The following is a 144,179-nucleotide window of genomic DNA, read 5'->3' as shown; positions in this document are numbered from 1 at the left end:
GTTTTGAATACCAGCATGGCGGATCTCCAGGCCTACAAATACACAAACTCACATACACACACATATATATATATATATACACAGATATGCATTCACCTCCCAAACCCCCATCCAGCGCCTTTGCCGCTTTGTACCGCCACTCTGACAAGCGGGTCTGTGATTAGGTGTTTTTCTTGTTCTCACACAGTGGGGATTTCTTTAAGACTGCAAGGGAAGCTCGGCTTCCCCTATAATGTCAAAAAATTAATGGTCAAATATGTACTATTGTGTTAACATTTTATTGATTAAAAATGCGTTAGAACACGTTCATCTCGAAGACGAGTTCGTTCAGAATCATTCAGAATCGTTCAGAAGCGTCCATTGACTTCTATGGGGCTGCTTTGAACAGTTTTTTTCAGTGCTTCGAAACTAGACGCTCATTGGATAAATGCTGCGATTATGTCCCGCCCCCGGAGGGGTGGGCAGTGCTGGACTCCGGGCTTCTGCGTGATGATTGGAGGGTCTGTCGAAAGACTGCATCTCCTTTTGATTGACAGTGATTGTGTCCTATAAGAAGTCGCTGATGCTGAAGAAATTCGAGCCAGTGTTGCCAACTTAGCGACTTTTCAGACCACCCTAGCGACTTTTCAGACCACCCTAGCGACCTTTTTCCCCAAAACGCTCTCGGTTACTCACGTAACCTCGGTTCCCCGAAATGAGGGAACGAGACATTGCTCTTATTGCCGTGTCACCGAGCTCAGGATCTTACAATGCCTAGTTGCTTCAGTCAAAGATTCTGAATGGATGACGTACAAGCGCTGCTTTATATAGTGACGAGCCCCCTCATATTTCGCGCGCTTGAACGCCATTGGCCAGTTTCACTGGCGTGATTCAATAAGGCTTCAGTAATATTCGAGGAAAATGTATTTCCCAAAGCAATGTCTCGTTCCCTCATTTCGGGGAACCGAGGTTACGTGAGTAACCGAGAGCGTTTTGGGGAAAAAGGTCGCTCCCCTTCAATTCGGTCACTCTACATTGCTTTGGGAACGTATAAAATCCCGCCGTGTCACAGCGATGGAGCCAAGCTCGACTAAGTATGTCAAGTTTCACATTCGGAGCCGTAATGAGAACGGCAATGATATTGGCGCTCTTAGTAAACACAGCTCAGGTCTACAGGACCTAGTCGAAACCATGTAAAGTCAGGGGCGCGGCAGCTAGACGATGCCGCGTCACATCAGGGGCGGAGTTAACTCCGATGAAACAAAGAATGTGAAATGGCGGCGGCTTCGGCGCTTTCACAAATAGATTAGTTGAAATTGTTTAATTTCAATGAAATCATGTTATAATGCACAGCCGTACCGAGGTGACCAAGTCCTAAAAGACTTGGTGAACTATATCATAATACTGTGATAAACTGATAGGGACAGCATTGAATTGGTGGTGCGTCTATACAGGGTGTATACGACCTAGTCGAAACCATTGATACACATCTCAGATCATGGCTGAGTAAGCGCGTGCGCTGCTTGCACTGACAGCACATGCGAGGCAAGCGACGACACATCTAGGTTATAAAACCTTGCGAAAGTGCTGGGTGACGACCAGCCTGCCGCCGTACAAATGTCCAGAATAGATATGCCATTTGCCCAGGCCCAGGATGATGCGAGGCCACGGGTTGAGTGGGCACTAACCCCTATCGGACATTCCACACCTTTAGAGCTGTAAGCCAAAGCAATTGCGTCGACGATCCAGTGTGACAGCCTTTGCTTGGACACAGGCAGTCCTTTTGTACGTCCACCGAAACATACGAATAGCTGAACTGAAGAGTCTGAACTGTCTAGAGCGCTCGATATAAGTACGCACCGCTCGTACAGGGCACAGCAGTGTATTAAGCGGCTCTGTCCCGGTTGGTGTTTCGGGGCGGAAAGCAGATAGTGATATGACCTGCGCTTTAAATGGAGTCGAAAGCACTTTAGGCACATAACCTTTTCTAGGCTTCAAGGTGAGTCTGCAATCACCTGGCCCGAATTCAATACACGAGTCGTCAATTGAAAGCGCTTGTAGGTCTCCCACTCGCTTAACAGAGGCCAGCGCGAGCAGGAGCGCTGTCTTGAGAGAGAGCGCTCGCAAGCTCGCTGATTGTATGGGCTCGAACGGGGGTCCCGTGAGAGCGTCAAGCACTAGCACCAAGTCCCAAGTGGGTAGAGTAGAAGGGCGATGAGGGTTCAGCCTTCTTGCTCCTTTTAAAAACCGTATGATCAGGTCATTTCTGCCGATCGGGCGATTTTCGACGTGCGCGTGAAAGGCTGTTATAGCGGCCACATACACTTTCAATGTGGATGGCATACGACCGCTATCAAATCGCTCTTGAAGGAAGACAAGGATTATTGATATTGGGCAGCTGATTGTGTCTTCGCCCCGCGATACGCACCAACTTGAAAAAACTCTCCATTTATGTGCGTAGAGACGCCTTGTGGAGGGAGCCCTAGCCTTAGATATAGTGTTCAGCACGCGCTGAGGAAGCGCATCTGTTACTGGCAAGCTCCGTCGAGCGGCCAGACATGAAGGCTCCATGACTCCGGATTTGGGTGCCAAATCGTCCCTTGTGCTTGAGAGAGAAGGTCCCTCTTCAGTGGGATAGTCTACGGGGGGGCTACCAGCATCTCCACCAGTTCTGGGAACCACGGCTGATTGGGCCATTTCGGTGCCACTAGCAGAACAGATTCCTTTTCCTCTCTGATTTTGCAAAGCACGCGAGGCAGAAGCTTCACCGGAGGAAAGGCATACTTGCGTACTTTCGGCCAGCTGTGAGCTAGTGCATCCACTCCCAGGGGAGAGTGTGTCAGTGAATAAAACAGCGGGCAGTGAGTGTTCTCTGCTGATGCGAAGAGATCCACCTCCGCCCTGCCGAATACACTCCAAATCATTTTGACTGTCAAAAGGTGTAATCTCCACTCCCCGTGGATTATCCCGCCCCTCAACAGTAAATCCGCGCCGTAGTTCAGGCGTCCGGGGACATGTACTGCCCGGATGGAGAGGAGGTGTCGATCTGCCCACAGAAGGAGGTCTCTCGCCAGTTGCAGCAGTGGTCGTGAGTTCACACCGCCTTGGTGATTTATAAACGCTACCACTGTCATGCTGTCCGTCCTGATGAGAATGTGACGGTGAAGAATGTCTGGGAGAAAGCACTCGAGCGCTAGGTGCACAGCACGGAGCTCCAGACAGTTTATGTGCCATGACTTCTCCATTTCTGACCACGTCCCGAAGGCTGGTCTGCCATCGCATACGGCTCCCCAACCCGTACTCGATGCATCTGTCGTGACATTCTTTCTCCTGATCACTTGGCCAATACGAACACCCCGGCGATATAGAGTCATATCGCGCCAAGGGTTCAGCGTATGCAAACAGTCGCGCGTCACTTTGATGCGCAAGGTGCCCGTGCGCCATGCGTTCTGTGGCACCCGGCTCTTTAGCCAGAGCTGAAGCGGACGCATATGTAGGAGCCCTAGATTGCACACTGTCGAGGCGGCAGCCATCTGGCCGAGCGTCCTCTGAAAGCATTTCAGCGGGGGAGAACGCCCTAGTTTGAAGACTGCGAGAGAACTGATCAGTTTTCGTGAGCGCTCCTCCGACAGACGCGCTCGCATTTTGATTGAGTTCAGCTCTACTCCTAAAAAGGAGATGCTCTGGCTCGGTACCAGCATGCTCTTTTGCATATTTACAGTCAGTCCTAAGCTCTGGACGTGAGCGAGGAGTCTGAGTTTGTCGCTGAGCAGCGCGCTCTCTGACTGGGCTAACACTAGCCAGTCGTCGAGATAGTTTAGGATGCGCATTCCGCTCTGCTTCAGAGGAGAGAGAGCAGCATTCATGCATTTCGTAAACGTACGAGGGGCCAGACATAAGCCAAAGGGCAGGACCGTGAATTGGTACGCTATCCCTTCGAATGCAAATCTCAGGAAGCGCCTGTGGTGGGGGGCTACCTGAATGTGAAAATAAGCATCCTTTAAATCCACGGAGATACACCAATCTCCCGTTCTGATATGTGAGAGGATTTGTCTCAGCGTAATCATTTTGAACGAGCGCTTTGAAAGCGCACAATTCAGCGGTCTCAGGTCCAAGATTGGGTGGAGCCCGCTGTCTTTCTTTGGCACCAGAAAATAACGACTGTAGAAGCCGCTCTCGCGGTCTGTGAGGGGGACTGCCTCTACAGCGCGCTTTGCGAGAAGGTTGTGAATTTCCTCTCGCAGAACTGAGACATTTTGCTCCCGTACAGTGGACATTAACACACCATTGAAACGGGGCGGTCTGCGGAAGAACTGAAGCGTGTAGCCGTTCTTTATTGATTTCATAACCCACTCTGATACCCCTGGCAGTGCCTGCCACGCTTCTGTGAACTGTGACAGCGGGCGAGGCGGACTGCACACCGTGAGGGATAACTTGCCGTTGGGGGGCAGGGAGTTCAATACCACACGAGTGTGAGAGTGAGTGATGGGGGAGAGGGGAGTGAGAGGAGGAAAATTGCCCTGATATTGAGGTGATTTTTGTATTTTTCTTTACTTTATTGCACTGCACTGTGGAACAGTCAAAACACAAACATGACAATCGTTCTCGCCGCCCGCCACAGGCAAGGGGGGCGTGGTGAACACACACAGCGGAGCGAGCAGACTTTCTCAGTGGCTCGTCTTCGGCGCTGAGTGTAGCTTTCCTCCTCCGAGAGACAACATCAGGAACGCGGCTTTAATCCCGTAGCCGGTGGCCTGCTGTCTCTGTCAGGGCGGGGTCTCTGGCCCTTCGAGCCCTGGCGGCGCTTCGGCCAAGGCTGTCTCGGCCTCACCGCCGGCTCATGCTCGCGCCGAACCGCAGTAGGAGGGGCGAACGGTCTTCCCGCGCGCTGCACTGATGGCCTTCGATTGCTTCCGTGAACGTCTCTACCGCCGCTCCAAAGAGACCTGAGGGATTCACGGGAGCGTCCAGAAGAGCCGTCTTCTCTGACTCTTTCAACTCGGTCAGAGTCAGCCACAGGTGACGATCCAGCACCACAAGGTTCCCCATATTGCGGCCGATCGCTCGAGCTGTCACCTTTGTCGCTCTGAGGGCCAGATCTGTGGCGCGTCGGAGCTCTTTGAAGACTTCAGGGTCCGGGCCACCTTCATCCAGGGACTGAAGAAGCTTGGCCTGATACACCTGAAGTATTGCCATCACATGCAGTGTTGAAGCTGCCTGACCCGCCGCCGAGAAAGCCTTGCCAGCGAAGTTTGCGGTGGCGCGGCAAGGTTTAGAGGGGAGAGACGCGTTGTTTCTCACCCTCCAGTTCGCCGCGGCTGCAGGACAGAGGTGGGCAGCGACGGCTTCCTCCACGGGGGGAAGTTTGACATACCCCGCCCGGTCGGCGCCGTCCACTGACGACAGAAGGGAGGATCCTGGATTGTGCACCCGACTGGTGAGCGGTGCGTTCCACGACTTCGCTATCTCGTCGTACACCTCCGGGAAAAAGGGGCCAGGTCTCCGCGGGCTGTCCTTTCGGCCGCGGTCCGACTGGAGGAACCACTCGTCCAGACGGCTTCTGGCCGGCTCGGTAGGAGGCGCCCACTCCAGACCGAGCTCATCAACCGCCTTGGTCAGGACGCGTAGGAGCTCAACATCAGGCAGAAGGCAGAAGACGCACTATTCGTGGCCATCAGAGGGTTCGATTGGCTCTACACAGGAGAGGCAATCGTGAGAGGTCATCATTGTTCGTCCAAAGCTCACTTACCGGAACACAGCAGGGGAAGAAGGCGTGTCCGCTGCAGCGTGTAGATCACGGTGAGTGGTAGATTCTTTGATAGGCTTCTTGCTGAAGGAAAAAATTCTGAATGGATGACGTACAAGCGCTGCTTTATATATTGACGAGCCCCCTCATATTTCGCGCGCTTGAACGCCATTGGCCAGTTTCACTGGCGTGATTCAATAAGGCTTCAGTAATATTCGAGGAAAATGTATTTCCCAAAGCAATGTAGAGTGACCGAATTGAAGGGGAACTGACTAGCGACAAATCTGGCGACTTCTTTGACAAACCTTAGCGAGTCTCAGTGATCGCTGGTACGCGCACGCACCTCTTTCTCTGTTCAGTGAGCGGCTGAGAGGAGCGTTCAGTTCAAATAGATATTATGTTGCTTCTCTAATTTTACATGCAAATATAGCCGAAATCACAGCACAGGAATTATAAATTAGGATTTTTGTGCAGACTAACTTCTTGGGAGGGAGAGCTGGTTATGTATTCTTAAAGGGCTGCGTTTCAGTCACTATTTCATATTTATCCCGTTGACTGACAACATAAACAGTAAAATATATAAAGGAAAACAGTTTTATTGAGAATTTGGCTGCATTAAAATACAGTATGAGCACAGAGAGACAAACAAATGTAAAAGGCAATATGACGCGATGACGTCATGAATATGCTAATTAGCGCATGACGTCATCAGCTACTTTCCATCGAAAGAAGTTGGCAACACTGATTCGAGCTCAGTCCCATAGTGGACTTTGCAAGTGTAGTCAAAAGACAAACTGCTGCAACCTATTTCTTGATATTTGCTTGGCGAAATTGCAGGCTAATTTTCATTATACATTTCACACAAATATACACCACATTCCTTGTTTCAGTTTAACCTAATTCCCACATTTCCTCCGTCGAGTTTAATGTTTTTTTTTAGATCGTTTGTTCATTCATTCATTCATACAGTAGGCCAGGCGGTGAACTAGCCAGCTAGCAAACTGCACACGATTTACGTATAAATAAATGGACAATTTTTATGATGTAGGCCGAAAATGAGCTTCCCCTCTTTGAAAGACCAGCAGCCGCCACTGTTCTCATACTGTACTCCCGAAGGCGCATAGTATGGGGATTGTTTTTTTTTCTCCTCTCCTTCCTCATGTCATGCAGTATTCCTCTTCTCTATTGTAATTCGTTGCCTTGTACCCACATGTGCAATGACAATAAAGTTGAATCTAATCTAAAAAAATAATTTATAAATGTGTATGTTGTTGTTGTTTTTTTTGGTGTTTGGCTTAGTGTTATGTTAGAAACATTATTATACTTTTATATCGTTTGTTTAATATTACGAATTGTTTTTAGCTTTATTTTTCTTTTAAATGTCAAGTTTTGAAATTTTGTTGTATGCATTTGTTATTTTTATTTAATTTCTATATTTTTTTAATTTGTATCGGTAGCATTTAGTTTTGGATCTGTTTTTAGTTGTTTTAATACTACAATTGATTGCTTCTGTTGTCTTCCATTTGTAAGTAGCTTTGGATAAAAGCGTCTGCTAAATGACTAAATAAATAAGACCTTGTTTTAGACGTTTCCGTGTGTGACTTGCATGGCTAAGACAGAATTTTGTACCCCCTGTGCTCACACACTGATTTAACTGCCACAATGCAATTACCGTACAGGTGGCTTTAATGTCTGTGTCCTTAGAAACTAACCACCACAGGTACAGGAAAGAAAGGTTTTTAAAAATACAGCCCAGTGGGGAAGTCGTGGCCTAATGGTTAGAGAGTTGGACTCGTGATCCAAAGGTTGCGGGTTCGAGTCTCCGGCCGGCAGGAATTGTAAGTGGGGGGAGTGAATGTCCAGCGCTCTCTCCACCCTCAATACCACGACTGAGGTGCCCTTGAGCAAGGCACTGAACCCCCAACTGCTCCCCGGGCGCTGCAGCATAAAATGGCTGCCCACTGCTCCGGGTGTGTGTTCACGGTGTGTGTGTGTTCACTGCTGTGTGTGTGCACGTTGGATGGGTTAAATGCAGAGCACGAATTCCGAGTATGGGTCACCATACTTGGCTGAATGTCACTTCACTTCACTGTGAGGGATTTGCCCTATTGAGGTGTTTTTTTAATTGTTTTTTTTTTACTTACACATTGTGTTGTGTTTGAAGATTGGAATGTCCAAAAACGTTACAGAAAACACACTGGTAATTTTCTGCCAGGACTTTATCAATTTGTCCAGATTTTTTTTTTTTCCAGTGTTGCATCTTTTCATACGACTTTTTATTGTATTACTGCTACTATTTCTGTAGTATGTATACTTTGCACTTTCCATTTTGTGTAAAACATCTTTAACCTTTGTTAGACTGATCAAACTGTTCAGTACTTGATGTTTCCAAAATCACTCATCACACTGGAAATGAAAGGTGCACACGACAAATATAGCAGAAATAGTAATAGTATGGAAGCATGCTGTTCCAAATATAGGCCTGTCTCAAAGGCAGAAAATGCTACCATAGCTTCCACCGGGTTTTACAGACCTACTTGGTACACACACTTAAAGATTAATAATCACACTTTACCGGCTGGTATACACGACATTGAATAAGCAAACAAACAGACCATCATTGTACACAGACTGGAATGCTGGGATTACTGGAAGAAGGTGGGTGGTCTGCAAATCAGTCTAATCTCTAACTGTCTGATTAGTGTTAAACCTATACCATCCTTGCAAGCACCTGGCCTTTTGATGCTCTACTTGACCACTACTAATGAATTACCCAATCAGAACAAGGACTCATGTCACACCCGACTGCTTATCCAATCATGTGTCCAGGCATGTTTCTCCTACATTCATTCATCACAACCGAAGCCACTGTTAAGAGAGAGCATAAACACAGTACAAATGTCCATTTTAACAGGGTCTTCTTATTTTTGGCTTGAAAAATCTTTTTTTTTTTGCCATATGACCCCTTTAAAAGAAAGTCTGAGTTACTTACCTAGACAAAAACACAGACATAGAGAAATTTGAGATTAAAAAGAGCAAAACAATTTATCATTTTATCGACATTTATTTCTTGCTAAAGTTTTTCCAGCAGTGTATACAAAAGCATAAAATTAATATAAAAGGTTCAAAAACAGCTAAAATATAAATATCTAGCGTAAAATAATCACGTGAACCTAAAAGCTTAACATCACTGAATGACATTTCCATGATCTGTCCTATTCTCTAAAGATTCATGTCCCAGAGAGCCTTGCTGAAATCTGTACAGGTGTAGGATGAGGTCTCGAATCTCCTCCCGTTTACCTCGCACCTGTTGCCGTGGAAACCAGTGCTCCAATCTCAATGGCAATTCAAAGTCTACCACAGGGTCCTTAAAGATATACAAATAGCATTGCTGTCAAAATAGACTCTTGCACAGATTTGAAATTGAATTGAAAATTTGGAATAAAGAATGGCTGTAATTCTACCTGTAAAAAACTTTCTGCATACTGTAGCAGATAAAGGCCACAGTCACTGCTGTTGTCCTGTAGGGGGACTATACAGTGGGAACCTACCATGTGGTCACCACTAAAGTCACGGCAACCACCTCTTTTCATCTGCCACTCCACCTGAAGGTATCTAAAAAAAACCCATCAAAATAAATCATGTCATGAAAAGAAAAGAAATTTGATTATACACATTATATATATTAGTCATAAATAAAGATGGAAATCACAGGCAAAAATATCCTGTTGCACTAGTACTATTTACAAAACAGCAGTAAACAAATATTAAAGATAGCAACCACAACAGCGCTTAACATAAATGTGAGATTAAGTTGGACTGTATTAAGTTCGCAAACACTCACTCGCGCAAGAGTTTGAAGATACGTTCGTGAACTGACAACTTCAGGGAATCCATGATGAGAATACATGGTCTGAAAAAAATGGAGTAAAAATAATTCTCAAAACTCATGGTTAATTTTTTTAGTTAGTTTTAGTTAAAAAAAATAAAAAAATAGTAGTTTGTCATATGATACATTTAGCAGTGAAATCCTTTTCCTGAAAGCCTCCATAACTGCATAATAACAAATATAAATAAAAATAAAAAGCAATATAATTACAGAAAATAAAAAAGTTATTTTTACTTTTATAAAAATAACAACAGAAAATATCTAAAATCCATTATATAGTACTATTATAATATTACCGTAATGTATGCAGCACAAAAGTTTTTTTTTTATTGGAAAACCTAAACTATTATCTTTTCTCACGCTAAATTCTTCCTGTAGCTCAAATAGTAGAGCATGGCGCTAGCAACGCCAAGGTCATGGGTTCGATTCCCAGGGAAAGCAAGAGCTGATAAAATGTAAAAACTGTAACTTGAATGCAATGTAAGTCGCTTTGGATAAAAGTGTCTGCTAAATGCATAAATGTAAATTCTCTACATTCTGACAAAAACAATTGTTCATTTAAAAACACACACACAAACCTTTTGCACACAATAGGTCTCTTGCAGGTATTTTCTGTAAGGTTCTACAGAGAGAAAAGGTTCTGCTGTAACTGTGCATCTGTCCACATCAAATTATATCAAATCAAATGCTATTCAACAAATCAAATTTTCAAATTAAAGATTTCTGAATTGCAAGACCTGTTATTAAAGTTAATTTGACTTACGGGAAGATGAAAAGACGTGCTTGACTTTATACGACTGTCATCTAGATTAAGAACAAAAGTTTGTCTAGAATCATCAAATGATACTCAAAAATTGTAAGCATACAATTAATAGTAAACCATTAGAATTTACATTTTTCAAAACTGACACATCTTACCTTTGTCCTCATCACTGTTGGATCTATTCTCTGCATGGATCTCACCCTCAGACTCACCCAAACCTTCACCACCATCGCCCTGCACAGAGTCTCTGCCGTCCCTCTTCACAAACTGTGGCTCTTCTAACCCAGGAAAACAGATCACCACAAGGTACCAGTGAGCTCTGAAACAAACATCAGACATAATATAAGACACTTATCACACTGGTATATTCAAGGCACATGAAAACATTTTAAAATGTCCATAGACAGCATAAATTAGTGAATGAAATAAAAAAATAAATAAAACGTAATTAAAGCAAACACAGCTCTAAAAACACTGGCCCTCAAAAGTATGGCTTAAGTGTCAAAACACTGTATTTATATAGCTAATACTCACTCTTGATTGACAGGCACAAACAGGAAGTCTTTGTCAAAGATGTCTACATGACGCGTCCATGTCCTCACACGTTGATGCCTTCTGACCTGAGCTCTGATGGACAACCAAATTTGTAAACAAAAAATAGGAAAGGAAAGTGTATATCAGTATCTCAAAAGGGGTATATATGAATATATGTGTGCCATCTAACAAATACTCACGGTGTGCTTGTACTGTCCTCATTAGCGTTGTCTCTGCGCGTCAGCTGTTTATAGAAAAAACTGCTGAAAACATGAGATCTGTCTACAGATGCTTGTGGGGCCTTTTGCACCAGAAGATACCTAAAAAAAACATGCATACAAAGTTTGTCATCAATATTCAAAGAGGATTGTTTGAGACTCTTGGTAGCAAACATATCCTTAGGGTTACAGTGATTTCAGGTTTATGCACCTAAAAACATGCACTACAGTTCAAAAGTTTGGGGTCAGTAAGAATGTCTTTTTTTTATGCGCCTTATGCACACCAAGGCTGCAATTAGCCTATTTGTTCAACAACAACAAAATACTGCAAAATAATGCAATTTAAAATAACCGTTTTCTAAATGAATATATTTTAATATGTAATCTATTCCTGTGATAGCAAAGCTCAATATTCAGCAGCCATTACTCCAGTCTAAATTGTCACATAATCCTTGAGAATTCATTCTAATATGTAATCATTGTAAGACTTATTGACCCCAAAGATTTGAATGGTAATGCACTGTTAAAAACAGCCAATGTTTAGTTGTTTTTCACATCAGAGCTTCCTATAGGCAGTTCTTGATCAGAACAAGTTGCAAACTGGATCAGTCTTCATGCTGATAGTGAAAACTCACAGTTCTTAACCCCACTCCTTCACAATTAACTGAGATGGAGTGACTGTAAGTCCTTCCACTGATACATTGTGTCTAAAAGCAATCCTTAGTTGTCTTACTTGAGGTAGAAGTCGATTATGACATCATTAAGAAACTCTCCACTGTCTAAACACTCGAGGTCCTCTGTCGTCACGGTGATGGCCCCTTTCGTGGGTGGAGGAGGGAACTGAATCAATCTAAACAGAGTTGAATGAAAGTAAATTAGGGATGATTTAAATTGACATTTATAATGTTCCAAACTATTTCTATTTAAAATAAACAGTTTATTTAAACTTCCTGTTCATCAAAAATCCTGAAAAAATGCATCATGTTTCTTGAGCACCAAATCAGCATATTAGAGTGATTTCTGACGGAACATGTGACACTAAAGACTGGAGTAATGATACTGAAAATTTGGCTTTGACATTACAGAATAAATTATGTTTTAAAATACAGTGGCATGCAAAAGTTTGGGAACCCCTTGCAGAATCTGTGAAAATGTGAATAATTTTAACAAAATAAGAGAGATCATACAAAATGCATGTTATTTTTTATTTAGTACTGTCCTGAGTAAGATATTTTACTTAAAAGATGTTTACATATAGTCCACAAGACAAACAAACAGCTGAAATTATTAAAATAACCACATTCAAAAGTTTGGGAACCCTTGGTTCTTACTACTGTGTGGTTACCTGGATGATCTACGACTGTGTTTTTGTTTTGTGATGGTTGTGTTTGAGTCCCTTGTTTGTTCTGAACAGTTAAACTGAGCACTGTTCTTCAGAAAAATCCTCCAGGTCCTGCAGATTCATCAGTTTTCCAGCATCTTTTGCATATTTTAACCCTTTCCAGCAGTAACTGTATGATTTTGAGATCCACCTTTTCACACGGAGGATGATTGAGGGACTCAAACACAACACTTAAAAAAGGTTCAAACATCCACTGACGCTCCAGAAGGAAACGATGCATTAAGAGCCGGGGGTGAAAACTTTTGAACACAATGAAGATGTCCAAATCTTTCTTATTTTGTAGAAATATAATTTTTTTCCATTTAGTTCTGCCCTTCGGAAGCAACAGAAGCTACTTGCATGTTTCCTGGAAGACAAATTAAGTACAATTTACCTTGATCTTCAAATTCAAAAAGTTTTCACCCCCGGCTCTTAATGCATCGTGTTTCCTTCTGGAGCATCAGTGAATGTTTGAACCTTTTTTAATAGTTGTGTTTGAGTCCCTCAATCATCCTCAGTGTGGAAAGGTGGATCTCAAAATCATACAGTTACTGCTGGAAAGGGTTCAAATATGCAAAAGATGCTGGAAAATTGAGGAATCTGCAGGACCTGGAGGATTTTTCTGAAGAACAGTGCTCCATTTAACTGTTCAGAACAAACAAGGGACTCAAACACAACCATCACAAAACAAAAACACAGTCGTAGATCATCCAGGTAACCACACAGTAGTAAGAACCAAGGGTTCCCAAACTTTTGAAGGGGGTTATTTTAATAATTTCAGCTGTTTGTTTATCTTGTGGACTATATGTAAACATCTTTTATGGAAAATATCTTACTCAGGACAGTACTAAATAAAAATAACATGCATTTTGTATGATCTCTCTTATTTTGTTAAAATTATTCACATTTTCACAGATTCTTCAAGGGGTTCCCAAACTTTTGCATGATTCAAATAGAAAAGTTTTTTTTTTATTGCAACAATATTTTCTAATGTTATTATTTTTTTTTTTACTGTATTATTGATCAAATAAATGCAGCTTTGGTGAGCAAGAGATTTCCATCACAAACATTAAAAGTGTTTTTACCTGCGTGCCGGACCACAGTGTCGGTACGGTGTCCATTCTGCCCCAAGTGTAGGTGCCAAGGTAACACTGTATGAACCTTGAGCTCTACTGTGGCAAAGCGTGTAAACTGGCTCCAAATGAACATCAGAATCCTGAGACTGGAAACACACATTCAATCCATAAAATTGCTAAAACAATTTGTTATTTTTCTCCTATAATCGATAATTCTCTACCTAGTCCACCCAGATCAAACTAAACTGGAAAAACAGATCATTCGAAAACCATACAGAGGGCCTGAAAAGTGGAAATGATTCTGTATTTTGTATTTATAATTACAAATAACATTATCAGCCTAATAATTTGTAACTAAATTACTAACATTAAAAGTTAACCACGGGAAAGAAATGAACTTGCAAACACACAAAAAAAGTAAAGATACATAGATGCAATATTTTGTCTGAACCTTCACAGCAGATACAGCTGCATGTGCAGCAGTGCTGGTTTGAGGATCACTTTCAGGCATCAAAAGTTGGAGAAGGTGTGTTTCTTGGGAGCTCTGAAGCACTTTCAGGCTGTCTGACTGTGTGAGGGGGGAGAGGAGTTCAGGGCTGCTTTGATTCTGAACCATGTCCATTATAGAGGCCAACAACGCACTCTCAAGACCAGTTACAGGTTCAGCCAAACACAGCAACACACACGTACTGCCTTCAGCTGTAAACACATAAAACATAAGGAGAGAGAATATGAAAGTACTGTCATTGCTTTCAAAAATATTGGCAATAATAACAAATATATAACAATAGATTGCAGTATCTATTATCAGTAATCAAGAAAGTAGACAGGTAGCTGACCTGGACATGTGTCTGGCAGGATGACGGACAGGTCATTGCGTAATCCGTGTGCCTGGTCATCAGACAGCCAAAAGAGGACCAGAGAAGGGGGTGTGACTTCGTTGTCCTTAGCCAGGCCACACCCACTCAATATAGGCTCATCCCATACACTGTATTTACACACGTTAGGCGTCGATATAGAAATGTTCACTGAAGAACCTGAGCAAACAAAAAAGAGGTTTAAAAATGTATAATCATATATATTACACATAGATATTACCTTTATCTATTTATAATATAAAACGTAATATTAAAACAATATAATGCATATTATAATATAAAATGTATGGAATAATAAAGGTTATAGATTTATTTGACAGTTAAACAATAACCTACAAAAGAAAACAGACACAAATGCTTAATGTTCACTTCACCAGAATATTTATAATAATAATGTATGTTTAAAACATGTTTACCTCTAAAAGAAAAGGTGATCTTGTCTGTAGTAACCTGAAAAATGGTATGTTAAAAATAAGTGACAAATAGAAAATATAGAGAGATTCAAAAACATTCCTGATACACTTCCTGTTGCTTGAATCATGACTTGAATGATTCAGACATATGTGGCCCTGGACCACAAAGCTGGTCATAAGGGTAAAATTTTTTAAAATTGAGATTTATAGATCACCTGTAAGCTGAATAAATAAGCGTTCCATTGGAGTATGGTTTGTTAGGATAGGACAATATTAGGCCGAGATACAACTATTTGAACATTTTGGAATCTGAGGGTGCAAAAAAATCTAAATATTGAGAAAATCGCCTTTAAAGTTGTCCAAATGAAGTCCTTAGAAATGCATATTAATAATCAAAAAACAAGTTTAGATATGTTTACGGTAGGAAATTTACAAAATATCTTCATGGAACATAATCTTTACTTAATTTCCTAATGATTTTTGGCATAAAAGAAAAATCAATAATTTTGACCCATACAATGTATTGTTGGATATTGCTACAAATATACCCGTGTATATAACTAGTTTTGTGGTCCAGGGTCACATATTTGATCACCCCAACCCAACCCACCACATAAACATATCACTCTCACCTTCATACTCTCACAATTGGCACTAACTCCACCCATGTGAAGGGAAGACATCTGTAGCTCTATCACAGCTGAACTCTGACAATGAAAACATACATATACACATCAGCGCCAGTGTCTGGCTGGAACAGCCCCCGTTAAGATATATGTTTTTTTACATCAAGATAAGATATAATAAGACACCATAAAATCAGCTATATAATATTTAGTAATTATTTAGTAAATAAAATGAATTATTTTTGCCCAGTAGGTGGATCACCATACCCACCTGTGTGTGAATGACACTCAAGTGTTTTTTCTGCTTGTAAACTCTTACCGATTCATCTTCTATATTCATGTCTTTTGCACCCTCCAGTGGCTGGATGTTTAGGGAAGCGGCTTCCACCTCTTTACTTTCCTCTCCTTCCTCTTCCTCCTCCTCTTCACTGGACAGAACAACTAAGCAAGGCAACAATGGAATTATTGTCTTTAAGAAACAATCATACAAAGTTAGAAAAAAATGCTTTGGTATATCAGTGTTGCATGTAAACACCAAATAATGTTTGATATTTATAAGTGAAATGATATTTACCAATTACATACACGTCTGTTAAAATGTTTGCGGTGAGTAAGATTTTTTTAAAAATGTTTTTAAAATGAAGTCTCTTATGCTCACTAGGGCTGTATTGATTTGAAAAAACACTGAATAATCACTTACTAGTTTCAGATGGGGTGAGCTTAGAGGACTCTGTGTTATAGCTCTGCCCCTCTGTTGTCCCAGAGGCTGGGTCTGAGTAGGGAACATGTTCACCTGAAAGGCTGTCCATACGTAATCTTTTAACCTGGATTGCCCCATCAACCCCGACTGAGAGGCGTAACACACTTCCTCTCGTTCCATCCAATTCCTGCACCACCTCTCCATTCCCGAGCAAGTGATTTTCCGTATCCTCTGAAGCAAATTTTGGGCACTCTTGTGTTTCTCTCCTTTCTTTCTTATTGGGTAGATGCTATAGAATCAAATGTAGATTCAAAAATGATGATCTACAATAAAAACTAGTAATATTTGAATCCTAAACAGATGTACCAAACAGAGGTTCCACGTCATACATTAAAGTTTGCTTTGATATACCAATAAATTATTTAATAATACATTTAATTTGTTTTTAAATTGTATTTTATTCCTGTGATGGTAAAGCTGAATTCTCAGCATCATTACTCCACTCTACAGTGTCGCCTTCAGAAATCATTCTAATATGCTGATTGGTGCTCAGTTATCAATGTTGAAAACAGTTGTGCTGCTTCACATTTTTGTGGAAACCATCTATGATACACTTTTTCAGGATTCTTTAATTTTTACCAAGGTGCACAGATCTTACCTCGCTGCCTGATGTTTCTTCTCTCAGACTACCTTCAAGAAGTAATACTTCATTCTCTTCAAAAGTAGATGGTTTGGTCTGTTTAGGCAGTTGTTCACTAATCTGAACAGCCTGTGGTGAGTCACTTTCTCTGGGTGAACAGGAGTTACCTGATACTTCAGATGACTCTAATAGTTTCAGTGATGAGTTCAGTTGTTTGGATTTTGAATTTTTGATTTCTTTGTGCGGACATGATTCATTTTCAGTGGATGACTCAGTCTGATTATGGGATGGTGAAGTTGCTTTTGGTCCAGTAGAGTCTGTTTCTCCTCTTTTTGTTAGCCTGGTTCTCCTCTTGTCTTTGAGCGTAGCTGTTGAGGTGTGATCACTCTGACTTTTGCTCTCTGATTGGTTTGTCTTTTGGCAAATCTGCCCCCCACATCTCAGCAATCTCTGCCCGATCTCTGTCTGAAGGACATCTTCTAAAACCACTTTGACTTGGCGCCTATAAGAAATAAGTACATACACACATTACATACAATCACATAAAAATCAGCTTAACTAATGCAATAAATAACAAACACTGTAGCTCCTTAAACATACTTACTTTACTTGCGGATCCATAACTACTAGACAGACAGTTTAAACACATTTGGTTCATTCTGCACAGCTGTTTATTGACTTATCTTGTTAACTAATGGCACAGCAACCATTTTAAGGACTGGCAGTGTGGGTCAACATGCACAGATGGTGCATGAATGATAAGCAAAAGTGTTTAGTGGGGGAGTGTAGATGTCTGCCATATAATGGAAAACAGGATTTCCCTCTGCTATTTTGAAATAAAAGTCTGATATAAACTTAATAAACATAACTATATAAATATATATTCTAATATATTCTTAGAAGGCAAAACACCCTCCAGAGTTCACCCTGATTGTTTAATGAAACTAAGCAGGAAAAAGTCTGACAATTACAAGCATAACACATCAAAACCTAATCAGTATTCAGCAACTTTATTACTTTAGCCAGCAAGCCTCTTTTAAGGATCAGAAAGAGTGAAAAATTACTAAAACTGACTTGAATTAAACTGTAAGTGACATCAGGAAAAATAATACAAAAACTGCCCAAAGGAGCCCGTTTTCAAGTGAATTTGTTAAAGCCTGATCACTTCAGTTCTGGCAGTACTGTCATATGGTACCCTATTTATTTATTTTATTATTTGTTTTTTAATACCATGTCAGCACAAGGTTATCTTCATGGCAAAAACAGAATAAATAAAAAAAATTAAACAATTAACAAGAAGATACACAAGACATGTAAGATTAATATTTGACAAAAAAATCTAAAATACATTTAGGTGATACTTTTTTAAATACATCAGTAAAACACAGCTCTGAATAAAATTGTTGTCTATTTATGTCAAAAAACAGTACATTCCAATAAACAATGTTTGGTATGTATGGTATCCTAAAAACTACTGGCTTGAAACACTGCAATCATGTTGAAGTATGTCAAATTTGCTCGATGCATCACTTCCTCTGTCAGGAAACAGGTGGTGTATACTCAAGATTGTAAAAAATTCTGTTAGAAACCTCTGCAATCTGCATTTTGTTTTCCCAAATACATGCAGTGTTGATAGTTTTCACATAAAGTATAACATATGCAATTCAGTTGGCCAACATCTGCGTAATTCAAATCTACATATTTCATGTAATGCAAGGCAAAGCAAACAATATTGTATTTTTTTTTGGTACATAACTTGTTTATACGACTACTTAACCTAATGTTTACTATAAGTGATGAAAAACAGGTTTCGCCTTCAGAATCTGATGGATAATGTGGTTAGCACGTTACCTTTCGATTTCCTGCCATTTGGTATGTTCTTGACCGCTTGATGTACCATTTGAGGCCAGCTGTGTCCAGTGGATCTAACAGTACACAAGAAAACAAAGCCAATCAGAAACTACCAAAACATTAAGAGAGCACAGGTCGAATTGTTGACAGAGGCTTTAAGTAGTCAAACGGTTCACTAGATCAGTAAAAAATCTATAAACAGATAAACACACATTCTATGTTAATATGTCAAATGAATTCAGTGCCTGGTGACTGTATAGTTAGGCTAAAAAACTATACAATTCAGTTAGGAATGGTTTATTCTGATTACTATTATTAATAAGCATAACTATTCATTGAACACTGGTGTATTTTATCATATTGCTGTATGCACTGTTTTATAAAAGCAATAAGGCACAAAAGAACTCTAATTATATTAAAATGCCTTTGAGGTTTAAATGTAGTTCTTTACTAGAACGTAAAAAGAATGTCAACAAATGCACAAACGATATGTCCCCATCATAGTCACCTTGGAGTGGCTCTTACGCCGATCTTTTGACATCTCTGTATCCACACGCTCATCCTCAGCTGTGGATAGTCTCCTGGGGATCTTAAGAGGACTTTCAGTCTGGGACACATTAAAAGATGTTTTTTAATCCCTTGGATTTAAGTAAAAACATTGAAACACAGTAAACACCACTATTCAATATGTCATGTCATTTAATGCATGGACATACCTGACAGCTGTAACGTTTGATCTCAGGTGAGAGGGTCAGAGCTCTCCTCCGGTCCAGGGGAAAATGACAGGAGTTAGACAGAAGGTTGTTACGGGTTTTTTCATGTGGCATTCTGCAAACAAATGTTTGAAATCCCAGATAAAGCAATGAAAATGAACAAAGACAGGACAGGATCAGAACCTAAATATAGCACTGTAACCAGTCCTAAAAGAGCTACATAAGATGCATTATATCATTAGTTGATTTTCACTAATACCCCGGATCAAAATCTCAGTTACATTATGCTAAATATAACTGTTCGTATCTGTCAATGCACTAAAAAATCAACATTAGCATACATGCACATTAAAAGTGCTCCAAACTGACCTGTAGCTAAATACAATGTCCTATTATACCTTCATCTGGCTCGGTTTTTATATATTACACCTACTTTTTAAGTCCCGGAGTCAGTTTAAACTGTAGAACATGGTAAATGAAGATAATTCAGATGATGAACAGAAAATGAGCACATGAAAATTGGGATTATAATCCTCGATTAAAAACTTCCGCCACTCACAGGAAGTCACACGCTCTTCTTCTTTGTGAAAAGCGTATTCTAACTACGGTTCTGGGTAGTGAGCGCCATCTAGCGTCGTCTTCTTGTTCTTCCGTTTTTTGGCGCTTTATGTCCTGTGTGCATATCGCCACCTACTTTTGCTGTTATGCAGTCATGATTTATTTACAATCAATTTCTTCCTTGTTTTAGCTTTTCCTATTCTTACTCACGTATAAACATAAATATTCCTACTTAAATATTTATTCTATGCTCCATCCCATTCCTTCTTCCCAGTATCCCCCTGGCGCTGCGTGTTCAGCTCCACCTCCAGACTAAATTTGTGATCTCCTTTTTTGTTTAAATATGATATTAATTCCTTCATCTGGCGTCATGAAGAATACGCTAAGTTAAATATAAACTAGCGTAAAGTGCTGACAACCACATCAATACTTGGTTTTTAAAGCATTTATTTATTTGAACTCATTGACATTATACGGAGTAATTCTTCATGTAAAGCTTTCTTATTGTGTATTGAACAGCAGTGGGGATTTGGTCCCATTCAGTGAGGTCAGGCACTGACAGTCAGCAATCCATTTCATTCCAAAAGCGTTAAATAGGTATCAGGTCTGGGCTTTGTTCTGGTTGACATTTCCACACCAGTGTCAATAGAGGGGCATATTATTGCACCCTCAAACTGATGTATAATATAACACAATATAAACTATCAAATCTAATATCTTTTTTGCTTCATTTCATTCCTGCTTTATGTTGATTTTAAAGGTAGGGTGGACAGTTTCTGCGTTACTAGTGTCATCTAGCGAACTACAAAAATAAAGCCAATTTCCAAACAACCTTTTTTGCTGGTCACAGCTCTTAGGGATATATAAAAGTGAAGGCCTGTCTCAACAGGTAAAAGTAGACTACTTTCAATAAAAGGTCCAACATATTAGGAATACTTTTTACTTGAAGTTTAACTCATCTGTCGAGAGGAAACTCCACAAGTTTGTTGTCGAAACACATACATTTCATCAGATTTCTCCATCTTGTAAAAACACTCAATATTTAACCTTGTTTTATCCCGCTGTCTGTCTCTGTGTATTTTGGCAAGTCTTCGAATTTTGGCTTGCACTTCTGTAACGAAATCTAAATTTGTTTTTCCACACCGTCAGCTAAGCATCATTCATTTATTTATTTTCTCTACTTTTCTTTACTTATTTACCCACTGTCACTGACATTTAGTCGTGAATGACTGTGCTGAGTGTGATGTCAAACTGAGTGGGTACTGAGGTTGAAAAAAGAGCATGTTTATTCACTCTCCCCACTTACATTTCCTGCCAATACTGAGAATTGAACCCATGGCTTTTTGGTTACAAGTCTGTCTCTCTAACCATTACCCAAAAATGAGGAGGCACCTAACCTCAATGGCTCCCGGGCACCGAAGCAAATGGCTGCCCACTGCTGTGCGCCCACAGTGTGTGTGCTCACTTGAGTGTGTGGCCTACATGTCATGTTGTCACTTAAATAACTAAAGAAAATAATACGGTGCCAGAAACTGGTTAAGAATATGTTTGTTGAGTTAAAACTCACATGCTTATTTGCAATCCTGTAAATATATTTTGCATCACATGTGGACCCAGTATAGCTTATTATTATTTTTATATATATATATATATATTGCACAAATGTGCTTTCGTTATGCTAGGGCTTAAAATAAATCTTACATTTGATTTTTTGATGCACCTTAATATATATATATTTCCAGTCATTATTTATCCATTTTTATTGTTGTGTTTCCTATCTCATGCTGTGATGATCACTATGAAACCCTGAGTATTTATTTAAATTCCACTTTAATTTCTGAATTAATTTATTGGGATGAAATACATGATAAAATAGATATATTCCATTTTTAAAGAAACATGTTAAGTATATATCCTTTAATTGTAGAGTTCATCTCTAAACTTGTGGAGCAATGATGTCACTGTGAAATTGTCATCATTAAAATACAGTTTTATCTAACCAAAGAATATAGCTTCCTAGAGTGGACAGGTTAGTATAAATATTCCAGAGATTACAAAACAATGCTAATTTAATATTGAGGGTTTTTTTGGAAGAAAAACAAGAGAACAAAGACGACCATTTTATTAGTTGTTTTTGTCATTTCAAAAATTACATAATCTTATAAAGAGCATTTTTGTTTCTGACGGTGATATGTCTTTAGTCAGTGTACAGACAGTTAGTTGATGAGTATAAATACAAAAGCTGCAGGTAAACATCAGATCTGAACCGCCCCTGAGGCAGAGGTTGATGAACAGAACTTCACAAACTACAGCTGATGGGAAACAGTAAAAGAGAAAGAGAGGAGGAGCGAGTGTTGGCACCCAAGAACAAAATGTCACGCAGAGCAAAACTGGACTGATGTCGGATCTTTATTACAATTTGCCTTCCGCTTGTAAAACCTCTACTTAAAAGACCAGCTTAGATGGCCTTGTTGAAACACTAGCATCCAAAACACAACACATGCTGGTGTCCAGCAATGCTGTTTTTTCAGCCTCAATTGTGCCCAGATTTGCTTCTGCGTGACCTTTAACCTCAGGAACCACATTTCTGCACAGCTGTCTCTGTAGATGCAGATGACCCAGCAGCACCCTCAGGCTTTGGAGCGGACATTAATGCTGCGTCTGATGCATAGCGCTCCTTTTTACCTGGAAACACAAACACGTCAGACGACTTTAATGTGACATTTGAACATAGCATACATTCCGGTACAATGTGGAATGAACACTGATTCACTCTAATGTACTTCTGTACTTTGCCTCACTCAAGACAGGCTACAGAGTAATAAAACACTGAGGTACACTTTCACCCTATGTACTTTCTTTATATTTCTGTTTTTTCTGTGTGTGTGTGTGTGTGTGTGTGTGCGTGTGAGTGAGAGAGAGATAAGTGAGTATACCTCACCTTTGGCCAGACTACATGGTGTGAGCACAGGTTGTTCTGCTTGCTCTCCCTCTGTAAGGGCAGCGCGGATCTTGTGCACCACATAGACGCTGGCTGTAGGGAAATGGTACAAATCATACACAAAACATCATACAAATACACAAAACAAAATTCACTATACACTAGGACTAAGTGATCCTATAAGGCACAATTCTTTCATAAAAAGAAAAAGAAATTCTTTTCATAAATTTTTTAACTAAATACAGTGGTGATGCCATAGTACAGTGATCATATTAAATGGTAATACTATAGTACTTTGAAATTAACCATGGTAATTATGAATGATCATTGTATTTAGACCATACTAAATAATAAAAAATACAGCTGACATACACCTGAAATCTAATATACATATCTGTTATGCAGTACTACAATGTTTAACGAACATTATGTTGTACATACTGTATACATACATGTATACGACTTATAAATGAAACAAGCAGTCATAAGACCGTTCAGTATTTTTAATATTTATTATATTATAGTTGTTTATCTCGTAAACACAAACCGAAAGGTTAGAATCTTTTGTTCTAATGTTAAATGGTTTAAAGAATTACCTTTTATCAGAAGTCATACCATGGTGTACAGATCGTACAGTTTCTACTGTATCTGTTTCGTACCCAGAAATTTGCCTTGAAACACAAGCGTCTTTTACAGGTTATGGAGGTTGTGTTGTTGTTCCGGAAGCGCCCTGTCTCTTCCAGTAGTAGTTTCACCAGCTGCTGTTATGAAAGCATGTTATGTATGGGTTACTGTAGTATTTCTCATCAGTCTGGTCATTGATTGGCTCCTTTGGCACTTATGATGAGTTGTTCACCAATCGCTATGAAACGAGTTGAGATGACATAACACAACACGGCCAATCAGGAAAACACAACGAAAAAAAAACATTTATCTCCTTTTATCTATATTAAACACTTTAAATAATATTTATTTCATTCAGTTTTAAAAAACTACTTATAGCCGAGAGAGTGAAATAAAATTTTTACATTTCTGACAAGAATGAAAAAAGTGTTCAAACTTCTGCCCATTACTTTGCTTTCGTAAGATTAAGTTACACAAACAGACACCAGTTCATATCACTGATTTATTCCGTTTAGACCTTTTATAACCTTCATGAAGCAGTTCATTGGAAACATGTCTTACTCCACAAGGCTTTCTCATTAATCATCATGACTTTCGTACATTAAATTGTTGTGCAGATTAAAGAGAGATTTTGTGGGAAGCAGCACATAGTGCAAAAAATATTTGTAGTGCAATGCTTAAGTAAACATTATTTTGTAGTGCAATGCTCAAGTAAACATTTTTTATTGAGTCTTTGTAGCAGGGAGTGTTTATAGAAAGTGTCTAGTGTGCATATAGTGGGATGAGTGCATTACTACAGGTGGTTTGTATAGCCCACTCACCTGTGTGTAGCACACTCAGAATTGCACTTAGGAAAAGTTGTCAACAGTATTAATGAGTTGGGTGAGTGGGGGTTAAGAGGGGGACAGGGAGATTGGAGTTAAGAGCTCTCACAGCCTGGGGAAAAAAGCTTTTGAGCAATCTGACAGAGCGAGCTTTGATACTCCGGTACCTTCTACGTGATGGTAGGAGCTGAAAGAGGTTGTGGGAGGGGTGGGTGGTGTCTTTCACGATGCTGGAGGCCTTGGTGGAGCATCGTGCAAGGAAAATGTCCAGGATGGAGGGGACAGGGGAACCGATGATCTTTGCGGCAGTGTTCACTGTCCGTTGTAGGATCTTGCGGTCAGCAGCACTGCAGTTCCCATACCAGATAGTGATGCAGGTGGTCAGCACACTCTCAATGGTGCCCCTGTAGAAAGTGGTGAGGGTGGGTGGTGGGAGACTTGACCTTTTCAGCCGGCGGAGAAAGTGGAGGTGCTGTTGTCCCTTCTTGTTGAGAGACGTGACGTTGGTGGTCCAGGTGAGATCCTCTGAGATGTGCACCCCCAGGAATTTAGTGCTGCCGACTCTCTCCACGGTTGAGCCGTCGATGGTCAGTGGGGGGTGGTCAACAGAGTTTCTCCTGAAGTCCATCACAACCTCTTTTGTCTTACTCACATTGAGGGACAGGTTGTTAGCACCATACCATTTCGCCAGCTGTGCCACTTCCTCTCTGTAGAGCGTTTCATCGTTGTTGCTGATGAGGCCTACCACAGTTGTGTCATCAGCAAACTTGATGATGTGGTTGGAGCTGGACTTGGCAGTGCAGTCGTGGGTCAGCAGCGTGAAGAGCAGTGGGCTGAGCACACAGCCTTGTGTAACACCTGTGCTCAGTGTGGTAGTGCTGGAGGAGTTGCGGACGACACGGACTGACTGAGGTCTTGCAGTTAAAAAGTCCAGGATCCAATTACAGAGGGGGGTGTTTAGGCCCAAGTTTAGTTTGTGGATGAGCTGTTGTGGGATTGTAGTGTTGAATGCTGAGCTGAAGTCGATTAACAGAATTCTTACATAAGAGTCTGTCTGTTCCAGGTGAGTAAGAGCTAAGTGGAGAGTGGTGGATATTGAATCGTCCGTGGAACGGTTTGGACGGTATGCAAACTGGAATGGGTCCAGTGTGTTTGGGAGACTGGACTTGATGTGATGCATGACTAAGCTCTCAAAGCACTTCATCATGATTGGGGTCAGTGCTATTGGACGATAGTCATTCAGACAGGACACGGGTAACTTCTTTGGTACTGGAATTATGGAGGTGGATTTGGGACACGTGGGGACGACTGCCTGGCTCAGCGAGGTGTTGAAGATGTCTGTTAGGACATCCGTCAGCTGTGCAGCACAGTCTCTCAGTACACGTCCAGGTATGTTGTCAGGGCCCGCAGCCTTTCGTCTGTCGGCTTTCTATTGTTAAATGGATCCCCGGGTATTAAGACATGTATAGTTTAATAAAACGTAAATGATGTCTCTTATTTAAATATGTAGTATAAAACTCATGAAAATGTATGTTATTTTAACAAATCTACATCGTTTTTGGACTATGGGGGGTGCCATTATTTTATGTGCACGGTACATTCTGCATTGATGACGTCAAATGGTTGCACTCGGTGAGCTACTGGTGCTTTTTACCGCAACAACTCAGAAAATAAAATACTGATACAGTACCACATTGTGAGGCTTTTGTTTGTAATTTTCAGTTGAAGGGCAACAAGAGAAGCAATGTAAGACTTCACTGCTTTTCTAGCGATAAGAAGAGGAGAAAAGAATGGGAAGATGCCAGTGGACGAATAAAACTTCATAAAGACGCGCTTCTTTTTTCTCTCCACTTTAGCCCTGATGGCTTTGAGTATTTTAGTAGACCACAGCTACTGAAAGAGCTTACAAACGGCTGAGACAAGAAACGCTAGATGCCATTTGTTAGGATGTAAACATGCCGACGCTAATCATGAAGCGCAGCCGCTAGAGGAGTTTCTCAGCGCGGATTTCCCTCGAGATCCAGAGGCGTTTAGACAGCATTTGGTTTAAACCTATACTTATATCCATCACCACCTGTAAGCTCTTTCAGTAGCTGTGGTCATCATATCAGCATTTTATTTTCTTGTCTATTTGGAGTTGTGTTGTGGTAAAAATAGCAACAGGTCACCGAGTGCAACCATTTGACGACATCAGAATAATGGCGCCCCCCATAGTCCAAAATATGTATAAAACGATGTGATTTTTTTAAAATAACATAAATCTTTAATGGGTTTTCTACTACATATTTCAGTAAAAGACATCATTTACGTTATATTAAGCCATACAAGTCTTAACACCCAGGGATCCCTTTAAACTACGAAACTTCTATTTGGTCTAAAACCGCTGAGCTACTTTGAAGCTCCTCTTATGTTGATTGATTTATAAACGATTATCTATTACAAATTTAGATAGACAGAGGGATACCACTAGAGAGATCTGCAGGAAGAAGTAATAATACAGAAATGATTTATGGACCAGTAGATGGCAGCATTTTTACATACTCAAATGCACACACACACACACACACACACACACACTTGTTTCACTATCCTTGTGGGGACTCTCATAGGCGTAATGGTTTTTCTACTGTACAGACCGTATATTCTATTGCCCTACACCAACCCTACACCTAAACTTAGCCCTCACAGGAGACTGTTTGCATTTTTAGATTTTCAAAATTTTTTATTCTGTGTGATTTATAAGATTTACCCGTAGTGACCTCAATTTAGGTCCCCACTGTGACACAAGTCCCCATGAGTCTGTGTGTATTCAGGTTTAAGTCCCCACCAGTATATAAAAACAAAAACACTCACACACACATACCTTCATCCTCTTTCTCTTTTGTCTGGGTTAAAAGTGCCTAACCAGGAACGCATCTGAAATAAATACAGTCATTTTAGACATGCATTTATACTCCTTATGCATGGATCATTATGTTTTGTATTTCTGACCGGCACTGCTCCAGCACAAATCCCATTATCTCATTCATGACATACTTGAGTATAATTACAGATACCTTACAGTGAAAATTAATCCACTACAAGTTACCAATTCCAAAACAACTTGAGTAAAAGTCTTAGAGTATCTGATTTTAACAGTACTTAAGTATTTTACTTGTACTAAATATAGGCTCAAAGATGCACTAGTCAAAGAGGCATGCCCGTCAAAAACTGTAACGTTGTGGAGAAGCTGGGGAAAACAGGCAGAGGAAAGGATCTATGTGCAGGTATTTCATGGAAAAACTAGAACAAACAATAAACCAAAACCAAAGGGAACAAAGAACAGAATGTCGGGCAAACAGACAACCATTACATTCAACAACTCACAAAGAACTATATATACAGTATATATATATACTGTATATATATATATACATAAGTGTCTTACATATGTATTACATATATATACATAACACATAAGTGACATAAAAGTCCAAGACAAGGCATAGAGAACATGTAACAAAAACAAGAAAGAGCTGATTTGTGAGGAGAGCAATCACGTTTATTTTCTAAAACCAAAATAAAACTGAACACATCAAAATTGCAAATAAATAAGTAAATAAATAAAAATTAAGAAAATAAAATTAAAAAGTCAAAGTCTTCTTGCACTGGATGTGCTGGTTTCAGCCTCATTGCCAGCTGCAGTCATGTCCTTATATATAAAACACCTGTGATTCACAACAACCGATACTTGCTAAGGAACTCGCATTCATATAATGTAGCCTTGTTGACAAATTTGAGTGAGTAAGGGCAAAACGCACAAGATATAGTTCTTTCAGTGCCCTGTAGTTGGCAATATCACATCTTTTGTAGCAGAAATAAACTTCTGCAGAAAAGCTAGGTGCCATGTAAAATGTAATATGTAACTGCAACACTCATTTCAAATGAAGTGTTGTAAAGAGTACAGATACTCATTCAAAAATGTAGTGAAGTAGAGAGTAAAAGTTGTTAATATCTTTGATACTCAGTACAACTACAAAGTATTCAAAAAGATACTCAAGTACGGTTATTAGTTACATTTACTCCAATTCTTTACACCTCTGGTAATACCTGTGTAGTGTACACAGATGTCTGCACGTACATGAGCTGATTTATTGCGTCAGTGTGTGTCAGAATCTGCCAGAAATACTAAATGTTCTGGAATGTGGAATGTCAATTTCAGCCATACTGTGGTAAGTCAGCATTATCAGAGAACAGGGAGGAGATAAAGCTTTTTGTTTACAATGAATTTTTAATTACTCACATAGGTTTGGAAGTAGGAAGTAGTGAGATCACATTCACTCACCCTCTCGTTGGCCACACAGATGATTCGAGCTTAACAGCAGGTCATGAGGATAATCGGGCCAAACAGAGGAATGCACCATCTGCAAATAAACAATACTTTACACCTCAAACAAGAACATCCACAAATAGAAGCCTCAAAAAGTATTTGGACACTAGATAGTGTTAACTTGATGGTGTGCTTGTACTATCCTTCTCTAAAATAAGGTTACACTTTATTTTAAGCTGATCTTGTTACAGTGTAATAATTATACATTTAATTAATGAGTAATATTAGTTAACTGCATGTACTTACTATATGGTTAGGGTTAGGATTAGGGTTTGGTTTAGGTTTACTTGCATGTAATTATGCTTTACTAATTGTAATAATAATAGTAAGTACATGCAACGTGTAACAAGGACACCTTAATAAAATGTTATCTAAAATAAATACCTAGGGATGCAACAATATAAAAACTCTGGCTAATAGCTGGCTGAAGACAATCATTATTTTCAGTTTAAAGCCACTAACTGATAAAAGGTCAATATTCTAATATATAATATAATATATTAATTATATCATAATTATCTTATATCATATTTGTACTAATTAAAAATTATAGAGTATGAAAACCTGATTCATTTAACTCTGTTAATACGTTTTTTAAGATTACTTTGAAGTGATTGTTGGAAGACGGCAAAGATAATCTAAATGTCAAAATACAATTAAATGTTCAATATCGACTGATACTGATCAATTAAATATTGTCCGATAACCGATACAGTACAGATATCTTGTGCATACATATAAATATTATACAGCATTCATGCATTTTAGGTGTCCAAATATGCTTGTTGCCAGTGTGAACAATCCTTAACACAGCATAACTGGACAAAATTAAAGTGAAAAAAACTTGTTAAAGCATGCACAACAACCTGTCAGAATGGGAACGGAAATTCCTGACATTCAAATAGCATGAGCTACGTGAGCCTCTGAAAAATGATGCAACTCATAACATAGTTTCATTTGTCCAACACAGATTCATTCCTAGCAACAACATGCATTTCCGCAAAAACACTCACACGCATGCTAAACATTACAAACTTACATGCCAAACCTCCACTTGACATGATTATCTGTGATCCAACTGCAGGAAAACAATGAGACACAAAGGACTGATGATTACTGTAGTGATATGACTGCGATTAAGAATATATCAAAGGTCAGTCACCACCAGGCTCTGGCGGGACTGTAGTATCCAGCCATCAGGGGGAGGGTAGACATGAGCAGAGGAACACCCCATGCCACCAAATGATATGGTCTGAGAAACACATGCAGATGTTAGGAACACTATCTGTATGTATACACAACTAAACATGTTTATTTGTGTGTGTGTGTGTAGTGACTCACATTTCATAATGTTCAGTTCTGATCTCTCTCACCAGGTTCAGGTACAGATTATACGTAATAAGACAAACCCACATCAGTGCGGTCCAGTCTGAAACAAACAGTCGAAAACTATAACAACTATAGAAACAGCAGTTTTATTATGACACAGTGTCGATACAGGATGTCATCTTTCTATTTTGATGCACTAAAGTTCCTTTCCACTTAAATGACATTATTCAGAAGTGTCATACTGCATGTGTTTTTTTATGTTGTGAATTTTATGTATTCAAATATCTTCTGCTAGTTACATCAAAGCCCAAAATAAATGTTCTTACTATCTCATCTCAGAACTGATTATCTATTACTTTACATATACACAACAGTGCACATATGAACACACATCTTTAAATCAGTTGCCAAGTTTACCAAAATAAGTGAGTCACCAGGCTTGAAAATTACACAGAGACCCCTCTGGATGAGACTCTCCCTGTAAATGAGAAGAAAGCAACAGGTGCGTGCGATGAAATAAAGTTATTAAAAAAGGAGAAAATATTTCCCTTTCTCCAACATACATTAGCTTGAATAATTACTCTCTAAACATGCCTCTCTCTCACACAAATGAATCAGTGCAACTCACCATTACATAAGCAACACTGTCAGACTGAATATCATTTTCTGAAGGACAGGAAAAAAGAGATACACGTATGAAATGTTTGGGGTCTATATCATTTTTGCTAATATTATGTTCCCCAAGGCAGCATTTATTTGATCAAAAATACAATAAGAACAGCAATGTAGTGAAATACTATTGCAATTTAAATAATTATTTATTATAAATATTATTTCAATGTAAATTGTTTTAATATGTTATAATGTAATTTCTTCATATTTCAGCAGTCATTACTCCACTTGTCAGTGTCACATGATCTTTCAGAAATCACTCGAATATGCTGATTTGTTTAAGAAACGCTTCTCATTATTGTCAATGTTTTGCTGCCTAATTGTTTTTATGTAAATGAAATGTATATTTTTTTAAACATTTTGTTGAAATATTTTATTGATCCTTTTGGTTGTGTGTAACAGTGTGAACATTTTTATTGTCGCTTTTAATATATTTAATTCATCCTTGCTGGATAAAAGTATTAATTTATTTTAAAAAACAAAAACAAAAAAACGTAACACACACACTTGTACCTGAGCCAAAGAGTTACATCGGCGGAGCAGCCATATCGCAAACAGCATGAAAAGGCTACATAGAGACATTTTTTATAAAATTAAGAATGCTCAAGTGTCACTTTTGAAACAAAAAAGCACAGTGCAATATGATTTGACTCACCATGCCACTAATGAAAATGTCCCTGTGGCTCTTTTCACTATAAGAATCACATCCTGTGGATTAAAACACATACTAAAGCTGATGAAAAAAAATTATTCTAATCAAAACAGTATCTCTCAAATATTTTAGAAGAAAATCATAAACCCTTAACTGTTTCTGTGCAGTCTGAAATATATCCTTAAATGAAATGTCACTAATTTCCATATCTCTTAATTTTTCAACAAACTGCTTTCTTTGACTATTATATGCCTCACAATGTAAGGGGACATGTTCAACCGTTTCTGTTATTCCACAGTAATTGCAGCAATCTGACTCACTTTTTCCTATTGTATACAGTGAATAAGGTTAGAGTTAGAGTTAGAGAGTCCTATACGGATCCTGGTTATAACAGTATCTTCTCTTTGGTTTCCATATACCTTTCTTTCAATCCCCACTTTCTGTTGAATGCTAAATAGGTGCCTCCCTTTTGACTCTTTATTCCATACATTTTGCCACATACTTCCAACTGCTGTTTTAATAATACCTTTTAATTTCTATGTCAGTCTCTTCTTTTCTCAATGCTGATTTAGCCAGCTTATCCACCTCCTCATTCCCTTCTACACCTATATGGGCAGTTATCCATAGAAACTCTACTCTTACTCCTGTTTGATTTACTCTATATACATTTTGTAAAAATTCATAGAGTATATCCTGTCTAGCTGCTGATTTACCACTATTTAAACTGTTTAATACCGAGTATGAGTCTGAACAAACAACTACACCTATAGGATTAATTTCTTCCACCCATTGCATAGCCATTAGAATTGCCATCATTTCTGTTGTGAATACAGATACATCATTAGATAACCTCTTAACAGTGCTATATTTAAAATAGGGTATATATATATGGCTGCTGCTGTATACACAGAATCAGGATTTTTCGACCCATCAGTATATTTGAATACTATTGAAATAGTTTTGTTTTCAAATATTATATTATATTATATTCACTACTATTTTTTTTGGCATACACCTTTCCTTTTCATTTATTTCAAAATGCAACTGGAGATCTACCATTGGCATTTGGAACAGCCAAGGGGGTATTATTGGTATTGCTACCGTTGAACTTATTTTTATATCATTAATTCCTATCTTTTTAGCATCTGCATCGGCATTCCATCCAAAGCTATTATAATTTACATACTCATATTCCCAACATTTTTGTAATACACCTTTGACTGGATGGGTTTCTACATGCCCCCTTACAGAACACCAGTATGTCATCTTTAACTTAAGTCTCCGGGGGTCTAAAGGCAACTCTACCATTTCCACCTGCATTGCTGAAACTGGTGATGTTCTAAATACCCCACTTCCTATTCTTAGTGCTTGAGATTGAATGCCACTTACTTTCTTTAACATAGATACTGATGACGAACTATATATTATGCTGCCATAATCAAACATAGGTCTAATCATTGCACAATACACTCTTTTCAATGCCTGTCGGGTTGCACCCCAATCTACCCCTGCCAAACATCTTAAAATATTTATTCCCTTTTTACATTTATCTATTACTTTCTTAATATGTGATGCGAAAGTTAGTTTTGAGTCCATCCACACTCCAAGGAACCTAATTTCTGTTACCTGCTCTAACATTTGACCATGAATTTTTATTAGAATTTTTGGTGATTTCTTCTTTTTTGAGAAACATATCACTTTAGTTTTTTCGAACTGACAGTCTAAAACTCCACTTATTCACCCATTTTTCCACTTCACTAACTGCTTTCTGCATGCTACTTTCCACATATACTACATTTCTTCCCCTTTTCCATAAAGCACCATCATCCGCATATAAAGATTTACCAAATCCTTGTCCGATCATTGAAAATATGTCATTTATCATAATATTAAATAAAACTGGGCTACACACACTTCCTTGTGGGGTCCCATTATCTGTTGAGTAAGTCCTAGAATAACTTGTTCCGACCCTTACTTGTATGGTCCTATTAATAAAAAAAAATCCATAATCCAATTGTACATTTTTCCTTTTATTCCCATCTTGTCCAATTTAACTAAAAGTCCCTCACATTCCAATTGCTTTCCCTCTTTCAGCATACCGTATGCTTTTTCCACATCAAAAACACACCTAACACCTCCTTATTCACCATTGCCTTTCTAATTTCAGATTCTAGACTTACTATTGCCCTTTTCTAAAGCCACTCTGATATGAACACATTCGATTTTTCTTTTCTATTACATAATTTAACCGGCTAATTATCATTCTCTCCATTACTTTGCATAAATTAGATGTTAAAGAAATTGGTCTATAATTTGATGCTTTTGAATGATCCTTTCAAGGCTTTCCAATTGGAATTATCACTCCGTGTTTCCAAGATATAGGGAGTTTTCCCAACTCCCATATCTTATTAAAAAACTCCAAAATAATGTTCAGAGATACATCTGAAAGATGTTTTATCATTTCATTACATAGTTCATCTTTTCCTGGCGATGTATGTTTCACCCCGTGTAACCGATATTATCTCTATAAACTAAGCTGTTGTTTATAGAGTGAGATCATAATAAAATAATATCGATAGTCTGTATTTATTTCAATTAAAATTGTTCTGCGATAACTGAGGAAATATTACTTTAAATCAGATTTTATTTTAATTAAAATGAACGGATGAAACTGCTCAGCATTATTTGATCAAGCATTATTTGTGTTTACTGAGTTTTTATTTCATTTTTTTCATGTAGTGTTATGTGTTGCTTGAGTTTTCATAATATGGTAAGAAACATGAAAGCGAGGTGATTTATTCATTCAAGGAACATGATGTGACAGTTCACGCCTTTTGTCAAAATGTTTATTTAGGTTTAGGTCCAAAAAAGAAGAATCTTTGGTATCCTAGAAGGCATTGTGCAATAATAATGTCTATTGTTTAAATAAATATAAATATGAATATAAATATTATTTCTATTTTTCAAATGATTGTGCTTTGGAAATAAATTTTGATCACTTTTATCCACACGTCTAAATTGGGAGACTCCAATGGACTGGCATCTTTCACAGATTAGAATCCCGCATTTTATAGTAAAATACCACAAAACCAACTTATCTTGTAGGCCTAATTGTAAAAATAGGCTAACTGTTTTTGTTTTTTTCTCATGTCTGTTCACATGGGCACAAGTAGCCTATTTATGGCCCCTTTGTATATATTTATTCTAAAATAATATTAAATGTATAAAAGAAAAGAAATCTGTTTCATTGTCTCACTTACTTGTATGCACATACTAAATGGGATAATGGATAATAATGGATAAATGGGAACTGAATAGATTATAGAATGTTGGACTATATTTGATTATTATTTCATGCCATTATGTCTAATGTTTGATCCATCAGCAGTCTCAGAAATTAAAGTTATTTAAATTATGAACTTTTATAAGCACTAAGGAATGTGCGAGGCTTTTTTGTAAAACAGGCACAGGGTGTGTCTATAAGCCTATTGATTATATATTGTTGAGCATGATTAAGAATAAACAACCACACATTAGATGTTTTCAAATGACAAAAGTTTATTTTGTAGTAAAAAAACAATTCAGTACAAAATACAGCAAATGTTTTTTACAATCATACTGGCCTTTAGGCACAATTTAACACAGAATCTCATGGAGCTCATCATGACACACACATAGTGATTTTCAGAGCCATCCACGTCATTGACTCACGGGATAATTCAGAGATAGTTTCAGGTCATTAGCAGGGAACATTCCCAAGGATTTTCTACTGGGTTTCTGCTTCATCAATAGGAGTTCTCACTATACAAACTATCATACTCTCAGTTCTTCAAGTCATCAGTCCTCTGGAACACACAGTAACTTCATAGGACATCAACCTTCCTCTCAAAAAATGAAAAAGAATGGAAAAATAAAAGCTTTATACATAACACATAAATAGATTTAAACATCAAGGCATGGCAACCAGCCATTTGAACGGAGACTTAGTTTTTTTTTTTTTTTTAAAAGGGAAAACTGTCAGTGCAAATCAAATGCCATAAGACAAGAAGCAGCCTTTACAATACGTCAGTGATCAACACCAAAACCAATACTACAACAAATCCACTTTCCCCTCTCGGTTTGCCTTGCATTTTAACTTTTGATAGTTTAACTTCTGTTTGGTCAGTCCCTTTGGTAGGCTCTTCCACAAAGGCAAAAATAGATCCTATTAGATCAGAATAGTTCATCATCTCCCAATAGATCACGATGCAGTTCACTGTTCACTGTCCCCAGCCAGCGATGCCAATCTCCTGTTTGTATCGGTTGGTCAGGTTGTTGGCTTGGCTTGTCAGTTTGGACAGCACCCCATGCAAGCCCCTCAGATGGTACTGCAGGAGCTGCTCCAGATCCACGTCGCTCTCCGGCTCTGTGCGCACTGGCTCCGGCGCTGTCGTGTCTTTCTTGCGCCTCTGCTCCTCTGCGCGCATGACGCCCCACTCGATGTTGTTCCGGATGGACTTGAGCTGGCTGTAATAGCTGTACATGTCGGCCTCAGCATCCCGCAGATAGCTAGCTGGGTCATTGGTTAGCTTCTGCTGCTCTTTCTCTTGGTCCAGCGGCACATCTCTCAGCAGACTCGGCACCATGACTGTCTGATCCATGTTGTTGACCGCGCCGATGAAGCGGTTCATGGCTGTGAACAGAGCGTTCTTCTGGCTGAGGGGCTCGGACATCTGCATTTTGCTGGTTTAAGAGGAATAATTTGAGAGTAGTATGTTTGTCTCTCGTGCGCTTTGTTGTTTCTGAAGGTCTGCATTCCTTACGTTTAATTTATACCTGACTGTTTTTGCTCTTGGGCGTCACCGAAACCTGTTGGTCCGGTCTGGGATGTCAGATCGGCCAAAACTAGATTCCACCTACAAGACACCAACCTCCGCATGGCCCATAGACACACAGGGAGCAGCACGAAAGTGCATCGATCGTTTGGTTGCATAATAGTTTACATTACATAGAAACTTAAAAAAAAAAAAATTGAAAACGTGAAAACCGCCACATACCACTTTGATTTTTAAATAATTTTCACACATGACGATAAATAATAGCTACTGCTTATAGGCCTAGATGTGTTATGGCTATGTAGCTAAATGAAGTGTAGGTCAAAGGCTAACAATATTAATAAGGATTAAAAGGGTAAATGATTTTGACTTGAGTAAATCAGTCATTCTTGAGAAGTGGGACAAAACAGGGTGCAAAATTTAAAAAATAAAACTTTGTATTCAGACAAATGAAACTACATTTATGTATCTTATATGTAGACATACTAACCTACTGAGCTATGTTTGATACAACCTCCCAACTTTTCTCTTTTTTTAACAAAATGTGCTTTTTACCTTGGACTGTGTAATATAATTTCAACTTTATCTTTAACAGCATTCAAGATGTTTTTAACATTTCAAAACACTTTCTCATGTTAGCAGACAGATTACACTTCCACATGTGACAATTCCACAATAAATATAAAATATCTTAATGAAATATTATCAAAATATTCCTCTGACGGAGGTGACAGAACTGACGGAGTTGACACTTGTGACGGTGGTGACAAAAACCTGAATTTATAGTCTTTTTAACTATCAAATACATTGAATCAATCAATTACTGTATTAAAACTAACACAACAAACAGTGAGTATGTTATTATTTATAAAGCTTTTATTCAAGAGTTACATTTAAGTATTTTGATATATTATTGGAACACACAATCTGACGGTGGTGACATCTGATGGTGTTGACAAATTTGGCATTTCTTTCACAAACTTTTTTTCTGTTGATGCTAGATGCTAATGGAACCTGCTTCAGGAATATAAAATGATATAAATATTTCAAATAATTTCCTCAGAAATTGGAAGATGGTGTTGACATATCATGGTTGTGACCAGGAAATATTAACATCAAGATTTAAAATATTCTAAAACTATAAAACTGACCAGAGCCTGTATGACAGTAATGTACTCTGCAAAGGAGGAATGTGTCAAGGGGTCCGTTTAGAGTGACAGCTGCCCCTGATATTCCCTGATTTTATTCCATTTTAATGAATGTCTGACAGTGTTGACAAAAGGTGCATGGGGACACAACTTTGAAACCTCTGAAACATGCATGTGTCATTGAAAAACATCCTTGCTTTAATATGAGATATTATTAAGTAAAACAAAAAATAAATAATAATTTAAGTCTAAGTCTAAGTCATGAAGTATTGTCAAGTATGGTGACCCATACTCGAAATTGGTGCTCTGCGTTTAACCCATCCAAGTGCACACACACAGCAGTGAGTAGTGAACAAATGCACACACACACACACACACCGTGAACACACACCCGGAGCAGTGGGCAGCCATGCTGCAGCGCCCGGGGAGCAGTTGGGGGTCCGGTGCCTTGCTCAAGGGCACCTCAGTCGTGGTATTGAGGGTGGAGAGAGCACTGGACATTCACTCCCCCCACCTACAATCCCTGCCGGCCGGGGACTCGAACCCGCAACCTTTCGATTACTCTCTAACCATTAGGCCACGAATAATTTCCATGTTATAGCATATGAATGATTGAACCCTTCTCTGTGGACACACTGTTTTAGATGTAGTGAGAAGACAATAAGTATAATAGATTTCACATAATAATGATACAATTAAATTGAAGGGGATATTTGTGTTAAATTCATTCTATTATTAATTCCCATAACATTTACAATTGAAAAATATTTTTAATTTTTAAACCTGATAGCAGTTACAATTGTCCCATGTCTCAAGAATGACTGAAAAAAAAATTCTTGTTAACAAAATTGAATCTTTAAATGCATTGCTGATTAGTAACATTGAGGCCAGAAGTTACATGCTTGAGTTTTGAATAGGCCTATTAATGTTTAAAGTCATTATCATGCCACATAAGCAAAATAAGTATGAACCTAACAGGAAAGATTATTTGTGATTATATCACAGTTGTTTGTTCCAGGTGACAATGAGATCAAATAGAGAGAAAAATTAGACTTTTGTTTAACTCTTTGGTTTGTTACAGTTTTCTCCTGATGAAGACTAACATCTCAAGCTTTGCTCAAATAATCTGAAGTCTAAACATGGAAAGATTTCAGAATGAACTTTTCAAACATTTCTCATCTGATTTTCCAGAGCTATGCCAAAATCCACATACATTTTATATTTGTATGCTCTTTCTCTGTCCAAGATTGCTTCATATGTTTAAGAAGAAACATTTAAAAGCTGATACTTAAAATAATTGTAACAGGAACTTAAATGAGAACCCATTTAAGTCTCCTGTACAAAAGACAACTCCTCTTGAAAATCTGTGTATATATTTTTATTAACTCAGTGTTCAGGTCAAACTTATGTGCAAATTGAAACAGTTGAAAATGGTTGACTAGATGTCTATTTTTTCCTTAAAATGGGTTTTAGGGGCATGTTTCTCTCCTCTCTTTAATGGACTTTTACTCAAATCTTTTAAAATGCTTCTGTACAATGCACTGAAACTGTCCCTTCTGGCTTGTTGAATTAATCTGAATGACCAGAGGGGATTTGGTTTGTTGTCCAATTCTACAAATTAACACATGAGGACCCTAATAAGTATTCAGATGCAAATTTCAAACAATTAGGACCCCAATTATCTACTGTTAATGTGATAGTTAAAAAAATACAATGTTTTATTTCTTATTTGTCTTTCTATCTTGCAGTCATGTCTGAAACACAATTCAGTATGTACAAAAATGAAAACACACAGGCCTAATAAGGGTCAGACTATATTTAGATGAGATAAGATCACAGCAGGGTTTCAGTTTAAATAATTGTGCATACCAAGTCATAGAAAGCGAAGCAGAAACACCTTTGCAATGACGAGAATGTCTCATTTAGAAACCTGTTCTTCTGCTCTGCCTCTTATCTCCACCCTTGTTCTAGGTTCTTCTCTGCCTCACCCTGAGAATCACTTGTTCTCTTTTACCATTTAAATGTACACACTGCAGAAGTGATTTCTTAGCACAATAACGTTGTCTCTTTTTCTTGCAGTGTGCCTTAACCTAATTCAATTGTTGAGAGTTTCACTCACAGTCTAAAAACTTCCAAGCCTAAACATCTTTGACTGTATTGTATATCAGTCTGATCTCACACTGACCTGATGCTGCTTACAAGGCAGCAGTCAAGACAGTGAAAGGTCACAGTGAAACTAAAAAATAAAAAGCATCCTGACATTCATGCATATCTTACTATGAAATGATCAGTAGCCAAGCCATAACATGAAAATACCATAGTGGCTTTAAATGCATGTCCGCACATAACCATCTATTTACTTTAAATCACGTTACACTGCTGGACTCTATTTTTGCCCTGCAGAGTTAGACATGCAAGGGATTACCTAAAAGAGTGTATCTGTTATGTAAAATGTTTCTAAGCGATTTAAGGTGGCATCGATGCCAAATCCCATAATTACATAGAAATCTAAAGAGACACAATGAAAGTCTTATAGAGACTGAATATGATTTTTTTTTCCTCTTTTCTTTTCCTTTTTTCTTGTAACTTATTTCAAAAAGTGAAACTTTCATATATTTTAGATTCATTACATGTAAAGTAAAAAATTGTAAAAAAAAAAAAATTGTTTTAATTTTGATGATTAGAGCTCACAGCTCATGAAAGTCAAAAATCAGTATCTCAAAATATTAGAATATTTACATTTGAGTTTCAATTAATGAACATCCCTACAGTATAAATTCCGGGTATCTCTTGTTCTTTGAAACCACAATAATGGGGAAGACTGCTGACTTGGCAATGATCCAGAAGACGAACATTGACGCCCTCCACAAAGAGGGTAAGTCACAGAGGGTCATTACTGAAAGGTGTGGCTGTTTACAGAGTGCTGTATCAAAGCATATTAAATGCAAAGTTGACTGGAAGGAAGAATTTGGGTAGGAAAAGGTACACAAGCAACAGGGATGACTGCAAGCTTGAGAATACTGTCAAGCAAAGCTGATTCAAACACTTGGGAGAGTTTCACAAGGAGTGGACTGAAGCTGGAGTCAGTGCATCAAGAGTCACCACGCTCAGACGTCTTCAGGAAAAGGGCTACCAAGCCACTTCTGAACCAGAGACAACGTCTTACCTGGGCTTTGGAGAAAAAAGAACTGGACTGTTGCTCAGTGGTCCAAAGCCCTCTTTTCAGATGAAAGTAAATTTTGCATTTAATTTGGAAATCAAGGTCCCAGAGTCTGGAGGAAGAGTGGAGAGGCACAGAATCCATATAGCTTGAAGTCCAGTGTGGAGTTTCCACAGTCAATGATGATTTGGGCTGCCATGTCATCTGCTGGTGTTGGTCCACTGTGTTTTCTGAAGTCCACAGTCAACGCAGCCATCTACCAGGAAGTTTTAGAGCACTTCATGCTTCCTTCTGCTGACAAGCTTTATGGAGATGCTGATTTCATTTTCCAGCAGGACTTGGCACCTGCCCACACTGCCAAAGGTACCAAAAGCTGGTTCAATGACCATGGTGTTACTGTGCTTGATTGGCCAGCAAACTCGCCTGACCTGAACCCCATACAGAATCTATGGGGTATTGTCAAGTCAAGTCAAGTCAAGTCACCTTTACTTATATAGCGCTTTTTACAATGCAAATTGTGTCAAAGCACTGCACAGTATCAAAAAAAAAAAAAGGAAAATAAAGTGTCAATAAGTTTGAATAGTGTCTTTGCAATAAGGTCGGCGATATCGCTGGAAATGAAGCGTCCCCAACTAAGCAAGCCAGAGGCGACAGCGGCAAGGAACCAAAACTCCATCGGTGACAGAATAGAGAAAAAAAAAAAAACCTTGGGAGAACCAGGCTCAGTCGGGGGGCAGTTCTCCTCTGGCCAAACAAACCAGCAGTTCAGTTCCAAACTGCAGCAAGTCAGGTTGAATGGGCTCAGCTGGTTCCAGTGGTCTTTCCCGATGGCTGTCTAAGTGGCGGGGTCCTCAATGGGGATCTGTCTCTGGCGTTCATCCAGGTGTTTGGCCTCTGCCTACGATCATGGAGACATACGTCATCTCCCGGCGCTGATCCTCCATCTCAGGTGTTCGGTCATCTCAGATCATTTAAGGGTTGGATCCAGACTGAAGTTCTGTAATTCCTGGCAAACGTAGAGACAAGCAGAGACATGATTAGCGTAGCTGCTGTTCCATCTAAGCAAAAATAAATTGTTCAACCCAAGCTAAAGAATAATAATAATGTACATTTGATCAGATATAACTGCAGTACAAGATTATAAAATGCATTATGTGTATGCTTGGCTAAAGAGATGTGTCTTTAATCTAGATTTAAACAAAGAGAGTGTGTCTGAACCCCGAATGTTATCAGGAAGGCTATTCCAGAGTTTGGGAGCCAAATGTGAAAAAGCTCTACCTCCTTTAGTGGACTTTGCTATCCTAGGTACTACCAAAAGTCCAGAGTTTTGCGACCTTAGAGAGCGGGTTGGATTATAGCGTGGTAGAAGACAAGTTAGATACGCAGGTGCTAAACCATTTAGGGCCTTATAGGCAAGTAATAATAATTTGTAAATGATACGGAACTTAATAGGTAGCCAGTGCAGAGACTGTAAAATTGGAGTAATATGATCATATTTTCTTGATCTGGTAAGAACTCTAGCCGCTGCATTTTGGACTATCATTGTCAAGAGGAAGATAAGAGACACCAGACCCAACAATGCAGATGACCTGAAGGCCGCTATCAAAGCAACCTGGGCTTCCATTACACCGGAGCAGTGCCACAGGCTGATTGCCTCCATGCCACGCCGCATTGATGCAGTAACTCATGCAAAAGGAGGCCCAACCAAGTATTGAGTGCATAGAAATTAACATACTTTTCAGAAGCCTGACATTTCTGTTTAATATATCATTTTTTTATTGGTCTTATGTAATATTCTAATTTTCTGAGACACAGAATTTTGGGTTTTCATTATCTGTAAGCCATAATCATCAAAATTTCAAGAAAGAAAGGCTTGAAATATTTCACTCTATGTGTAATGAATCTATATAATATATGGGTTTCACTTTCTGAAATGAGTGACAAAAAATATTGACCTTTTTCATGATATTCCAATTTTTTTAGATGTACCTGTACTAGTATTTCTCACAATGTCACAGCACCCTCTATAGGTCTTAAAGGTATTTGCATCACTGAAATATTTTAATAATTTAATTTTGTAAGTATTTTTCACACAATAAATAAAATGATTTAATCATTTAAAACAACTGAATATTTCTTAAACCCCCCATTGGCCAAGAATGATAAATATTATAATTTACAATTATAGATGACAGATAGATGACAGTATTGTTTTTTTTTATTTGAGTTTGGACCTATAGTTTGTCAGGATGCTATGGAAGCCCGTTTCCGCCAATGAATAAAAAATAAAACAAGGTAATTGCGACTTTTTATCTCACAATTCTGACTTTTTATCTCACAATTCTGACTTTTTTTCTCGCAATTCTGAGATATATATTCAGAATAGCTCGCAATTCTGAGACCTATAGAGGTGGCAGTCGTGGCCTAATGGATAGAGAGTTGGACTTGTAACCCGAAGGTCGTGGGTTCGAGTCTCAGGTCCGGCAGGGCTTGTAGGTGGTTGGAGTGAATAACCAACACTTTCTCCACCCACAATACCACGACTGAGGTGAGACCCTTGAGTCAACTGCTCCCCGGGCGCTGCATTGATGGCTGCCCGCTGCTCCAGGTGTACCTGGATGGGTTAAATGCAGAGAACGTCCCTAATGGTTAGCGAGTTGGACTTGTAATCCAAAGGTTGCGGGTTCGATTCTCCGGCCGGCAGGGATTGTAGGTGGGGGGAGTGAATGTCCAGCGCTCTCTCCACCCTCAATACCACGACTGAGGTGCCCTTGAGCAAGGCACCGAACCCCCAACTGCTCCCCGGGCGCTGCAGCATAAAATGGCTGCCCACTGCTCCGGGTGTGTGTTCACGGTGTGTGTGTGTTCACTGCTGTGTGTGTGCACGTTGGATGGGTTAAATGCAGAGCACGAATTCTGAGTATGGGTCACCATACTTGGCTGAATGTCACTTCACTTATATAAACTGGCAATTCTGACTTTTTTTTCTCAGAATTCTGAGATATAAACTCGCAATTCTGACTTTTTTTCTCAGAATTCTGAGATATAAACTCGCAATTCTTTGATATAAAATCGCAATTCTGACTTTATAACTCGTAATTCTGACTTTATATCTCGCAATTCTGACTTTATAACTCGTAATTCTGACTTTATATCTCGCAATTCTGACTTTATAACTCGCAATTCTGACTTTATATCTCGCAATTCTGACTTTATCCCGCAATTCTGACTTTATAACTCGCAATTCTGACTTTATCCCGCAATTCTGAGAAAAAAAGTCAGAATTGTGTGATAAAAAGTCGCAATAAGCATTTTTTATTATTATTCATTGGCACAGAATCCATATTGCTTGAAGTCCAGTGTGAAGTTTCCACAGTCAATGATGATTTGGGCTGCCATGTCATCTGCTGGTGTTGGTCCACTGTGTTTTCTGAAGCCCACAGTCAACGCAGCCATCTACCAGGAAATTTTAGAGCACTTAATAATAATAATAATTCATTACATTTATATAGCGCTTTTCTGCTTTTCTAAGCACTCAAAGCGCTCTACATTGTGAGGGGTGGTGTCTCCTCGTCCACCACCAGTGTGCAGCATCCACCTGGATGATGCGACGGCAGCCATAGTGCGCCAGAACGCCCACCACACACCAGCTTACTGGTGGAGAGGAGACAGAGTGATGAAGCCAATCAGTGTAAGGGGATGATTAGGAGGCCACGATGGTCAGAGACCAATGGGGGAATTTGGCCAGGATGCCGAGGTCCCACCTCTACTCTTTTCGAAAGACATCCTGGGATTTTTAATGACCACAGAGAGTCAGGACCTCGGTTTAACGTCTCATCCGAAAGACGGTGCTTTTTTGACAGTATAGTGTCCCCGTCACTATACTGGGGCGTTAGGACCCACACAGACCGCAGGGTGAGCACCCCCTGCTGGCCTCACTAACACCTCTTCCAACAGCAACCTAGTTTTCCCAGGAGGTCTCCCATCCAGGTACTGACCAGGCTCAACCCTGCTTAGCTTCAGTGGGCAACCAGTCTTGACCACTTCATGCTTCCTTCTGCTGATAAGCTTTATGGAGATGCTGATTTCATTTTCCAGCAGGACTTGGCATCTGCCCACACTGCCAAAGGTACCAAAAGCTGGTTCAATGACCATGGTGTTACTGTGCTTGATTGGCCAGCAAACTCGCCTGACCTGAACCCCATACAGAATCTATGGGGTATTGTCAAGAGGAGGATGAGAGACACCAGACCCAACAATGCAGATGACCTGAAGGCCGCTATCAAAGCAACCTGGGCTTTTACTTCCGGTTCAGCTGTAACTCTTCAGCAGGGAACAGCTGACAGTTCAGGACTGTCATCTGCAGAACAGAGGTGTGGGAGGTGATGACAGAAGAAACAGACACAGAAATACCAGGTAAACTCCACCTTTATAGTGATCTGTCTGTCTGTCTGTCTGTCTGTCTCTCTGTCTGTCTCTCTGTCTGTCTCTCTGTCTGTCTGTCTGTCTGTCTCTCTGTCTGTCTCTCTGTCTGTCTGTCTGTCTGTCTCTCTGTCTGTCTGTCTGTCTGTCTAGTTATTTGTCTATCTATGTAGGTATGTGTATTTTACAAGCACCTGCCTGTAAGACTCACAGTATGTGACACCATAATCATGTCTTTGAGCTCTGGAGCATTACCCACACAGGCTATTCTGGGAAGCTGGAAGCTTTCTAAGGATTTAAACAGACCATCTTGCTGAGTGTGTGTGGAGGTTTGCTCTTTGCTCCATGTGAACAACTGTTACTGAGGGGATATGTTGTACTGAACTTCTCTATGTTTCCTTATTGCAGAAACAGGTGCTGTATTAACCTTTGGAAAGAGTAAAATAGCGAACAATGTACCCAGCAGGTTATGGATAAAGAATAATACCTGTGCACATCTCATGTGGACAGTCACACTCTGCCTTTGTAACAGGTTGTAATCTCTCTACATTTACCTTGTAATTTTGTAACTGTAGCTATATTTTGTAATAAAAGTCTCTTTAATTATCTCTTTTCAGGGCAGGGCCGTTTGTTTGTGTTTGGAACTAATAACAGAGATCAGCTTGGTCTTCAAATCAAAGGACCGGTGAATAAACCAACCTGTATTAAAGGTGAGACACAGGCGTGCATGTGTGCTGTTTTATAAAGATCACACTAGGTTTTCTTATTCACCTTTTATTTGTCTATACAGTTCTTAAAGGGGAGAGAGCTTAGTTTGTTGCTTGCGGGACTGATCACACACTCGTAAGCACTTGTATGTAAAGCTTTTTATTCAGAGGCAAACTGGAGTACAAAACTTTTGTAACATTATAAATGGCTTTACTGTCACTTTTAATCAATTTACTGAGTTCTTGCTGAATAAATGTATTAATTTCTAAAATAAAAAAAGTCTTTCTGACCCCTATCTTTTGAATAATAGCAGTTTACCACAGAATTGTGAGTAAGATGAAAAAGTTAAGTGAATATATCTGTAGGCTTTCCTCAGCACAATTTTTGCAGCTGGAGGAAACAGTGATGGACAGCTGGGATTGGGCCACTGTAATGACAGCATTTCTTTCCAGCGGCTCCGTCCCTTTTGTGAATATGCTCCAATAAAATTGCTCTCTGCAGGCTCCAATAAAATTACACCTCTGCAGCACTTACAGGTAACAATGATATGTAACTGATTATTTTCTATACTAGATATAACTATTGTAAATACAAATGTATTGATAATCGATATGGATTGAAATAATAAATCTGTAAATTTTTAGAGAATGGCAGGCTGTTTCTGTGGGGTGATAACTCTGTTGGTCAGCATGGTTTGGGGAATGACAGTCATACCTTATTGCCAAAAGAGCTGAAACTGGGACAGTCCATTCGGTGGGTCTCATGTGGATATAGACATTCAGCTGTGGTCACAGGTGAGCACTTGTCAATCAACACTATTCACAAACGTGAACATGAAAACCATGCTGTTATTCATTTTTGAGGAAGTACTTTAGCACCTGGCTAAATAAATTTGGTGTGTTTCAGATAATGGGGATGTTTTCTCTTTCGGGGAGAGCGCAGACGGACGACTGGGTCTTTCTGCTCATCAGCTGGCCAACCACAGTCACCCTCAGCGAGTTGAATCTCTGCACGGGGTTCTGCAGGTGGCATGTGGAGGCAAGCACACACTAGCCCTTACAGGTGATGGAAATATACACAACAGTGTCCTACAAACGTTTGGACACTTCAGCTGCATGAATTTCAATCCATTAAATACATTTTATTATCCACTAGATAACAAAATATCAAACCAAGTAGCATTTAAAACTGAAATCAAAACCTTGATATGTTGTTATCTAATGCAGTGACAAATGCAAATAAGTTTCCAAATACTTCTTGAGGTCACTGAATGCACACCATTTGATATTATTTACAATTGCTTTCATTGTTTGTTTTGATGTTAAATATGTTTTTAACTCTCTTTCCTGTAGAGGGGGAGTTATATTCTTTTGGCCGTGGGGAGTTTGGGCAGTTGGCGTTGGGGACACTTATGTTTTTAGCAGACACGCCTGTTGCTGTTGGCCACTTCAGGAAAGGCAGGGTCACTCATGTCACATGTGGTGAAAACCACAGCACACTAATAAAAGGTAAAATATACACACTGTTAAATAAGAGCTGTCAGAGGATTTCAAATAATTAACTGTGATTATCAGTTAATTTTTTTTTGTTGTTGAAGTGATTAACCTATTGTTATACATTTTAAAATGTGGTGCATTCAGTTTTTAATAAGTGGTATGTCGTAAGTGTAAGTGGTATGCAAATAAATCAAGCATAGTGCTATTTCCGGCAGGTCACGTGAGTCAAGCTTGCATCGACTGACTCTCAACTGATCCACAATGCCTATCATGATATTCCTATATAAGGTCAGTATTATTCACCAGCTTTATCACTTTCTCAGGAGCAAATTACCCTTCTCCCCAGCTCCTCCTTTCGTCACCTTTCCTCCTTTTGTAGTCATTTCATACACATTCCATTATTTTAGTACACATTTAACAGTTCCAAAAAAATTAACATATAGTTTATATAGGTTATATATACATTTATGGATTTTATAATTATATAGTAATTAAATGCATGCATTCTCTGTTTTGCTTAAGACGGTGGTCTTCTCTACACATTTGGAGATGGCCGTCATGGGAAGTTGGGCCTTCACCAATCAGTTCAGTCCAACTGTATGCCAGAGGTTCTTTGATTACTCTGTCATGACTGTAAGTTCTCTGATACTTCCTTATCATGTTCATGCTTTCCTATGTATGTTGACCTAAGGAATTATCATTTACATTTACATTACATTATTACATTATAATTATCACATTAAATTTTGTATTTTTGTAGTTACTAAGTGCTGTGCTTATCATATTTGTGCATATGTGCTGTAGGTGGCATGTGGTTCCAGTCACATGCTGGTGTTTGCACGGCCACGGCAACAGGAAAGTGAAGAAGTTTGTTTAGAGGATGAAGATGTTACCTACTCTTACCTGGACAGGTGTTACACCTCAATGTTACAGGGGCAACATTTAGAGCATATTCCAGACCCAGCACCTGCATTAATCTCGCCACAGACCTTTCTCCCCTCATATCTTCCAACATCTCACCGCTGGTGCCTATTAACACGTGCCAGACGAAGACAGAGAGTAAGAAACTGACCACTTGAGTTAAACAAGTTATGTGTTAGACTTCTTGTGTTCTATGTAGGTTCTATCGCCATCTATACACTGCAAAAGGGAGACTTATAAGGGCATTTCTTTAGCTTTGGGCATGTAACAGGTTGATTATTACTAAAATTAACAGATCTCTTTCTCTTTGTTATATGAGGGTCACGTTAAAAATGGCTTGGAAACTTTCTATGCCATACATGAATATATTTTATTATTTTATCCTTTCACTGACCCAGATATTCAATCTTAAAATAAGAAAAATCCATCATAAAAATAAATTATTATAAAATTATATTATTGTAAAAGATCATTTTTAGAAGTTTGATCATCTAAACAAAGAGTGAAATAACATAATTTAATATTGTATTGTGTGAAAATGATGTGTGTGTGTGTGTGTGTGTGTGTATATATATATACTGTATATATATTAAAAAAGTTAGCATTTATAATAAATAGATGTAAAGTTGAAAATAAAGTTATTTTCATAAAGTTTACCAAGGAGCATGATGAAATGAGTCATGTGAAGTGAGTGAAGTGAAGTGACATTCAGCCAAGTATGGTGACCCATACTCGGAATTCGTACTCTGCATTTAACCCATCCAACGTGCACACACACAGCAGTGAACACACACACACCATGAACACACACCTGGAGCAGTGGGCAGCCATTTTATGCTGCAGCGCCCGGGGAGCAGTTGGGGGTTCGGTGCCTTGCTCAAGGGCACCTCAGTCGTGGTATTGAGGGTGGAGAGAGCGCTGGACATTCACTCCCCCACCTACAATTCCTGCCGGCCGGGGACTCGAACCCGCAACCTTTGGATTACAAGTCCGACTCTCTAACCATTAGGCCACGACTTCCCCATGATGTGTAATGAAAACAACGAAACATCAAGGTAAATACAGAACACTTTTATGTGTCATTTCAAATCAAGCTGTGTAATTAAATTATTAAATTATTTGTGCAAAATTATTAAAATATTATATAATTGGGTGCGACATTCTGAATAGGAAATTAACTAATGAGAGTGTGAAAATATGTTGTGTGTGTGTGTGTGTGTGTGTTTCAGGAGAGCTCATCTGCACAGTTTGGTCCAGAATTTTGCAATCTTCCTCCTCCTACAACTGGCTTTACTGCACTAGCCCTGACAGGCAACATCTTACAACCCAGATCTCCAACAGACACTCCTTAACGCTTCAAAATTGAAGCCTTTGTGGAATCGGCTTCTGCCTCAATCACACTGCCTGCCAGGACAACGCCACATAAATATTTTCTTATTTCAGATTGTCTTCAGATAGAATTTCAGCTAAGGAAAAAGAGGGAAGCAGTGAAACATGCAGTCCAAGGGACAACATTTCAAAAGCAGACAAATATAGTAAAGTTCAACATGCAGATTCCAGAGGTCATGAGGGCACTGCTCTTGCTAAGATGGAGAAGACCAAATCAAGTCCAATTGAAATTCAAAAGACTTTCTCCAGAAGTTCTTCAGTTCAGGAGGTTGAACAAGTTAGAGAAACGCCCACAAAAGTTCAAGAGGTGAAATCTCCCAAAATCAAAGAGATGGGTATTCCAGTAGGAGCTACAAAGAGGGTTAAGTCACCAGTCAAGGTTCAAAATGTGCCCTCAGGCACCATAGAGGTTAGAAAAGTTGAATCAACACCTCAGGCAGATCCTCAAAGAGACATCAAGCCATCCCTTAGAAATACTCAAGAGGTCAGATCAACACTGATCAACACACAAGAACAGGGAAACTCAACACCAGTCAAGATTCCAGCTAAAATGCAAAGCACAGATGTTGACACAGAAGAAAGCCCAAGTGAACATACACCAAAGAAAGCAAAAAAGAAGAGATCAGATCTGGAAAGAGCCCCAATGTCAGAAACAGCATCCAAAACACCCAGTCCTCTATCAGTTTTTATACCCACACGAATATCTAAAGCAAAAAAAGGAAAAGTTGTGGAGACTAAGAACGCAAACTTCCAACTTAAACATGCAATGCCAGCACAAGAAAAAATTGAAATCAAAAGGGAAAATTATAGTAAAACACCTCAGAACTCTGATATATCATTCCCCCCAATAAAGAACCAAAAATCAAGAGGAACTGCAGAAAAAAGCCAATCAGCTTCCAACTTGCAGTCCGATCAAAAAAATAGTAAATCGCCCACTGATAAAATGCTTACTGAACAGAAACATGAATTTCCATCTATTACAAGCTTAGCTCCAGAAAGAGGTCACTAATTTTCCAGTTTATGGTCCAATAACCGATCAGCAACCAATAAATCTTCTGCCACCAAAGAAACTGAATCATCATCTGGTAAATTATTAACTCCATCAAGTTCATCACCACAATACAAGCAGTCACCACTAAAATAAAATAAATTTGCCAGAAAAACTGTTGAACCTGAAGAGCCAGACAGAAAGCCACAGGCTGAGCAGAACATTATGGGTGGTGTAGTTTCATCACTACCACCCATGGCTATAGCAAGTGCTGCACCACTACTGATAAAAGCAGCTGAAGTTCTTTCTGAAACCCTACCAGAACCAAGTATTGAGATGTCCTCACATCCATCAGTGTCCAAGGAAACAACAGAAAGCAATATCCTGCTAGAACAGGAAGTGGAACAGGACAGCACAGTTCAGGATGTATCAGCAATTGAGGAAATGGATGACAGCATAATCAAACAGCAGAGTGCACAAATGAACAAAATGAGCTAGTTTCAAAAGAAAACTAAATGTGGGTGAGTGGTGATGGAAAAATAGAGGAAGATGAACATGTGAAGGATAGTGAGACAGAAAAAGGAAGAGGGAGGTGAAGAAAAGAGTTTCGCTGAGGAAGAAGATGAACTTGAGGGAGTTGGGCAGGAGGAGGAGAACAGTGCTGTTGAAGATGAAGAAGAAAGAGAGGGCGAGAATTATGAAGATAGAGGAGAGAGTGCTCAACAGGGAGAGGAGGAAAGTGAGGAAGAGGAGGCAGAAGAAGAGGGAAGTGAGGCAGCTGGAGAGGAAGAGGATGACAGCAATAGCGGACAGAGCAGCAAAAGTGAGGGAGAGATGACTAAAGGAGAAGAAAGTGGAGATGAGACTGAAAGAGAAGAAGGGAAGCAGAGTGCGGGACAAGAGAAAGAGGAGAATGAGGAAGGAGAAACTGATCAAAAGGAGGAAGAATATGAAGAGAGTGGTGGTAAAGACAAGGAAGAGGAGAGGGAGAGCGAGGTGGAAGACGAGGAGAAACCAGATGCAGAAGAGGAGCAGGAAGGAGAGAGCAGTAATGAGGAGAAAACAGATGAGCAATCTGAAAGCGACAATGATAAAAAGAATGAGAGATCAGATGAAGAGGACAGAGAGAGTGAAGAAAAGGATGAGAGTGAGGAAGAGGAGGAAGAGCATGAGACAGATGAAGGAGAGGGAGAACAGGAAGAAAAGGGGGAAGAAGAGAGCGAGGAAGATGGGGTCACAAACAAGAGTGAAAAAGAGGAGAGTGTGAGAGAAAAAGTAAAACGACAGAATGAGGTGGAAGCTGAAGATGAGGAAAAAATGTCAGAGACAGATGGAGATGAAGACAGAGAAAAACAAGAAGGGAAAGAACTGATTGAGGAAGAGGGCAGAGAAAAAAAGGGGAAATGGATACAGGCCAAGAGAAGTTTAGAGAAGAAGAGAATCTTGACATTTTAGAGACACAGGAAACTGAGAGAGGAGATGAAGATGATGAGACAGACAAACTGAATGAAATGGAGGAAGAAAATAATGAGGAAGAAAGCGGACATGACGAAGAAGCAGAAGAGGAAGAAATAGACCAGAAGGAAGAAAATAAAACAGCAGAGAGAAGTCAGAGGAAAAAGAGAGAAACTAATGAGGAAGAAGAGGAGGGAGTTGAATAAGTAGTAGAAGAAAAGGAGGAAGAAACAGAGCAGAAAAATAAGAATATAAAAACAAAGAAAAACAGAAGAAAACAGAGAGAAGCTAGTGAGGAGGAAGAAGAACAAGAAGAAGAGAGTGAGGAAGAGGATGAAGAAACTGAGCAGGAAGAAAATAATATAAAAACAGAGAAAAACAGGAGGAAACAGAGAGAATCTAGTGAAGAGGAAGAAGATCAGGAAGAAGAGACTGAGGTACAGGAGGAGGAGGAAATAGAGCAGAAAGAAAAGAATATAAAAATAGAAACTAGTGAAGAGGAAGAAGAACAGAGTGAAGGTGATGAAGAGGAAGAGGAGGAGGAAGAAGCAGATCATAAAGAAAATAATAGTAAAAAAGATAAACATGGAAGCAATGAGGAAGAAGAACAGGAAGTAGAGGGTGAGGAAGAAGAGGAAGAAAAGACCAAATTACCAAAGCAGAGAGCCGAGAAAAATGAGAGGAAACCGAGAGAAACCAGTGAAGAGGAAGACTAACAGGAAGAAGAGACTGAGGAAGAGGAGGAGGAAGGGGAGGAGGAAGAAGAGGAAGAAAAGACCAAAGTACCAAAGCAGAGAGCCAAACCAGATATGTTACCACCGCGCAGACAGACAAATGCACAGAGAGACAGACAGAAGACCAGACAAAGACATCAACAGAATGTTAAAGGGAAGAAGAAAACAGATAGTGGTGCTCAGGACCCTCAATTCTGGAACAATGTCCTACCACAGTATCTAAACCTTAAATGAACCCAAAGTGTGCAGTGCACTACAAACACAGAGACCACACTGAACATCTGCCTATATATGGAGAGTTCACGGGCCTTGACATTTTAAAAGTGTTGTGGATTCTTGAATGTCAAGTGCCTTCACTGAAATTATTCCAATCATATTATATTTTGTCATAGTGTTTATATGAATGTTAATTTTCAAGCGCAAATGCGTGAAGTATTTATTTCTGTGTACACAAAGTAAAATAAACCACTGCTTTGGTGAAAATTTTTTATGTTACTGTTCTCTTGACATTCCTTTTCCAAGACCTGGTCTGTCATTAACAGCATACCAGACTGTAAATGATTACTGCAATTTAAAGTGCAAGAGAACAGAGTCACGCACCTGCATATTATGATTTAACATAAAGTTAAAACGATTTTGCTCTCAAGAGCTGTCGCTTATGAAAAGAAAAATGAGTTGGTTTCTTTAGTGAAGAAATTATGAATTACAATGTTCTCTCACTCTGAATTTTGAGGTATTTAGCTGTAAGGCTTGTACATGAATTAAACCTACTACACACTACCATAATCTCAAATTCTAAAGAAATCCTGTTGGAATTTCTGTCATAATTTGAACCAAAAAACTCCTACAAGAAGAATTCTGAATTGATCTCCAATAATGAATCATGAATAATAAAAAGGCAATTTAGCTGTGACTTAAGTGTCTCACTTTTAGCCTACTTTTTGGTGTCGCTGTAATGAACACTTATAACAGTGCCATACACAGTTTATCCATGTACAGCTAAATCTCCACGCGCCGCTCTGTGCGCGCGCTCGCGCTGGATGAAGAGCTCTCGTATTTCTGGTGAGGAGGCGGGATCGGGCTTGTGCTCTTGATTCTCGCCTAGGAATGCACCCGAGGTGTCCCAGTAGCTCCTGGACTTCCTAAAGATGGACACCTGGATGTGTGTGTATATGATAGTGGGACTTCAGCTGTCCGGGAGTTTCGCGTATGACGGTAAGAGACCCATCCAAACGGTTCTCGCGCTGTAAGCTTTGATAAGTCAAAATGTGTTTGTTGAGTTAGACTGATTAAACTAATGCAGAGTTAAGCAAACATTAAAGTGAATAAAGTGTTTGTGCGTCTATGAGTTTTCCCATGCTGTTTCTGCTAGCTTTCCTGCACAGTATATTACAACAGAGCTCAGAGTGTTTACGTGGACGCGTTTGGGGCTGTTTGGGGGGGAAAGAAGGGGTAAATTCCCTAAATCCAGGGAAAATACACTGAACTCTTTCATATGAAAAGGCACTGATGACTTGTCACCACTAGGACACTGCGCTCCCGGACGATCTGCTCAATACTGATGAGTCTGACACATCTTTTGAATGTCTTTAAAGTGTCTGTGATTAGTGACATAAATAACGTAACGTCTTGTGGAAGTGGGTCAGCAGAGTCATCAAAGCGCTGGGATGACTGTCAGAATTTGCAATATTTCCAAAGAAGCAGACATGTTCAGTCTTTTTGGGCTTGTAATTTGGACAATTAATTTAGTGTGTATGTGTGTAGAGTGAGCAATCATATATATATATATATATATATATATATATATATATTTACTCACTCTACACACACACACACACAACATTATATATAGCTATTATTTCTCATACATTGAGTCATGTAAATGTAGTAGTATGTGATATTTGAATAATTCAGATCATTTTAATCTTTAACACCATGCACATTTAGAAAAAACAGTTTATTAATTATCCTCTCATTTAGATCATTTAGATCTTTAATACCTTACACATTCATAAATTATGATTGTTTTATCATAAATCATATATTATGTTTCCTCATTATACTCTAAGTTAGCAAGATATGGACTGTACAAATAATAATTTTTAAGTGCCTATTCAAGAGGATAATATTTATTCTTGATTGTGTTGTTGAGTCATTTGGAGGCCAAGTCAAATCTCACATCTTAATCATCAAAATTTGATACAGTGACATTGAATTTACATTACAGAAATTCTGCATGCAAAATCTGGATCAACTAATAATAAATCATCAGGCATGTATTAATATGCTGGTGTTGTGATGTTCCTCAGGCTTTGACACACTGCTACATAGCTGTGTCTACCTCTGCCAGAATGATTTTTATTTTTTTCATCTTCAATTAGCATGGGGTCTGCATCAGATTTTTGGAAATATGACTGATGTTTTGATATTTTTCAAATTTTAGTGGGACTAAAGATCTTTTTGTGTTCAAAGCTGGAGGCTCTGTCCACATTTTTAGTCACTATTATTTGTATAGCGCTTTTAGCAATACAAATTGTGTCAAAGCAGCTTTAAATCAGCTTGATATAAAGCTGGGTGGCTTTATAGTATTTAGACGGGGAAATAGTTTGTCGAAATAGTGTCATTCTCCTCTGGCCAGACAAAATCAGCAGTTTAAATCTAGGCTAAATCAGAATCAGATTGTGCAAAGGACTCGTCTTGTCCCAATGGCCGTCTAGGAGACAGGGTCTTCACTGGGGATCAGTCTCTGGGGCTCATCTAGTTGTCCTGGTCTTCACTGACGTTCAGGGCTGTAGACAGTCAGCGTAGCCACCCGATCCGGTCCGTAGATGGTCACTGCAGTCACCAGATCCAGTTCGTATCCAGATCAGATAGTGGATCAGCACCCAGAGACCTCTACAGCCCTGAACGTCAGCGGAGACCAGGACACCGAGTTGAGCGCCAGAGACAGATCCCCAGTGAGGACCCCGCCACTTAGACAGCCATCGGGAAAGACCACTGGAACCAGTTGAGCCCTTACAATCTGACTTTGCTGCAGTTGGAATTGAACTGCTGGTTCGTTTGGCCAGAGGAGAACTGGTCCCCCGACTGAGCCTGGTTTCTCCCAAGGTTTTTTCTCCATTCTGTCACCGATGGAGTTTTGGTTCCTTGCCGCTGTCGCCTCTGGCTTGCTTAGTTGGGGACACTTCATTTCCAGCGATATCGTCGACCTGATTACAAAGATACTATTTAAACTGAACAAAGCTGGATGATGACATCACTGAATTCAATAATGAAATGCCTTTAACTGAAAATCTTTTTTTAATCTTTTCATTTTACATTATTGACACACTATTTTCCTTTTTTGGTATTGTGCAGTTGCTTTGACACAATTTACATTGTTAAAAGCGCTATATAAATAAAGGTGACTTGACTTGACTAGAGGTCGATATTTCCATTGCCAGATATGGTTGCTTGATGCCTGATGTGTATGCAGCCTCATGTAACATATTCAGCTAAATTGTAACATATTTTTAGGTGTTTGTAGCATTTGAATCTGGTTTAGGTTGTATCAAGCTGGTTGGCTTGTAAGGGGGCTCGTTTTGGAGTATTTTGTGTATATTTGTAAGAACAAAAAGTACATTTTGCTTCCAGAAAACATTGTTTATATTCCAGCAGAAGCAGAATAAATCCCTTCAAACCTTGGTTTCTCTGTCAAAGATTTTTTTGTTTAGAGAATTAATTAAAAAAGCAAAGAGCCTTGCTTGGACTCGCTCAGACATGTGAATTTCCTGTGCTGCTGGAAATACAATTCAAGAAGCTGCAGAGATGCAAGTGTTGTGGTGGTAGAATTAATTGCTTAATTACCAATTCATCTTCATTGCGAGGACGTTAGAGTTAATCACAACTGGAAATGTAATTGAGTAAAATGTTGACTGTGAGGTTGTGGCTCATGTCATTGGGTTTTAGGTTGTGGTTGTGGTCCAGATGTCAATTTGTAAATGCACTGGAGGTCCAATTTACGAGTACAACAGATCGTCAGACTCGCATATTGGCTTTATTTGCATGTTTAAAGCAAATGTCAGTAAAATAAATGACGTTTTACAACGTTTCGGTGAATTACCTCAAATGCTGTACATTGTTTATTCACAAAGACTGGGTGGCTATTTGTGTTTGTGTATTTTATGGCCTTGTGAACACAAACACAGACTCATGCTGGCTAAAACATGAACACATGTTACAAGATTAAGACACTGTCCTGTCTCCTGATTTGAGAACTAATATCAGTGAATTTCATGTGCTTTTATGTAGTTGTAAAAATACCCACATACTCAAATGTGAATTATTCAAATGGTCTGAACTAATTGTTTTGACTAATGTGATAAATCAGTAGCTCTAATTTACAAAACTCTTAAGTGAACTAGCTTGCAGCTTATGAGAGAAAAAGATCATAAGTTTAGAATATAACCCTGTTGTTGTGACTTTATTTAAACATTGATGTAAAACAATAGTTTCAATATAGAAAAGGAAAGTTCATTAAGACAAACTTTGATCTGGATGTTTGCTAAGGAACTGATACTGTGCTGATAAGGTGTTCTGGATGATTGATAGGCCATTGTGCGGTGGCTGATAGTTGGATATGAACATAATTAGTCTCTACCTGACTGTCAGACTGTAGAATGAGGATAACTTCCACACACATAGGAGTCGTGAATCTGTGAGGCTGGAACTGTTGCAGACTGAACATAGGGAGCCTGAGGGATCTTACTTTCTGATGACTAATGACTGCAGAACGTCCATCCAAGAGTGAGCCGTTTTTAAGCTAAACATTGTAGAAGTTGTGACATCTTTTGTGATGCTCAGGACTGTGGTAAAACAGAAGATGCAGCAGAAGCTATATGGTTTAGTTACTATATGGTTTAGTTACCATAAAGTGGAAACTCCCTATTTATACGCGTGTTTGTGTGTGTGTGTGTGTGTGTGTGTGTGTGTGTTTGTGTGTGTGTGTGTGTGTGTGTGTGTGTGTGTGTGTGAGAGAGAGAGAGAGAGAGAGAGAGAGAAACTGATCCAAGTCAGTGAGTATTCTGGGTTACACAACGTTCTGCTGAGCTTAACAGAATGGAACAGGAAAACTCATCTGCCAAATGGAGCAAACTCACACACAACTACACACATGATCCCTGTGGAGTGTTTTCCATGATAGAAGTTGGAAAACTGTGGTCCTCTCATGATTCGCCTCTAGCTCTGCATTAACATTATGTGTGTGTATGTGTGTGTGTGTGTGTGTGTGTGCATGTTTATGTGGTTTATGAGGACACAAATTTGTATAATGACATGGGTATGACAGAGGTATTACAATATGAAGGTGGTTTATGAGGACACTGCCTATGTCCCCGTAATTCAAAAGGCTTAAAAAACATATTAAAATGTGTTTTTTTTTTAAATTGTAAAAATGCACAAAGTCTCCTGTGAGGGCTAAGTTTAGGTGTAGGGTTGGTGTAGGGCAATAGCACACACAGTTTGTATAGTATAAAAACCATTACGCCTATGGAGAGTCCCCATAAACCACAAAAACCAACATGTGTGTGTGTGTGTGTGCTGCTGAGTCTCTTGAGTTCTTGTTACTGTATCAGAGGGAGCTTTGATCTAACTTGCTGTGTGATCTGCCATCCACACACTTACACACACACAAGAGACAAAAGAACAGAACTAGAGGGAATAAAAAAGCGAATCAGCATCAATTTATATGCACTGAATGCAGGCTCTTGTTTTTTGCGTTTGATCCCAGTCTAAGAGGGCGATCTGTGGGTAATGGAGTTTTCCATACAAGTCACAGAATTAGATGGAATAGAACACCGAAACCTATTTCTGTTGGAGAACATTAATGGGTTTTTTTATGCAGCATGGTTGATGGAAGTTGAAATTACACATTGACTGTTGTAAAAGAGCTTCTGCCATGACATTCAAAGTAAATAAGCAATGTAAAATTAGCAGCTACTAGTCTGATCTCTGAATGAAGCCATGACTACATCTATTCCATCTAGTCCTTCCATGCAAAGCATGTTATCCTAATATACAGGTACATCTAAAAAAATTTGAATATCGTGAAAAAGTTAATTTTTTCTTGTAACTTATTTCAAAAAGTTAAACTTTCATATATTTTAGATTCATTACATGTAAAGTAAAACATTTCAAAAGTTTTTTGTTTTAATTATGATGATTAGAGCTTACAGCTCATGAAAATCAAAAATCAGTATCTCAAAATATTAGAATATTTACATTTGAGTTTCAATTAATGACCATCCCTACAGTATAAATTCCGGGTATCTCTTGTTCTTTGAAACCACAATAATGGAGAAGACTGCTGACTTGGCAATGATCCAGAAGACGAACATTGACGCCCTCCAGAAAGAGGGTAAGTCACAGAGGGTCATTACTGAAATGTGTGGCTGTTTACAGAGTGCTGTATCAAAGCATATTAAATGCAAAGTTGACTGGAAGGAAGAATTTGGGTAGGAAAAGATGCACAAGCAACAGGGATGACTGCAAGCTTGAGAATACTGTCAAGCAAAGCTGATTCAAACACTTGTGAGAGCTTCACAAGGAGTGGACTGAAGCTGGAGTCAGTGCATCAAGAGTCACCACGCTCAGACGTCTTCAGGAAAAGGGCTACCAAGCCACTTCTGAACCAGAGACAACGTCAGAAGCGTCTTACCTGGGCTGTGGAGAAAAAGAACTGGACTGTTGCTCAGTGGTCCAAAGTCCTCTTTTTAGATGAAAGTAAATTTTGCATTTAATTTGGAAATCAAGGTCCCAGAGTCTGGAGGAAGAGTGGAGAGGCACAGAATCCATGTTGCTTGAAGTTCAGTGTCAAGTTTCCACAGTCAATGATGATTTGGGCTGCCATGTCATCTGCTGGTGTTGCTCCACTGTGTTTTCTGAAGTCCACAGTCAGCGCAGCCATCTACCAGGAAATTTTAGAGCACTTCATGCTTCCTTCTGCTGACAAGCTTTATGGAGATGCTGATTTCATTTTCCAGCAGGACTTGGCACCTGCCCACACTGCCAAAGGTACCAAAAGCTGGTTCAATGACCATGGTGTTACTGTGCTTGTTTGGCCAGTAAACTCACCTTACCCGAACCCCATACAAAATCTATGGGGTATTGTCAAGAGGAAGATGAGAGACACCAGACTCAACAATGCAGATGACCTGAAGGCCGCTATCAAAGCAACCTGGACTTCCATTACACCTGAGCAGCGCCACAGGCTGATAGCCTCCATGCCACGCCGCATTGATGCAGTAATTCATGCAAAAGGAGGCCCAACCAATTATTGAGTGCATAGAAATGAACATACTTTTCAGAAGCCTGACATTTCTGTTTAAAATATCCTTTTTTTATTGATCTTATGTAATATTCAAATTTTCTGAGACACTGAATTTTGGGTTTTCATTATCTGTAAGCCATAATCATCAAAATTTCAAGAAATAAAGGCTTGAAATATTTCACTCTATGTGTAATCAATGTATATAATATATGGGTTTCACTTTCTGAAATGAAATTTCAATATTCAAATTTTCTGAGATGTACCTGTAGTGTTATATGTTATTTTATGTGGCAGCCATTTTCACTGCATCGCCCTGTGACACACTGTAATTCACTACATTACCTGCTGGGGTCATTGTTGCATTTCATGCCATGCCATAAATGCAACAAACCCAGATTTCAGATGTTTCCGATGTAAGCTTCAGAGTAAAAACAAAAAAATAATACTAATACAAATATAATTGCAGGAAAGTTTTGCAAAGGAAATACTGTGACATTTATAAACTTAAAAAGGTCACGCTGCTAAAGGTAATGTTTAAAAAGAGAAGTGAGATATAAAATTACAAAATGATAAATAAATACAAATAGGGTCGGTAAGATTAAAGAAAACATTTTAATATATAAAAAGAAACATTTTAAAATATTACTGAAAAATATTAATATTGTAAAATATTATTACAATTTAAATGAACTCTTTTCTATTTAAAATGTCATTTATTCCTGGGATGGAAAGCGAAATTTTCAGCAGCCATTACTCCAGTCTTCAGTGTCACATGATCCTTCACAAATCATTCTAATATGCTAATTAGGTGTTCAAATAACGTTTCTTATTGTTATCAATCCTGAAAACAGTTCTCTTTAACTCTTGAACGGTAGTGTATACAATTACACATTTATATTCTGAGGTTTCCACATGTTAGCAAACTGAACTTAAAAATAAAACAAGATATTACAACAAATCAACATATTACAACATCTAGCTGAGCTGAATCTGAAATTCTGCGGTAATGCCAACTCTTTCTTGCTTTTGCTGCCCTAAACTGTTTTGCAGGCTCTGGATACTGGCCATACACTGATGATGAAGATGTGCGATACACAGGTGAACACACGCAAGGACATACTACATTAAATGCACATATTGGTCTCAAAAAGCCATTACACAGAACTTAAACCCATCTTCTCTCAGTAAAACACTCTTACCACATCATAACACATGAGCGCTGCTGTCAGAACACATACATTCACAATACAAGAGGACACTACATCTCTGACTGCCTGCTTAGGCCTCAGGCCTTTGATTGCTTCCTCTTCTTCTGTGGCTGTGCTACTTTATCTGTGTTCATGTTTCTTCATGCATGTCTGGATGATGCCAGTTATCAAGGTAACTTTATAAGACCATGTTTTGTGTGTGTTTTGGTATGACTCAGTGTCTTTCTTCAGTGTATTTGTGTACATGTGTGATAACGTGTGTCTCTTTCTAGGAGTTCCATGGTGTGCTCCAGTGAAAGTCAAGCATGGACACATCAGCTGCCAGACACCACGCGGAGAACGTTATAAGAATGTTCTGGGAACTCGTTGCAAGATCCGCTGTAAGACGGGCTATGAGATGCACGGCAGCAGCGAGATCCTCTGTATGGCCAGCAAACAGTGGTCAGGAAACTACGCTTGCCGAGGTCTGACGTTGACATTCACATAACTTAATTATAAGATCAAATTGCATATGAATGCTGACTCACTTCAATGATTAAGATGAATTAGTGCATATTCAGTTCTATATTTTATTGCAATCATTTTGCTAACATTACATAATCACACATTTGTTGTGATTTTATTTACTATTTATTGTTTGTTCATTTACGCTACCATTTAAAAGTTTGGGCTTGGTACCATATTTGAATGTTTTAAAAATAAAGTCTCTAATGCTGTATCAAATAAATACAGCTCAAGGCTGTATTTATTTGATTAATATACTGTAAAAACAGTAATATTGTGAATTTAAAATAATTTAATTTCAAATAACAGTTTTCTATGAATATATTTTAAAATGTAATTGGTTCTTTTGATGGCAAAAACCAATTTGCTGCAGCCATTACTCCAATCTTCAGTGTCACATGATCCTTCAGAAATCATTCTAATATGCTGATTTGGTGCTCAAGAAACATTTCTAACTATTGCTGCATAATATTTTTTTGTGGAAACTGTGTTTCTTTGATGAATAGAAAGTTCAAATGAACACAATTATTTGAAATTTCTTTATTCTCACTGTTGATCAGTTTAATGCATTCTTGTTGAATAAAATTATTATTTTATTTAAAAATCTTTTTAAAAATACTTAAAAAGACCCCAAATGTTTTACAGTAGTGTATTTTTTTATTATGATTTCTATATTAGTAATTGGTAAACTTTAAATTGTTTTTCAGTTTGCTTTATTATATACATTTTTGTTATTGACTATTTTGATTAGCAAATTCCAGTTTCATTAACTTTAATCGAGTTCAATTAATTTACTGATTCTCAGTTGATTTTTGTTTTTTATTTCTTCCTCAAATGATTATTAATTATGATTGAGAATAGTGTCCCAGTTGGACCCTCAGACTTGAAGGCATCTCAAGACACAATTTAGCACTACTCACAGCCAGCCACATGTCAATCAGCAGCTGTATGACACATGGATTGATTTGGATTAACAGCAGTGATTGGCCATTGATAATCAATTTTCACCAGGGCATGAATTATGTTTACAGAGGTCCGCTGCCCTAAACTGGCCATGCCATCTAACGGAGGTTATAAGTGTTCAGACGGATCGTACTTCAATTCCCGCTGCCAGTTTTTCTGCTCACCAGGGTACACGCTTCGAGGAGACCACAGTGCCACCTGCCAAAGCAGCAGAACGTGGAGCGGAGGCAACAGTGTTTGCGTGGGTGGGTTAAATAGTCATTGAACACTCAATATTTATTTACAGATATTGATCCATGACATAGTATTTAGATTGTCAGGCATGTAAAAGTGTTTTCTGTTTCAGATGTGGATCCCCCAGTTATTAAGTGTCCTAATATAAAGGAGAAGACCGCTGAACCAGGAAAACTCACTGCCAAAGTGACGTGGGACACACCAGAGGGCAAAGATACGGCAGACGGCATCCTGACAGAGTCTGTTTTTATCCTCAACATATATGAAAGTAACCATGGCATTGTGCAAATTTAGTTCAAATTCAGGTCTTTATGCTAAAATATTTGACCGCTCAATGCCACAATTGAGAATTGAGTACTTTCTAGCTGAATTCACATTTAAATCTAACCAATCTAATAAATCTAATCCAGATTCCTCTTGTGAGAATGAGACTGTTTGTTTATGTTGTAGTGTTATACTGAAAGGAAAGCCATCAGGCTCACACTTTCCAGAAGGGAATCATAAATTATCATACAGTGTGTTTGACCGTGCTGAGAACAAGGCAACCTGCAGGTTCAATGTTCGAGTGAGAGGTGAGTTCTTTTAAAACTTTAGCTTTCTAAGCTATCAGTTACTCATGTTTTAAGAAGTCAAAATACAGTTCTATGAGCAATCTAAGAAATGTTAGCTACAAAACTGTTAGCTGAAGCTTTTTAAATGTGTTGACATCAAATATACACTACTGTTCAAATGTTTGTGGTTGGTAAGATCTGTTAACGCTTTTGAAAGAAATCTCTTATACTTACTTTTATTTCACTTGGTTTGAGTTGAACAGTAATGTTTTGAAATATTACACTTTAAAATAACTGTTTCTATTTTAATATATTTGAAAATGTAATTTATTCTTGTGATGGCAAAGCTGAATTTTTAACAGTCATTACTCCAGCCTTGTGTGTAACATGATTTTTCAGAATTTTTTCTGAATATGCTGATTTGCGGCACAACATTGTTTTTCTTCTTTTTATTAATTTTGAAAACAGTTATGCGGCTTAATATTTTAATGGAAACTGAGATAAATTATTTTCAAGATTCTTTGAAAAACATACAGTTCAAGAGAACAGCATTTATTTGAAATGGAAATCTTTTGTAACATAAATGTATTTACTGTGACTTTAAAGTTCTTTAAAAAAAATCGCACCGAGTCCAAAATTTTTAGCAATAGTGTAGCTATCAGATTATATAATGTAGGCAACTGAAAAAGCTAAATCGTTATGATAACAGGTAAACTACTCTCACATTACTGAAAAATGTAATTGGTTTATTTAGTTGCAGAACATTGCATAATATGCTGGCATTGACACTGTGTGCATGTTGCAGTGCGCCGCTGTACTCCTCTCTCTGTCCCTGACAATGGCTGGATGAAATGTGACAGTGCTGGTGATAATTACGGGGCCACGTGTGAATTCCGCTGTCTGGGCGGCTACGAGCTCAGGGGCAGCGCTGCCAGAGTCTGCCAGTTTAACATGGAGTGGTCTGGCCTGGAGACTTCCTGTGCTCGTACGATAAAAAACACATTAACACTTCACAAACACCTACAATTGGCATAGAGGAATTCCTTGCATTATACATTATACCTCTTTATATGTAAGATTACATAGCATTCTTGAAAGAATGATGCTGCTGATTCAGGTAAAATATTCAAATTTAATATTGAAGGCAGACTGTTCGAATAAATGATGGCAGAATTTTCATGACAGAATTATTTGTTATTCTTCTGAGATTAAAACTCAGAATTCATGTAAAATGCATGATTTTGCTGTTCCTGTCCTGCCCTCTGGTGAATAACATCGTAATCATTTGTTTTATTAAAAGCCATGAATATTAATGTTGGTGTGCGATCTGCTGCTGCATTACTGGACCAGTTCTATGAGAAACGCCGCGTTCTGATCATCTCTGCCCCCTCAGCTGCTAATCACTACTACAGATTCCAGATGACTAATTTACAGGTACAAGATCAATATCTGCCTTTTTATTCTGTATATATTATTTGTGTGTGTGTGTGTGTGTATAAATATATGTGTGTGTATAGGTACATCTCAAAAAATTAGAATATCATGAATACGGTCAATATTTTTTGTCACTCATTTCAGAAAGTGAAACCCATATATTATATACATTGATTACACATAGAGTGAAATATTTCAAGCCTTTATTTCTTGAAATTTGGATGATTATGGCTTACAGATAATGAAAACCCCAAATTCAGTGTCTCAGATAATTTGAGATCAATAAAAAAAGGATATTTTAAACAGAAATGTCAGGCTTCTGAAAAGTATGTTCATTTCTATGCACTCAATACTTGGTTGGGCCTCCTTTTTCATGAATTACTGCATCAATGCGGCGTGGCATGGAGGCAATCAGCCTGTGGCACTGCTCAGGTGTAATGGAAGCCCAGGTTGCTTTGATAGCGGCCTTCAGGTCATCTGCATTGTTGGGTCTGGTGTCTCTTATCTTCCTCTTGACAATACCCCATAGATTTTGTATGGGGTTCGGGTAAGGCGAGTTTACTGGCCAATCAAGCACAGTAACACCATGGTCATTGAACCAGCTTTTGGTACCTTTGGCAGTGTGGGCAGATGCCAAGTCCTGCTGGAAAATGAAATCAGCATCTCCATAAAGCTTGTCAGCAGAAGGAAGCATGAAGTGCTCTAAAAGTTCCTGGTAGATGGCTGCGCTGACTGTGGACTTTAGAAAACACAGTGGACCAACACCAGCAAAAATTAAAACAAAAAAACGTTCGAAGTGTTTTACTTTACATGTAATGAATCTAAAATATATGAAAGTTTCACTTTTTGAAATAATATTACAAGAAAAACTTTTTCACGATATTCTAATTTTTTGAGATGCACATATATATATATATATATATATATATGTATGTATATACAAAATTACATGTATTTGTGTGTGTGTACTTTATTGACAGTATTGATCAATCTCACAATCATTTGTACAATTAAGAAATAAAAATAACAATATATCAATTTTTAAAATTTAAATTTAAAATTAATTTATAATTTAAATGTAAAATATTTTTAGTAAATATATAATATTAACTTGTACAAATTATGGTAAGATTCATGATATCTATCTATCTATCTATCTATCTATCTATCTATCTATCTATCTATCTATCTATCTATCTGTCTGTCTGTCTGTCTGTCTGTCTGTCAAACTGAGACAGACTAAATCCAGAAGAACTGTGGCAACGTCTCAAAGATGCTTCAAGAAAGCTACCTGCAAAGCTTCCTGAAAAACTATGCGCAAGTGCACCAAGGGCAAAAGCTGCTTTAAACGCACCAAATGTTGATTTAATTTAGTTAATAGAAGTTAATTGATAAAGAAAATCTATTTATGATATTATATTTGACAGCATTTTACATAAGTGCCTAAAACTTTTTAACTGTAGCTTTGCAGGTAGGTTTCTTAAAGCATCTTGGAGACATTGCCACAGTTCCTCTGGATTTAGTCTGTCTGTTTGTTCAGTTTTTTTGTGTCATTCCAGACAGACTGGATGATGATTAGATCAGATCTCTGTGTGGATCACTGGCTGTTGTCAGACTCCTTGTGCAAACAAAAATCTCACTGGATTATTACAATTACTGGCAAAATGAATGTTTGGAAATGTAAACTGATATTTCATACTGACACACTACAGCAAAAGATATAAATAACTGACTTAAAACCGTTCTGATAATTTTGGCCAGCACCGTAATATTAAGATATATGATTATATTTTAATATAGAAGTGATTGTAAGATTCATCTGTTATATAAATACAGAGAGAGAGAGAAATTAATGATGTTACAATACTTTGTACGATTGTACATATATAAGCAACTAAATTGGAATGATCTGTATTGTGTGTGTGTGTGTGTGTGTGGTTCAGCATGCCCAGTGTGGTCTGGACTTGAGACATGTGACAGTGATTGAGTTGGTGGGCGTTTATCCAGCTCAGATAGGCCGCATCAGACACAGGCTCATCCCTCCAGGACTGGCTGTACAACTCAGGTACTTCATTACTATATTTTCATTACTATACTATATTTCATAATACTCAGGGCCGTCCTTAGCGGACACGGGGCCCCCCTCGATCCATTCGCGATCGTGTTCCAGGGTGGAAGGGGGATTCCCCCTCTGTCCGTTCGCCATGGGACCCCCTCAAAGCCCTGGCCCCGTCGTGACCATACCAGCTGCGCCACCCAAAGGACAGCCCTGATAATACTTACAATGATATACAACACTACTTTGAATATCAACTTGTAGTGACTTTATCCCAATAGTAAACAGTGTGTTTGTTGTGTGGGGCAGGTTGCTGCTGCAGCTGTCTCAGAACTCATTTAACATGGTGCTGCTGGACAAACAGGGAGTGGATAAGCAGCGCTACACTTTCCCCATCACAGCAGCAGAGATCTTTACCACCATTGACACGTTTCCCCTCCGCACTGAGGAGGTCATACTACAGAAAGAGGCTGGACAGAGCTGCTAGATGTATATATACAGTACACACATTTACACGTCTGTTTCTACTGGTTATAAAGCTACCAAACTACAAGAGAGAGTCTGGACAGAGCTGCTACATCTTATCACATATTGAAAACATACAGTACATACATGCACACACATCTCTAAATATGAGTCTCTGTTGTTTATCTTTTTTATGATGCTCTACTCTATTTTATTTGTCTGGTGTTTCTATTTATGGACGGTCTACTTTTATTAAGAAATACTGTCAAAGCAATATTAATGCAATAAAGGCCTGTTTGATGATTGACATTTGAGCGCATGTGACTCAGGTTTCTTAAAATGCCAGTCATGTTTATCTTAGTTCCCTGGTTTGTTAAATAAATATACTCAAATTTGAGTACAACAGAGTTATGATAAATATGTTTTTAATTTATGTATGGAATGACGTATTAAATGTCACGGTGGTAAAAAAAAAAAAAAAAAAAGGGAGAAGGCTAACATTATTGAAAGTACTTTGGTGTAGGGTTTTATTAAAATTTCTTATAAGAATTATATTTTTTATTTATATATTTATTAATATTTAAAAGATTTTGTAAGAGTCAGTGGAAGCTATTTTGTTTCCATGTGAAAAACTAGAAATTTTCATAACTCTTGTAGACCACTGTGGATACATATATATATATATATATATATATATATATATATATATATATATTTTACATATCTTTATATGAGAACAAAGTATATAAAATTTTGAGTTTCAAAAAACAAATCTGCGTATTAGAATGATTTCTAAAAGTTAATTTGACACTGAAGACTGGAGTAATGACTGCTGAAAATTCAGCTTAGCCACCACAGAAATAAATTACATTTAAAAAACAAATCAAAACAGAAAAGTTATTTTAAACTGAAATAATATTTCACATTATTTTTACTGTATTTTTGATCAAATAAATGCAGCCATGGTGAGCAGAAGACATCTTTCAAATAATATATATAAACATATCTATGTTTGGGTGTAGAAAGAGACAGAAACATAGAAAACTGCAAATAATAAAGACGAGAAAAAAAAAAAAAAGGAATTAATCGGCAACAGTTGTTTAATAATAGTTTATTCTCTTTCTGAAGATGATAAAGTACAGTACAGAATCAGTCTTCCTGATGAGAGTGGAAACAGCACACATACACCAAACATGCTGTGAACTATATTAGACATTTTAACACTTGGATGTCAAACATTGAGCCATATACATGCCACAAACTCTCTCAATTTATTAAACAGTAAGTTGTCTATAAGGTCTATTCACTTGACTGATGCTAACAAAAGTATTAGGTATAAAGGGGGTGTACACATTATTCATGGAGGCTCTAGGCATTGTGCTTATGCAACGTGTGTGTGTTTTGTGATCCTTTTCAGTATTACAATCTCTTTTGCTATTTCTATCCTCTTTTTTTGGCTATAAATAAAATTTTTATAGATAGTTTTAGACTTTTTTTTTTTGTGTTTTTGGTTATAATTATATTATATAGCATTTTTTTTCCTTTGAAGTGTGGTGTGATAGATCAGTGGCAGATGAAATAATCTACTAATATTTGCAGGCTGAATTATTACTAGTCTCATATAAATGTAATCTTCCTACTTTATCTACTCTACATTTGGGTTTACACAATCATTTTTCCAAAAACATTGGAATTTCTCGGAGGAACTGTAAATCTAGTTCAACGTAATGAATTACACTGACCTCAGATATTCTTTTTTTTACACCACAATTCTGTTTTTTACATTAAAACTGTGGTAAAACTAGCTATGAAATTTAACAGTCAGCATCAGTCTCTCTTTAGCCAAATTTATGTGTATGTGACAGATCTGACACGATTATCATAACATCTTTTATGCATGTCTATATAAACGTGCTCACAGAAATGACTGATCACATCCAGGACATTGTTCTCATGTGTGCAAGCGTTATATGCAGGTACTATCTGTGCAAATTGGATTTATTTTTGTTTGAGTGTTTGGAGGAAGTGCTTTGTGCTTTGTTCTTTGTTCTTTCAGGACAAATGTGACCTTTGTTGATAACGACTTGTTGTTCACAGTGCTCTTTTGAAATATTCTTCATGTGCTATTCACAGTTCTGGCCAGTGAGCGTTTGGTTTATAAATATACAATCACACCTGGGTTGAAGTGTAGTGTGTCGCACCATTTACACCTGGTATGAGATTTATCTCGGCTGTTCTATCACAAGCTGTCAGTGCTAAATGAAGACAGGTCAGCGAAGGGCAGTGTACACCTGCCCGTCATCCACTGCAGCAGGAAAGTAGTTACATGTAGCTTTAAAATTAACCATCCAATTAAAACATTTCTTCAATAAGCCTGACATCAATATCTTTTGAAGCACGCACTTTTGAAGTGTGCTTAATACAAGAACTCGACTAAAATAATTGTGAGAGCAGCTTTAAACTTTATATCTGAGCTTAGATTAAAATTTAAATATATTTAGGAGAGATTTTTTTTTTTCCTCTTCCCTTTTCTTTTTCACTTTTTTGTGCTTTAACAACATGCAGTACTGCACTGACATAAAAGATGCATGTAGACATTAAATCAGATTTTCTTCCCTTTGAAATCCGATCCCAAGTGGTCACAAGAGAAACATTTGAGAAATACGTTAACATCAGGTATAAATGCCAATCCGTCTCAGTCAAGATGGATCTTAATACTACGTGTAAATACAACCAAGCGCTGGGTTTGTCCATATTTAACCCAGCATTTTTTAGAGTGTAGGACCTTAGAGGCGCATATGTGTGTGTACATATGAGTGTTTTGAGAATATAGAATGCATATACCTGTTGGAATGAGAATCTGGGTAGTGTGTGTACTACCAAAGAACATAAAGAGCACTTTAAAGTGTCTAGAGGTGATCGGATTTGATGAGTATTGCCAAGGAAACTCTCCCTCTTTCTCTCTATGTCTTCCTCTTGGCCATGCTGGATCGCAGCATCAGGGTGCACTCTTGCGGGACCTCAGGGTTGTCAATCATGCGTTGCCATAGCCGTTGCTCTTCCCCATAGGCATCGTTCCAATCTACTTCCTTCCCATAACTCAGACCTGCAGGTCACAAAAATGTCAGTTAACTGCTCTGTATGCAAGATCAAAATGAGAAGAAAATCTTAGTCGTGCTGCTTATATGTCAGACCCTCGCAGGGGAAAAATTTTAATCATTTAAAGAAATTAAATATACTTATTGTGGCTAGCTAGATCCTTTTTTCGGAGTGTCTATTTACACCAAGTGCAAATAGCCCGACTTGTTGGCAAAGGCTATTTACACTAACTTCCCCCACTAACGTTTGATTGAGTTGGTCAACAATAAAAAAAGACGCTAATCCAACATCAATTTCAGTGACGTAGAAGGCACGTACTTTTTGACGCGATCGACCCGAGTTCAAGCCCGTCTTTTGCTAAACTTTTTTCCTCCCTTTTTAAATCTCATATTGCATCAGAAAGGTATTTATTTTAAATAAAAATTAAGGAAATAATAAAAAATTTGAAAAAGTATCGGGTAGGGTTAGGGTAGGAGGTGGCATCAATTTAATAATTTGAATTAAAACTATAATTTACACTCAATACGTAATTATTGCGTACTGTTTTATAATGTACTACAATACTGAGGTGCAGATAATTGCCATTATTTGCAATGCGTAGTATAAATAGCAGAAAATCTTGCTATTTTAACATAGTATAAATAGAATCTATAGCTATTTGCACAGTGTAAATAGCATATCTTTAAAAAATACTGCTATTTTCACTTGGTGTAAATAGCATCTATTGCTATAATAGCATCCATCGCTAAAAAAAATTATGCTATTTACACAAATTGCCGCTGCCTAATTTTTTTTTTGTGCGCGTTCAGCTGTAATTCACATCAAAGAGCCCATTTAGTGTATCGCAGAGAAATATTCAAAATGATTGCTATTTTAATACAGTTTAAAAATTGTATTTATTCCTGTGATACACAGCTAATTTTTCAGCAGCATTTACTTCAGTCTTCAGTGCCACATGATCCTTCAGAAACCATTCTAATATCCTGATTTGAAACATTTTTAATATCATCATATTATCAATGTTGAAAACAGTTGTGCTGCTTAATATTTTTATGGAAAGTTCAAAAGAACAGCATTTATTTGAATTAGAAATATTGAAATACATTTGCAACACAAATAAAGATACAGTTGAAAAAACAGTTTCATTAAATGGCCAGAAAGGGTGGAAATTAGTCTTGTAAACTGATTTTAATGCAAGAAATCTGAAGGAACATTGCTGATTATAAATACGGCAAAAGTGTAGAATTTGGCCTCTTTAATACATAATCATCAATGAGAAAACAAATTATCTGATCATGAGAGAGTGAAGAAATGAATAAAACATATTTGTAACAGTAAATTAGTTCAGCATGAATACAAAATGTGTTGCACAAAGTAGCGCTTCATGCATCATTGATGATTAAGGAGACATTTGAAAAGAACATTACAGTGGAAATTGTATTCAAGAACATTTGGGACTGAATGATTATCTTAATTTGAGTCAGTATTTAATATACTCCCACCTTGCATTTACTTGAACCTACCCGTCTCCACCCCCTGATCCCTAAACCCACCCATCCCCACCCAATCTCCACCCCCTAGATGTGGATCCAACCCCGCCCCCTGGATCTTTGTTCTGCTGCAGTGAGGGACTACTGCACTATTAAGCAGTTTTCACAGTAAAAACATTATATAGAAATCTGTCCTACTAATGTGGGAAATACAATTTAAAATATATTATTATCAGAATCCAGCAGGCATAGGAAGCTATGGTAAAGAAGCAGATGATCTAAATGAAAAAAAAAGCTTGACTGTTATTACCTGAGGTTTGCAGAGTACCTGAGAATTTTGTGTTACTGAATTTAAACACTCTCCCCCCATATATTTTGCATCTGAAAAATGCATATGTAATAAGGTCAGTTGCAAAAATAACTGTATCCATGCCTTTTCATCTATTGTTTCACTGTGTGTCTTTAGAAAATCCTGACATTATTTTTTTAACTCTAAAAGAGGGTTTTTGTTGGGGAAAGTTGTAAGTAAATCTAGCCCCAAAACTATTCAAATGTTTTCGGTAACTTAACCTGAGGTAAAATAAAACCTAAAAATTAGAAGAAAAACCTGAAAAAAAAGAAATAAATGAGCTGAAGTTGAATTAAAAATTACTACAAGTAAAATTAAAATAAATTAAAGCAATATAGAAATAATAAAAATGAACAAAAGGATAAAATAAATTTACTAAAATTAAAATGAAAACTAAAAAGGCTTTCATCTATAATATTGCAATTTAATATTTATTTCTGTTGGTTCATATACACATTTTTGTTTGCAGAAAATGCAAAGCTTGAAATGCATACTCTGGATTTCTAATTGGCCTCATCCAAAGTTAAAGACTAAACTGAAAAAGGCTGAGCTAAAGAAAGACTCACCTGTCCCTGCCCCGAGCCGCACACCACCCAGGAAGACGTTACTGGCGAAGGGCTCTCTGTCCCACACAGTCAGCTCCAGACACACGCTGTCCAGATCGCCATGCTGCAGGCCGCAGTATGTGAAGGTGTGATTCCAGCGTGGATTTACGGTGCGCTTCACCACAGCGGTCTTGTGCTTTGTGCTTTTCTTGTCATCAGGCAGCAGGTATCTGGTACGCAAGAAGAAAAGGATTGTAAGTGTGAGTTTGTGAAGTATAAGAAGGAGTGGGAGTTTACAAAGTGTACTGTATACGGAGAAAAAATTAACTCACCCTTTTACAAATGGGTCAGAGGACCCTCCTTTGACGGCTGTCAGGTTTTTTGCCTCCTTAACCAGCAGCTCCACCATTCCTCCTTTAGGAAGAGTGATGGTCTTCTTCTTTCCTTTTAGAAATCCCTTTTTGACTAAGAAACAAAAGTGAACTTGATTAAATGCTAGTAACATATACAGAGAGCTTCTAGGAGCTCAAATAGAAAATTCTAAATAAAAATTGCTTTGAAAATTTCAAAGCAATCTCATGTTGTTGTGAAAATTATTAGATATCCTGGATGGATGAAATGCTTCTAAATTTACATTATGCATCTTTGCATTTTTTATTTATCATGCACAGTAATTGTTTTTGTATTTTATATAAGTTGATTGTATAAATATCCTACGTTTTATTGTATTTAGCGTGTTTAAAACAAAGTGATAAGTAGCAAAAAAAATTGTATAAATATTGTATATATTACTATTAATAATCATAATAAATTATTCTTCCATGTAATAGTTTACAAAGCTAACTGTAATCTGTTTATGACTGATAGGCAACATCATAATTATAAACCACTCTATAAATAAATGAGTGCCATATTAAAATTCAGTAATGCGCTGTCATAAAAGTCATATGTTTTAATAACAATGAAAAGGTGGAGAAATACAGAGTTCTGGCATGAAACTCTAGATGGCGCAGTCCGATAGGTCTAAGGGTCTAACTCAATCTGAACTAATGACATCATTATCACATGGCACAGCTGATTGGTTTTCTCCTGTATCAGTAGCCAATGAGCTCACTGCTCAATATTCAAATACCTGGTTTTGTTTGCTGTAGCAGTTCGGCAGCGCACTTCAGAACAGCTGAAATCAACATCCAAAATAAGTGAGTGCTCTTTTAATCCATATCGCTGTATATATTTGCATGGTCTGCCTAATTGAATGCAAAAATGAGCAACAAACAAGTTCAAACTAAGTGTCATGTTAGCAGTTTGCATCGTATGCAGCAGCGAAATATTAAGCATATTTAGCATCTATGTTTATACAGCTGGAACAAAGGCAGCTTAGTGCATGTAATCGCTCTGAGGACATGCAACGGACATGAAAACCGGTAAAACGATATAAGCATTCTTGTGTATTCTATGCATTTCAACCGGGGTTCACCATATACATCGGAGTAATCTCAATGTTCACGTTCGTTATTTCTAAGGTCAGTGTTTTCATTGAGTGTGTGTGTGGTTGATTTCAGCTGCACACGGTGTCAGAAGCACGCGCTTATCGCAGTCATATCAATGACAGTGTTGAGGAAGAAGGGAATTAAGAGTTATTGCTTAAGATCACTTATCTATGGTTGATGTAGTCCTGAATGAAATGCATTATGGATAGTGTAGTTCGGAGAAATGTGCTCGTGACCAGAAAACAGAGAAAGAACGTTTATATTCTCCTTTTATTTCAGTTCATTCAAGCCAGTCCACCCAGGAGTTATATGCACTGTAACCCTGATAACTTTTAACTGATAACTATAACCCTGATAAGTGATAACCACAGGAGCTGCTGAAACAGTTCTACACCACCATCATTGAATCCATCCTCTGCACTTCAATAACTGTCTGGTTCAGCTCAGCTACCAAATCTGACCTCAGAAGACTACGGAGGGTAGTCCGGACTGCTGAGCGAATCACTGGTACAACCCTCCCCACACTCCAAGAACTGTACTTATCCAGAGTGAGCAAAAGGGCTGGCAAAATCACCCTGGACCCCTCACACCCAGCACACTCCCTCTTTGAACGGTTACTGTCTGGTCGATGCTACAGAGCTCTGTGCACCAGAACAACCAGACACAGGAACAGTTTCTTCCCTCAGGCAATCCATCTCATGAACACTCAACAATAAACGTGGAACACACAACTAATGCATTATCCATTCACCACACTCACTTATTTTATTTTTATTTTCCCATTTCTAATTTGCACATACTTGACCTGTACATACATAGTTGTCTATATTATATATTGTGTGTTGTTATTCTTTTATTATCTGTGTCCTGTTGCGGTCTTTCTGTTGCACTGTGGAGCTTCTGTCACTACAACAAATTCCTTGTATGTGTAAACATACTTGGCCAATAAAGCTCATTCTGATTCTGATTTATCTACACTAAAGAGTAAAAGGCAGGCATCGGCTAACTTTGTCCTTCTCATCATTGCACAAACATGAATTAACGAGCTGTTATGCTGCCGCTGGGACTGATGAAGTGTAGAAAGTAACAGCAGATATCATATGACTAAATTATGATATTTGCTCAGGTGGATGCTGGGGTCTTCTCTATCGGATTGCAACATATATCCATGTTGTTAATTAACATTACGAGATGGTCCTCACTGCAGAACACAAGATCTAGGGGGCGTGGTTGGATCTAGATCCAACTCCTCCCACCTTGCATTTACTTGAACCTACCCGTCTCCACCCCCTGATCCCTAAACCCACCCATCCCCACCCCCTAGATGTGGATCCAACCCCGCCCCCTGGATCTTTGTTCTGCTGCAGTGAGGGACTACTGCACTATTAAGCTGGTCGGCGTGGTAGCCAAGGCACACATAGTTGTAGGCCACTATTGTTAAACTGGTCGGTGTGGTAACCAAGTCTCACATAGTCATAGGCCACTAGTGTTAAGCCAGTCGGTGTGGTAGCCCAGGCACACATAGATAGTAATACATGCTGTTCACATGGCTCTTCTGATCAGCAGCAGTACATATCTCTTGGCGATAGATCTGTTTGTGGGGGGTGTCTTGTCTTTTCTTGTCTGTTCATCTTTATGTTTGTGGATACATGCATGTCCACTGATGCAGCAGTTTATCCTTATATTCAGCAGCATGCATATATTGGCTTGTATTGTATTGTTCCGTGTCTCCTGCTTTGTGGGGGGTTATTCATATGTTATATGTACAGCAGCAGAATTTCCTACATGCTCACAGCAGCATGTTGTGGGTGTATTGGCAGTAGTAAGTCTCGGTACTTGCTCTGCCGCAGCAGTGTAGCAGATCTATTCCGCCAAGACCAAATACATTAACACTGTCATGTACATTACCATGCCAAGCGCTCCGAGAGTTGTCATGACAGAAATAATATAATTTCTAATTTTATATCATACCTTGCACTTGGTCCAGAGGCAGTGAGATATTTCTCTCTGCAGGAATGTACTTCAAAACCACTGTCAGTTCTCCTTTGTAGTGCATCACTGAGTCCACATAAGAGTCATTCTGACACAAACACACACATTTCAGTATCACACTTATCCATGTCAACACACTCCTCTTTATCTCTCGCTGTTTCTGTTTGTGTGTGTTCAGCTCAGCTCACCCTGGGCTGTAGAGAGAACCACTCCTCTATCTGTGTGTCAAAATCCCAGGAGTCAAAGGTCAGCTCCGTCTCCCCCAGGAAGTTGTTGTGTCCAAAACGATCATGATGCCACACAGAAAGCTGCAGTGTGCGCGTCTCCAGCTGAGAGTGACTGACCACGTACTATCCAGAGGGACAGAGACAGATGAGAGCCTTTAAATCAATATCTCATTTGCAATATCTCTTCGATCTCAATACAAAACCTTTGTAAGGCAGGCATGAAAGTCCTCTTACCCTCAGGTTTTCATTGAACAGTGGGTTAGTGGTGTTGCTTTTGATGCTGGTTTTCCTCTTGCTTTGACGGGACTTGTCTGGCAGGAGATATGTTTTAACATAGCTGCACACACAAACACAATACCAAAATGTTTGCTTTTGTACAATATCAGCCTCTGACACCTTTGTATGAATATTTTAAATTGATACAACAAATAAATACCTTTTATACAAGTTATGTCATGAATCTAGAGCAGTCAAGGACTACAATAATTCAATGTCAATAATGAGTGATTAATCTTATTATCTGTTATTGACTTAAACCATTTGGTTCCTTTTTAATAAAAGAAAACAGTGTCTTTTTTTGTATTGATTTATTTAGATGAGAATATCAATGGATACTGAACTGAGGTGCATTTCTGTACCACTCAAAACAACTTTAATAAAACTAAAGTACAAAAGTAGAAGAAGGCTTCCGGAGGACACTGATAAAATTTAAATGAAAAGGAGTAGTTTACCCAAAAATCTAAAATAAATAAAGTCATTAAATTACCAATAATAATGAAAATTAACTACTGTTTCTCATTAATTGAAATAAAATAATATAAAAAACGAATGAAAATTAGAAATGCTACCTTGGCCACTAACTGAAATAAAATACCTTTAAGTTGACATACTAAAATGACTAAAAATAAAACCAAAATAGAAAAAAAAAAGAAAACTAAATAGAATATAAAATAATATAATATAAAAAACAATTAAAAGTGACAAAAGCACATAACTAAGCTACTAAAAATTTAAAATGAAAACAAAATTATGAAAACAAAAGCTAATGGATTTTTGAGGAACAGATTGGAATTTAAATTAAATTACCAATAATTATCCTGAAAATCAACTATTAAAATGTTTTTTTTAATTAATTGGAATAAATAATATATAATTATTTGATGAAAAACTTAAACTTAAAAATATATATAAAAATTAGAACTAACTGAAATCAAATACCTTTAGGTACCTTTATAAAACCAAAATAAAAAATAAAAAATACAATAAAAGTTAAATAAAATGAATAAATACAATAAAAATGACAAAAGCACATAACTAAATTACTAAAACTTTAAATTAAAATGAAAACTAAAATTATGAAAATAAAAGCTTATTATTATTATAAATACTATAGTCATAAAAAATAATACTAAGATAACACTGCTTGTGGTAAATAACGACAGAATTAAAATTTTTGGGTGAACTTTAAATTAATTAATAAAATAATTAATTGAGATAAATCTAATGTTAATATACTGGCATCCCAAATACATGCAAAGCAGAAACGCTCTGCCAGGGCTCAAAGTGAAGTGTGTGTGTGTGTGTGTGTGTGTGTGTGTGTGTGTGTGTGTGTGGCCTTACGCATCCGTGCGCTGTCTCCTCTCATCCCCGGTTGCTAGGCAGCGGCACTCGCGGACGAGCACATTGAGTGCCCCTGTTTTATAGCTGTAAGAGATGTTGAGCAGGATCTCCCCGGAAACCCGCACGTTGCCATAGTCCCCCGTCTCACTGTACACGCTCATCATACTGTTGATGCTGGTCTGGAGAGCACACATAAGCAGAGTCTTTGGGGGTGCATCTTTCACAAGCTTGTGTTTGAGTGCATGCATGACTCTTCAGTGGTACAGAAAGGCAAGAGAGAGAAACTGAAGCCAACAGAGCAACAAACAGACACACATCTGCACTCAAACACACACCGAACACTCACAGTGTCAGCATCTGAGTCAGGTACATTAAGGAAACCCCACTTTCTCTCCGAGGTAGGTGTGGAAGACTAGAATAAGACAGGAGACAGAAAGAGAGAAGAGAAGATTGACAGCAGGAAAAAAACAGAGAGCTGAAAAGTAGAAAAAGAAAAACATAGATAATATGACAGGAGACAGATTGCTGGAGTCAGGAAGGAATTTTTTCACATATGATTATTTGTAGATGTCACAGTCCAAAAATGAACACTGTCGTATTTACTCACCCTTATGTAATTTCAAACCCATCTGACCTTTTTTCTTCCATAAAGGGAATGTTTTAGTAGAACATTCACAAGGCTCTTTTCTAGTGATGCACTGAAATTTCGACAACGGAAAATATCAAACTAAAGAGCAAAAAAATGATTTCGAACAGTGGTGTTCAATTAGCACTTCTCAGAAGATGTGTTTTAACCATGTCAGTGTCTATTTGGTACACACAACATGGATAAGCTACAACAGATAAATGTGTTTTAAAATTTGTTTGGCTGAAATGAAGCCACGCACTTGCTATGGTTTAATTTACTTCAGTTCAGTTACTAAAATTTAATTACTCAAACATTATCTTCAGTTTTCGTTTTTCAGCTAAATGAAGGCTTTCATTTCTGTTTCAGTGTTATGTAAAAAATTTAAATTTGACTAATCACTACTTATTTCCATTCCCAAAATCGAATGGGAACTGGAGCTGAATGCCTCCAAACATGACAAAAAGCACCATAAGCAGTCCATAGGTCTTTTGAAGCCATAAAATAAATGTAAATTCTGGCACAATACATCTTGACAAGGCACATTTGAATTTCTGAGCTATGGCACAGAGCAAGATTTTCAACAAGTATTAACCCTTGCGAAAAAGTAGTATATTTAAAATACATTCATTTCATAGTAACTATAGTTCAAATCTATTAACATATTTCCTGACATATCGCTCCAGTCTTACGGATTTAAAAATTATAATTCAGCTTTAGTTAGAGTACTACTTGTTTACAATGCACATTTCTTAATATTAAGCCTAAAATTTATTTTAATGTCACTACTGATGAGGATTGCATAATTTTTTGAATAATATCGGTCTTTAAATGAAAGATATTTAAAATGTACCTGAAGTATACTTGTAATAGTTCTTATTAGCACAATCAAATATACTTCAGCATATGTTTAGTTGGACTACTTCTGTGCAATTTAAGTGTATTAAGCACAGAATTAGTTGTTCAAATATACAGTGCCCTCCAAAAGTATTGGAACAGTAAAGACAAAATTGCTCTGCTGGCTGTGGAGTCAAGACATTTACAAATATGATTAAAAGATGAATATGAGATAAAACTACAGAATGTCACATTTTATTATTGGGTGATTCAACACAGAGATGTTTTACCAGCTAAGAAGTTCAGCACTTTTAGAGTTTCATCCCTCTATCTGATGTGAGCATAAGTATTGGAACAGTTGCCTCACAGGTCTTTCTAAGTGATCAGCTGTGTCCTGTTGCATTAATTCTTCAGATATTAAATGCAAGGAATGTGTCGTATCAGTTATATCCATTACTTCTGTATTCTGAATCTTGCATTCGATGATAACACAGACAAACCAGGATGAAGACGAGGGAGCTGACTTTGAGAGAAAAGCAAGTGATTTGGATGCTAAAAGAAAAGAGGAAGTCAGTTAGAGCTCTAGCAAAAACAAAGGGCATGGAGAAATCAAGAGTTTGGAAACCACCAGCGACACCAGCAACCAACAACGAGCTGATCGGCTGAGAAAACAACAGCAGTTGATGACAGACAAATCATAAAAGCTGTGAAAATGAACCCTAAAAGACATGTCTGTAAAATTACCAACAACTTCCAGAAAGCTGGGGTGATGCTCCGACAATCTACTGTCCTCAGGAGACTTTGCCACAGAATTACAGATGCTACACAGCAAGATGCAAACCTCGGACCAGCACCAAAAATAGAAAGGCAAGATTAGAGTTTGCAAAAAAGCACAAAGGTGAGCCAGAAGAGTTTTGGAACTGTGTTTATGGACCGATGAGACAAAGATGAACCTTTATCTAAGTGACGGGAAAGCAAAAATGTGGAGATAAAAAGGGAACTGCAATGATCCCAAGCATGGCGGAGGTGGTGTCATGGCATGGGCATGCATGGCTGCCTCTGGAACAGGCCCTCTAAACTTTACTGATGACTTAATGTATGATGACAGTAGCAGAATGAATTTGGAAGGGTACAAAACCATCTTGCCTACCAATATTCAAGAAAATGCCACTAGATTCATTGGGAAGTGATTCATATTGCATCAGGACAATGACCCAAAACACCCTGCCAGTTCAGTCAAGGAATTTATAAGGGCAAAGAAATGGAAAGTCTTAGATTGCCCAAGTCAATCTCCAGATTTTAAATCGATTGAACATGAATTTCACCAGCTGGAGAGGAGCGTAAAGGCAGAAACTCCCCAAAACAAGCAACAATTGGAATTGGCTGCATTAAAGGCTGGGAAAAGCATTTCAAAGGATGAATGAAGAGTCTGGTGATGTCTATGGGTCACAGACTCACTGCTGTGATTGTGGGCAAGGGATCTGCAACTAAATAATAGCTTTTAATCTTTTATATCTGCCTTATGTTCAACTGTCCCAATACTTGTGCTCACATCAATGAGTGGGATGAACTCTAAAAGTGCTGTTCTTTTTATTTGGTTTGTGTTGAAACGGCTAATAATAAAATGTGACATTCTGTAGTTTTGTCTCATATTCATCTTTTAATCATATTTGCAAATGTCTTGACTCCACAGCCAACAGAGCAATTTTGTCTTTACTGTTCCAATACTTATGGAGGGCACTGTAGCTGACTTTAAAGTATACCAGTTTAGTAAACTAAAAGTACAATTGCAGGGTATTTTTATTTAGCACATAAATATGTAAATGTACTTGTAGTATACTTAGCAATAAATGTATTTTAAATACATTTTAGTATATTAATTTTTCACTAGGGATTAGCGAAATATCGCATATCTTTTAGTTCATTGAAATACATTATATTTGGAATACATCACAAGAGTTTGGATCATACCACATTTACATTTAAGGTGCTTTTTGTCATTATGTGGAGCTTGACCACCCCGTTCGCCATTCACTTTCACTGTATGCCATAGAGCAGCATTAATATTCTTCAAAACGTCATCTTTTGTGTTCAACAAAAGAGCATAATGTAGGTTTCTAATGACATGAGGGTGAGTAAATAATGACAGAACCTTTATTCTGTGAAAATACGACTGTAGTTGCTATTTTTTTTGCTTTTTTCTTGTGTTCCTTCTTCATTCCGCACCCTTCACATCTGACTCATCTAGCTATTAGCGACTGTGCGTGAGCTACGAGTTATGTCAGCTGTTTTGAAAGAGGCCACTTGTCTTCTTGTTTGCCTGAATTATCTCTCTTTGTTGTATCTTAATGCACCACCTGCATCTGTATGTGCGCCCAAGAACCGAGAAATATGACAATGATCACTTTTAGTAGTTATTTCGGGTTTCATCTATGCTTAATTGTGTGTATCTGAGATTGGGAGATAAAAAATTCATGTGTGGGTCTGCCAGGTGAGTCAACAAATTAAGCGATCTCATGTAACTGGATATTTTGCCAGGAGGAGGAAATGCTAATATCCATAAGGCATGAGAACAAGCTGGAACAAGTTTTATGGTGTATATTAATATCAGAAAAAGGAGGTAAAGAGTTGGATTTCTGGTTCCCCTGCCATAAGGCACACAAATAAAAGTCTAAACAGAGTACACACAAGCAAAACACAGAAAGAGGAACAAATAGGCTACATATTTTGTTTCAGTCAGACATCTGCACAAAGCCAGCAAACAAATTGCAGCAAAGCACCTGTAATTATAGTGTTTTTGTGTGTTTCTGTGCAAACCATTATACCATTGATTGCGCGCTGCAGACGCTCCGGCTGGTTTTATAGTGTGCTGATAACACCGCATCAATGTCCTCATCTGAGTCCTAAAGCACAAACACTGCCTTCAGCGAATATTAATTACATTGAAAACAGCACTGGTTTCCTTTACGCCATCACTTCACTCTATGATATCAGAAAAATCACATTACAGAAGGCTGTCTCTTATCATTTTAACTCCCTGTCTGGAAATCATATCCTGCACACAGGAAAAAATTATTGCAAGTGAGAAGTGGTTTAAGAGACTGTGTCTGAAATCTACCACATCGTTCAGGCCTGGAACTGAGCTGCATCGACTAATTAGAGGATCTTCACTGAACCCGTCACCAGGATTACTGAGGTCCACCTCAGAGCGACTGCGATCTGTGAAGAGAGAAAGATGCTGTGATTAACCAAATTTCTGGCTATTTTATAATACCTCTAAAGACACACAGTGAAGTCCAAAATTCTGAGACCAGTATTGAAAAAGTTGGGGTTTTATTTGTTTTTTTTTTTTACTATATTAGCATCATTTAAGATGAACTGAAATATTAACACAAATTTCAGAATTATTTAGTATGTTCATATAAACCCTGATGATCATGTTCTCCACTCCAGCATGATTTGAGGAAAATCATGTTTTGATCCAAAGAGCATCTTGTGCTTCAGTGGAAGTAAGAGCATCTGACAGGCTGTACAATAATGCTAACATGGCCTAAAACATCGGTTCTCAACCGGGGGGCAAGGCCTACTAAAGGAGGCCTCAAGAAGACTTCAAGTAAACAATAAGACGCAAGACAAAACAAGCTAATACAAGTAAAAATAATTATGTTCTTCAAAAGAACGGGGTTCTCACTTGAAATCTTGAAAAACTTGGATAAATGAGGCAGCGTAATTACTGTGAAAAATAAGTGTTATTTCTAGACTTGTAGAAGTCATGTAAATTAATAAAATAGTGCAACTCCACAGGTATTTTCATACATTTTATAAATATACATTTATCTAGTTATGCCAAGCTCCAAAATATTTGATCTGGTAGGAGAGAAAAAAAATCATTATCCAGTAAATCACAAACAAATATTATGGGGTCAATTATTGTTGTGGACAATGGGAGGACTTAAATGGGAGGTCAAAAAGGTTGAGAATCATCATTCTAAAAAAAATGCTTATTTTATTAGTGACCTAAAGTGCTAAATGTTAATAGAGCAACAGCGCAGAATCTTAAATATTTCTACACATACGTATTTGTCTATTTTTTAACTTTTTTATTGATTTTTCAAGAAAATGTATCTTAAAAAAAACAACAAAAAAACCCAGTAGAACAAGGGGTATACATTCTGTTTTTGAGGTAAGTATTCAGTGCCGTATCTACCATTGAGGACACCGAGGTCATGTCCTCTGTATTTTTTCCCGAAATTTCAAATTAGTCAATCCAGCAGTGATGATCAATGCCAAACACAGAACCCGGTCCGTGTCCGAATCCATATATGTCGTCTGTATTTTCTCCCAATTAAATTCACATTCTCCGTCTAATCTCTCAGGTGAAATCTCCGCCTCTATCTGTCTTTGCAGGCAGCGGCACTTGACGTCACGTTACCTAGGCTACAGATTCAGAGAGGCGGGAAAGCCGTATGTTTTTTCACGTAAGCTAGTACATCGATCGTAGTGTGGTCTTGAGCGAAATGCAGACATGAAGAGGAACTTGCATCAAACTAAATTAAGTTTTAAAAAGCCAACAACAGAAGGGCAGGGAAAGAGTAGGAGAGAAGGTGAGCCTGTGTGTGTCAGTGGCAGACTGTTCAGCACTGTCAAGCGCTAAGTTTCATTTGTCATTAGAATCCACTGATCTATAATAGAGAACTGGATAGCTCATGACGTCATAAAAGTGAAGCCACCGCACCGGTGTGTGTGGGGTGGGGTGGGGGGTGGGGGGGTGGGGGGGGTTAGAAAAAATGACCTCGGTATTTGAAAAATCCTGGCTATGGCCCTGTAAGTATTCACAGACATTTATTGTTGTTTACTCCATTTCCATTTCTTCTACATATATTTCTATTTAACATGATGTAACGGTTCATTCCCATGTTTTAATTATATTCTGAAGCACATATTTTCAATGTGGTCTCAGACTTTCTAAAGTTTATAATATTAGTGAACTGATATAAGGACAATTTTGAGGGCAAATGTCATTACTGGTGTCGTTGGCAGGAATAGTATATATATATATATATATATGTGTATGTGTATGTATGTATGTGTATGTATGTATGTCGAGTTGTTGCCATGGTGATACCTGATGAGAGGGAGGCTCTGGATATGGCGATAGAGGGTGTGCTAGAATCCGTTTGTCTCCGCCCATCCGCCATCTTTTCAGGAACGCTGTCACTGCTTTGTATACTAGACACGCTCTCTGCCCCATCCGGCTGAATAAACACATGCACGCACAGACACCAAACACTGCTTTCTTGTCATGCACGCAAATCTGTATACAAGAACGCAATTGTGCGATCATGTGTTACCCTGTTTCTTGCCTCCGTCTGGGTTGGTGTTTTCACCATTTGTGCTCTCCTGTTATTGGGTACTGTTGGTAACCCTGATGATTCCACTGCAACCGCTCTCTTCCTAAAACACAGACAGCCTTAATGAGCTGACACATGCTGGCACAGAATGAAATACTAGCTTACTGCAGTCAAGTTTACACTGCCTACCATTTTTCCGAATTAATGTGTGAAACAGTATGCAACAGGATTAATTTCAAGGCTATATTGTTCTCACCAAGCATATGGCATGTTCAAAATCATGGTTTTTATTATTCCTGGCTCATTTGTCATATTGTAAATGGTTGAGTGCATTTCATTATGGGATACAGCGGTTACAGTGTTACATTTTAGTAAATGTTCCAGGTATACAGAAGAAGGCATAAAAAGCACAAATAAGATTAACTGCAGTAACTGTATCACAGTAAGTGATTTTAAGCATAGCCAACTCAATGGACTGTAAATGATGCCCCTCACCCTTTCCTGTTCCTCCCTGTGCTTTTCTGGGATTTGGGCATAGCTGATCTCTCAGGCTGTGGCGTGGACGATCTCTCCATCTCTGATGATCTGTGAGCAGAGCCTCCATCTCCATTAACAAAAACAGATATTCATAATAAAAATAAGTAAATCAAAGCCATTTAAGCTAAAAGCACATGGTCTTTTGAGCATGTCATTTCAGAGAAAAATAATGGAGGAAACAATATTATATATAGAAGACTCATATTTTAGCCTGAAGCAATGGTTTTAAAAATGTCTTGATGGATTTGTTTATTAAAAACAGGCAGTTTTGCAATTCTCAAGTCATTAATTGATGGATGAGTTGTGTGGATTATTGTGAAGCTTTTATCAACTGTCTGGACTCTCATTCTGATGGCACCCATTCACTGCAGAGGATACATTGGTGAGAATGAGATGCAATGCTTAATTTCTCCAAATCTGTTCTGATATAGAAATAAACTTGACAAAGCAAAGCTCTTGGATAGCCTGAGGGTGAGTAAATCACATTATTGGAGAAGCCCTAATTAAACATCACTGTTTTGGTCAATGATTCCATCCATCAAAAAACATTTTGTCTGAAATCGAAAATGTGTTTCATCCTAATATTTTCGGTTTGCCAGAATTTACTATAATTCACTATTCACTATAAATGACCATTAATCAACACAAAACCTGATCTGAATTCTACATTTTATTTTTAATGCTGCTGTGCAACTGGACATGCAAAAACAATAATATATTTTTTGTAAATACTGAAACATATGAACTATTCTAGTTAAAATAATTAAAGGGGTCATGAACTGACACTTGATATTTTGACATATAAGAGGTCATTGTACTATTAAAAACATCCAGCAAGTTTCAGAACTCAAAACTTTGTCTTTAGTCAAAAAACAGCTTAGTTTTAAGCCAGTCCGCCAAAATGACAGCTTTTTGAATGTTCTTTAAATGTAATCATGTGGCTAAACACCACATGCCAGAAGATCAGCGCCTGCTACTACATCACTGCCGGTTTAGCCCCGCCCACCAATTCACACATTTAGTGTAAATATCGAGAAGGGTGAACACAGGTCTTTACAGAAACCAAACGATAAAGATGGCGTTGAATACAACAAGATGCTGTACAGTGCCAAGTTGTGGAAAAGCAGTATTTGTATTGTCTGATCCCAACGTTAGGAAAGAGTGGATTAACTATTTTTAATGAAGTTCCAGACCGCGTCAGTAAGAACTTGATCCTTTGTTCGCTTCATTTTACCGCAGATTCATTTACAAACAAGGAATAATTCAACGCAGGATTGTCACACAACACAAGTGCGAGTAACTGCTTTTATTATATGTCACTATTGCTTTGTCTGTTATTATAGATCATTTGATATGTACTTTTGATATGTAACGCAGTATTTATGTATTTTTGACCTAAATCACAGCAGCTTCCATCTGTGAGGGGTGTTCACTTTCAAACATACACAACTATTAGATAATCATAGCATTGGGCATTTAAGTGACTACAATCCTCCACGGCTATTCAAACAGAGCGTTCAGATGAGGAGGGTTAAAAACAGGACAGAAAAGAGCCTATTACTTCTAAATTGTGTTGTTTGATGTAAAAATCTTGATAACATTATAAGGGGACCTCAGAGAAAAGTATAAAATAAAAAAAGGCATTTCATGATCCCTTTAAAAAGAGCCTGAAGAGGAAAATTTTCCATTATGTCAGGGCTGACAGTGTGTATGTATGGCAACATTTACAGGCACTGTTTGATGGATGTCTGTGTTGACACAAATTCTGATTTGGTCTCACCTGCAGGACTGCTGAGGATTGACTGTTTGACTACATCACTGCTGGCATGTTGAAACCTCTTGGATCTCTCTTCCAGAAACCATTCTCCTGTAACCACCTTCAGCTCCCTAAATCAGCCAGACACACACAGACAACACTGTGTAAGTACCAATTATAGAATTGCAAATCACAGCCTAATTGGTCCACCTATTAAAGAGCCTATGAACTGTTGACACAGTTCCTATTGAAACAAAAAGCTGGGGCAGAATATAGACCAAAACCCAAAAAACTCAATTTCATGGCGTCTACCATCTATTCACCATTACAGACCAGAGTGTGTATGGATGTTGTGTGTGACTCACGCAGTCTTCGCACACACGGTGCATTTGCAGTTGCTGTCTGGAGGCGTAGCAGTGCAGAAGTTGCAGATGCGCCGATGACAGTTGGTGCACACATTACCCCTCTGCAGGATGAGACCCAGAGCACGCAGACATACAGCACACTCACGCTGATCCGCTGAACTACGCCGACCAGCTCGCTTCAGTTCCAGAAGCTCATTTTTAAGTTTCCTGTAGAGGCACAACTGGCATCACTGTTGGGGAGTAACTAAATGAATTCACCCTATAAATTAGGTCTGCTGCTTTGAACACAGTTCATCTATTTCAAAAAGACATTTTCAATGCCACATGGCAATTTTTATGTTACTTTCACTGACGGAGTATGTAGTCCTGGAAAGTGATTACTTCTGGTAGTCAAGTTTTTGTTGTTGTTGTTGTTGTTTTTACTATAGCTTCTTAATTTTGCTGCAACCTAATTGGAATAGTTAATTAATTCATAAACCCTAATTCTTTGCACAATTTACAGTCATGGCCAAACATATCAGCACCCTTGGTAAATATGATCAAACAAGGCTGTGAAAATTAATCTGCATTGTTAATCCTTTTTATATTTTATAAAAAAAAAAAATTAAAACAATCTAACCTTTCATTGGATAATAAGAATTTAAAATGGGGGAAATATCATTATGAAAGAAATATTTTTCTCTAATACACATTGGCCACAATTAACGGCAGCCTTTTATTCAATACTTTTTGAAACCTCCATTTGCCAGTTTAACAGCTCTAAATTTTCTCCTATAATACCTGATGAGGTTAGAGAGCACCTGACAAGAGATCAGAGACCATTCCTTCATCCAGAATAACTCCAGATCCTTCAGATTGCCAGCTCCATGTTGGTGCTTCTTCTCTTCAGTTCACCTCACTCATTTTCTACAGGGTTCAGGTCAGAGGACTGGAATGGCCATAGCAGAGGCTTGGTTTTGTGCTCAGTGACCCATTTTTGTGTTGTTTTTGAGGTTTGTGTTTGGATTATTGTGCGGTTGGAAGATCCAAACATGGCCCATTATAAGATTTCTAACAGAGCCAGTCACTTATTGATTTTTTTATCTGTTGCTATTTAATAGAATCCATGATGCCATATGTCTAAACCTCCAGAAGAAATACAGGCCCACACCATCAAAAATATAGCAGTATATTTCATTGTACACATGGGGTACTTTTTATCCCTGTGTTCACCAAACCCATCTTGAGTGTTTGCTGCTAAAAAGATCATGTTTTAGTTTCATCTGACCATAGAAGCCAGTCCCATTGAAGTTCCAGTCGTGTCTGAAAACTGAATATGCTGGAGTTTATTTTTGGATGAGCCAGGAGAATTTTTCTTGAAACCCTCCTAAACAACATGTGGTGATGTAGGTGCTGTTTGACAATTTTTTTTTTGGTCAAGGTTTTCTGACCCCGAGACTCAACTATGTTGTGCAATTCTCCAGCTGTGGTCCTTGGAGAGTCTTTAGCCACTTAAACTCTCCTTCTCACCGTGCATTAGGATGATATAGACACACGTCCTCTTCCAGGCAGTTTCGTAACATTTTCTGTTGATTGGAAATTCTTAATTATTGCCCTGACGGCGGAAATGGGAATTTTCAAGAAGCCATGGCTGGATAATTTCGTGTTCATAAATCACCCTGGAGTGCTCAAAATTGTGAATATGAATGGGAATATACTTCAGGATGTTTTACTCTTAATTTCTAGGGGTGCCAATAATTGTGTCCAACGTGTATTTGAGAAAAACATTCATTTCATTATGATATTTCCCCCCATTTTAAATTCTTATCCAATGAAAGGTTCGATTTTTGTTAATTTTTTTTAATAAAAGATCAAAAGGATTAAAAATGCAGATTAATTTTCACAGCCGCCTTTGATCATATTTACCAAGGATGCCTTTTTGGCCATGACTGTAATTAGAAATTATTCAATGTAGTTAGCTACTTTTCTTACACAGTAACTAACTACTTTTGCAAAAGTGTGTGTTTGTCCGTGTATTATTATTATTATTATTAATATATATATATATATATATGGAAAGGGAAGTGGTGTGTGGCCAAGCATGGTGACCCATACTCAGAATTTGTGCTCTGCATTTAACTCATCCAAGTGTACACAGCACTGAACATATATATATAGAAAATGTGTATATATTTAAAGAAAATGACTGCTTGTGATGAAATTGTGCACTGAAGACGCTACCTGATGCGTTTCTCCTCTCGTTTGCGGAGTTTCTCGTCTTTCTGGAGAACACTCAAGACCAACTGCCTTTCGTGCTCCAGGAGGAAGGACAGATTAAGGGAATCGGTTGTCTTCGCCATGACCATTGAAAGAACTGCTCACAGAGCTCCAGGAAAACTCAGCCAAAAAAAACTGGCCACAAACCAATAACAATTATGCTTCATGAATGCAGCTGGAATCCTCAGTCAGAATGAAGGATTGCTTCAGTTAATCTTCACATCCCCAAAATGGTAATCTGCCTGGTCCTTCAGACAATAACATTCATCTCTTGACAATTGTGGCAGGTCTTGTGATCCTTTTGGTCAGTGCATCGTTAACCTTTTCACCTGCTGAATGCCTGCAAGCATAACATCCATATAAAAACCATCAGTGATCAATCAGGGGTTTTTTAGGTCTCATACTAATTGTATAACTCGTGAATCATGATTCACCTTATAACCTAGTTGAAGTCAAAAGAGTTTAATAAATGTTAAGAAATAAAACAAGATGCTCCCAGTAGAAAAAAAAAGTTATATTGAAACCAAAGGGTCAGCGAGAGAGAGATGGTCGAAAATGATAATGAACAACCTATTACCTATAAAAAAAAAATATATATTATATTTTACATATATCACATTATATTGACTAGCAAATAATCTCAGAGGGGAAAAAATATTAAAACCATAATGAATATCTAAATGAAAGATCACATATGTATAGAAATCCAAAATTATATATAAGAATAATTCAGAGGCAAAATCAAGCACTTTTTATGTGGTTCAGTATTACAGACTATATTATGGATTATGATGATCTTTATTATCTGCTTTGTGAATAGACTGACAGTCCAGATGTCAGCATGAATGCCCAATCAAACCGATACAGCTACAAGTCACCATTTAGTTTTTTTATCTAAAGTGACAAACTAATTGCAGTGGCAGTCTGCCAGCGGCAATCTGGGGTAAAGTGGCTCGCTCGAGAGCACAAGAGTAATAGAACAGGACAGTAATCACTGTACATCAGGCATACTTGGGACTGAACCTATAACCTTTGAGTTATAACTGAGCTGGATGATGACATCACTGAATTCAATAATGAAATGCCTTTAACTAAAAATCTTTTTTTTTTTCATCTTTTCATTTTACATTATTGACACTATTTTCCTTTTTTGATATTATGCAGTTGCTTTGACACAATTTATATTGTTAAAAGCGCTATATAAATAAAGGTGACTTGACTTTGCATTAATAGCTGACACTTTCCACAAATAGCATAGATAATAGAGCTTGAAGTCTATTAAATAATGAAACTGTATGTTCTAATTAAATAAATATACATCAGAATGGATATTCTATTTTGTTAATTAAAGATTTTTTTTCTTACAACAAGTTCAGTTATAAGTGAAAAAAAAAAAAAGATTTACTTCTCTTCCTGCCAAGCGCTTTTATTTATTTGGAATTTTATAAAATACACCAGAGGGAATATCATGCTATAAAATGGTTACCTGAAAATTGTGCATGTGAAATTTGTGCATGTGTAACAACATACATTTTGCTAATATTCATCACTACAATTAATAATGTATATTACGTTATTATAATATTATTAGAATATTGTTAATATGCATGTCATCTCTTCGTTCCAGATTTGTTGGAAATCAGTAGTGAGTGGCAAATGGGGAGGACAGAAATGATGCACTCCAGTGTGTGTGTGGGCACGACTCGCTTTCCTACATTCTGTTGTCTGACAGAATCTGATACACCGTGTCTGACGGGCCAGCCTACATAATCAGAACCTTCAAAAGCTGTTTTTCACACCATCATTTACACTAAGAAATGTGCTTGCCATCGGTGACAACCACACACACGTACATCTATTATGTGTCACACACAAGTGACAAATTATTTGTAATGTCACAGTACAAAAATTGCTTTAAGATGAACTGCATGTGTGTCTGTTGCTGCCTGTGTGTGTAACTGAGGTTCTTGTTCCATTAAGTGTCTGACTCACCAGGAAGATGTGGAGCAAAATTAATTCAAATTTCTCATGCGAGAACTGTTTACAGGGACACACAAGCGCACACACACACACACACACACTCCATGATCTTTAAAAGTGTAACTTCAGTTTCTCCGCTGAGGAAAAGGACAGCATGGGCCAGCAATGTCTAGCAGCACTAATTAAAACAAATCTAATCTCTTCTCCCTTTTACTGTTATCATTGTCAGGCAGTTGTTAGTATGTGTTTGAGTCTGAAGGTTGGTGTGTTCATTATAAACTCCTGAGCAAGATGTACACTGCTGAGCTGCTTTAATAAAAAAAATTACAGGGTTACAAAAGGTGCGGCAACTCACTGGATCCCACCCTATGTACACACATTAGTGTACACAGAGCCCTGTATAAACATACACCATCACACAGTTCTCTTATGTTGTTAAACAATATACAGTACTGTTCAAAAGTCAGGGGCCAGTACAACGTTTAATGTTTTTGAAATAAGTCATTTACTTGATCAAAAATACAGTAAAATCAACAATATTGTAAAATATTTTTGCAATTTAAAAAACGGTTATCTATTTGAATATATTTAAAAAATGTCATTCATTTCTGTGATGCAAGGCTAATATTTGAGCAGCCATTACTGTCTTCAGTGTCACATGATTCTGCAGAAACAATTCTAAAATGCTGATTTGCTGCTCAAGAAAGATTTCTTATCATTATCAGTAGTGAACGTTGTTTTGCTGCATTTTTGTGGAAGCAATGATCAATTTTTCAGGATTCTTTAATGAATATAAAATTAACAAGGACAGCATTTAATAAATACAGTATATTTTAAATAGATTATAGACTATAAATAAAAACTATGCAATTTAATGCATCCTTGCTGAATAAAAGTATTAATTTCTTTAAAAAAAAAATCTTACTGACTTCAAACCTTTGAACAGCAGTGTACTTTAAATGAATAGCTAGTTTTGTCATCATTTACTCACCCTCGTGTTGTTACAAACCTTCATTGCTTTCCTTCATCCATGGAACACAAAAGGAGATATTTTGATAAATGTTCACACTGCTCTTTTTCAATGAAAGTGGTAAACTTAATAGCATCTGCTTCCATCTTTTGTGACCAGTCATAAGGATTTGAAATAAAAGGAGGGTGAGAAAATGGTCTTCTATTCAAATTTTAATCCATCCATCCATCTTCTTCCGCTTATCCGGGGCCGGGTCGCGGGGGCAGCAGTCTAAGCAGAGATGCCCAGACTTCCCTCTCCCTAGACACTTCCTCCAGCTCTTCCGGGGGGACACCGAGGCGTTCCCAGGCCAGCCGGGAGACATAGTCTCTCCAGCGTGTCCTAGGTCTTCCCCGGGGTCTCCTCCCAGTGGGACGCGCCCGGAACACCTTCCCGGGAAGGCGTCCAGGAGGCATCCGGAACAGATGCCCGAGCCACCTCAGCTGACCCCTCTCAATGTGAAGGAGCAGCGGCTCTACTCTGAGCTCCTCCCGAGTGACCGAGCTTCTCACCCTATCTCTAAGGGATCGCCCAGCCACCCTGTGGAGAAAGCTCATTTCAGCCGCCTGTATCCGGGATCTTGTCCTTTCGGTCATGACCCAAAGCTCATGACCATAGGTGAGAGAAGGAACGTAGATTGACCGTAAATCGTAAATTTAGTTTTCAAATTTTCATGTGAAAACTAAATTCTTAAATGGTAATAAAATAGTCTAATCCATTCCACACTGCCATATACCTGGACTAATTAAAGTGACTCAACAACACCCACAGCACTGTTAATTCATTGGTAGCCTATTACGGATCTGTGGTTGTAGAGGAAAAGGCTTGACGAAGGAATAACCAAACAAAAGGAACTTTAATCTGCATCAACTCACTTTCCATAAATTAACATCAAGCTGAGACAACGAAACGAAAAGAACAGAACTGAGGACTTATAAAGCAAATGGAACAAAGGAGCAAACAAGATGATTAATGCAAAACAGGTGACTAGAATAAACGATGATTAACTTAACTAGAACAGGAATATAAGAATATAAGGACAAACAGGAACTAAACAGAAACCAACACGTGACAACCTCAGGCTCTAGTAAATATTAAGACACCAGACACCAGGAATAATGCTGCCTTCAAGTCCTCGTGGGAAATTCCTACTTACTAGCTCAGAAGTCATCATTACTGTGTGATGCGAGTTCAAATTACTTTGGTTGGGAAAAAAAAAGTACTGACAAAACACAGGAAGCTTTTCCGCCCTTTGCAACCTAATAAAGAACACTGTATCGATCTACATTAGATTTGAAATTGGTTCTTTATCTGTGCATTTTATCTTTCTCATGCTGAAATGTAGTTGCACAAGCCTGTCACTTCATGAATGGCTAAATGAGTAGCATTTTTTGACAAGCCTTATTTGTATTTTTCATCAACAGTATACTGAACGCATGAAAGTTAGTTTTCAGCATGTTTTAATCGTGACACCTCACAATCCTGAATTTTCCCTCTGGTAATTAAGACACTGTGATGCCATTCATGTGTGAATACAATCATCTCAACATGACCTGAAAGCAGCATTAAAGATGACAAGCATGCTGCAAGAACCATGGGAAATGTAGTTCAGTGCATAAATCTCGAGAGCAAGTCAACAAGCTGCCAGTCCAGCTCTCAGCTCAGTAATTACTCCTCTAATGATGGAGACACATTCACCAACAACACCTGGCTTAATGGAGATTAGACTCATACATGTTTCATGCCTTTCAGAGAGGCTGCATTAGCATAATAAAAAAGGGACAAAAAGCTATGAAATGCAGATTAGCAAGACAAAACTGGGTCCTGGGTAGTAAGTATAGTAGTGGTCAACCGATAAGAGATTTTGAGTATTAAAAGGCAAATATCAAAATCAAGACAGCAGGGAGGAAAACAGTCAATATAATGCCATTGTACATGTTTATTATATTAAGTCAAATATATCTATAAATATAAGTCAAACATTACATTAAATTACACAAACTAACACAAAGAGAAACTTTTTAATCACAAAATGAACATGGTCTATTTCAAAGTCATCATATATGGCAATTATATGGTTCACATAATTTAACATGGAAGTAAGGGAGTAGATATAAATGAAATTATGTTGCTAGAGTCCCTCCACACACATTCAGACCAATTTTGAAGTATAACAGACTAATGGATTTAACGACATGCAATGTAATGCTGTCCTTCTCTCCAGCTGTGCCCCTTTGAATAAACACTAATCAATACGAAATGTCAGTTATGGAGAGCATGATTGTGAATTTTAAAAAAAGGACATCAGTGCAGTTAATCATATCATGGAGCACTTTATATGTACTGTCTGAACATGACAGATTTTGGTCTCTCTTTCTGTGATGCCGATTAAACTTTTCAACACGCATTCTCTTTTTTCAGGACCAGTGCACATTAAAATTACAAAAAGGCCTTAACATTTTTTGATGGGTATGCTTTCAGTCTTTTTAATGAAATTGATTTAGCTCTTACGGTCCAGCTGCCACTAATGTTTCCTGTCTGTACAGTTAATAGTCAATGTTTCTCTTTCCTATATAATACATTTTCTGTGTGTATCAGTGTCAGTCACTCTGTTAGAAAAAATATTATGGACATTCAGTGATTTTATGGGGGTAAAATTTCACTTCAAATACACAAACTGTGTATTTGGGTTAATTTTGTTTTATGTTTGTTTACATTTTATTTTATTTTGTGGTTTAAATACTTATATTATTCATATCTGCATTATTTACTGATATTAAAACTCCATGTATTAATTTATTATACAAATGTAAAATTAAAACATCTCCAGTTAAAGAAATATAAACTTAAACATTTTTTACATAAAAAAATTGTATGTTCACAATTGTCACATTAGAGTCTACTTTTTCTTGTGTTAGAATGAACATCTGATACTTGCATTAAACATAACTGTCCAGAGCTATGAAAAAGTATGAACCTCTGACTAATACAATGTTCCTCTGGCCAGTCAAACTGATGTGCTATTCCTCCAGCTGCCTCTTATCTTGATTATGTCTCACGCTGGTATAAATAGCTAATGCTTCGGAAAACAGAAGTGATTTACTGTATGTTGTTGCCCATAGTAGACAAAAGATGACACATCACATCTTAAACAGTTAGCCTACCTATCAGCATGTGACAAGAGGTTAAAATGCTTAAGAGGTGTTTCCGTCACTGCATGTGTCACCACTGTGATAAGCAAATAATTAGAACTCAAATCCATGTGTATAACTTCCACCAGCATTCTTCCACCCGTGTGAGCAGCCACAGAGTTTAATCTGTACACCAGTAGGACATCTGTTCGAGTTCTCAGTGTGATTATCACTGTAACAGCTTTAACAAAAATTGCGTTTCTAAATATTAAAGGGGTGGAGTAAACCAAATTAGACAGCTAATAGTTTACAGACAACAACTTACTAGTGGGTCAGTTTGCCATTCATGATGTCATAATAGCTCTGGATACTAAATCATACTGAAGGATAAACACGGCACACGCTTGGCAAGTGTGGAGAGCTGTGTAAATATGTTAAAGAACATCTTGCGGACTACAAAAATCATTACTGTACAAAGGCGTTTTAGCTATGAATTATATCCTATCCCATATGTTGGTTATCCTCATATATATTTGCAAAAAGGCTTGATTTCAGTTTTCTTTTTTTTGTTATAAAACTAAATTAAGTAATTAAATTTCAAATAAATTTGTGAATTATATGCTACAAAAAAAATGTAAATATCATCATATTTTCTCAATGGTAGTCAAGTGAACACAACAGAAGCACAATGAGACACAAGACATGTTGTCCCCAAGACTTTAAGGCATTATCTACACAGAAATTGATTTACAAAAATAAACCTACCCTATTAATATTCACTGGAGTAAAAAGTAGGACAACTAGCCTCACATAATTTGTGCAATAAACACCACGGATTGAACCGTGGTGACACTTTTAAACTTTCACAAAAATTGCCTATACAAAGATATGAAAACGACTTCAGGCTACCTCGATAAATAGAAAAACGCTCTGCTGCATTGCACCTGTTCAAACACCTGGTGAGACGACATTATATGTAATGCCTAAAACAGTGTTAAAACAGGCTTGTTTGTCAGGGAATATCCTCTGACACTGACTTTTAGACTGTTTTAAGATGATGTAACCGATGTATTGAGAAGAAACAGACAGTTGAAGAGGAGACATAATGAAAGCACTGAAGTTCCTGCGTCCATCTCACCGTAAAGCCGCGTTTATTCCCTCAAGCCGCATATATGAAGCACACCAGGATACAAACTGATGTCCTACCTGCCGCAGCGTTCGCTCGTGAATATCCCGTCAACTGCAGTCCTCTTAGATGCTCAAGAGCAGCTTTGTAGCGGCGTGTTCATTGCAGCCCGAGCTCCGAGCGCGAGGCAACCCCCCCACAAGCTCTCACCACTGGAGATGTTCATGGCGTGGGCGGAGTTTGCTCTCCCACGGATTCCCCGTGACCGAGTACACACACACACAGAGAGAGAGAGAGAGAGAGAGAGAGAGAGAGAGAGAGAGAGAGAGAGAGAGAGAGAGAGACTTCCTCGCGTCTGCATCGTAGGAGTGCCATAATCTCTCTCTGAGACTGGAGAGGGAATATCCTCAGCATATTTGTCAGCATATGTTGAGTCAGTCAGTCAGTCAGTCAGTCAGTCAGTCAGATAGATAGACAGATAGATAGATAGATAGATATAGACAGACAGACAGACAGACAGACAGACAGATAGATAGACAGACAGATAGATAGACAGACAGATAGATAGATAGATAGATAGATAGATAGATAGATAGATAGATAGATAGATAGATAGATAGATAGATAGATAGATAGATAGATAGATGATAGATAGATAGATAGATAGATAGATAGATAGATAGATAGATAGATAGAAAGAAAATGTTATAAATTATGTTACAAAGATGCCACCTGCTGGTTAGTTCAGGTAATGCTCGTTTACAGAGTTAAAATACATAAAACAAAATGTATTTATTTATTTATTAGTTTATTTAACAGGGACAATGCAGTATAACATTGCTACAATTTCATGCAGCCGATGCTCTACATATAGGCTTCTAGCCAGAGGCTAATTTGCAGCCCCAGTCCCTGGTTGGGCTAAAAAAAAAAAAAAAAAAAAAAACGAAACACAAATGAAATAAAATAAAATAAACAACTAAAACTATGTACCACCATCAATGTTCACATATCTGCTTTTGTTTGAACCACTTTTTCAGTTTTGTTTGAAAAATATTCAACTGTGTTTGTATTTTCAATTCAGCTGACAAGCTGTTCCATAACAACGTACCTTGAACTGAAAATGTAGATTGTGCAAATTTTGTTTTTCTCTGTGGTATTATACAGTTCTGTGTAGTTGCACCTCTTGTAGCGATCCCCTTACTACTCTGTTTTAATATTAATTTGCATATAACTTTTGGCACAAGATTATTTAAACATTTAAAAAACATTTTAATAAAAGATGAATTTATAAAATTTTAAAAACTAAGCAAACTATATTTTTGTAAAATGCTACAGTGATGCCATCTGGTTGGTTTCTTATCCAAAACTTTTAGTGTTTGTTTATATAGGGATCTGACAGGTTTAATAGTCAGTTGAGAAACCTGACTCCAGACAGTCACACAGTAAGATAAATGTGATAAAATCATTGCATGCATGTATAACTTGGCTGCTTTCAATGATATATATGGTCTAATTCAGATTTGTTTTGATTGTTCTACATAGCTTCTTAACATGCATATCAAATTTCAAATGAGAGTCTAAAATAACACCTAAATATGTAAAATTATTAACTGTTTCAATTTCCTTTTGATTGATCTTAATTATAAAACCACTCATTTCCTTCTTTCTAATTGAAAAACACATTGAGACAGTTTTTGTACAATTCAGGGTCAAACAACTGTTCTGTAACCACTGTGACACACCAATCATTTCATTTGTTAATATTTCTGCAGCTAAACTTGGAGTCTTTGCAGATACATAAATGACTGTGTCATCTGCATATAACTGACATTTTGTTTGCTTACAATAGTTTGGAAAATCATTCATATATAAGGAAAACAACAATGGGCCCAAAATTGATCCTTGAGGAAGACCCATATTATTATCTCGTAAAGCTGATCTTGAATTATTAATTTTAACACACTGATCTCGGGATTCTAAATATGATCTAAACCAATTAATTGCCTGCTGAGTAAAGTTAAATAAATTTAATTTGTGTAGAAGAATTTCATGATTCACAGTATCAAATGCCTTTTTAAGATCTAAAAACACTGCACCTACTACATTACCTTTATCTAAAGATTCCTTAATAAATTCTGTGAGATAGCAGTTTGCCATTTCTGTTGAATACTTAGGCCTAAAACCAAACTGTTTAGAATAAAGTAAATCATGTTTTTCTAAATAATTGATAAGTTGTTCAGCTACCAATTTTTCCAGAATTTTTGAAATAGCAGGATGAATAAAAATTGGTCTATAATTCTGAACATCATCAGCTGATCCTGCTTTGAAAATTGGAGTTACAATACTAGTTTTCCAGTTCGAAGGGAATTTGTTTTCTCTAATTGATAAATTTATCAGATTTACCAAGGGCTTTATCAAACAAGCACTATATGTTTTTACAAATGCAGTATCCATTCCAAATATATCTTTAGCCCTTGAGTTATTCAGTTGATTAATAATTTGAAGTATCTTATGTTCATCAACCTCAGAAATATGAAAGGATGAGGGTGTGCCATTTATTACATTTTGAGGTAATTGTATAGTTTTAAAACGCATAGCAAGCTCTTCCACAGACTGAGTAAAATATCTATTAAATTCATTGGCAATTTCAGTGCTATCAGTACTTAATCTACCATTTATGTTCAGCTCCAATAGAGGTTTTCTTTGTGTACCCTCTCTTTTAGAAAGTTTATTTATACACTTCCAAAGAGATGAGCTATTTCCTCCTGATTCTATAATCAATTTCTCAAAATATGCAGTTTTTGCCTTCCTCATATCACTAATTACTTTATTTCTTAATGATTTAAAATGTATAATATCTGTCTACGTTTTTGTAAGCAATGACCTTTTCAAAGCTATATCTCTCTTTTTCATTAGTTGATAGATATCTGAATTTAACCATGGTAGAGATGCATTTTGTCTACATTTTAGCGGTTGTGTGTATTTTTGAATAGTTTTTTCAATAGTTCTCATCACAGTTTCACTGTTTTTGTCCAATTCACCAATACATCATCCCAATTTATGTTTTTCATATCATTTTCAAATTTTAACATTTTGCTCTGAGGAATACCTACTTTTCCTGGTTTAAAAATTTGATGAAAATTATTCTGCAAACGTTTCTTTGTTAATTTCCTAACAACCAGGATCATGTTATGGTCAGACAAACCTGTCAGAAGATTATATGTTTTTATTACCCGTTCAGGTTTATTTGTAAATACCAGATCAATAAGAGTTTTACTTGTTTTTGTTATTCTTGTTGGTCCTTTTATTAACTGGTTAAATTTGTTTTTTGCTATAATTGATTTCAATTTTTGCTTACCATGTTTGTCTGACCAATTTATGTTAAAATCTCCAAATATAACAGTTTCAATACGCCCATTTAAAAATTTCAACATTTCCTCCAAATTATTATAAAAAGACATATCATATGAAGGTGGATTATACAAGATCACAAGATTAAAATTCATTTTTGGGGACAATATAACATTTAGCGCCAAACTTTCTAATCCAACAATATCTAGTTGTACCTCAGCACATTTAAAAGTATCCCTAATATAAATCATTACTCCCCCTCCTCTTCGTGATGGTCTATCCTTTCTGTAACAACTATAACCAGGAATATCAATCATGCATGATGGTATGCTGGTAGACAACCAAGTTCCACTTAAAGCTAAGAAGTCCAGGTTTGAATTCATAAGCAGGTGTTCAATTTGGTCCCTCTTGGATATAATACTTCGGATATTCAGGTGCCCCCCTAAAATACCCTTTGGTTTAAGTTTTGAGTCCCAGATCACTCTGGCGTGATTCACAGTCTGAAATAATTTAAACTGTTTCTGTTTCTGTGCAACATGGTTGATGGCTCCTTTCGTCTTTAAGTATAATAAGTAAAATACTTTTAATAGTCAGGTTTTCACTCTATCTGAATTATTAGGCATAATAAGTGTTCATAGACGTGTGTGTGTGTGTGTGTGGCGCTGGTATTCCCTACTTTATGGGGTCCCAATGTCCCCACAAATATAGTAATACCAGTAAATTTGGACCTTGTGTGGAGAGAACTGAGGAAAAGGAGGAAAAGGCTTATTGATAAGCGTTTAAAAGACTTTAAAAGACATAATACAGAATGAGGTTTTTTTATCTAAAATAGAAAGTTTTTTTTTTTAATGATGGGTAGAGAGTAAGGGGATAGAAAAATAGGAACCCCCCTTGGCAAGAATGCACCTCCCACCATTATCAGTGATATGTGCTTGCACCCCCATCTCCGTGAGAGGTGAGCATCCCCCGAATAAACACATCCCCTCAAAATGAGTCAAAAACATACACATACAAAACCCCTTTAACCAGTTTCAGAGAATAAATCAATGAAATTAATGAAACTTTCATTACAGAAAGTCAAGACAATAAATTCATTTTAAAAGTAACAACTTTGATCTACAACCTCAAAAACAGATATGATGTTGCATATACAGCAAGCAAAATATCTAAAACTTAAAAAATGTCAATAAGCCATGAACCTAAGCCAATATAACTGTAAATGTGATTGGTGATACAGTATCTGTCACTCCAGCAAAACATGATTTACATGCAGTGTTATGCAGGAACAGGACCGTCCAAGCTGGATAGGGGGCTATTGAATGTTCATGTGTGTGAAAGCAGTCAGAACGGTCGATAAGTGTGTGTTAACGGCTCCTGGTTTTAGCCTTGAATGCGTGAGGGTGTGCATTATCTGCCCTGTTTGGGTGTTAGCATATGATTCCTGATCCAGAGAGACCCTGACGTTATCTACAACAAAAACAACTACTTTAGCATAATGTACCAAACTTATACTCAACATTTGCACATTTCGAGTAGAATTTTTCATAGATTTTATGTTATTGCATGGACAAAATCCCAATAGCACCCACAAATGCATTCATATTAACATTAAAAAATAAAAGAATGTATACTTATGGCATGTTAAAAAAAGTTTATTGTAGATTGTGTCAACAAAAATAATTCAAATTCACACCCTCTTCAGGTAGTCTGAACTTTTGTGCATTATACTCACAGAGGAGGTCAATATAAAATAGATGCAACAAAGAAAGCAGGTATGAAAAGTATAGCGCCCAAAATCAAGTGTGCTATATGTGAACTGTACATGTTTGGGTTTAAATAAATGCATTTACACCATTATTCAAAATCTGACAATAAAAATAAACAATTCAAGTAAGAACCGATTCATAGAGAAACAAGCACTGTCAGATAAAAAATAAAATAAAAAAAAGAACAGATATATGATGCATCTTACATTTCATAGCTCCACTAGAGCTCAGAAACAGTGTTATAAAATATGTTACAAAGATGCCACCTCCTGGTTAGTTCAGGTAATGCTCGTTCACGGAGTTAAAATACATTTTAAAAAATACTTTTAATAGTCAGGTTTTCACTCTGAATTATTAGGCATAATAAGTGTTCATAGATATGTGTGTGTGTGTGGCGCTGGTATTCCCTACTTTATGTGGTCCCAATGTCCCCACAAATATAGTAATACCAGTACATTTTGACCTTGTGTGGAGAGAATTGAGGAAAAGGAGGAAAAAGGCTTATTGATAATAAGCGTTTAAAAGACTTATACATAATACAGAATGAGTTTTTTGCCATTCAGACTCTAGACTGGGAATGTTTATGTGTGTTTTAATGATAGAGAAGATAATTGTGTAGGATATGTGGTAAGCAAAGCATCTTGGTTTTGTTTAGTCCTTTTTGTCCCAGGGAACGTCGAATACACCATCTGCACAGCTGAGACAGGGAGCACGGACCTGCAGAACCAAGCCAAAATCAGCATCACAGGTGCACACTGAGTTTTCATATGATATCCTATATTCTCATTTACCTGTAGTCTGCAAGAGATGTTTGATGCTCTGATCTGTTGTCAACTCAAGAGCTTTCTTTCCGTCAGAGTTCCTTGAGGTCTGATCAGCCCCGTGCTCTAACAGTAGCTCCACCTCTTTTGCCCCGCCCACCCTGGTTGCAGCATGTAAAGGTGTGTCAAGACCCCGCCCACATTGTACATCAGCACCTGGAGACAAGAAGCAGTGTTAAAATTTCCACCAAAATTTGTATTACTTTTAATATGTAGTCTGCAAGAGATGTTTGATGCTCTGATCTGTTGTCAACTCCAGAGCTTTCTTATCTTCAGAGTTCCTTGAGGTCTGATCAGCCTGTGCTCTAACAGTAGCTCCACCTCTTTTGCCCCGCCCACCCTGGTTGCAGCATGTAAAGCTGTGTCAAGACCCCGCCCACATTGTACATCAGCACCTGGAGACAAGAAGCAGTGTTAAAATTTCCACCCAAATTTTTAATAAAACCAGTAATATAATATACATATAGTAATATAGTAATAAAAATTTGGGTGGAAATTTTAACACTGCTTCTTGTCTGCCTCCAGGTGCTGATGTACAATGTGGGCGGGGTCTTGACACATCTTTACATGCTGCAACCAGGGTAATAAAAATAATTTTATTACTGCATAATACATTTTTATTACTGTACTGGAAAAAGCTTATTCTCATTAGCAGTTTTGGGGTTATTAACTAAAACCTTGAGAGCTTTGATAATCTCTCCTATTTTGCTGCTACTGCTGCTTTTTAATAATCTATTCAATTATTTAACTTATTATATGCATACTTATACATTCATGTATCCAGCACTGTATATACTGTACATGTCTATGTCTGTGTAGTTTGTTTGTACTGTCTGTTCAGAATTTCATTGTACACTGTACCCTGCACATATGACAATAAAAAGACATATATAGACATTGTTGACAATGTTTGTTTAGTGTTAAACTTACTAAAACTAAAACTGAACTAAAATGACAAATGAATGAAAGCTACAGGTTGTAGAAATATATATAAAAATAATATATTCAAATGTTCTAAAAAAAAACATAAAATTGCTAAAACAAATTATAATGACTGAAAAAAGCTAAAAATAAAAGCTAATAAAAATTATGAATAAATGCTGGAACAGTATATTAAAAATAATGTATGTATGTGTGTGTGTGTGTGTGTGTGTGTGTGTGTATTTAATCTACTTGCAGCTATAAAAGAGAAAACATGATCTCTATAGGATATTTTTTTATTATACTACAGAACATAATGAACCTTTGAGAACACGCAAAATTAAACACTATATTACTGTAAAATGCATTACCAAAACAAAAATTATATTTCTGTAATGATCGTAATGGCCCTAAAAAATGTATTTATCACCCTATTAAGAATGGTGTGTGATTCTGACCTGAGATCAGCAGGCTCTGTACACATTCTGTTGCCTTGGATTCACATGCACAGTACAGCGCTGTTCCTATGCTGGGAACCTCCATGTCCACATTCACACCATGAGACAGCAGCAGCTCAACACATGCTGTTTGACCTGAAACATATACAAAAAGACATCTGGTTTACCAATATCTCAATGTTTTCAATGCATTGCAAATTCACACAAATCATCACACATACCTCTCTTTGCTGCTTCATGGAGAGGTGAGCGCTGCAGATGACCTGGATGGTGGACAGAGCTGTAGATCAGAATGAGGCTGACAAGGGCGGGGTTTCCACTACAGCATGCACTGAAGAGAGGAGTGGCTCCATCAAAAGAGACAGCATTGGCCTGAATGCATATATATGTTAGCCATTAATGCATGTTTATGCAGAAACCATGAGCAAAATAAAGGCAGATACTGTGAATAAAGGGAAAGGTATATACATACATCAGCACCATGTTCCAGGAGAAGTTTAGCACAGGTGAAATGGCCTCCAACACATGCGTCATGCAGTGGTGTGATTCCATCTAATGTGGCCATTCCCACATTGTACCCCTTTACACATGCAAACATAGACAATTCATTTCCTTCATTCACAAAAGGGAGTATTCAGTTCATACAAAGTCTGTTTTTAAGGACTGATTTTTGTTATAGTGTTATGATACATATTTAAGTGTCCAGATATTGTTGTGAACTATTCAGTTTGAAAAATGTTATGCCAGTGTTTCTTCCATCAGTACCTGTGAAAGCAGTCTTCGTAATGGCAGCAATCTTCCTTGCAAAGCAGCGTCATGTAGAGGTGTTCTGTCATCCCAGGAATCTAATAAAGACATATGGATATGTAAATGAAGATGTGCCATATACAGTACACTTTTGTTGTTTTTATGTAAATGAATAATAATGTATATATACAGACAAAACAAATCTCTTCTCCCAAACATGATTTTTTTCGTACTATGGAAGTCAAAAGTTACCATCAACTGTTTGGTTACCAACATTCTTCAAAATATCTTCTTTTGTGTTTAACACAAGAAAATTGTACAGGTTTGGAACAATTTGTTTCAAAGCTAATGATGACAACATTTTCATTTTGGGATGAACTATCCCTTTAAGAATGCATAAAAAATGATAATATTATTATAATTTCATTTTTTATTGTTATTTCTTATACATCTGTCATGGTTATTTTTGATGGCTTTTTAAATCATTTTAATATAAGGCACTTTGACTTAGTATTGCGTATGAAATGTGCTGCATAAATAAACTTGGTCTGTTTATTAATAATTGGTATCTTTTAATGATTAAAAGGAAGGTTAAGGATTTTTTTCCATTAGTATTAATATTTTATTTATTTATTTTCAGTTTTTGCCATTGTTATATAGTAAAGTATAGTCAGGAAAATTGGTGAGTTAGGGGGAGTGGAATTGGAAAATGCCCCAGGGCAAAATTTTAAAGTCAATGGTTCGTACATGTTTTGAGCATATGCATAGCCCACCGAGTCACAACTCTGACCTCAATAAGAGGTCAAATTAGAGAACATCCGGAGACTATTTCAAAGTATAACCAATAAACCTACACACAATCCATTCTTTTAGAATAAATTTATCCCTTAAAAGCATTTAAACCTAAGCCAGAAGAACCAAAACAATTTAAACAGGCTTATCTAGACCATAATTTCAAGCCAAAGTCAATTTCCTTTTTCTATTTTCAGTTAGTATAATAATTGAATTATACAAAATTGTATGGACTCGTTATAACCATCATAGTACATATTACGAAAAGGTCCAGTAGTGACAATTCAGTGGATATCACAGCAAAAAATGTAAAGAAGTGAAAAGAGACCTTGGTCCTTGTAGTGAACTTTATAAGTCTGACAACTAAAAATATTCAGGAAGAGAGAGAAGAGAGGTAGAGGATGAAAACTTACCTGCCATTAGTGTATTACACACATGTCCTCCATACAACTGAAACCTGTAATCCCATGGCTTTTCAGCATGAACCACAGCCATCTTTAAATTTCATAAGAAGCCAACTCAGAGACCTCGCAGGAACAGAACAATTGAGATAATGGAGCACAGAGAAGCTCTTCAGAGGAGTTTATATGGCCTTCAGAGAAATAAGAACCCCCCTTGGCAAGAATGCACCTCCCACCGTTATCAGTGATATGTGCTTGCACCACCATCTCCTTAAACTTGAGAGGTGAGCATCCCCCGAATAAACACATCCCCACAAAATGAGTCAAAAACATACACATACAAAACCCCTTTAACCAGTTTCAGAGAATAAATCAATGAAATGAATGAAACTTTCATTACATTTCATTTAAGACAATAAATTAATCTTAAAAGTAAAAACTTTGATCTACAACCTCAAAAACAGATATGATGTTGCATATACAGCAAGCAAAATAGCTAAAACTTAAAAAAATGACAATAAGCCATGAACTTAAGCCAATATAACTGTAAATGTGATTGGTGATACAGTATCTGTCACTCCAGCAAAACATGATTTACATGCAGTGTTATGCAGGAACAGGACCGTCCAAGCTGGATAGGGGGCTATTGAATGTTCATGTGTGTGAAAGCAGTCAGAACGGTCGATAAGTGCGTGTTAACGGCTCCTGGTTTTAGCCTTGAATGCGTGAGGGTGTGCATTATCTGCCCTGTTTGGGTGTTAGCATATGATTCCTGATCCAGAGAGACCCTGACGTTATCTACAACAAAAACAACTACTTTAGCATAATGTACCAAACTTATACTCAACATTTGCACATTTCGAGTAGAATTTTTCATAGATTTTATGTTATTGCATGGACAAAATCCCAATAGCACCCACAAATGCATTCATATTAACATTAAAAAAATAAAAGAATGTATACTTATGGCATGTTAAAAAAAGTTTATTGTAGATTGTGTCAACAAAAATAATTCAAATTCACACCCTCTTCAGGTAGTCTGAACTTTTGTGCATTATACTCACAGAGGAGGTCAATATAAAATAGATGCAACAAAGAAAGCAGGTATGAAAAGTATAGCGCCCAAAATCAAGTGTGCTGTATGTGAACTGTATGTTTCATGTTTGGGTTTAAATAAATGCATTTACACCATTATTCAAAATCTGACAATAAAAATAAACAATTCAAGTAAGAACCGATTCATAAGAGAAACAAGCACTGTCAGATAAAAAAAAGAAAAAAAAAAAGAACAGATATATGATGCATCTTACATTTCATAGCTCCACTAGAGCTCAGAAACAGTGTTTGTCAGTTCAGCTCATTTATGTCAGTTTAAATCACATCTTACACCATACAAATGTGCTGTTGGAAGAAAAACGTAATGGTGATATGGGAAAAACTGGCACTGTTTATCTTAAATCTAGACATTAAAACATATTTGTGCAACAATTTCAACAAGTTTAGACTATTTTCTGATGGGGGTTCAGTTAAAGGCAGCTTTTCAGTGTGCAAAAGCAGGCGCTGGACTATAGGAGTGGCTGACTATGAGGATAGCTTTTAAAAGCTTTCTCTTCACCTGAGATCACTGTTTTATACAGGAATGTAAACAGTAGGCAGTACATGTTTTGATGTACCATAGTACACTATGACGTATTGGTACGACAGGTTTAGTTCTGTTCATTACTTGCATCCTTCCCCTTCAAAATAAAGTCCATGAGACTAATGTGAGGTCATGTTAGATCATTAATCAGGACACAGCTGTGTTTGGATTTTTACTTTTCTTCTTACTAAGCTGCTTCCCCATGTGGCTGTGGGGACCTGATAAGTCTATAGCAACATCAATCAGATGATCTGGGCGGAGCCACTGCAGGAAAAGCAGGAAGAGGAAGTTAATAACAGCAAAAAAGGAGAAAATGGAGCCTGCCACAGCACCACAGTGAGAGCGCAGTCTATGCAGTCGCTCAGACAATGGCAAAACGGGCTTCCTGCACACCTGATTATACACCTGAAACACAGAGAGAGAGAGTGACCTCAGATTATACAATTATTCTAATAACATTTAAAAAATAAAATACATTAAAAGATTCATGAAAAAATCTGAATCAGTTTCCAGTTTCAGCCTTAGTGAGCATTAAAGTCTTCACCAATTGTTTTTTAATGTTACCCAACAAATGCGCATCCAATTCAAGCATGGTATTAAAACTCACCTTTTCTGTGCGCTCGGCAACGTTTCTCCAAGTGTACAGTGTTCGGACCTTGCGGTGAATGGTGGCAGGAGACACCACGTTTCCTGTGCGTATTCTTGCAATTACAGTTTCCAAGCCATCACAAAGTGAACGAACTGATGGTTCACACAGAGTCATCAACTCATCAGGCAGGACTTCAGGTATACCTCCAACACGGGTGCTCACCACCTGTAAACACAGTGCAGTGGTTATTTAGATTTGATCACTGATGAACATCCAAAAATCAGGGCTCAACAATAAGGATGGCATGTTGGCCAGGGGATTCTTTTCTTTTTGTAAAGTATTTTTTTTTTTATTAATAATAATAACAGCAACAATTCTAGCAAAAAAGTACTATTTATTTGTGTGGGAAATAAACAAACAAATCTGAACTACTAGCCTGTCTGGGCCAAAAGTTCTTGCTGTTCAGTCCTGTCATAGACTAATTACATGTAGGCTATTTAGATATTTTCAATTAAAGAAGCTTACAACGAGAAAAACAGTTAATTTTACATTTAAAACATGTATGCATTAACATATATTGTGCATAATCTCACACAATATTCTATTGCACAACTTGCAGTCGACATATGTCATTTGCAACCCATTTTACTTCCATTATGTGTTTTCATTCATACATATCAATAGAAAAAAAAGCCCACATACCTGCAGTCCACAGCTGGCTCCCTCTACTATGGCCATACAGAAGGCCTCAGTGAGAGAAGTATTGAGAAAGATATGACCCTGAACAAGAACATCCCTCACATCTTTATGATCCAGAGCTCCCAGCAGACGAACCCTTTATATACATAAAAATAAGGGAGTGTAAAGAAATCATAAACAAACTCACATCTAGAGATCATTTCTCATGCCCACTGACTTTCGTACCTGTCATGAAGCTGATATTTTTCTCGAACCTCTTCCAGTATGATTCTTTTGGGTCCCTCTCCACCAATCAGAAAGCAGAGATCTAGATGCTTTCCACATAGTTCAGGAATGATTCCACTTAGTAAATCAATCCCTGTAAAATAATCAGCCAACAAATTACAGGGTCAAAGAGATGATACTATTTTTTTCCAGATGTGTTTTTCTTTACCTAAAAAATTCATTAAAATGCAATTCATACATAGAACGCACCTCTTCAATGATAAACACCTTTTCCATTTCTAAAATGAAATCATAATAGTTAATTGAGCATTAATTTAATAAAACAAAATACTTTTTATAATTTTTGGAAAACAGTTCAGGGTGACAGTACACCCTTATTAAGTAGCTTGACATTAGCTTTTATTATTATTGTTTTTAAAATATATATTTATTAATAACTCATGAATTTGTTATTTTTTGAAAAATATTTTTTTCCCCAAAATTTTAATTTTAATTTCATTTACTCTGTTTTCAAGAAGTAATTGGGCATTTATTTACTTGATTGCTACTTCAATTCAAATTTTTAGAATTGTTAAATTAAACTTTTCTTGAAATTGACATTTTTTTCAAAGATTATCATTACCCCCAAACAGAACTTATCATATACAGCATGTACCAATACATTATTCTGTAATGCAGGGGTGTCAAACTTAGTTCCTGGAGGGCGGGGTCCTGCAGAGTTTAGCTACAACCCTAATTAAAGGGATCATATGATGCCTCTCTCAAACGCGTCGTTTTCTACAAAGTCCCTCCTTCTGACAAGCGCAGTCTTCTCTGATTGGTCAACTGCCAAAGTGCATTGTGATTGGCCGAACACCGCAAGCAATGGTTGGAAATGTAATGCCCCTTTCCATAATCGCGAGCTTCATCTTTTAAAAAAATGTAAAGACAGTTAATAATGTCCTTAGTTTTACCATCAGTTCAAGCCCGAAAGGGAGTCACGTGACAGACACAGTGATGAAGCTCGTATGTGTTTGCACACAAGCCGCAGTTAAGACAGCTGACTCCACTGTGAAACCACTCCAATCTGGCTTTGTTGGTAACATGATGCTGATCATCAACTTTCTTTGCCAACTCAGGCTTTGATCCTGAGTTTGTGGAGCATGTGCACATGAATGTGAGACATCACTGCTGAACAGCCAATCACGAGCCTTGGTTAAAGGTTTTGCTAAAGGTTAAAGGATTGAAGAATATGATGAATTTAAATGAAATTTTTCATTGTAAATTTTTCATTTACAGTGAAAAAAATTCATGACCGAGGACAAATAAAATAAATGATCTTGCTTTATCAGTGCAGTCAGAAGTGAAACTTAAGTTAGTTTATATAGTTGGAAATATACAGCGATATAGCCTCAAATGTAAGGTCACGTTAGTCATTTTTAAAGCATTATCTATTGATTCTACAGCTTATTTATATTACATATGATCTGTATATATTAACATTCATTTAAATGTTCATTAAAATTAAGAATGTAAAATTCATTCTTGTCAGTGTGTGCATTTGCTTGGCCGTTTTTGGTTGATAAATGGGAGGGTGGGTTCGGGCGCCAGCAGGGGGCGGTGTGGTGAGGTGGTCTTTGGGAGAAGCGGTCTATCAGCGGAGGTTTGAAATCCGCTCGTGAGTGTATTTACTTGTCTCAGTGTTTGGCGCATTTGCCGTTGCTAGGAAACGCTTGTTTTGTTTGCTGTGTTGAGAGGTGCTGAAATCGCGTTTGGTCTCGTACTGTATCGCGTATCTTGTCAGTGTGTGCACTTGCTTTTAGTTGATAAAAAGTGGGTTCAGCTGAATTGAAATGGTGATTTGTTGGATTGGTATAAAAAAAAGGTTATTATACCGCGGCAGCGGTCGCGGCAGTCGTCGTGTGAAGACCGAAGAGTGTAAAGACCATCAACTCTACCCTGCGACTCCACCGGGCACCGCGCAAGGGATAGAAGTATCGCTTTTTATTTTAGTTTTTTCATTTATATGTTTATTATTGAAATGTTGTTATATGCATGTGTCAATTTTATTTAATTTCTTTATTTTCTTAAATATGTGGGTATATAGTATTTATAGAGTTGTAACTTTTAGTTTTAGTTACTTTTTCTTATTTGTAAGTCGCTTTGGACAAAAGGGTCTGCTAAATGACAAAAGTAAGTAAAAGTAAGTAAAGTAAAAGAAATGATTTATAATAACTGTTAAACTAAAAAGTAATTAGCCTATCATTAAAGCCAGACATTTTTTTTAGTACAAGTGACCTTTAATTTGGAGCAAGACAAACTGGGGGAGTGACTTTTTTTGTGTCAGACATGTGTCACTTTGCTCACATCTGATTGGTCTAGTTTCAGTTTGAGATCTCTAACTCAGAACAGCCTGCCCCGGAGTGTAAGTTACTATGGCAATGAACGCAGCTAAATCCAAGCCACTTTCATGGTACCTAAAACCCAGGATTGGTGCAAACTAAACTGAAACTTACCTGGCTAGCCAGTTAATCCGGATTCATGGTGCAGGCCCCGTTTCTCTCTCTCACACACACACGCGCGCGCACGCACACACACACACACACACAATGCGCAAAACTCCGCATTTGAAGAATCAATAGCAAATACTTAAACTAATAACAAAACATACTTACAGTCGCTGATTCAGAAGCGCCAGATTGTCATAGCAAAGTCAGAATTACCTCCTCTCCAAGGTTCACGAAACAGTAAAAAGATTACAAAAGTAATCTTAATGATTATCTTAAAATCATTAAAATTAATCTTAAAATCATCTACTTTCGGAAGGCAATAAAGTGCTTTTGCTTTCGCCTAGGAACACACAGTGTCTCCCTGACATATGGCTGCATCAAGACTGCGGTTACTGAAACCACACCTTCTTTCTTTGCATGAACATTTGGGAGGCACTACGCAAATTAGGGATGCACCGATACCGATACTGGTATCGGGTCGATACTGAGCTCATGTACTCGTATTCGTTAAAATGCCCCGATACTAAATGCCGATACCACGCATGTGATCAGTGCCATATTCAGACAAAGAAACACCAACAACAGAAAAACAGACAGCAGAATGTAGTTATTAGAGATTAAGGATGTCTAAAAATGTACATGCAATGAATATAATGTTAAACATTAAGTATTAATGCCTGCATAGCTGATGTGAGCAAGCTGATAAGCAAAACAGTGGATCCGCTGAGTGGATCCAGCGCACGGCGGCGCAGATGCGCGACCTTGTCTAGTGAATATCCCTTTCTCACAGATATCACTGGAAAGTTTGTACTTCGGTCGGAAATGTCAAAAACGAGTAAGTAAAACAATGCACAAGTTACTTAACAGTAGGGAGAGAGAGATAGAGAGAGCGCGTGCGCACTTCTGTGGTGTGATCTTTATTGATGTTCGCTCAGCACGCATCATTTGAATTAAAACTAAATCGTAAATATATGACAACATATAGGGGCATTCATTCACTTTAAACATCATTTATTTTTAACCTTAAGCATTGAACACGAGTGAAACACAAGTGAAACTATCAGCCTGTGTGAAATGCGCTAGGCTGTTCTGTAATTGTCCCTTTCATCTGCTCCGGTACATAAGTGCGCTCGCTGTGCGTGTTTTCCTTGCTTCGTGCGTGTTTCTGCAATTATATGGCTTTGAAATCTAAATGTTTCAGATTAAAAAAAAATTAATTCTATATCTGAAAATGATTGATTTATAACGAGTGGTTCCCTGCATAATTACAGCAAAAAGCATGGTTACAGCACTGAGCCGCTGCAATGGAGCAGCTCTAATGCTATTTAAGATGATGTACCATAGAGCAAATAAATAAATAAAAAATTTACAGTGAAAGTAACTAAAAATTGTAAATTACATTTTAATGGGCATAATTAAGTGTGAAAAATAACCGAAGGATATACAGTCAAACCAAAAATTATTCAGAGACCAGATATAATTTTTTATTTTTTTACTAGTGGGTGCAGGACACTATAGTTAATTTAAGTAACTGAGGATAGCAAAATAAAGTAAACTGTGACAAATTATACCCAAAAATTCTTCATACAGTGGATGTAAAATGGATACAAAAGTGAGACCAAAAATTATTCAGACCAAGTAATGGAAAAAATTGAAATTCAGGCTTTCATGAACCTGGTTGACAGCATGCCCAGGAGACTACAGGCTGCCATTAAGGCTAAGGGTGGCCCGACAAAGTATTGATAGTTGTGTAAATATTGTCATACCAACAGCTGTCTGAATAATTTTGACTGATTGATAGAAAGGTATTATCAAGCTAAATTTGTTCTGACACAGATTAACTTGGAGTTGTTGTAATATTTTATTAGCATTTTCTAAACTATAGCGAATAAAATGTGAGAAATGTTGAAGGTGTCTGAATAAATTTTGGTTTGACAGTATCTATTTGATAAATGAAGTTAATCAACTGACATTTTACATACTAATTTGTTTACTTTACCCAATATTTAAAAAATGTAAAAATACAATAAAAATATCGGTATCGGTACTCTGTATCGACAAGTACCAAAAACTAAAGTATCGGTATCGGGCGAGTACTGGAAAAAGTGGTATCGGTGCATCCCTAACGCAAATATTTCCACATCGTGACTTAGACATTTTGGGGCGTGTTTGAATGAGCCGTTTTAGGGGGGCGTGGCAGAGTCTCTCTTTGGTTTTAAGACTTTAGTCTTTGCAACTTCAGGGATCTTATCTACGCACAATCAGCTTGTAACACTCCAAAGAGAAAGGAAAACTTGAAATTGCATCATATGACCCCTTTAAACACACCTGATCCAGCTAATCAAGTCCTTCAGGCTTATTTGAAAACTACATGGTTTGTGTGTTGGAGCATGGTTGAAACAAAACTCTGCAGGGCTGCAGCCCTCCAGGAACTGAGTTTGACATCCCTGCTGTAATGCAAATAAAAACACCATCCTCTACTTACCTTTCCTGTAAACCAGTCGACTGATGACCACAATGGTAATCTTGCTGTTGTCACGGCGACAGAGGTTAGGGGTGAAGTCAGAGGGGTCGACAGCATTAGGGATGACAGAGACGATCTCAGGGTCAAGAGCGGCTCGCAGTACAGTGTTTTCTTTACTAGTGTACGACACACACACAATGTGATTGGTGTCACACAGAGAGACAGTCAGCAGCTTATTGGTCAGTATAGAGCTCAGGTCCGCAAATCCAAAGAGAGAGTGATCTGTGAATACGGTGTTGAGTCCCATAGTCTTGGCATGGAACAGAGCATCATGGGCCATCGCGGAGAAGGAGCTGTGGGCATGCACGATTGTGATGCGTTCACGCACAAACACACACCGGAGTAACGGCAAACTGTGAAAGCAGGTGGTCGCCGTGGACTGATTATACATGACCTTGAAAGAAAAACACATGGGGATGTAAGTGGTATGTGTGATATGTATGACACTTTAAACTAAAGTAATGTAATATATTGTAAAACACACCTGCAGTGGTAGATAATACACCTTCAATCCTTTGGTCAAGTAGCGAATCCCACGACGGTCTCCATATGCATGAGTTGCGATCACAACCTTATGGCCCTTCTCTATGAGGCACTGTGAGAGCTGGTAGATGTGACTCTCCACACCACCCATGTTTGGGTAGAAGAAGTCTGACACCATACATATCCTGTGCTTCATGCCCTGCTCATGATCAGTGTGCCGCAGTGTGCCGCAGGAGGAGTGTGTGTCCAAAGATGAAGGGGTTTTAGGTGCATGAGTGTGACCTCTCTTCCTGTGGCCCATGGTGTTGTGAAGTTCTCAGTGCTCTGTCATTCAAAAGTAGAGATGCACCTCTGCACAAGACAGTCACACACTTCTGCTCCCCTTCATACTATATATAGATTGCAGTATATTGTGGTTGAATACTTTACTACAGCACTGTAACTGCACTCAAAACGTTCACACACCATTAAAGATTATGGTGATGTGACAATAATGATTTGACTTAATAGACAAACGGATTAATTAAAGAATCTTGAGTTTTACGAATTTAACACACTTTACGTACATTAACACCACGTGTCATTTACATGAATGACACTAAAATACTAAAACACTCACCCAGTCAATTGCTAACGTTAGCTGTTAACATATGAGACTGAATCCTCAACGAATGAATAAAGACTGGTTGAAGATGTGTGCTTGATCTAGATACATCTTTGGCACATTTTAAATCCATTGTCATGTTCTGCCATCATAGAAATTAAAATGGTCTTTTTCTAGAATAAAATACAAGCGAAACAGCAGACCATCACGTCTACTTCCGTGGGTTTTGGAATTTGGAGTTTTTTCTTCATGGGGTAAAATACTTTAATGCGACAGTAAGTTCTGCCCTCTAGAGGACACTATGGCAAGCCGTTCAGGAAATAATTCATGTGTTAATATGGATTGGTTCGCTGGTTGAATGTATGGTTGAATGACAAACGCATTCGTTTAGAATTGGCATAACCAGACATATATTGGTTTAGATACATCGGTCTGATCACATGTTTGCTCCTGTATACGTTGGTTTGTTCAAGTAAACATTGGGCTCCTCAAATATGCAATGGTTTCCTCAACTATATAGGCTACAGGGTACATCTCAAAAAAATAGAATATCGTGAAAAAGTTTTTTTTTTTTTCTTGTAACTTATTTCAAAAAGAGAAACTTTAATATATGTTAGATTCATTACATGTAAAGTATAACATTTCAAAAGTTTTTTTGTTTTAATCAGGGCTCTCTCACGCATTTCAACCCGCTCTCACGCCACTGTATTTCTCACGCTGAGACGGGATAACTTGTCCCGCTGTATATACAATTAATAGACGAGGGAATACGGAGGTAAGGTCTCTGCCGAGTTTATTTATTTTATTTATTTTAGTAGTTTATTTGTCAGGGACAATGTACAAAATACATTAATTTTACGAAAATATGCTTTGTACCAGAGTTAGCAAATGCACATAATATTAAAACATAACATTACAAATGTTGCTGTCAATAGCACTACCAAATACATACAATATTAGTTGAACAGTGATCATCTAAAACTAATCAAATATTTAAATGAAAAACTAATCAAAAAAACCTCACAGCCTAAAATATGTACAACATAGTCAAAAACATTTACTTCAATATACATTTGTAAACTTTAAGTGTACTGATGCTGACACAACTGGTTATCAAGGATGTATTTCTTTAAGTTTCGAGATAAATTATTCAAATCTACAGACAACTTTAAACTGTCTGGAAGTTGATTCCATTGTTTAATGGTTTTAAATGAGAAGGCTGTCTGTGCAAAGGCAGAGGATCTTTTCCAGCACAGTTTCTGTGAGCAGTAGACCGAGACGTTTGTTCAGAATAAAGTTTTATGATTTTTTTCAATGAGGGTTGAGCAATATTATTAACAATTTTGAAAACGGTTCTTAGATTTATATATCGAATTAGAGAGTCAAAACTTAATATTTTATATTTACTGAGAATATTGCAGTGATGATAACGAGGGGCTTTTCTGTCAAGCACCTTTAACGCCTGATTATAGACCAGGGGTTCTCAAAGTCTACATTCAAAGGTCCAAATCTGAATTTTCATCAGTGTCAAAGGTCCGGAACAATTGGTTATTACAAAACGTGTTTTTAATAAACATACATAACATATAACAAATAAACACTCATTTAAAAAAAAAAAGGTTCCCTTTGCATTCAAAATACTTTAATAACAAGTGCAAAAGTGGCAAAACAATTAATTTAAGTGTCAGCAGTAGAAGTCGACCTATATATATTTTTCTCTGGCCAATATTTAGAAATCAGGGCAGCCTATGGCCGATATATGATGCTGATTTTTTGGGCCGATTTTCTCTTTTTTTCCCTTTATATCAAAAGAGAGTTTGCGTAAATGGTTATTGCAGGGCACAAGATAGTAATAGTAGTAGTAGTAGCCTAATTCATAGTAATAATACATGGCTCAAAACTTAAGCAGCTTCTCAAAACAGTTCTGAAGCATGCTTTTTTGTTTATGTTTGCTGACAGACACCAGTGAGTGTTTCCCGCAGACTAGCAAAATGCAAGTTGATTCTCTGCCAGCAGGAGGCGCTGTTGGAGCGTGATATATAGCTGTTTCCCCGGTAACGACTGTAATCAAATAAGCGCTACTTTATCAGCCATTACAGGAAAGACCAAATGAAAATTGACATCAAAGCTTTTCTGAAGAAAACGGACGGTTCTTTTAAAAGATACATTCATATAAAAACACCCGCGCAGCATTTTATTTTTGAAACGCGCAGTGCTCAGTTTATTCAACGAAGTATAAGCCTTTTGGAAAATCTATTTGTAGCGGTCAGTTTTGATATTGTGACAACGCCGCCACAAATAAATGTATACACTGGGCACTGCTATAAGACAAATTGCCATAATATAAGTGATAGCAAAACAAAACAAAAAAATTAAAATATTAGCGGTGAAATGTCGCCCGATTACGTCAAACGTCATACGCTCACTGGATGTCATGATGACAACAAATGTCATGAAGGAAAAGTTTCAATATCTCGCCTGCAATTTCGGACCTTCTCCAAAAAGACATAAAAAAATAAGAATAAATAAACAAATGATTTACAAGTTTAACGTGCGTTTATCAAAGTAGGAAATATAATTAGTGTACTTGAAATATGAAATAGAAGCGGGTCCGGATTGAATTCCCTCCGAGTCCGGATCCGGACCGGAGTCCGGACTTTTGAGAAGCACTGTTATAGACCAATCTGAGCGGTTTAAGAGTGGTCTCATTGGCCTGAGACCAACAGGACAAACAATAAGTGATGTGTGGAGAAATCATGGCATTAAAATACATGAAAGATGCTTCAGTTGTCAAACTATTACTAATATGTCTAAAGGTGGAAATATTATTTAATAGAGTTGCACATTCTTTTAATATGTTTTTTAAAACTCAGAGTTTGGTCCAAATGGACACCTAGATATGTTATCTCTGTCACGATATTGATTTTTTGTTCATAGCTGTCTCGAGTTATACAGAGTTAAATGCCACCTACCAGCCAATCAGAAATTAGGATGCTGTTGTTTCCGTTTAAAGTACGCGATTCTGCCTCAAGCGCGTTCGTTACTAAGCAACATGCGCGTGCACATGGATAAATTGGAAGAGAAAGATCCGATGAATGCCGTAGGTAACCCCCCCTTCATTTTTTCTTCTTCTCAATTTTATGATTCCTGGACGAAATCGCTTGCCTGTGTAAAGATAGTGAGAGCTGATGGGGAATATAGCCAAATTCGTGCTAAAATATTATTGATGCAGTCAAAAATCTCCAACGGCTTTGCAACCAGAAGCTTTAACTTAGCTTTGGCTTCCTGAAAGACAAATCCATCCAAATAAAATAAATTGTTTTATATATTTGAAAAAGTATCAAAAATACAAAGAAATTTGGCCCCAAACTTGCCAACTGAACAGCAGTGCTCAAGGTACTGTACAGTATGAAGGTAAAATTGGTGCAAAACAACTGAGCGTCCGTGACAGCAGAATTTGTAGAAGTAGAGAATAGCCACACACGTGTATCAGTAAACTTGAAGCCACAGACAAAAGTCGCAAACTTGTAGATTTTTTTTCTCTCTCCCACAAACACAACACAATATATTTTCTTTACAAATAAAAGGAGAAGTATATTTTTAAAGCTAAAATTATATAACAAAAGCCCCTTTCACACAGTAATACCAGTAAATTGCCATAAAATTACAGGAACGACTTTACCGGTAAATTCAAAAATGCGCTGTTCACACAGGCAACAACATTCCGTCTTTTTTTCCGGAAAAGCACCATTCACACATCCATTCCAAAATACTGGTAAATTCCGTGACATCATTAACCTCCAATGACTGCGCTTGTATTTGTAAACATGGAGGGGTGTATGCTATCAGTCTTTTTGTTGATGGTTTCATTTTTGTTTCAAATTTTGCATTCATGCAGCTGCTTTTGTCCCAGAGACATCGTAATAGATGACTACAAACCAGTGCTTAATTTGAAAATTTCGAGGTCCCGGAACAAAGCGAGGTGATGGATCCAGCATGTGATTAGAGGAGGGAGAGGTAACGGAGCATTCAGCCGAACGAGAAAGTTTAAGTGATTAACAGCGTGCATCACTTGCTTTTATTACATTTTGAAAACAGCCATTTCCAGGCCTGGGGGGAAAAAAATAAAAAAAAAATAATGAAATTTTATTTCACAAAGCTCTTCATTAAAAACACTTTTCTTTTATTGGTCGGATGAAATATGCAATTTTTTTGAGATAGGAATTTTGGGTTTTCATGAATGCCAAAATCATCAATATTAAAACAATAAAAGGCTTGAACTACTTCAGTTGTGTTGTAATGAATCTAAAATATATGAAAGTCTAATGTTTATCAGTACATTACAGAAAATAATTAACTTTATCACAATATGCTAATGTTTTGAGAAGGACCTGTATATACTGACTAGATGTCGCCTTGGGCCTTTAAGCATACGTCAACATCGCCGCCATCTTGGGTCGGGGATCTGAAGGAAGCGCCAAAGTTTCCCGGCATTCAGATCAACTCTGAAGATGCCGGACTTTTGTGCTGTAGTAAATATTTTCATGAACTGGATGTTTTCAAAGAATGGTTAACCTGTTATATACTGTAGCCTAATCATTTAATAAGCTGTTGTAAATACTGGAAGGTGTTTTCACACTACGTACGCACGTTATGTTTGTTTTTGTGTTATATAACCATTTTACGCTGGGTCATTGTATTGCAGGCTTGCTGATGTACAAAATAAACCAGTACAATTCAAATGTTTTAATTAACATGTATTTTTAAGTTTGGATATCACACCATTGTAGCCATTTTGTGTGCAGTAGACTAGGCTAAGGTAAGTAACAATAGTTAATTTTAAGTTCACTGAAGTGGAAGAATAATAAACTTACACCTAGTTTTGAAGTAGATTAATATCAAAAGCTTCAATTTTCTCTGGACTCGATCATAAATGCATGTCTGTCAGTTGGAACAAACCAAAAAACTAAGAAAAATCATTTGAGATTTGGACGATTTATGATGATTTAATTTCTGCCTAGATGCAGATGTTAGGTTCCCCATCCTAACATTCTGAGGTCTGTTGGTCAGGAAGTCCATAATTGTTTTTTTTTCTCGCTTTGTTTGTTTAACTCGTGCCTTTATTAATTAAAATTTTGCTCTATTATTTATTTATTTATATTTTATATATACTTTATATTATTCATGTTTTTTCATATCACTATCAGCATCCTTGTAATTGTTTTGTGCATTGTAGAACAAATTAATTAGTTATGTAGGTGTGTCTAAGTATTGTATTGTATATGGTATCACATATTTATGATAGAACATAGATTAATTAATTATTTTACTTATATCATATAAGTAAAATAATTAATTAATCTATGTTCTATCATAAATATATGTTTGACATTTATAATAAACCAAACGGCTTGAAAATCGGTTGAAAATTAAACAAATTAAGGTGATTTTAATCGTTGATAGTTCTCTGCCAATGTTAACTAATGCAGAGTAGACGCGGCTTCCCCCGACCCAAGATGGCGGCCGCGCTGACGCATCGTTCCTATGGACAGCAGCGTCAGAGGCGACATCTAGTCAGTATATATATCTATGGTCGTAAATAACGTGATTTCAGTTTAAGGACAAGCCCACAGGGAGGAGTAGGCTACAGCAGTCAAATATAGCGTCTTCTCTGACAAACCTTAGCGAGTCTCTGTGATCGCTGTGATACGAACATATGGGGATTTTGGGAAGTCCAGTCGGAACCTGCATGATTCGCCCCAGGAACGGTAAGTCAATAAATATACAGATAGAGTAAGAATGACATAGTATGTGATGATGGAAATATGTGTATCCTATTTGTTTAAAGTCAACGATGACCGGTCATTCAATTGGCTTTACTTTCGCATTTAATATGCAGATTTACATGCTAACGTGAGACTTTTTTTATTTTAAAGGACATGATGTCATGTCCACATGGAAAACTAATACTCTTTGTAAGACTGTTAAAATGGAATATGATCGTATGTCTGAACCATTCACAAAGCCAGAGTTGTCTACCACAATAGTAAGTTTTCATCATGAAACATCTACGGCTACTGATATTATCTGAATGTGTGCATGGTTTTTTGTTTGTTGATGAAAAACATGAACACACAATGAGGGCTGAAACAACTAAACCAAACTTTATCTAACAGGTAAACAAGTTAAGGAATACATTAGGATTAAAGGAAACATTTCTACAGGTACACTTGCATTGATTTAGTTAATAACTATAAATTAATTATGTTTTGTTTTGAATGACAGTTATACATTCATGCGTCTATGTCTTTGTATCCACACAGAGGCAAAACACCTTGGACACTTTCAGCATTATAATAGACCTAGCAACAGAGTTAAACAGAGTCACAGCAAAGGTAGATTACACATTGTTTTTGCTGACAAGCTTTCATTCCTATATAAAATCATCTCTGTCTTGACATAGCTAAATTATGAGCAATTGAGAGATTATCTATGTCATTCTTCTTGTCTAGTCAATGAATGAATAACTCTTTCTGCTATTTGATATTTCAGGTTTCTGGACAGTCCCAAGCTTTTAGGATGGTTGATGACTTGAGTTTAGAGGAATGTAAAGGTTTTATTTTCAGATGGTATAAAGAGCTGAAATGTTTGAGGTCAAAATACAAGAACAACAAACGCAAGGTAATAGTGAATCGAGATCTTATGTAAGAAATGGATTTGGAATTTAAAAAAATAACACCACATCATTTAGAACCCTGCCTACACCCGTTAAAGTTTCATAGAATTTCATAGAATGTATTGGGATTTATGATTTGTGTGTTAAGGTCATGGATATGTTAATTTATATGAAAATGAAACAAGATGACCAGTTAGGGAGCTTCTGTAATTAGTCCCTTTGGTTCATCTTAGCTAACTATTACTGATAAAAATGTAATGCATTCAAAACAACAAATAGTGAATCAGCCTCAGCTGTATCTCTTGAAATGTAATATAATTGCAGAAAAGTTATTACAGATACATCAAAAATATTATTTGTAATGTACTTATTGTTAAAAACTTGGTATCTCATCAGATTTCCACTGTTGAGAAATTCAGGAGTCTGGAAGCTCTGAACATCAGAGAACATCAAGATCAGAGCCTGAAAGATGCTCTAAAAGATTTTCAGTGGTTGATTCGTATTTTGCAGTCACTTCCAAAGGTCAGCGATGAGAAAAAAGCTTCATTACTTGATCATACTTTTTACTTTCACACATGTCTGTGGTTCCTTCTCGTAAACACAAGAAGCTGTGCATTTACAAGAAAGGGCGAGATTAAATTTTTCTTTCATATAGAAAGAGAAACATTTCATCATCTGGAAAGAGAAACAAAGAAACCATAGGGAAGGAAAAGCTATTTGCAGTAGAAGGTTATTTTCAGTGACCGTATATTTTCTTTCCATTTCTAGGTTGACAATCATCATTTGAACTGCATCTTTTGAAAGACTTAATTATCAAATCCTCACCTTGGCATCACCATACAACCAATATGACAGCTCTCAGTCATAGAATAGGAGCATGAATGAGCCACCAAATACCCTTCACAGACAACGGGTAACACAGGACATCGACTTGCCTGTAGTAAAACCTGACAGCCTCGACATTCACACTGGACATCGTTACCTGTAGGCAGAAAAAAAAAAACATTAAAAGTGTTAAAGATGTGTGACCGATGATATGGGAGTGGATGTAAATTATTACTTTTTATATCTATAAAGAATATTTATATTCTAATAAACACCTTTAAATCAAGGCAGACTCCTTATTATTATTCTTACATTTCTTTGAATGTCTGTGAAGAGGAAGAGGAGAAGGTTCAGAAGAGAAAGAAAAATGACAATATGCAGCCACTGTACTGGACAGTCTCAAAAGCACTTTGATCCATTTTTAAATAATTATGTTTTATGTAAATAAATACACTGTGTGGTTTTCATTTTTATGTTGGCCATGGAGGCATGAACAGAACATATCTTGTGAACCGAAACAAAGCTGAACAGACACTCTGTTGACACTTTTTTTGTAAATGTATGACTATGGTCCTGCTTGTGTCAAGGTTGCAAAATGTGTGATGTTGCAAACACCCACAATGTCACGCTGAAATAACAAAAATATTTTGACACCTTTCATGCTGGGGCTCGTTCTTCGTACGCTGCTTAAAACATCCGAGATCAAATGAGACATCCGAGATGATTTCATCGTGCTAATCATGATCCGGCTAATTGGGTTCTTCGAACACACCTGTTGTTGATGATTAGTATCGCTGGATTGAGTTATCTGAGATAACTGCGCGTTCATGCGCTGGTTTAAAAGGGGATATGTATCGATAGTAGAAACACTGATCAGCAACGCTGTTATTGGTTGCCCACAATGGCCAAAGAGCGCGCCCACTTTTTCTCTGCGGCAGAACAAGAACTCTTGATGGAGGGCTATGGGGAGTTCCAAAATTTAATAAAAACGACAGGGAACACCTCAAAGGCTGCAAAAGCCAGGAGAGAGGGCTGGCAAAAAGTTGCAGACAAATTAAATGCGTAAGTAGTGATTGTGTTAGAGGTTTTCAATCAGTTATGACAGTATATGTACATTAAACATTTTCATACTTTAATCTTTCATATTAGAGCCTCCACAGGACCCACTAGAAATTGGGAACAAGTAAAGGTGAAATACAAGAATATTCTACAAAATGGTAATAATTAACTACATATGTTGTTCTTAGTCTTTTTTTTTGTTTTTGTTTTAAACGACTGTGAAATGATGTGCTTGTTTATATCAGCAACTAGGAAAAAGGCAGAGCAAAAAAAAACAGGCGGTGGTCCTGCACCCTGAGTTAAATGTGAACCGGCCCAATGTTCAGGACATCCTGGGAGCAGCTCTTCCTTAGACCCACAGCCAGGAAGCAGTAGCAGCAGCACCTTCATTACTGGTAAAGAGGTTTTTAATTCACTTTGTATAGGCTACTGTAAAATAATTGGTAGCTACCTTGCATTTGGTGTAATCCAAATGTCAGCTACACCCTTCAACTGGTAAATCTTGAGTAGTGCTGAATTGCATTGACATGAAAGGAAGGCAGTTAAACCTACTTTGAGTAAATGGGGGGGGGGGGGACTAAAAGTTTCTATGTTTCTTTTCCTGTGTACCTCATTGTAATGAATTTTTATTTCTTTCTCTATTTCTGTGCAGTTTTACATAACACACCCACACTTTTACCTGTTCCCATGCAAGTGGTGGCTGAAGCATGTGCAGTAAGTGGACTTGTCCTTTTTTTTTGTTTTTCTCAATAGTGAAATCAATATCAATAGTGGAGACACCGTATCACTTTGTCATACCATTTATTTTCATTGCACAGGACAGTGAAGAGACCCTCTCGGATGAGTGTACTTTGGAGGAAGTACCTGTAAGTGCATAACTACACATAAAAATGCACTATATAATATACCCTATAAACTTATCAACTAATGTCCTTTATATTTTTGACCGCAATATGAGTTGCAGGAGTCTGCACCGAGGCCTGCAGAGAGGGAGTCTGCACAGAGAACTGATACAGAGGTGGACAGTGTTGCATTGTTTTTTTACTTTCAGTTTTTTTTTTTTTTTTGTATGCGTTGAGTCTAATTTATTTTCTCTGCAAATGGCACAGTCAGGGTGACATCCGTTCCCTCTATAAACGTAGCCTACAGCAAAAGGTTGAATATTTGCATTCAAAAAAAACAAACTGAGGGGAGAAATGGAGCTCCAAGAGCTAATGAAGAAGAAAATTGCTCTAGAAATAGAGTTGCTGCAAAAGGAACTTCAGAGTAAGTACTAAAACATTTCACATTTCAGAGCACTACTGTTGACCTTGCATAACAATATCTCTTTACAGGCAAAAGATGACCCTAATTTGTTTTTTTTTTTTCTCAAAGAACAACTAATAAAAATCATTGAATCCATATTTGCCTTGTCATTTTATTTTTTTGTCTTAATTTTTATTAAATTATTCTCAAAAATGGTGTTCCACAATCCTGTCCCGTGCAGCTCTGCCACTAGGTTGATCCAAGTGCACTGGCTGGAGGTCATCATCAGGCTGCACTTCCACCACAGGGGTCCTCTCCTTTCTAATGGTGGCAATGTTGTGTAATACAGCACAATGTCGCATGCCCTGTCAGGTGCAACCCTCAGACTTTTCAGACACTGAAATCTTCCCTTTAGTTGCCCAAAGGTCATTTCAATGCGTGCCCTTGTCCTGGCTAGAGCTGCATTGTAACTGGTTTGTGGTCCAGGGTTGGGGTCAGGGAATGGAGTCATAAAATACTGCCTACAGGCATAGCCCCTGTCTCCAACCAGGATCCCCTCGTAATCACCTGTACAATGGTAAAATGCAGTTCTGTTAGGCCCACAATAAGTGTGTGTAATACAGTGAGCATGACATTAATATCCTTACCACGTTCAAATAATGTGCATAACTGTGACTCTCTGAAAATTCTTGAGTCATGCACAGATCCTGGCCATTTGGCTTCCACATTTGTGATATGACACATAGAGTCTAAGACATTGTAGTCAATCAACTGCATACTTATGGAATACATTGTATATATTACCAATATAAAATATTAAGAATAGTGATACTTAACTCACCTGCACATTTATACTGTGAACCCCCTTTCGGTTCACAAAATCCCCTTCATTTGGGGCCTGGTGGGGCCTTGATATGAATGTGTGTGCAGTCTATGGCACCAATCACATTAGGGAAGCCTGGGGGACAATCGATTTATATTTACTAGTGTGGTCATATTCATACGATCTTCATTAACAAGTAGAATGTACCTGCAATTGCGAAATAGCTCTGTTTTACAACTTGGGGTCTTAAGTGGCTTGGAAAGACTACAAAAACACCTAAAAACTGCTTTAGCGCCAGGTAAACTTTACGAATGGCACGACAGACAGCACTTTTGGCCAAGTTCTCCGCATCCCCAATAGTGTACAGGAAAGTGCCACTCGCAAAGAATCTCAACGCGATGCACACAGTTTGTGCTGTGGTTAAAGCCCGACTCCGACGAGTAGAACTTTTAATATGAGGTTCTAACAAGTTTATTATGTAAATGATACCCTCACGTGAAAAACGATATCTTTCAAAAAGTACACTATCGCGCTGTGCTAATGGATCCTGTCTGTGTCGCAAAACGCGATTAATTCTAAAAGCTCTGCGAATTATCCTCGCACCTTCCGCAACAGGTTGCTCTCGTAAAAACGGGCAAGACATGGCTGCGACAGACTTCCCTATCTCCTCCGCTTATAAAGCCGCGATCTAATCCTGTTTACATGAAATAAGCCTGCTCCCGAGCAGGTTTAAGCTTGCGCACCTGTTGCTATGACAGCAAGTCCAGGATGAGCGTCGAAGAACCAAACGATCCAAGATCATGCCAAATCGTCAACAATCAAATCCAGCTAACTGAGTTAGCGACGTACGAAGAACGAGCCCCTGGTTTGAAGAAGGGTTGTTTTGAGTCTTCACACATCTATCCCTTATAATTTTCTGTTTGGTTGTTCTTTCAGTGAATGTCCACTACAGGTCATACATGTGTAATTTTTGTCCAAATTCACTACGTAACACATATTTTTATACCATTTCCGCAAATACCATTTTATTACACTTAAAATATATATCCTTTTGATGATGTCAGATATTGTTGTTCATGGGCAGGTGAAAAATTATATGAATACAAACAGCACAACTGGTCATCAGTCAGTGTGGTATCTTTATTTAGGGTATTCAAAAACAAAGAAAACAAACAAAAAAAACAGAGGTATTACACACTTGTTTTTATTTTTAGTGATACAGTCCATATAAATATTAGTCCTGCTACCTGCATTCAAACCCTACCACTTCTCAATTACAATATTCTGTCTTTTTAATTTATTTTGTATCAGAAGTCCAGATGTTACTGAAAAGGAATGTAAATGTTGTAAACAAATTGATTGTAGATTTATAACAATAACACAATTATTATGGCCCAGGATAATCAAAACAATAATAGGCAAATGTATAGATTAACATTAATAGTGAAAGCAATAGATGCATAGAAATTCAGAATGTCACTCTCTGTGATTATCTTGCATGGGATTTACAGTATAATAAATTTAATAAATAAAGAAAGGGGCTTTTTGAAAAACAAGACTAAAAAGGATATTACAATTATGTTTGAAAGTATGTCATTAGAAATGATCACTGTGAGAAATAAGCTACTACTTTTTTATAGAAGATTGTCTGTAATTTATTTCCATAATCTATACAAATCATTTACTGTTCTTGTATTCTTGTATCTTTGCCTTTCTTTTTAGGTGAACTTGTTTGTAAAAAAAATAAAAAATAAATAGGGTTTTTCAAACTTGTGTTTAGAACTCCTAGGTGGTTACAAAGAAATTCATAATATTTTTCTCATACAGTATTAATGGGCCTTTATACATGAAGTATATACATTCAGGAAGGTGTTCTCCTGCAAGGGAATGATCATAGTTTGGGCATTTCATGACATTTTGCAAACCCCTGATCAAGAAAACTTGTCCAATGATTCACCTGATAATGTGGCACTTGGGAATTTGGGGATTTTTCCATGTCAAGTTACTGCTTGTTGTTCAATCATATTGTAAGATCATCTGACCTGGCTCTGCTGCTACCTTTGCTGAGGCGACTTGATGATCTTATTTCCTCTATTTTCTCTAGTTCCAAAGCTACAATTGAAACATCCATCATCTCCTCTGTTGCCTCCATGGCCTTCATTTCTTCAGAACACTCCTCCTCCTCTGGGCCTCCAGTTTCCACAGAATCCTCTTTTTTTCCTGACCCATCACACTCCCTAGAGACTTGGACCTCCTCTGGATCCTCTATCTTCAAGGATACCTCCTCTTTTCCAATAGTTTCCACCTGTTTAGTGTCAACAGCAAGTCCTACATCTTTATCTAGAACCTCCTCACCTTTATTGACTACAGTATCAAAAGGTCTAACTTCATTTAGATTTTCTAAAGCTTCATTCTTACCTGTTTGTAATACATCTTCTAAAGCACAACTTCTTCCTGCATCCACTAGACCCTCTATAGATTCGCCCTGTCCTATATCTACTACTTCCTCTGAAGCTTTGCCCATTTCTGAGTCTACTACATCCTGTTGAACTCCATCCCCTTCCATATCTTCTACACACCCCTTAGCTTTGACCTTTCCCATATCCACTTCATCCCCAATGGGCTCTATGTCAGATAAATTTGACCCTGCTACCTCCCCTAAAGCCTCAGACTTTTGCTCCCCCTCAGATATTTTAGACACATCCAGATCTCCAGTAATCTTACCATCATCTAAAATTTTCACCTTTTCCAAAATGTCCTCCTTTACAAAAGGCTCAATTTCACAAAGTTCCCTCTCTTCATCAGACACCTCAACTGCTGTCGCTTCCTCGACCACATCAGGTAAACTCCCTTCTTCCCTCAACTCCTGTGCCTTAAAGGTCTTATGCTCTTTTTCCCCAGTTTCCTGTAAGGTTTCCTTCTCTTCTTCAGCTTCTGAAAGTTTTTCTTGTGTTTGCTCAGCATCTATTAAGCTACTCTCCTCTGACTTTTCCTCAGTCACCTCTCTACGGACCAGTTCTCCTAGATCTACATCCAAACTCTCTTCAAGTGATATTAAATATGTTTCCTCCACACTTTCCCCTTCTGAACGCTCCTCCAGTACTTCTGGTAAAGCTGCCGGAGTCTTTATGCTGTCTACCTCATCTCCTACCCGAAGTGGTTCTTCTGGTGAAAACTCTGGTAGTGTCTCTGTGACCTGAATGAAGGAGAGTTGAGTCTCAGCGCATATGATTGTCTCTACAGGTGGTGCTGTTGGCATAACCACCTCCTGACACATTTTCTGCTCCTTCTCCAGCTGAGGTGAGAAGAACTGGCTCTCTTCTATACCGACCTCAGCTAGTGGATATATGTGTGCCACCTCGTCTTTCTTCTCCTCTTCAAGGCGCCTGTAACCCTTGGCTTTTTGGACAGGGGTGGTCAGAAGAAATGGTAAGCTCCTCTCAGGTGGTCCAAGAGGCTCCAACTGCGCTGGAGCTGGTCGGTGGAATACAAATCGGATCTTTTTCAAGGCGAGGTGGCTGATCTCCACAAAGTTAAGGAACAGTGAAACACAAGCAACTGCAAGCATAAAAATTATAAAGATGGTCTTTTCAGTGGGCCGGGAGACGTAGCAGTCCACCGTGTTGGGGCACGGCCAACGACTGCACTTGTACAGCGGCAGGATGCGGAAGCCATAGAGGAAGTACTGTCCAACTACGAAGCCTACTTCAAAAAGAGCTTTGAAGATGATATGGCATATGTAGGTGAAAAGCAGAGTGCCCTCGAGTCTGAACTTTTTGCTACCTTTCGAGCTGGTTTCCTTGGTGGTGCGAACACTTCCCTGATCTGGATGTGGAAGATGCTCCTCGCCCATTTCCTGTTGGTGACTCACCTCGGCTTCTTCACGCTCCTTTCGCTTTTCCTCCATGTGGATGTAATGGACAGCATGGCCGACGTATACAAGTGAAGGTGTGGATACAAAAATTATTTGTAACACCCATAGACGGATATGTGAGATTGGAAAGGCCTCGTCGTAACACACATTCTCGCAACCTGGCTGCTTAGTGTTGCATACGTAATCAGACTGCTCGTCTCCCCAGACAAACTCTGCTGCCGTGCCCAGAATTAAAATGCGGAAAATGAACAGAACTGTGAGCCAAACACGGCCAATCACAGTGGAGTGTTCATTTACTTCTTCCAAAATATTACCCAAGAAGCTCCAGTCTCCCATGGTTGTGTATTAGCTGTGCACAAGAAAGACAAATGGGAATTAGGGAGAAACAAGATGGTCCAAGAGTATTTTACTTACTAAATAAACCTGATATATCATATGTCCTTGCGGTTGTGTTTTTTAATATACAGAGATTTCATAATGAAGTTATTGTTAAGATATTACAAAAAATATTTTCCAAATGAACCATCTCATTAATCAGTAAACTTCTTGATAAACAAAACTAGACTGAACTGACCATTTACAAACAGGACCAGGAAACAACTGTAAGACTTAGATATGCCAGTGCCAAAAACATATCACCAACAGACTCACATTCAACAATTTAAGCCATCTTAGACATTAAAACAAAACTGGACAAAAAACAAACAAAAAAAACTATTGCATTAAAAGGAAAGCCAAAGTGAACTGAGTCTAAATGGTCACCTTTGCACAGTGGCGGGTCCAGTGCAGTCCAGTTCAGTCCGTTGCTCCTGGGGCTTGTGAGGCGAATTGAACTCCTGTCCCCCAGTCCCCCAGACTCAGTCCTCGTCCTTGTCGCACCACTGAGCAGATGTGAGCGAATGGGCTATGATGGCTGCTTTTCATGCCTGCTGTAGAGTCTAAGCTGCTAACCAGATGCCCTTTATGCACCAGACCACGAGTGTTGATGCAGAAGACAATAGGATCAACAGACCCGCAACCAGAGGGGCCAGAGGGACAGGACACCATCCACAGGCCCGAACCAAAAGTACACATTTAAAAAAAGTGAAATAAAATTGGGGCATGAGGTCCACAGCAATGGCCTACTTGATCATGACATGCTGTAAGGATACATCAGATGATGAAAACCAATTTGTGATTGTGAAACGTCCTCTTCTTTTGATAATATAAATACATATAGTATGAATTTTTATATTAAATATTGATTTCATCGTTTTGGTATTTCAGTGTTTGCATTTCACTGTAGAGGGATACACACAGTAAATTATCCAAGCACAAATCTTCAACAAAACGTTGTTGGTGTATTGGAGCCAAAGGACCTTACAACAACAGTGATATTTCACAAGGGAGACAGCCTTAGGAAATGGTGATAATAAAGCATTTGGGCAAACACACACATGCAGGAAAGCTGGGTGTTGGAGGTATAAAGTTTAATTATTTTGTGATAACGGGGCAACAGTGCAGTGCAGTGGCATATTTATGATATTGGCCAGGAAGCTCAAATACACATACACACATGGATAAACTTCAACAATACCCTGTTAAAAAATTTCCTGCGCAGTTGAATCATTGGCCAGACACATTCTTGTCAGTGTTGGGTCATACCAAGATTTTGAACATTACACACAACTCAGTAGTTAAAAGACAGAAAATGTGTCTCAGAGACCCCAAAATCACATTTTTCCATGCTGTAGCAGTCCTAAGAGAACACATGCAACAGTTGGCAAAACCCTGTCAGACTCAGGAATGGTTTATTTAAAGTTTGGGATTGTTTAGCACTTATCTAAACTGTTGAATTATTGTTGTCAGGGGAAACCGTTTGTGCTACAATTATGACTGACAGTCAATCGGCAATGTTTTATGCCACATAGACGGAGAGTTTATTCCAAGCTACACAATTCATTTCCCCATTCTGCAGAGTATCTCTCATAAACATTTGACTGGTTGCTGTGTACATTAGGACTAAACATCAAGATAAAGAGAAGAGCATAATTAACTAACCGCTTAATATACTGTAAGACTGAAGTCTGTGTCACTTATGTTGTGTGTGTGCGAAAGGCTATATAAAAATAAATATTTTAAATATGTCATAATTTAATGAAATTATGATGCCAAATGTGTCATCAAAATTGTAACTTTTCTAACAAGTTTTGTTCTATGTTACACTCTCACTGTTAATCATAATCTACCGTTGATTATAATATATGTTGCATGTCAAAATTTGCACGTCAAAAAAGTGTCTTCAGTTAAAACTAAATATGTTTTCTGTTTAATTTATTATTTCATGTCAGCACAGGAAAGAAAACTGTACCTTAAAATTTTTTTTGGTTTTTATTGAGAAAGTATTAGCAAACACAACATGAGCAGTATTACATGTTAAATACCCTAAAATAAGGGTATGTTTCTCTTTCATAAAGATGTGTATATAGAGGAAAAATAAAAAGTGGAGCTAGAATTATATCAATACAATATTAATACTGTAATTTACGTTAGGAAGAAAATAATATTCTAATTTTACATACATTAACCCATCTTTTTAATTCATTAAAAATAAAAAGTATTAATATCAAACTGGAAAAGACTGATGCTATATCATATTTCCCTGACTTCATGGTATACCCTGCATTTCGAACCCTGGTAATTGTGCCCTAGAGGGGTTTGTGTGTTGATATAGTGGACACTGGCAGGATAAGCCACATGAATAGTGATAGGATGACACAGAAAGACATGATGTCATTCTAGAGCATTGAGCCTATGGAGCATGTGCAGTCAGGCCTGAGCTCACATTGTGCCAAAGCAGCAGACACTCATGAAGCTATAACACAACTATCAAATGCTAATCGGCTCACAATACATTTCCTGCTGTCCCTTAAAAGACCAATTCATGCTTAGATGTAATTAAATTTGATGTATTTACTTTTCTAAAATAAATAAATAAACAGTTTTAAACTCTTCAAAAAGTCGTATAAGTCTTTGCAGTCTGGCACCATTTGTTTGCAAATGACACTTTGTTGGATGTTTTATTGAATGTATTTAATTACATTGATACATCTTTGACAAGCGAGACACTCCACTTTTTTTGAAAATAGGCTCATTTTCCAACTCCCCAAGAGTTAAACAGTTGAGTTTTACCGTTTTAGTCCCCAGCTATATCATAACTAGTTACCTAGCTGGGGACTTCTTTCAGGCACTGCGTAATATCATTGTGCCTGCTGCACCCATGGTATGGCTGCAAAGTTCCTTGATTATTACGCCGGAATGAGAGTAATAGTTCCTAGCCATACTTTTCATTTTCATACTTTTCGCAACTTTTCATTTTCCGTCAGTCTTAGTACACAATGTAACTACAGAAGAGTCCAATTTTAAACAGGAAAAATTTTGAAACTCTTTGGTCATTTTTGAGCGAGATGCTAACGGTATAATCAGATACAATGATCTATGCTAAGCTATGCTAAAAGTGCTACCGCCAGACCCGGAGATCGGCTGAATGGATTCGAAAACAGTAAAATCAAGTGTTTAACTCTTGGGGAGTTGAAAAATGAGCCTATTTCCAAAAAAAAGTGGAGTGTTCCTTTAAATGCTTTTTTGGGGCACTGTAAAGTTGAATTATGCATTCGAAACCAATGCACTTTAGGTACAGCATAGTACCTAACAATACACACACAGTCCAGCCTAGAGAGAAAATTAAGTATGCTTGAAGATTACTAAATTAAGTCTGAAAATTATATTTCCCTAACAACATTCATGTGTCATACAGAGATACAACCATTTGAATTTAAGTCAAAGCAATTTTTTACTGTGTCCAACATGACAAATCTCCTACAGCTGAATGAATGCAGACTTCAGCAGTTCTTCATTGCTAAAGAGGATGAGGATACTAAGGAAGGTTGATTTAAATAGAATTATCATTTAAAAAGACACTGGAGGATGAAGTCACAATGAAATAGTAAAGATTTTATTTAAAACTCTCCACAGAAATGAAAGGCTTCAAATAGCCATGGTCATACTTGTCCTGCTTCTGGACATTAAGGAAAAAGGGCACCTATCATATATATATATATATATTTTAAACTTTTAAACTTGAAGTTTTGAAACATAATGGGCGTTCATTCCTATGAACTCTCAGCCCTGTTCACACCTCCAGCATATCTCTTCATTTCTCCTCATTATTCCTGAAATGAGCCTCACTTCCTCTGGGAATTATATTTTCGACCCTTTCCAATGATTGTTTAATTAATTTATCAGAATACACAAAGCATTCTCTTCACTTCCCTCCATGTACACAGAAACTGTTCTCAGCGATCACAGTTTATACACACTCACCCATGTGGACATCAGTCCGAGCCAACCTAAACTCCTGATTAGTGTGTGCGTTCGCATGATTACGTGTGGTGTGTTTATGGATGTATGGAGCAGGTAACTGCACTGAGGTCATTGTGCTGGTCGACCGGTTGTGGTCATAAAGAACACCTCGATGGGTGTGATGGCCGGCACTGCCCAGTCGCAATTGTGTATGCGACAGGAACAAATGTTGATTTTGGACGGAAGTGAAAGACCTGGCCTTCTCTATTCTTCCTCTAGACAGATTTGACACACCCTCACCTCTGCTGACCTGCTGATATGATGGACTCTCGGACCAATGTGCTTAACTGACCCTACTGATATGAAACGTGCAATAACAATATAGCCACTCACTAATAATGCATTAGACATTTTGTCTGACTTGAAAAGGCACCAGCGCTATGCCATCAAAGCACTTTAAAGGCACTGTAAGCAGTACATAATGCTTCATAAAGGGCATAAATTTCATCTAACAGTAGGGGGGCAATAAACATAAAATTTCTTTAGAGAAATTTTTGAAGGGGACACAAATAATACAGCCAAAATTGTACTAGTAAGGACAGATATGTGTACACAGCTTGAGTACATAGCATGGAGACCGTGTTTAAATATGAGCTTGGTTCATAGGTTCACCATTGTCAGTCATGTGTCGTGTGTGTCATGTCTTTCCCTCTTGTGTCCTTATTTGGTTCGTTTCCTGTCCTTGTTTAGTGTGGTTATTAGTTAATACTGTTCAGCTGTGTGTTAGTCTTTGTCTGTAATTAACCGTTGTATTTAAGTCCTGTCTGTTCAGTTAGTTTTTGTCTGGTCTACTTGTTACTCCTGGTGTTTCTGTGTGTCAGCCTTGCCTTGTCTTGCCCTGCCTTGTTTGATATTAAAGACTGTATATTTGAGTTTATCCACGTCTCGTGTTCCTCGTTCCTCCCCATTGTGTGCACCGTGAAAACCATGTGGTCATATTATAGTTATTCAATTATTTTGCGTCCTCCACATAGTATTTTAGGTTATATTAGCCTAATATCAGTTCACAAACAGGCTTCTCGCAGTGTTAGACTGGAATACACTACATGATTTTTGCATCGATTTTCTGCTAATTTACAGTCTTGAGAAGTCGATGCTAGCTGCCAAAAGTCAGAGACAGTCTGCAGATTAGAGTTGACAGATTCCCAGATCGCGTAGTGTATGATGGTCACAGACTCCGATTTTTTAGCTTCAGACTTTCATCACACCCAGTCGGAGGGTATCAAACATGATATTTTCAGCCGATTTTAGAACACATTTTGTTTTCATTTGTCGAGCGTCTCCTAGCAACAATACCCAAGTTTCTGAGTGAGTTTATTGTGATCGGAACGAATTCAAAGTCTGCTAGTGTATCATCCTCAGTTGTGTAGTATGATGGACAGTTTTCCTCTGTCACTATTTACAAAGTCGGTAAGTGTATGATGCCTAGTGTCTAAACAAATCGGTGCCTGAACCCCCAACTGCTCCCTGGGCGCCGCAGCATAAATGGCTGCCCACTGCTCTGGGTGTGTGTGCACTTAGGATGGGTTAAATGCAGAGCACAATTTCAGAGTGTGTCACCATACTTGGCCACATGTCACGTCCCTTTAATCTGAAAAAAAAGACCTTTGCAAAAACGTCTGAAATTATGTGTAGTTCAGTTTGATTCATTTGAACAGTGGACTCATGCACTGACTTGTTTTCTCACATACTTTATAAGACAGAAAATAAAATGTCTGATGAGGTCGATATTTACCTACAATCCATTTTAGAAAACAAAACTTGGACATTTATTGTACTGTTTTTCAGCAGATCTTTGTTTGTGGCTTGTGTGACTCTGTGCTGCAGGTAAAGACAATTTATATGCATATGAACAGAATTTAAAAAAACGTGGACACTTTTATTATGGGTACTGATAAAAAAAAAACTAGAAATGGCCCTGATTGTATCCAATCCAGTTCACCTATGATAAAATAAGCAAACATGTGTGAGCATCACTACAGGAAGCAGAAAGTGTTCGACTTGATGACTTCCCTTTTCAACTCCGTCCTGACTGCAAGTGAACGTTCTCGGTGGTCGGTTAAACCCAGCTAAAGTCAAAAACACCTATTCACAAACACTCTCACATTGTCACAAACAAGGCAGGAGAAGCAGGTTAGATGCAATACAGAATGTTTATTAACAATGATGCAGATGACTGGTGAACCAAGTAGGTGAGTGACTTGAGTAATGATCCGATGCAGTGCATGAACTGGGAACTGAACACAGGATCTCTGATCGCGGGAGATCTAGAGTCGTCAAAGGGGAATCGCTGGAGTGTCTGCAGAAACTACAAGGTAAGTATAACACAGATTAGACGCAAGGGAGTCTGGTGACTGTTCAGCGTGGTGAACCATAGACCAGATTATGAGTGTGAGAGAGCGTGTGGTTCTTATGGAGGTGCTGATGAGGGGTTGCAGGTGCAGGTGATTAGAATTCAGGTGACTGTGACTGTGACTCTCTGACACACGTAGCCTCATGAATGGGATAATAATGTATCTATTTGATGCATACTTCAGAATCTCACCAGAAGTAGTAGGTCATTTGGGACCTTTTCGCTTACTATTTTATGAATACTAAGAATTTGGACATACTCCTTTCACACAGTCCTACTGTTCTTCCCCTGAAATATAGTATGAGAGTAGATGATTTCAGATGCAGCCACTATCTTCATAAGTGAGTTAGTGAATCATTCACTCAACCGCCAAAAAACATTAGCCTCTTTAAAGGGGTCATCGGATGCAAAATTCACTTTACAAGTTGTATGAACAAAAATGTGTGTTGGAAGTGTGTGTACACATCTATCCTATAATGATAAAAATCCACCCAGTGTTTTTAAAAAAAATGCTATTTTAAAATCCCCTTTCTCAAATCAGGCTGTTCTGAGATTCCTGTCAGAATGACATAGTTCTATACAGACCCCTCTCACGATAGTTGATTGACAAGACGGTCTTACCTCAGACCCACCCTGAGTGAGCTGAGAGCTGTCCGCCTCCGGTGCTGGGGAAGACAAGATGTCTCCGATTAAGCGATTGAAGTGTTTAGTTGTTGGATGTAATAATGAATATAACAGTCGTCAGTTACTCCCGACATCTGAGCCGCTGAAGACGCAGAAGATTAACGTTACTTTTGCTTTGAAGGGAATGCGCCGATCCCTGATCTACATAAATGCATCTGTGTTCACCCGAATCATTCGTGATCCAGCTTTATCAACAGAAGAAGCGAGTATAAGGGTTTTTATTAATCTTTTTTTAAATCGCCTTTCCTAATAATGTGCTAGTTAGCCAGTTTCGCGGCTGAAGTTTAGTAGCATGTTCCATAGATATATATACCTAGATGCCTCATTTCTATGGGCCGCGATATGTAAGCCATCTGCAATTTTTGGAACTGTCTGTGAATCTTTGAGCGCATTGACTGTGTGAGTCTACAACTGCAAGCTATACACTTGTATATCTTTAAATATTCATTGATTATTATGGTGAATGCGAGATGGCTGACGCTTGAACGTATCTGGAGCGGTCGAATAAGGAATCTACACATATCTATGGTCTGCTCGTCACTCCACGGAAGAGAGGGGCAGAGTCAGCAGAGCTCACTAGGATTTAAAGAAACATGGACTAGAACAGCATGCTGAAGCAGAGCTGACTTTGACAGGGTAAAGAAGGGGGTTTTTACACTACCATTGAGAAATTTTAACCACAGTATGTTACAGACCTTTCATTAAGACCCTAAGGAATCATATCAACTTGTGTAAAATGGGCATCCGATGACCCCTTTAAAAAGCACCATTAGCCCCGGTAAATAACTATTCACACACATCTTTTCCAAATTACCGGTAAATTCTGTGATATCATTAACCAGAAATGACCTCTAAACGGCTGCACCTCCTGGTGTTGTGCTTGTAAACATGGGGGTATACGTGGTCAGTGTTTTTGTTGATATTTTCATTTTTGTGTCAAATATTCATATTCATGCAGCTGCTTTTGGCTCAGAGACATCATATTAGACAACTTCAAAATTAACTACACAGCTTAGAGTAAATGCGTCTTCTGCATCAGAATGTTATGATTGGCCCAGAGCCATTAAATTGGCTCAGAGTAGATGTCTTACATCAGCACATTCTGAACTTTTACATGCTCATTCTGGTAATCTCATTCTGCATTTATACAGAAGAGGTCACTGGTAATTTACTGATAATGTTACGACTTCTCATTGCCGGAACAAATTACTGGTATTTTTGAAAAGGTACTCTTCACACATGGTCCGGTAATTTACCAGTAAAATTGGTATGTGTGAAAGGGGATATTGATTCATTCAAGAGTGAAATACCACTACTGTCTGCTGTTTGGAGAAAGGGACTGGACATATTTATTTATTTATTGTTGCAAAGTAAAAACAGAAAAGATAAATGGCAATATTGTGTTTAAAATGTAAGTTGCTCAATACTGTATTAACTTCTAATTTAACAGTTGAATAAAATCAATATGACACTAGCAATTGTGCTGTTGGTGTTGTTCACAGCTTGCTGATATGCGGAACAACAGCATTCTGTAAAATTGTAATAAAATACAAAACATAAAATAAGAGCAAAAATAAAAAATGTAAACAAGGAACACGTATGGATCAAAATGCAAAACTTTATTCAAAGACATAGTCAAGACGGGCAGGGGTCGAACACCAGCAAGCAGATATGGCACAGGCAAGACAAAGAGTAATCCAGAGACAGGTGTGGGTCAGTCGGCGGAAAACGTAATCCAGAGGGCGAGGCAAATGAGAAATCCAACAGACAGGCTATAGTCCAGACAAGGGGAACAATGTATCTAAACATGGCGCGACGACAGGGGTAATCCAGAACAAGCAAAATCCACAGGAGGCAGGGAAACACAGAATCGAGAGACACAGGCTAGGATCTAAACACGGGAAATTAGCTGGGAACTAAGACTGGAGAAAGACTGGCTCCATAATGTAGCTATCACTAAGAGAGCGATAAACGTTAAACAATACTCTGCGATTTGAGAAGGATCTGAGTGGGTGTTATATTGTGTGTGTAATTGGCTACAGGTGAGCGTGTGATTGGGGAAATGGAGCATGGGAAATATAGTCCGTGGTGACGTGTAAGTCTGTGTAGTGTGAGAGTCAATATAATCAGAAGACGACCTCTGGTGGCGAGCAGACAGAAGACCACAGGCAGGACTCGTGACATTAATTTTCACTTTTTCCGTGATCTCGCTCGACTTTCAATGCAATAACATTATACCATACAGAACCGTTTGCCACTGAACCTGCTTTAACAACGACAGTGGGGCTTTGACAGCCTTAGTCAAACGGGTTGGCGCGTATGGTCGGGTTGTTAGTTAGTACGCTATACAGAACCGTTTGCCACTGAACCTGCTTTAACGACGACAGTGGGGCTTCGACTGCCTTATTCAAACGGCTTTTCTATAACGTGTGAATATATCCACTATAGCGTTCTATAATAAATCCAATCAGAGCGCCTGTTTATCACTAGTTTTATTCTGATTCTCGAGTCTGCTATTAGCTTATAGCCCGTTAGCAACGGCAGAGGGGCTGCCGCTAATCTCGCTTACATTGCAAATCCTCTATTCACACACATTACTATTGTTTCACTGTTACTTGCTGAAATGGCGGATTTGTGTCTACCTTTGAGTGCAGGTGAGGACACGTTCGAGCTGCATTCGGTGCAGCTGGAGCTGGAAGCCATGGAGAAGCAGATCCGCGACCTGGTGGAGAAGCAGGCCCAGCTGAGACAGCGGAAAGCCGCGCTGGAAACATCCCAGGCTGACGCTCACAAATCCGGGGTAGGTATACAGCATGCTGCTAACACTCCCATCAACTCTACTCCGTGTGTTTCTCTGCACAGACCCTGTGCACCCAGGACTCGATCTTCCCAGATGTCCTTCACTCCGGCGCCGGGGCACCACGGACCCTGGGTGTTGCAGCAGCGGAGGACGCGAGCCAGGCCTCGGGTGATGACTCCCCCCCCCCCCCCCCCCCCCCCCTGTCTTCGAGATCTCCACAAGGAACCAATTCGCCCCCCTCCGCGAGGCAGAACGCGACGTTTTGATCGTCGGAGACTCCATTGTCCGGCACGTCCGTGCTACGCTAGCTGAAGGTAAAGTACACGCTTCTAACATCCCCACCACCTCTACTCCGTGTGTTTCTCTGCACAGACCCTGTGCACCCAGAACGCGATCTTCCCAGATGTCCTTCATCTCCACCCGGAACCGCTTCGCCCCCCCTCCGCGAGACGGAACGCGATGCTGTGGTCGTGGGAAGCTCCATCGTCCGGCACGTCCGTGCTACGTCAGCTGAAGGTAAAGTGCACACTCACTGTTTCCCCGGTGCACGTGTTCTCAATGTTTCTGCGCAGATACCCGTGATCCTGAAGGGCAACGAGAACATCGTGCTGTCGTGCTGCACGCGGGGGCCAACGACATCAAGCTGCGGCAGACGGAGACACTGAAAAGGGACTACAGGAGCCTGATCGAGACGGTACGCAGCACATCGCCCGCGGCGACGATCATCGTGTCAGGACCGCTTCCCACGTATCGACAAGGAAACGAAAGGTTCAGTAGACTGTTTGCTTTAAACGAATGGTTATCGTCATGGTGTAAAGAACAGAAACTGCTCTTTGTTAATAATTGGAATCTTTTGTGGGAGCGTCCTAGGCTTTTCCGTGCTGATGGCCTGCACCCCAGCAGAGTCGGAGCGGAACTCCTGTCGGACAACATCTCCAGGACGCTACGCTCCATCTGACTAGTAAGCCAATTCTCAAATAACTGCTATGATGACTTTTGTTCTACCCACTTAAAAGATAGAAGTACTTGCGTTGTCCAATCTATACAGACTGTGTCTGTTCCCCGAATAGCGAGGTCAAAATATAAATTTAATGCAGGATCTAGTAAAAATCTGACCGTGATTAAACCAGAAAAACGCAAAATAAATGAACAAAAACAATTTTTAAAACTTGGGCTCCTAAATATTAGATCACTCTCACCCAAAGCAGTTATTGTAAATGAAATGATCACAGATAATCATTTTGATGTACTCTGCCTGACTGAAACCTGGCTTAAACCAAATTAATATTTTGGTCTAAATGAGTCTACTCCACCAAGCTACTGTTATAAACATGAGCCCCGTCAGACTGGTCGTGGCGGCGGTGTGGCAACAATATATAGTAATACTCTCAATGTTACTCAGAAAACAGGATACAGGAGGTTTAACTCATTCGAAATACTTCTGCTTAATGTTACACTGTTAGATATGCAAAAGAAATCTCTCCCATCTCTTGCTCTGGCTACTGTGTATAGACCGCCAGGGCCATATATAGATTTACTAAAAGAATTTGCAGATTTCCTCTCAGATCTACTAGTTAATGTCGATAAACTGCTAATTGTCGGAGATTAACATTCACGTTGATAATACAAATGATGCGTTAGGACTTGCGTTTACTGACCTAATAAACTCTCTTGGAGTCAAGCAAAGCATCACCGGGCCCACTCATCGTTTTAATCATACGCTAGATTTAATTATATCGCATGGACTTGATCTTACTAATATAGATATCGTACCTCAAAGTGACGATGTTACTGATCATTTCCTTGTATCGTGCATGCTGCCTATTACTGATATTAGTTATATGGCTCCGCGTTATCGTCTGGGCAGAACTATTGTTCCAGCCACCAAAGACAGATTCACAAATAACCTGCCTGATTTATCTCAACTGCTCTGTGTACCCATAAATACGCATGAACTAGACGGAATGACTAGCAACATGGGCACTATCTTCTCTAATACATTAGAAGCTTTTGCCCCCCTCAAATTGAAAAAGGTTAGAGAAAAATGTACTGCGCCATGGTACAACAGTTATACCCATTCTCTCAAGAAAGAAACTCGTATTCTTGAGCGCAAATGGAGAAAAACTAAATTAGAAGTTTTTAGAATTGCGTGGAAAAACAGTATGTCCAGCTATAGACAGGCTCTAAAAGCTGCCAGGGTAGAGCATATCCGCAAACTCATAGATAATAACCAAAACAATCCAAGGTTCTTATTTAGCACAGTGGCTAGACTAACAAATAAACAGACGCCACCCGATCTAAATATTCCCCCACAGTTTAATAGTAATGATTTTATGAATTTCTTTACTGATAAAATAGATAACATCAGAAATACAATATCAAATGTAGATTCTACTGCATCTAGTATTTCAGCTTCACTCATCGCACCCAAAGAAAAACTGCAGTGCTTTATAACTATAGGACAGGAAGAGCTAAATAAACTTATCAGTGCATCTAAACCAACAACGTGTTTATTAGATCCTGTACCTACTAAATTACTGAAAGAGTTGTTACCTGTAGCAGAAAAACCGCTTCTCAATATTATTAACTCATCGTTATATTTAGGTCCCAAAACCATTCAAGGTGGCGGTTATTAAGTCTCATATTAAGAAACCACAACTAGATTCAAATGAACTGGCAAATTACAGACCCATTTCAAATCTTCCGTTTATGTCAAAAATTTTAGAAAAAGTTGTGTCTACTCAATTATGCTCCTTTTTGCAAAAAAATTATCTCTATGAAGAATTTCAATCAGGTTTCAGGCCCAATCATAGTACAGAAACTGCACTTGTTAAAATTACGAATGACTTACTACTTGTTTCAGATCAAGGCTGCACCTCATTGCTAGTATTACTTGATCTTAGTGTTGCATTTGACACTATAGACCATAATATACTCATAGATCGATTACAAAACTATATTGGTATTCAAGGACAGGCTTTAAGATGGTTTAGATCCTACCTGTCCGATCGCTACCACTTTGTTCATTTAAATGGGGAGTCATCTCAATTATCACCAGTAAAGTATGGAGTACCACAAGGATCTGTCCTTGGTCCTCTGCTATTTTCAATTTACATGTTGCCCCTTGGAAATATTATTAGAAAACACGGGATAAGTTTTCATTGCTATGCTGATGATACTCAATTATATATCTCAACAAGACCAGATGAAACTTCTCAACTATCTAAGCTAATAGATTGTGTAAAAAGTGTAAAAGATTGGATGACCAATAATTTCCTCCTACTAAATTCAGATAAGACAGAGATATTACTTATTGGGCCAAAAAACAGTACACAGAATCTCGTGGATTATAATTTGCAGCTAGACGGATGCACTGTAGGAACATTGCTAAGCTTCGAAGCATGCTACCTGTTTATGATGCAGAAAAGCTAGTTCATGCATTCATGACCTCTAGACTGGACTACTGTAATGCACTGCTAGGTGGTTGTCCTGCATCTTCAATAAACAAGCTACAGATAGTCCAAAATGCTGACAAAATGCAGCTAGAGTTCTTACCAGATCAAGAAAATATGATCATATTACTCCAATTTTACAGTCTCTGCACTGGCTACCTATTAAGTTCCGTATCATTTACAAATTATTATTACTTGCCTATAAGGCCCTAAATGGTTTAGCACCTGCGTACCTAACTTGTCTTCTACCACGCTATAATCCAAACCGCTCCCTAAGGTCGCAAAACTCTGGACTTTTGGTAGTACCTAGGATAGCAAAGTCCACTAAAGGAGGTAGAGCCTTTTCACATTTGGCTCCCAA

At 38.0% G+C, this 144,179-nt stretch overlaps 9 protein-coding genes, 1 long non-coding RNA gene and 1 pseudogene across 15 annotated transcripts in view; 2 read left to right on the top strand and 9 right to left on the bottom strand.

Moving 5' to 3' along the window:
• Positions 1-3,353, bottom strand: part of LOC306877118 (interphotoreceptor matrix proteoglycan 2-like) — a gene marked incomplete at both ends in the record, with an annotated part of 25,081 nt that extends 21,728 nt beyond the window's left edge. The window contains 1 exon segment of the mRNA XM_079428650.1: positions 3,281-3,353. Within this exon segment, the coding sequence (XP_079284776.1) occupies positions 3,281-3,353 (73 nt within the window).
• A 4,620-nt stretch (positions 3,354-7,973) lies between these two features.
• Positions 7,974-19,987, bottom strand: LOC306876637 (sentrin-specific protease 7-like). Its single transcript, XM_079427966.1, has 21 exons — positions 19,967-19,987; positions 19,411-19,522; positions 19,203-19,301; positions 18,695-18,768; positions 16,862-17,345; positions 16,204-16,492; positions 15,823-15,944; positions 15,510-15,584; positions 14,881-14,914; positions 14,426-14,623; positions 14,038-14,285; positions 13,596-13,732; positions 11,863-11,979; positions 11,112-11,231; positions 10,912-11,004; positions 10,533-10,696; positions 10,378-10,418; positions 10,193-10,236; positions 9,570-9,638; positions 9,190-9,340; positions 7,974-9,092 (listed from the first exon to the last, which is right to left on the bottom strand). Exons 2-21 carry the CDS (start codon positions 19,519-19,521, stop codon positions 8,913-8,915), a joined length of 2,850 nt encoding a protein of 949 aa, XP_079284092.1. The 5' UTR covers position 19,522; positions 19,967-19,987; the 3' UTR covers positions 7,974-8,912.
• Positions 19,988-22,072: 2,085 nt separating this feature from the next.
• Positions 22,073-23,711, bottom strand: LOC306877325. Its single transcript, XR_013784885.1, has 3 exons — positions 23,503-23,711; positions 22,907-22,999; positions 22,073-22,650 (listed from the first exon to the last, which is right to left on the bottom strand). It is a non-coding gene; the product is annotated as an uncharacterized lncRNA (long non-coding RNA).
• Positions 23,712-28,425: 4,714 nt separating this feature from the next.
• On the bottom strand, positions 28,426-31,648 carry LOC306877117 (cyclic AMP receptor 3-like; annotated as a pseudogene). Its single transcript has 10 exons — positions 31,634-31,648; positions 31,380-31,432; positions 31,238-31,292; positions 30,681-30,704; positions 30,470-30,530; positions 30,065-30,152; positions 29,886-29,975; positions 29,763-29,801; positions 28,679-28,757; positions 28,426-28,443 (listed from the first exon to the last, which is right to left on the bottom strand). The product of its transcript is annotated as a cyclic AMP receptor 3-like (transcript).
• Positions 31,649-34,926: 3,278 nt separating this feature from the next.
• Positions 34,927-36,153, bottom strand: LOC306876830 (mid1-interacting protein 1A). The gene has a single exon (XM_079428253.1). The coding sequence runs from the start codon at positions 36,092-36,094 to the stop codon at positions 35,636-35,638; it is 459 nt and encodes a 152-aa protein (XP_079284379.1). The 5' UTR covers positions 36,095-36,153; the 3' UTR covers positions 34,927-35,635.
• Positions 36,154-53,649: 17,496 nt separating this feature from the next.
• LOC306876819 (sushi repeat-containing protein SRPX-like) lies at positions 53,650-67,733 on the top strand. 2 transcript variants are annotated; one of them, XM_079428236.1, is made up of 10 exons: positions 53,704-53,826; positions 60,968-61,015; positions 61,398-61,589; positions 62,661-62,837; positions 62,939-63,065; positions 63,277-63,398; positions 64,183-64,362; positions 64,678-64,811; positions 66,755-66,876; positions 67,177-67,640. In XM_079428236.1, exons 1-10 carry the CDS (start codon positions 53,760-53,762, stop codon positions 67,352-67,354), a joined length of 1,347 nt encoding a protein of 448 aa, XP_079284362.1. In that variant the 5' UTR covers positions 53,704-53,759; the 3' UTR covers positions 67,355-67,640. The 2 variants fall into 2 exon arrangements, with proteins under 2 accessions (XP_079284363.1, XP_079284362.1); XM_079428237.1 differs by lacking the exon at positions 60,968-61,015 and having other exon boundaries at positions 53,650-53,826; positions 67,177-67,733.
• Positions 67,734-68,434: 701 nt separating this feature from the next.
• LOC306876636 (synaptotagmin-like protein 5) lies at positions 68,435-97,337 on the bottom strand. The gene is made up of 16 exons (XM_079427965.1): positions 97,198-97,337; positions 89,836-90,211; positions 87,616-87,822; positions 87,275-87,381; positions 85,453-85,561; positions 84,958-85,060; positions 84,732-84,861; positions 82,725-82,825; positions 82,432-82,509; positions 78,145-78,323; positions 76,759-76,861; positions 76,486-76,647; positions 76,277-76,385; positions 73,148-73,280; positions 72,837-73,045; positions 68,435-70,438 (listed from the first exon to the last, which is right to left on the bottom strand). The coding sequence occupies exons 2-16, from the start codon at positions 89,958-89,960 to the stop codon at positions 70,296-70,298; spliced, it is 1,998 nt and encodes a 665-aa protein (XP_079284091.1). The 5' UTR covers positions 89,961-90,211; positions 97,198-97,337; the 3' UTR covers positions 68,435-70,295.
• A 5,489-nt stretch (positions 97,338-102,826) lies between these two features.
• On the bottom strand, positions 102,827-106,468 carry LOC306877116 (ankyrin repeat and SOCS box protein 11-like; the record flags this gene model as incomplete). Its single annotated transcript, XM_079428649.1, has 7 exons — positions 102,827-102,951; positions 103,026-103,211; positions 104,435-104,569; positions 104,656-104,806; positions 104,907-105,014; positions 105,200-105,279; positions 106,387-106,468. The coding sequence occupies 7 exons, from the start codon at positions 106,466-106,468 to the stop codon at positions 102,827-102,829; spliced, it is 867 nt and encodes a 288-aa protein (XP_079284775.1).
• An 873-nt stretch (positions 106,469-107,341) lies between these two features.
• Positions 107,342-115,882, bottom strand: LOC306876631 (phosphatidylinositol N-acetylglucosaminyltransferase subunit A-like). 4 transcript variants are annotated; one of them, XM_079427957.1, is made up of 7 exons: positions 115,642-115,882; positions 115,024-115,411; positions 114,501-114,933; positions 109,527-109,659; positions 109,305-109,437; positions 108,621-108,827; positions 107,342-108,418 (listed from the first exon to the last, which is right to left on the bottom strand). In XM_079427957.1, exons 2-7 carry the CDS (start codon positions 115,321-115,323, stop codon positions 108,161-108,163), a joined length of 1,464 nt encoding a protein of 487 aa, XP_079284083.1. In that variant the 5' UTR covers positions 115,324-115,411; positions 115,642-115,882; the 3' UTR covers positions 107,342-108,160. The 4 variants fall into 4 exon arrangements, with proteins under 4 accessions (XP_079284083.1, XP_079284084.1, XP_079284082.1 ...); XM_079427958.1 differs by having other exon boundaries at positions 115,024-115,373; positions 115,642-115,877; XM_079427956.1 differs by having other exon boundaries at positions 115,024-115,882.
• A 5,252-nt stretch (positions 115,883-121,134) lies between these two features.
• On the top strand, positions 121,135-123,411 carry LOC306876633 (uncharacterized protein). The gene is made up of 7 exons (XM_079427962.1): positions 121,135-121,394; positions 121,563-121,672; positions 121,803-121,850; positions 121,950-122,021; positions 122,179-122,307; positions 122,699-122,824; positions 123,071-123,411. Exons 1-7 carry the CDS (start codon positions 121,343-121,345, stop codon positions 123,101-123,103), a joined length of 570 nt encoding a protein of 189 aa, XP_079284088.1. The 5' UTR covers positions 121,135-121,342; the 3' UTR covers positions 123,104-123,411.
• A 4,863-nt stretch (positions 123,412-128,274) lies between these two features.
• Positions 128,275-130,464, bottom strand: LOC306877115 (gap junction alpha-8 protein-like; the record flags this gene model as incomplete). The annotated part of the gene is made up of 1 exon (XM_079428648.1): positions 128,275-130,464. One exon carries the CDS (start codon positions 130,462-130,464, stop codon positions 128,275-128,277), a length of 2,190 nt encoding a protein of 729 aa, XP_079284774.1.
• Positions 130,465-144,179: the final 13,715 nt, after the last annotated feature.

This window comes from Barbus barbus (genome assembly GCF_936440315.1).
Source record: "Barbus barbus genome assembly, chromosome: 11".
NCBI lineage: Eukaryota > Metazoa > Chordata > Actinopteri > Cypriniformes > Cyprinidae > Barbus > Barbus barbus.
Note: the sequence above shows the minus strand (reverse complement) of the source record. Positions and strands in the feature narration are given on the sequence as shown.

Bases quoted from the DNA above. Each gene is read 5' to 3' on its own strand.
- LOC306876637 (XM_079427966.1), bottom strand. From the start codon at position 19,521: ATGCCACATGAAAAAACCCGTAACAACCTTCTGTCTAACTCCTGTCAT. The intron at 19,302-19,410 runs GTATGTCCATGC...AATGTGTCCCAG, and splicing joins TCAAACGTTACAGCTGTCAG to ACTGAAAGTCCTCTTAAGAT. The intron at 14,915-15,509 runs GTGAGAGTGATA...ACCATTTTTCAG, and splicing joins CCAATTGTGAGAGTATGAAG to GTTACTACAGACAAGATCAC.
- LOC306876830 (XM_079428253.1), bottom strand. From the start codon at position 36,094: ATGCAGATGTCCGAGCCCCTCAGCCAGAAGAACGCTCTGTTCACAGCC.
- LOC306876819 (XM_079428236.1), top strand. From the start codon at position 53,760: ATGGACACCTGGATGTGTGTGTATATGATAGTGGGACTTCAGCTGTCC. The intron at 64,363-64,677 runs GTACGATAAAAA...TTTTATTAAAAG, and splicing joins CCTGGAGACTTCCTGTGCTC to CCATGAATATTAATGTTGGT. The intron at 66,877-67,176 runs GTACTTCATTAC...TGTGTGGGGCAG, and splicing joins GGACTGGCTGTACAACTCAG to GTTGCTGCTGCAGCTGTCTC.
- LOC306876636 (XM_079427965.1), bottom strand. From the start codon at position 89,960: ATGGTCATGGCGAAGACAACCGATTCCCTTAATCTGTCCTTCCTCCTG. The intron at 85,562-87,274 runs GTGAGACCAAAT...TTGTTAATGGAG, and splicing joins AATCCTCAGCAGTCCTGCAG to ATGGAGGCTCTGCTCACAGA. The intron at 85,061-85,452 runs GTGAGGGGCATC...TCTGTGTTTTAG, and splicing joins ACAGGGAGGAACAGGAAAGG to GAAGAGAGCGGTTGCAGTGG.
- LOC306876631 (XM_079427956.1), bottom strand. From the start codon at position 115,323: ATGGGCCACAGGAAGAGAGGTCACACTCATGCACCTAAAACCCCTTCA. The intron at 109,660-114,500 runs GTAAGTAGAGGA...ATTATTTTACAG, and splicing joins TCGACTGGTTTACAGGAAAG to GGATTGATTTACTAAGTGGA. The intron at 108,828-109,304 runs GTATGTGGGCTT...CTGTGTTTACAG, and splicing joins GAGCCAGCTGTGGACTGCAG to GTGGTGAGCACCCGTGTTGG.
- LOC306876633 (XM_079427962.1), top strand. From the start codon at position 121,343: ATGGGGATTTTGGGAAGTCCAGTCGGAACCTGCATGATTCGCCCCAGG. The intron at 121,851-121,949 runs GTACACTTGCAT...GTATCCACACAG, and splicing joins TAAAGGAAACATTTCTACAG to AGGCAAAACACCTTGGACAC. The intron at 122,022-122,178 runs GTAGATTACACA...TTGATATTTCAG, and splicing joins TAAACAGAGTCACAGCAAAG to GTTTCTGGACAGTCCCAAGC.